General features: G+C 57.3%; 6 protein-coding genes across 8 annotated transcripts; 3 read left to right on the forward strand and 3 right to left on the reverse strand.

Annotated features, from left to right (window-relative positions):
• Positions 1–12,276: 12,276 nt before the first annotated feature.
• FXYD1 (FXYD domain containing ion transport regulator 1) lies at positions 12,277–19,764 on the reverse strand. The gene is made up of 8 exons (XM_065654573.1): positions 19,653–19,764; positions 18,327–18,371; positions 17,362–17,397; positions 17,195–17,269; positions 14,872–14,908; positions 13,098–13,147; positions 12,517–12,541; positions 12,277–12,388 (listed from the first exon to the last, which is right to left on the reverse strand). Exons 2-7 carry the CDS (start codon positions 18,340–18,342, stop codon positions 12,519–12,521), a joined length of 237 nt encoding a protein of 78 aa, XP_065510645.1. The 5' UTR covers positions 18,343–18,371; positions 19,653–19,764; the 3' UTR covers positions 12,277–12,388; positions 12,517–12,518.
• A 3,480-nt stretch (positions 19,765–23,244) lies between these two features.
• On the forward strand, positions 23,245–39,541 carry LOC136000736 (leucine-rich repeat LGI family member 4-like). 2 transcript variants are annotated; one of them, XM_065654688.1, is made up of 9 exons: positions 23,245–23,423; positions 26,073–26,144; positions 27,669–27,740; positions 29,472–29,543; positions 30,462–30,533; positions 31,337–31,509; positions 32,326–32,490; positions 35,758–36,266; positions 37,671–39,541. In XM_065654688.1, the coding sequence occupies exons 1-9, from the start codon at positions 23,245–23,247 to the stop codon at positions 37,971–37,973; spliced, it is 1,617 nt and encodes a 538-aa protein (XP_065510760.1). In that variant the 3' UTR covers positions 37,974–39,541. The 2 variants fall into 2 exon arrangements, with proteins under 2 accessions (XP_065510760.1, XP_065510762.1); XM_065654690.1 differs by lacking the exon at positions 30,462–30,533.
• LOC136000654 (uncharacterized) lies at positions 39,464–43,348 on the reverse strand. The gene is made up of 11 exons (XM_065654585.1): positions 43,333–43,348; positions 42,952–43,014; positions 42,127–42,315; positions 41,936–42,061; positions 41,725–41,781; positions 41,250–41,282; positions 41,048–41,071; positions 40,319–40,393; positions 40,198–40,228; positions 39,749–39,792; positions 39,464–39,622 (listed from the first exon to the last, which is right to left on the reverse strand). Exons 1-11 carry the CDS (start codon positions 43,346–43,348, stop codon positions 39,603–39,605), a joined length of 678 nt encoding a protein of 225 aa, XP_065510657.1. The 3' UTR covers positions 39,464–39,602.
• A 1,485-nt stretch (positions 43,349–44,833) lies between these two features.
• On the reverse strand, positions 44,834–51,843 carry LOC136000655 (sushi, nidogen and EGF-like domain-containing protein 1). Its single transcript, XM_065654586.1, has 6 exons — positions 51,833–51,843; positions 51,176–51,219; positions 50,038–50,221; positions 48,155–48,554; positions 46,913–47,050; positions 44,834–45,100 (listed from the first exon to the last, which is right to left on the reverse strand). The coding sequence occupies exons 1-6, from the start codon at positions 51,841–51,843 to the stop codon at positions 44,834–44,836; spliced, it is 1,044 nt and encodes a 347-aa protein (XP_065510658.1).
• A 5,626-nt stretch (positions 51,844–57,469) lies between these two features.
• LOC136000649 (IgGFc-binding protein-like) lies at positions 57,470–85,409 on the forward strand. 2 transcript variants are annotated; one of them, XM_065654579.1, is made up of 14 exons: positions 57,470–57,577; positions 60,753–60,829; positions 63,812–65,059; positions 65,933–66,249; positions 66,936–67,254; positions 69,690–70,174; positions 71,048–71,603; positions 73,528–74,372; positions 76,590–77,145; positions 80,013–80,212; positions 82,380–82,760; positions 82,911–83,197; positions 83,623–83,645; positions 84,918–85,409. In XM_065654579.1, exons 2-13 carry the CDS (start codon positions 60,763–60,765, stop codon positions 83,627–83,629), a joined length of 5,268 nt encoding a protein of 1,755 aa, XP_065510651.1. In that variant the 5' UTR covers positions 57,470–57,577; positions 60,753–60,762; the 3' UTR covers positions 83,630–83,645; positions 84,918–85,409. The 2 variants fall into 2 exon arrangements, with proteins under 2 accessions (XP_065510651.1, XP_065510650.1); XM_065654578.1 differs by lacking the exon at positions 83,623–83,645.
• A 10,107-nt stretch (positions 85,410–95,516) lies between these two features.
• On the forward strand, positions 95,517–129,944 carry NPHS1 (NPHS1 adhesion molecule, nephrin). Its single transcript, XM_065654587.1, has 25 exons — positions 95,517–95,532; positions 96,714–96,842; positions 98,445–98,526; positions 99,840–99,943; positions 100,986–101,107; positions 103,618–103,789; positions 105,530–105,687; positions 107,598–107,739; positions 109,195–109,319; positions 110,439–110,598; positions 111,415–111,544; positions 114,311–114,483; positions 114,948–115,079; positions 118,019–118,153; positions 119,974–120,095; positions 121,013–121,184; positions 122,655–122,817; positions 123,614–123,870; positions 124,600–124,711; positions 125,873–126,030; positions 126,547–126,606; positions 126,723–126,931; positions 127,744–127,807; positions 127,887–127,936; positions 129,809–129,944. The coding sequence occupies exons 1-25, from the start codon at positions 95,517–95,519 to the stop codon at positions 129,848–129,850; spliced, it is 3,189 nt and encodes a 1,062-aa protein (XP_065510659.1). The 3' UTR covers positions 129,851–129,944.
• Positions 129,945–139,194: the final 9,250 nt, after the last annotated feature.

Consider the following 139,194-nt stretch of genomic DNA (forward strand, 5'->3'; position numbering starts at 1 on the left):
TGGGGGTTCAGGGTCAATTTTGGGGGTTCAGGGTGAATTTTGGGGGTTCAGGGTCAATTTTGGGGTTCATGTGAATTTTGGGGTTCAGGGTCAATTTTGGGGGTTCAGGGTCGATTTGGGGGTTCAGGTGAATTTGGGGGTTCAGGGTCAAATTTGGGGGTTCAGGTGAATTTGGGGGTTCGGGCGAATTTGGGGATCAAGTAATTTGGGGGTTCAGGTCAATTTGGGATTCAGGGTCAATTTTGGGGGTTCAGGTGAATTTTGGGGTTCAGGTGAATTTGGGGTTCAGGTGAATTTGGGGGTTCAGGGTCAATTTTGGGGGTTCAGGGTCAATTTTGGGGTTCGGATGAATTTGGGGTTCAGGTGAATTTGGGGGTTCAGGTGAATTTGGGGATCAGGTCAATTTGGGGGTTCAGGTGAATTTGGGGGTTCAGGTGAATTTGGGGTTCAGGGCCAATTTTGGGGGTTCAGGTGAATTTGGGGGTTCATGTGAATTTTGGGGTTCAGGTGAATTTGGGGATCAAGTGAATTTGGGGGTTCAGGGTCAATTTTGGGGGTTCAGGGTCAATTTGGGGGTTCAGGTGAATTTTGGGGTTCAGGGTCAATTTTGGGGGTTCAGGTGAATTTTGGGGTTCAGGGTCAATTTTGGGGGTTCAGGGTCAATTTTGGGGTTCATGTGAATTTTGGGGTTCAGGGTCAATTTGGGGTTTCAGGTGAATTTGGGGGTTCAGGTAAATTTGGGGATCAAGTGAATTTGGGGGTTCAGGGTAAATTTTGGGGGTTCAGGGTGAATTTGGGGTTCAGGGCCAATTTTGGGGGTTCAGGTGAATTTGGGGGTTCATGTGAATTTTGGGGTTCAGGTGAATTTGGGGATCAAGTGAATTTGGGGGTTCAGGGTCAATTTTGGGGGTTCAGGGTTAATTTGGGGGTTCATGTGAATTTTGGGGTTCAGGGTCAATTTGGGGGTTCAGGGTCAATTTGGGGGTTCATGTGAATTTTGGGGTTCAGGTGAATTTGGGGATCAAGTGAATTTGGGGGTTCAGGGTCAATTTTGGGGGTTCAGGGTCAATTTGGGGGTTCAGGTGAATTTGGGGTTCAGGGTCAATTTTGGGGGTTCAGGGTCAATTTTGGGGTTCAGGTGAATTTGGGGATCAAGTAATTTGGGGGTTCAGGTCAATTTGGGATTCAGGTGAATTTGGGGGTTCATGTGAATTTTGGGGTTCAGGGTCAATTTGGGGGGTTCAGGTGAATTTTGGGGTTCAGGTTAATTTGGGGATCAAGTGAATTTGGGGGTTCAGGGTCAATTTTGGGGGTTCAGGGTCAATTTGGGGGTTCAGGTGAATTTGGGGTTCAGGGTCAATTTTGGGGTTCATGTGAATTTTGGGGTTCAGGTTAATTTGGGGTTCAGGGTCAATTTGGGGGTTCAGGTGAATTTGGGGTTCAGGGTCAATTTTGGGGTTCATGTGAATTTGGGGGTTCAGGGTCAATTTTGGGGGTTCAGGGTGAATTTGGGGTTCAGGTGAATTTGGGGTTCAGGGTCAATTTTGGGGGTTCAGGTGAATTTGGGGGTTCGGGCGAATTTGGGGATCAAGTAATTTGGGGGTTCAGGTCAATTTGGGATTCAGGGTCAATTTTGGGGTTCATGTGAATTTTGGGGTTCAGGGTCAATTTGGGGTTTCAGGTGAATTTGGGGGTTCAGGTAAATTTGGGGATCAAGTGAATTTTGGGGTTCAGGGTCAATTTGGGGGGTTCAGGGTCAATTTGGGGGTTCAGGTGAATTTGGGGGTTCAGGTCAATTTGGGGTTCAGGGCCAATTTTGGGGGTTCAGGTGAATTTGGGGGTTCATGTGAATTTTGGGGTTCAGGTGAATTTGGGGATCAAGTGAATTTGGGGGTTCAGGGTCAAATTTGGGTGTTCAGGGTCAATTTTGGGGGTTCAGGGGAATTTTGGGCTTCAGGTATTTGGGGGTTCGGGCGAATTTGGGGATCAAGTAATTTGGGGGTTCAGGTCAATTTGGGGTTCAGGGTCAATTTTGGGGTTCATGTGAATTTTGGGGTTCAGGGTCAATTTGGGGTTTCAGGTGAATTTGGGGGTTCAGGTAAATTTGGGGATCAAGTGAATTTGGGGGTTCAGGGTAAATTTTGGGGGTTCAGGGTGAATTTGGGGTTCAGGGCCAATTTTGGGGGTTCAGGTGAATTTGGGGGTTCATGTGAATTTTGGGGTTCAGGTGAATTTGGGGATCAAGTGAATTTGGGGGTTCAGGGTCAATTTTGGGGGTTCAGGGTCAATTTGGGGGTTCATGTGAATTTTGGGGTTCAGGGTCAATTTGGGGGTTCAGGGTCAATTTGGGGGTTCATGTGAATTTTGGGGTTCAGGTGAATTTGGGGATCAAGTGAATTTGGGGGTTCAGGGTCAATTTTGGGGGTTCAGGGTCAATTTGGGGGTTCAGGTGAATTTGGGGTTCAGGGTCAATTTTGGGGGTTCAGGGTCAATTTTGGGGTTCAGGTGAATTTGGGGATCAAGTAATTTGGGGGTTCAGGTCAATTTGGGATTCAGGTGAATTTGGGGGTTCATGTGAATTTTGGGGTTCAGGGTCAATTTGGGGGGTTCAGGTGAATTTTGGGGTTCAGGTTAATTTGGGGATCAAGTGAATTTGGGGGTTCAGGGTCAATTTTGGGGGTTCAGGGTCAATTTGGGGGTTCAGGTGAATTTGGGGTTCAGGGTCAATTTTGGGGTTCATGTGAATTTGGGGGTTCAGGGTCAATTTTGGGGGGTTCATGTGAATTTTGGGGTTCAGGGTGAATTTGGGGATCAAGTGAATTTGGGGGTTCAAGGTCAATTTTGGGGGTTCAGGGTCAATTTGGGGGTTCAGGTGAATTTGGGGGTTCAGGTCAATTTGGGGTTCAGGGCCAATTTTGGGGGTTCAGGTGAATTTGGGGATCAAGTGAATTTGGGGGTTCAGGGTCAATTTTGGGGGTTCAGGGTCAATTTGGGGGTTCAGGTGAATTTTGGGGTTCAGGGTCAATTTTGGGGGTTCAGGGTCAATTTTGGGGTTCAGGTGAATTTGGGGATCAAGTAATTTGGGGGTTCAGGTCAATTTGGGATTCAGGGTCAATTTTGGGGTTCATGTGAATTTTGGGGTTCAGGGTCAATTTTGGGGGTTCAGGGTCAATTTTGGGGTTCATGTGAATTTTGGGGTTCAGGGTCAATTTTGGGGGTTCATGTGAATTTTGGGGTTCAGGTTAATTTGGGGATCAAGTGAATTTGGGGGCTCAGGGTCAATTTTGGGGGTTCAGGGTCAATTTGGGGGTTCAGGTGAATTTGGGGGTTCAGGGTCAAATTTGGGGGTTCAGGTGAATTTGGGGGTTCGGGCGAATTTGGGGATCAAGTAATTTGGGGGTTCAGGTCAATTTGGGGTTCAGGGTCAATTTTGGGGTTCATGTGAATTTTGGGGTTCAGGGTCAATTTGGGGGGTTCAGGTGAATTTTGGGGTTCAGGTTAATTTGGGGATCAAGTGAATTTGGGGGTTCAGGGTCAATTTGGGGTTCAGGGCCAATTTTGGGGGTTCAGGTGAATTTGGGGGTTCATGTGAATTTTGGGGTTCAGGTTAATTTGGGGATCAAGTGAATTTGGGGGTTCAGGGTAAATTTTGGGGGTTCAGGGTGAATTTGGGGTTCAGGTGAATTTGGGGGTTCAGGGTCAAATTTGGGGGTTCAGGTGAATTTGGGGGTTCGGGCGAATTTGGGGATCAAGTAATTTGGGGGTTCAGGTCAATTTGGGATTCAGGGTCAATTTTGGGGTTCAGGTGAATTTGGGGGTTCGGGCGAATTTGGGGATCAAGTAATTTGGGGGTTCAGGTCAATTTGGGGTTCAGGGTCAATTTTGGGGTTCATGTGAATTTTGGGGTTCAGGGTCAATTTTGGGGGTTCAGGTGAATTTTGGGGTTCAGGTGAATTTGGGGATCAAGTGAATTTGGGGGTTCAGGGTCAATTTTGGGGGTTCAGGGTCAATTTGGGGGTTCAGGTGAATTTGGGGGTTCGGGCGAATTTGGGGATCAAGTAATTTGGGGGTTCAGGTCAATTTGGGATTCAGGGTCAATTTTGGGGTTCATGTGAATTTGGGGTTCAGGGTCAATTTGGGGTTTCAGGTGAATTTGGGGGTTCAGGTTAATTTGGGGATCAAGTGAATTTGGGGGTTCAGGGTCAATTTTGGAGGTTCAGGGTCAATTTTGGGGGTTCAGGGTCAATTTGGGGGTTCGGATGAATTTGGGGTTCAGGTGAATTTGGGGATCAGGTCAATTTGGGGGTTCAGGTCAATTTGGGGTTCAGGGCAAATTTTGGGGGTTCAGGTGAATTTGGGGGTTCATGTGAATTTTGGGGTTCAGGTTAATTTGGGGATCAAGTGAATTTGGGGGTTCAGGGTCAATTTTGGGGTTCATGTGAATTTTGGGGTTCAGGGTCAATTTTGGGGGGTTCAGGTGAATTTTGGGGTTCGGGTGAATTTTGGGGTTCAGTTTAATTTGGGGATCAAGTGAATTTGGGGGTTCAGGGTCAATTTGGGATTCAGGGTCAATTTTGGGGTTCATGTGAATTTTGAGGTTCAGGGTCAATTTTGGGGTTCAGCTGAATTTTGGGGTTCAGGGTCAATTTTGGGGTTCAGGTGAATTTGGGGGTTCAGGGTCAATTTTGGGGGTTCAGGGGAATTTTGGGCTTCAGGTATTTGGGGGTTCAGGTTTGGGGGTTCAGTGTTTCGGGGTTCGGTATTTCGGGGTTTTGGGGGTTCAGAATTTCGGGGTTCGGGTATTTTGGGTCCATTTTTTTCAGGTTTGGGGGTTTTTCGGGGTTCGGAATTTCATTTTTGGGGGGTTTTGGGGGGGGTTCAGAATTTCGGGGTTCGGGCATTTTTGGGGCCGTTCTTTCAGGTTTGGGGTGTTTCTGGGTCCGTGTTTTTTGGGGGGGGGTTCCGGGGTTTTTTTTGGGGGGGTTCGGGATTTGGGGGTTCGGGGTTTTTCGGGGTTCGGAATGTGGGGGTTCGGGGTTTTTCGGGGTTCACTCACTCAGCGCCACCAGGATCCCGAACACGAACATCCCGATGGCCAAAACCAACCCGGCCAAGCGCAGCGACTCGTAATCTGGGGGGGGACCCCAAAAATGGGACCCCCCCCCCCCGCCCCCCGGAACCCCCCAATGAACCCGAACCCCCCAAATCAGCCCCAAAATCACCCCGAAAATCGACCCGAAAATAGACCCCCAAATAAAACGCCAAATAAACCCGAAAATAGACCCGAAAAGAAACCCTGAACCCCCAAATAAACAGAAAATAGACCCCAAAATAAACCCTGAACCCCCAAATAAACTCGAAAATAAACCCGAAAATAGACCCGAAAATAAACCCTGAACCCCCAAATAAACCCCAAAATAAACCCCAAAATAAACCCGAAAATAAACCCGAAAATAAAGCGGAAAATAAACCCGAAAATAGACCCGAAAATAAACCCCCAAATAGACCCGAAAATAAACCCTGAACCCCCAAAATAACCCGAAAATAAACCCGAAAATAAACCCAAAAATAAACCCGAAAATAAACCCTGAACCCCCAAAATAACCCCAAAATAAACCCGAAAATAGACCCGAAAATAAACCCTGAACCCCCAAATAAACCCGAAAATAAACCCTGAACCCCCCAAATAAACCCGAAAATAAAGCGGAAAATAAACCCCAAAATAGACCCGAAAATAAACCCTGAACCCCCAAATAAACCCGAAAATAGACCCCAAAATAAACCCGAAAATAAACCCCCAAACAAACCCGAAAATAAACCCGAAAATAAACCCTGAACCCCCAAATAAACCCGAAAATAAACCCGAAAATAAACCCGAAAATAGACCCAAAATAAACCCTGAACCCCCAAATAAACCCGAAAATAAACCCTGAACCCCCAAATAAACCCGAAAATAAACCCGAAAATAAACCTGAAAATAGACTCAAAATAAACCCTGAACCCCCAAATAAACCCCAAAATAAACCCGAAAATAAACCTGAAAATAAACCCTGAACCCCCCAAATAAACCCGAAAATAAACCCGAAAATAAAGCTGAAAATAAACCCGAAAATAAACCCGAAAATAAAGCTGAAAATAAACCCGAAAATAGACCCGAAAATAAACCCTGAACCCCCAAATAAACCCGAAAATAAACCCGAAAATAAAGTGGAAAATAAAGCGGAAAATAAACCCGAAAATAAACCCTGAACCCCCAAATAAACCCAAAAAGAAACCCGAAAATAAACCCGAAAATAGACCCAAAATAAACCCTGAACCCCCAAATAAACCCGAAAAGAAACCCAAAAATAAACCTGAAAATAAAGCGGAAAATAAACCCCAAAATAGACCCGAAAATAAACCCTGAACCCCCAAATAAACCCGAAAATAGACCCCAAAATAAACCCGAAAATAGACCCAAAATAAACCCCGAACCCCCAAATAAACCCGAAAATAAACCCCAAAATAAACCCAAAAATAAACCCTGAACCCCCAAATAGACCCGAAAATAAACCGGAAAATAAAGCGGAAAATAAACCCGAAAATAAACCCGAAAATAAAGCGGAAAATAAACCCCAAAATAGACCCGAAAATAAACCCTGAACCCCCAAATAAACCCGAAAATAAACCCGAAAATAAACCCCAAAATAGACCCGAAAAGAAACCCTGAACCCCCAAATAAACCCGAAAATAAACCCGAAAATAAACCCGAAAATAAACCCGAAAATAAACCCTGAACCCCCAAATAAACCCGAAAATAAATCCCCAAATAAACCCGAAAAGAAACCCGAAAATAAACCTGAAAATAGACCCAAAATAAACCCTGAACCCCCAAAATAACCCCAAAATAGACCCGAAAATAAACCCTGAACCCTCAAATAAACCCGAAAATAAAGCGGAAAATGAACCCGAAAATAAACCCCCAAATAAACCCGAAAATAAACCCTGAACCCCCAAATAAACCCGAAAATAAACCCCCAAATAAACCTGAACCCCCAAATAAACCCCCAATTAAACCCCCGAACCCCCAAATCCCCCCGACCCCCAAATCTCCCCCCCCGAGGGTCCCCCCAATTCTAACCCCCCAGGACACCCCAAAACCCCCCCAGACACCCCAAAAATTCTCACCATAGTTGAAGGGATCCTTGGCCCGGGCGGCTTCTGGGGGAAAAGAGGGACCCAGGAGTTCGGGGGGACCCAGGAGTTCGGGGGGGACCCAGGAGTTTCGGGGGACCCAGGAGTTCGGGGGGGACCCAGGAGTTCGGGGGGACCCAGGAGTTCGGGGGGATCCAGGAGTCTGGGGGGGACCCAGGAGTTCAGGTGTTTCCCTGAGGCTCTGTTCACTCTGGAGCGGAATGATGGGGATCTGGGGAGTTTGTTCTCTCTGTTCACTCTGGAGCGGAATGATGGGGATCTGGGGAGTTTGTTCTCTCTGTTCACTCTGGAGCGGAATGATGGGGATATGGGGGTTCTGTTCACTCTGGAGCGGAATGATGGGGATCTGGGGTCTCTGTTCACTCTGGAGCGGAATGATGGGGCCACGGGGGGTCTGTTCACTCTGGAGCGGAATGATGGGGATATGGCGGGTCTGTTCACTCTGGAGGGGAATGATGGGGATCTGGGGTCTCTGTTCACTCTGGAGCAGAATGATAGGGACATGGGTGGGTCTGTTCACTCTGGAGTGGAATGATGGGGATATGGGGGGTCTGTTCACTCTGGAGCGGAATGATGGGGACATGGGGGGTCTGTTCACTCTGGAGTGGAATGATGGGGACATGGCAGGGTCTGTTCACTCTGGAGGGGAATGATGGGGATCTAGGGGTTTGTTCACTCTGGAGCAGAATGATGGGGATATGGGGGGGTCTGTTCACTCTGGAGGGGAATGATGGGAACACAGGGGGTCTGTTCACTCTGGAGTGGAATGATGGGGATATGGGGGGTCTGTTCACTCTGGAGCGGAATGATGGGGATATAGGGAGTCTGTTCTCTCTGTTCACTCTGGAGCGGAATGATGGGGACATGGGTGGGTCTGTTCACTCTGGAGCGGAATGATGGGGACATGGGTGGGTCTGTTCACTCTGGAGCGGAATGATGGGGACATGGCAGGGTCTGTTCACTCTGGAGTGGAATGATGGGGATCTGGGGTCTCTGTTCACTCTGGAGCGGAATGATGGGGCCAAGGGGAGTCTGTTCACTCTGGAGTGGAATGATGGGGATATGGGGGGTCTGTTCACTCTGGAGCGGAATGATGGGGACACGGGGGGTCTGTTCACTCTGGAGTGGAATGATGGGGACACGGGGGGTCTGTTCACTCTGGAGCGGAATGATGGGGACACGGGGGGTCTGTTCACTCTGGAGTGGAATGATGGGGATCTGGGGAGTCTGTTCACTCTGGAGCGGAATGATGGCGACCTGGGGTCTCTGTTCACTCTGGAGCAGAATGATGGGGCCAAGGGGAGTCTGTTCACTCTGGAGTGGAATGATGGGGATATGGCGGGTCTGTTCACTCTGGAGGGGAATGATGGGGATCTGGGGTCTCTGTTCACTCTGGAGCAGAATGATGGGGATATGGGTGGGTCTGTTCACTCTGGAGCGGAATGATCGGGATATAGGGAGTCTGTTCTCTCTGTTCACTCTGGAGTGGAATGATGGGGATATGGGGGGTCTGTTCACTCTGGAGCGGAATGATGGGGACATGGGTGGGTCTGTTCACTCTGAAGCGGAATGATGGGGACATGGGTGGGTCTGTTCACTCTGGAGCGGAATGATGGGGACATGGCAGGGTCTGTTCACTCTGGAGTGGAATGATGGGGATCTGGGGTCTCTGTTCACTCTGGAGCGGAATGATGGGGACGCGGGGGGTATGTTCACTCTGGAGTGGAATGATAGGGACGTGGCGGGGTCTGTTGACTCTGGAGCAGAATGATGGGGATATAGGGAGTCTGTTCTGTCTGTTCACTCTGGAGTGGAATGATGGGGACACGGGGGGGTCTGTTCACTCTGGAGTGGAATGATAGGGACATGGCGGGGTCTGTTGACTCTGGAGCAGAATGATGGGGATATAGGGAGTCTGTTCTGTCTGTTCACTCTGGAGTGGAATGATGGGGATATGGGGGGTCTGTTCACTCTGGAGCGGAATGATGGGGCACGGGGGGGTCTGTTCACTCTGGAGTGGAATGATGGGGATATAGGGAGTCTGTTCTGTCTGTTCACTCTGGAGTGGAATGATGGGGAACACGGAGGGTCTGTTCACTCTGGAGCAGAATGATGGGGATATAGGGAGTCTGTTCTCTCTGTTCACTCTGGAGTGGAATGATGGGGGCATGGGGGGGTCTGTTCACTCTGGAGCGGAATGATGGGGACACAAGGGGTCTGTTCACTCTGGAGCGGAATGATGGGGACGTGGGGATCTGTTCGCTCTGGAGCAGAATGATGGGGATGCGGGGGGTCTGTTCACTCTGGAGTGGAATGATGGGGATATAGGGGGTCTGTTCACTCTCGAGCGGAATGATGGGGAACACGGAGGGTCTGTTCAGTCTGGAGCGGAATGATGGGGACGCGGGGGGTCTGTTCACTCTGGAGCGGAACGACGGCCCCGTGCTGTACTGACCCCCCCCCCACCCCCGGCCACGCCCTGCGCGTTTGCAAACCCCTCCCCCACCCCCCCCTCCCCCCCCCTTCGCTGCGGTAACAGCCCGGGCACCCCCCCCCCCGCCCCTCCCCCTACCCCCCCCACCCCCCCATCCCGACCCCCCCCCCCAGTTCTACCCCCCCACCCATCCTGACCCCCCACCCATCCTGACCCCCCCCATTCTGCACCCCCCCCCAATTCTACACCCCCCCACCCATCCTGACCCCCCCCAGCACCCCCGAATTCTGCAGCCCCCACACCCCTAAATCCCCCCCATCCTGACCCCCCCCAATTCTGCACCCCCCAATTCTGCACCCCCCAATTCTGCACCCCCCCAATTCTGCACCCCCAATTCTGCACCACCCCCCAATTCTGCACCCCCCAATTCTGCACCCCCCCAATTCTGCACCCCCCCAATTCTGCACCACCCTCCAATTCTGCACCCCCCAATTCTGCACCCCCCAATTCTGCATCACCCCCCAATTCTGCACCCTCCAATTCTGCACCCCCCAATTCTGCACCCCCCCCACCCATCCTGCCCCCCCCGCACCCTCCAATTCTGCCCCCCCCCCTCTGCAGCACCCACCTGTACCCACCCCCCCCCCATCTGCACCCCCCAATTCCGCCCCCCCCGCATCCCCCATCCCCCCCCCGCACCCCCAGGACCCCCCAATTTCCCCCCCCCCCCCCCATTTCCCCCCCCCACCTCCCATCGCGGGCTCCGTGGGGGTGGCCATGGTGGGGGCGATCGGGTCCCTTCGGCTCCGCTCGGCTCAATTCGGGTCCGTTCGGCTCCCGAGTCCCTTCGGCTGCGCTCGGGTCCTTTCGGCTCCGTTCGGCTCCCGAGTCCCTTCGGCTCCGCTCGGCTCAATTCGGGTCCGCTCGGCTCCCGAGTCCCTTCGGCTCCGCTCGGCTCAATTCGGGTCCGTTCGGCTCCCGAGTCCCTTCGGCTGCGCTCGGGTCCGCTCGGCTCCCGAGTCCCTTCGGCTCCGCTCGGGTCCGTTCGGGTCCGCTCGGCTCCCGAGTCCCTTCGGCTGCGCTCGGGTCCTTTCGGCTCCGCTCGGCTCCCGAGTCCTTTCGGCTGCGCTCGGGTCCTTTCGGGTCCGCTCGGCTCCCGAGTCCCTTCGGCCCCGCTCGGGTCGGGTGGGGGGGACACCCCTATAAAATGGACCCAGGAGTTCGGGTGGCGGGGGGTCGGGGGGACCCAGGAGTTCGGCAGGCGGGGGGGTTACCCCAGAGGGAGCCAGGAGTTCGGGCCAATGACCACGAGGTGTTGGGTGCCCATTGGGTGCTGGGTCCCCATTGCGTGGCCAATGACCAATGAGGTGTTGGGTGGGTGCCCATTGGGTGTTGGGTGCTCACTGGGTGGCCAATGACCAATGACCATGAGATGTTGGGTCCCCATTGGGTGCTGGGTGCCCATTGGGTTCTGGGTGCCCATTGGGTGGCCAATGACCAATGAGATGTTGGGTGGGTGCCCATTGGGTGCTGGGTCCCCATTGGGTGGCCAATGACCAATGACCATGAGATGTTGGGTCCCCATTGGGTGCTGGGTCCCCATTGGGTGTTGGGTGCCCATTGGATGGTCAATGACCAATGGGATGTTGGGTGGGTGCCCATTGGATGCTGGGTCCCCATTGGGTGCTGGGTGCCCATTGGGTGGCCAATGACCAATGACCATGAGGTGTTGGGTGCCCATTGGGTGCTGGGTGCCCATTGGGTGGCCAATGACCAATGGGATGTTGGGTGGGTGCCCATTGGGTGCTGGGTGCCCATTGGGTGTTGGGTGCCCATTGGGTGGCCAATGACCATGAGGTGTTGGGTGGGTGCCCATTGGGTGCTGGGTCCCCATTGGGTGCTGGGTGCTCACTGGGTGGCCAATGACCAATGACCATGAGATGTTGGGTCCCCATTGGGTGCTGGGTCCCCATTGGATGCTGGGTCCCCATTGGGTGCTGGGTGCCCATTGGGTGGCCAATGACCAATGACCATGAGGTGTTGGGTGGGTGCCCATTGGGTGCTGGGTCCCCATTGGGTGCTGGGTGCCCATTGGGTGGCCAATGACCAATGACCACGAGGTGTTGGGTGGGTGCCCACTGGGTGCTGGGTCCCCATTGGTTGCTGGGTGCCCATTGGGTGGCCAATGACCATGAGGTGTTGGGTGGGTGCCCATTGGGTGCTGGGTCCCCATTGGGTGTTGGGTGCTCACTGGGTGGCCAATGACCAATGACCATGAGATGTTGGGTCCCCATTGGGTGCTGGGTGCCCATTGGGTGCTGGGTGCCCATTGGGTGTTGGGTGCCCATTGGGTGGTCAGGGACCAATGAGGTGTTGGGTGGGTGCCCATTGGGTGCTGGGTCCCCATTGTGTGGCCAATGACCAATGACCATGAGGTGTTGGGTCCCCATTGGTTGCTGGGTGCCCATTGGGTGGCCAATGACCAATGAGGTGTTGGGTGGGTGCCCATTGGATGCTGGGCCTCCATTGGGTGGCCAATGACCAATGACCATGAGATGTTGGGTCCCCATTGGGTGCTGGGTCCCCATTGGATGCCGGGTCCCCATTGGTTGTTGGGTGACAACACGGTGACCAATGACAACAAGACCTTGGGTGCCCCTGACCCCGCCCCCCCGGCCACGCCCCGAGGGGGGAGGGGCCGCTTTATTGAGGGGGGGGAGGGGCGGTGGGCGTGTCCGTCTGTCCCGGCTTGGGGGGCACCTGTGGGGGAGGGGTCACATGGAGGGGACCCAGGCGTCCGGGGGAACCCCCGAAATTGGGGACCCAGGCGTCCGGGGGAACCCCCGAAATTGGGGACCCAGGCGTCCGGGCGCCTCCCCCCCACTCACCCTCATCTCATCCGCGTGGACAAGCCTGCGAGACAAAGGGGTTCATGGGGGAGAGGGGACCCAGGAGTTCGGGGGGACCCAGGAGTTCGGGAGGGACTCAGGAGTTTGGGGGGACCCCAGAGTTCTGAGGGACCCAGGAGTTCGGGGGGACCCAGGAGTCCGGGAGGGATCCAGGAGTTCTGAGGGACCCAGGAGTTCTGGGGGACCCAGGAGTCCGGGAGGGATCCAGGAGTTCTGAGGGACCCAGGAGTTCGGGAGGGACCCAGGAGTTCTGAGGGACCCAGGAGTTCGGGAGGGACCCAGGAGTCCTGGAGGGACCCCAGAGTTCTGAGGGATCCAGGAGTTCTGAGGGACCCAGGAGTTCGGGAGGGACCCAGGAGTTCTGAGGGACCCAGGAGTTCAGGGGGACCGAGGAGTTTGGGAGGGACCCAGGAGTTCGGGAGGGACCCAGGAGTTCGGAGGGGGACCGAGGAGTTTGGGAGGGACCCAGGCGTCCGGGAGGGACCCAGGAGTTCTGAGGGACCCAGGAGTTCGGGGAGGACCCAGGCGTCCGGGAGGGACCCAGGCATCCGGCCACTCACGTCGCAGCGATTGCCGCAGGGGCCCCTCAGTCTCATCCGGCTCCCCCGTCCTGGGGACCAGTTACCCCAGTTCCTCCCAGTCCCTCCCAGTATATCCCAGTTCCCCCCAGTCTATCCCAGCCTATCCCAGTCTACCCCAGTATATCCCAGTATATCCCAGTATGTCCCGGTCTATCCCAGTCCCTCCCAGTATATCCCAGTTCCTCCCAGTTCCTCCCAGTATATCCCAGTATGTCCCAGTTCCCCCCAGTCTATCCCAATATGTCCCAGTCTATCCCAGTTCCTTCCAGTCTATCCCAGTCTATCCCAGTATATCCCAGTCCCTCCCAGTATATCCCAGTCTATCCCAGTTCTCCCCAGTCTATCCCAATATGTCCCAGTCCCTCCCAGTCCCTCCCAGTCCCTCCCAGTATATCCCAGTCTATCCCAGTCTATCCCAGTATGTCCCAGTCTATCCCAGTCTATCCCAGTCCCTCCCAGTCTATCCCAGTATATCCCAGTCCCTCCCAGTATATCCCAGTCTATCCCAGTTCCCCCCAGTATATCCCAATATGTCCCAGTCCCTCCCAGTCCCTCCCAGTCTATCCCAGTATATCCCAGTCCCTCCCAGTATATCCCAATCTGTCCCAGTTCTCCCCAATCTATCTCAATATGTCCCAGTCCCTCCCAGTCCCTCCCAGTATATCCCAGTATGTGCCGGTCTATCCCAGTCCCTCCCAGTATATCCCAGTCTATCCCAGTATATCCCAGTCTATCCCAGTTCCCCCCAATCTATCCCAATATGTCCCAGTCCCTCCCAGTCCCTCCCAGTATATCCCAGTCTATCCCAGTATATCCCAGTCCCTCCCAGTATATCCCAGTATGTCCCAGTCCCTCCCAGTACATCCCAGTATATCCCAGTATGTCCCAGTCTGTCCCACTTCTCCCCAGTCTATCCCAATATATCCCAGTCCCTCCCAGTCCCTCCCAGTCTATCCCAGTCTATCCCAGTATGTCCCAGTCCCTCCCAGTATATCCCAGTATATCCCAGTATATCCCAGTCCCTCCCAGTCCCTCCCAGTATATCCCAGTATATCCCAGTATATCCCAGTCCCTCCCAGTCCCTCCCAGTATATCCCAGTACATCCCAGTATATCCCAGTATGTCCCAGTCTGTCCCACTTCTCCCCAGTCTATCCCAGTCTATCCCAGTCCCTCCCAGTCCCTCCCAGTCTATCCCAGTCCCTCCCAGTCTATCCCAGTATGTCCCAGTCCCTCCCAGTCCCTCCCAGTCTATCCCAGTCCCTCCCAGTCTATCCCAGTATGTCCCAGTCCCTCCCAGTCCCTCCCAGTCTATCCCAGTCTATCCCAGTCTATCTCAGTCCCTCCCAGTCCCTCCCAGTCCCTCCCAGTATATCCCAGTCTATCCCAGTCCCTCCCAGTATATCCCAGTCCCTCCCAGTCCCTCCCAGTATATCCCAGTCCCTCCCAGTATATCCCAGTCTATCCCAGTCTATCCCAGTCTATCCCAGTCCCTCCCAGTCCCTCCCAGTCCCTCCCAGTCTATCCCAGTCTATCCCAGTCTATCCCAGTCCCTCCCAGTCCCTCCCAGTCCCTCCCAGTATATCCCAGTATATCCCAGTCTATCCCAGTATGTCCCAGTATGTCCCAGTCTATCCCAGTATGTCCCAGTCCCTCCCAGTCTATCCCAGTCCCTCCCAGTATGTCCCAGTCCCTCCCAGTCTATCCCAGTATGTCCCAGTATGTCCCAGTCCCTCCCAGTCCCTCCCAGTTACTTGGGCTGTTGGTCGAACTTGCAGCGGCAGCGCCGACCTGGGGGGGGAGCGATGGGGTGGGAAAGACTTTTTGGGGCCAAAGAAGAGGATTTTGGGCAAAAAAAAAAAAAAAAAAAAAAAAGAAGGGGTTTTGGGGAGAATCGGGGAAATTCCAAATTGGGGATTTTTGGGGGGTTTTGGGCTCTTTTTTGGGGGGATTTGGGGGATTTGGGGCTGTTTTATGGGGTTTTGGGGGAATTTCAGGCTCATTTTGGGGCGATTTGGGGCGGGTTTGGGTGATTTTGGGCTGTTTCGGGGCGATTTTGGAAATTTCTTTTTTGCCTGTTTTGGGGTGATCTTTGATTTTTTGGGGGCTGTTTTGGGTGGATTTGGGGCGGTTTTGGGGGTGATTTTAATGGTTTGGGGCCGGCGTGGGGTGATTTTGGGCTGATTTGGGGTGTTTTTTACCAATTTTGGGGGTTATTTTGGGGTGGGTTTAGGTGATTTTTTTCGGGGGTGTTTTTTGGCTGATTTTGGGGTGATTTTTGGCGATTTTGGGTCGTTTTAGCTGATTTGGGGTCGTTTTAGCTGATTTTGGGGTCGTTTACGGTCTTTTTAGCTGATTTGGGGGTGATTTTTGGGTGATTTTGGGTCATTTTGGGTGATTTTGGGGAGGACTTGGGGACGTCTTGGGACGTTTTGGGGGGATTTTGGCTGATTTTGGGAAATTTGGGGGTGATTTTGGCTGATTTTGGGGTATTTTAGGGCGTTTTGCGGGGTTTTTCGGGTGATTTTGGGTGATTTGGGGTTTTCTTGGGGTGTTTTAGGCGCTTTTGGGGCGATTTGTGGCGGTTTTGGGGAGATTTTTTGGCGTTTCTTGCGGATTTTGGGTGGGTTTAGGTGATTTTGGGGGATTTTGGGGTGATTTTGGCTGAATTTGGGGGTTTTTTTTAGGTGATTTCGGGCTGGATTTGGGACCATTTTGGGGACGATTCGGGGCCGGTTGAGGCTGGTTTTGGGGCATTTTGGGCGGATTTTGGCCGATTTTGGGGCATTTTAGGGCGTTTTGGGGCTTTTTTTGGGGGGTGTTTTTTGGAGATTTTGGGGCAAATTTCGGCGATTTTGGGGCGGTTCGCTTTGCTTTTCGGTGATTTTTGGTGGGTTTCGGGGTGATTTAGGGTCTTTTTGGGCGATTTTGGGGCGATTTGGGGTGATTCCGGGGTGGCTTTGAGGCATTTTGGGCTGATTTCTGCCGATTTTGGGGACGTCTTTGGATGTCTCGGGGGCGTTTTGGGGGGATTTTGGCCGATTTTGGGGCGTTTCGGGGCGATTTGGGCGGATTTTAGGGTGTTCGGCGGGTTTTTTGGGGGTGATTTTGGGTCGTTTTGGCTGATTTTAGGGGATTTTAGGGTGTTTTGGGGGGTTTTAGAGCCTTTTATGGGCGATTTTGGGGTGATTTGGGCTGATTTTGGGGTATTTTCGGGTGATTTGGGGGGATTTGGGGCCGATTTTGGGGTATTTTAGGGTGATTTTGGGGTATTTTGGGCTGATTTTGGGGTATTTTAGGGTTTTTTGGGGGGATTTGGGGCTGATTTTGGGGTATTTTCGGGTGATTTTGGGGTATTTTAGGGTGATTTGGGGGGATTTTGGGCTGATTTTGGGGTGTTTTAGGGTTTTTTGGGGGGATTTGGGGCTGATTTTGGGGTATTTTAGGGTGATTTTGGGGTATTTTAGGGTTATTTTGGGGTATTTTGGGCTGATTTTGGGGTATTTTAGGGTGATTTTGGGGTATTTTGGGCTGACTTTGGGGTATTTTAGGGTGATTTTGGGGTATTTTAGGGTTTTTTGGGGGGATTTGGGGCTGATTTTGGGGTATTTTAGGGTGATTTTGGGGTATTTTGGGCTGATTTTGGGGTATTTACGGGAGATTTGGGGGTATTTTAGGGTTTTTTTGGGGGATTTGGGGCTGATTTTGGGGTATTTTGGGCTGATTTTGGGGTATTTTAGGGTGATTTTGGGGTATTTTGGGCTGATTTTGGGGTATTTTGGGCTGATTTTGGGGTATTTTCGGGTGATTTGGGGGGATTTTGGGGTGTTCTGGTGGGGGCGTTAGAGTGATTTTGGGGTGATTTTGGCGGATTTTGGGGTATTTTGGGGGGATTTTAGGCTGATTTGGGGGTATTTTCGGGTGTTCCGGGGGGTTTTGGGGGTCGATTTTGGGTCATTTGGGGGCGATTTCGGCCAATCGGAGGGTGTTTTGGGGTATTTTAGGGTGTTTTGGGGGGTTTGGGGGGTCGGTTTGGGGGGTTTTTGGGGTGATTTTTGCCGTTTTCGGGGTACATACTGAGGATGAGCAGGATCCCCAGCACGAACACGACGCCGGCGAAGATCAAACCCCCGACCCGCAGCGAATCGTAATCTGGGGGGGGGGGGGGGGGCGGGGTCAGCGTCACGTGACCCGAGGGCGGGGCCGACACGTGACCCCACCCCCCAGCCCCTCCCCCCACTCACCGTAATAGAAACGCTGGTCCGGGGCTGGAGGGGGCGCTGCGGGGGGAGGGAGCCAGGAGTTCGGGGGGGACCCAGGAGTTCGGGGGGAGCCAGGAGTTCGGGGGGGACCCAGGAGTTCGGGGGGGACCCAGGAGTTCGGGAGGGGACCCAGGAGTTCGGGAGGGGACCCAGGAGTTCGGGAGGGACCCAGGAGTTCGGGAGGGAGCCAGGAGTTCGGGGGGGGACCCAGGAGTTCAGGGGGGACCCAGGAGTTCGGGGGGGGACCCAGGAGTTCGGGAGGGGGACCCAGGAGTTCGGGAGGGACCCAGGAGTTCAGGGGGGACCCAGGAGTTCGGGGGGGGACCCAGGAGTTCGGGAGGGGGACCCAGGAGTTCGGGAGGGACCCAGGAGTTCGGGAGGGGACCCAGGAGTTCGGGGGGAACCCAGGAGTTCGGGAGGGACCCAGGAGTTCAGGGGGGACCCAGGAGTTCGGGGGGGGACCCAGGAGTTCGGGAGGGGGACCCAGGAGTTCGGGAGGGACCCAGGGGTATGAGGGACCCAGGAGTTCGGGAGGGACCCAGGAGTTCGGGGGGGGACCCAGGAGTTCGGGAGGGACCCAGGAGTTCGGGAAGGACCCAGGAGTTCGGGAGGGACCCAGGAGTTCGGGAGGGAACCCAGGAGTTCGGGGGGGGACCCAGGAGTTCGGGGGGACCCAGGAGTTCGGGAGGGACCCAGGAGTTCGGGGGGACCCAGGAGTTCGGGAGGGACCCAGGAGTTCGAGAGGGACCCAGGAGTTCGGGAGGGACCCAGGAGTTCGGGGAGGGACCCAGGAGTTCGGGAGGGACCCAGGAGTTCGGGAGGGGACCCAGGAGTTCGGGAGGGACCCAGGAGTTCGGGGAGGGACCCAGGAGTTCGGGAGGGACCCAGGAATGCCCCCAGGGACCCAGGCGTCCGGCGGCTCCCGAACTCCTGGGTCCCTCACTCACCTGCTCCCGGGGCCATGGCGGCCGCCCCTCCCCCACCACTGCGAACTGGGGGAAAACGGGGAGAATTGGGTAAAATTGGGCCAAAAGGAGCAAAATTGGCCACGATTGCGCAAAATCGCACAAAAAACGGGGGGAAATTGGCCCAAAAAATCGACAAGTTCGGGCAATAACGGGGAAAAATTCGCAAAAATGGGGAGAATTGGGCAAAAATGGGCAAAATAGGGAAAATAGGGGAGAAAATAGGGCAAAAAAATGGCTAAAAGGGGCAAAATTGGGCAAAGTTGGGCAAAAATGGGGAAAAATTGGGGGAAAATCGGGGAGAACTGGGCGAAAAATGGGGAAAAATCGGGGAGAACTGGGCAAAACGCGGTCAAAATTGGGTGAAAAACGTGGGAAATGGGGTTTAAAATGCACAGAATTGGGTACGAAACGGGGGGAAATCGGCAAAATTGGGCGGAAATTCGGAAAATTTGCCCCCAAAATGGACCAAATTGCGTAGTAATGGGGGGAAAATTGGCCAAAATGTGGGAGAATTGGATAAAAATGGGCAAAAAGTGGGGGAAATTGGGCAAGAATGGGCGAAATAGGGGAAGAATGGGTAAAAATTGGAGGGGAATTGGGGAGAACGGGGCAAAAATTGGCGAAAATTGGGCAAAAAGATTGGGGAAAATTGGGTAAAAATGCACCGAATCGGGTAGAAAAAACGGAGGGGAAATGGGCAAAATTTGGGGAAAACGGGCAAAATTGGGGAGGGAAGTGGGCGAGATTGGGTAAAACTGGGCAAAACTTGGCCAAAAGAAGCGGAAAAAGAGGCAAAACTTGGCCAAATTGGGCAAAAAAAAACGGGGTGAAAAAGCACAGAACTGGGTAAAAAAACGGGGCAAAAAAAGCGTAGAAATTGGGCAAAACCGGGCGGAATTTGGCCAAAAGAAGCGCGACAAGAGGGAAAAATCGGGCAAAATATTGGGCAGCGTGAGGCCGAAAACGGGGCTAAAATTAGGGGAAAATTGGGCAAAATTGGGCCCGAAGAGGGAAAACCGGGGGCGGAAAACGGGTGGAATTGGGCAAAACGGTGAAAATCTTGCGCAACGGGGGCGAAAATGGGGCGGAATTGGGTAAATTTGGGGGGAACGACCGTTGTCGTGGAGACGTGACCTTGGCGCCTCCCTCCCGCCCTTGCCAAGGGACCCAGGCGTCCGGGGGGGGGACCCAGGCGTCCGGGAGGGGACCCAGGCGTCCGGAGGACGCCTGGGTCCCCTCCCGGACGCCTGGGTCCCCCCCCCAAAAACCAGTAGCCCCCTCATTCCCTTCACCCCCCCCCAATACCTGGCTCCCCGGACGCCTGGGTCCCTCCCGAACTCCTGGGTCCCTCCCGGACGCCTGGGTCCCTCCCGGACGCCTGGGTCCCCTGCCCAGCCGGGTTATTTTTAACCCTCCGTCCCCGTTGGTCGGAACATCCGGAGGCGGCAGCGGCTGCGCCCGGACGCCTGGGTCCCCTCCCGGACGCCTGGGTCCCCTCCCAGTCACCCCAGTAACTGCCCAGTGCTCCCCCAGGAACTCCCAGTTGCCTCCCAGTAACCGTCTCAGCAGCTCCCAGTAACTCCCAGTAACTCCCAGTGCTCCCAGTAACTTCCAGTTGCCTCCCAGTAACTCCCAGTTGACCTCCCAGTAACTCCCAGTAACCCTCCTGGTGCCTCCCAGTAACTCCCAGTTGACCTCCCAGTAACTCCCAGTAACCCTCCTGGTGACTCCCAGTAACTCCCAGTAACTCCCAGTAATTCCCAGTAACCCTCTTGGTGACTCCCAGTAACTCCCAGTGATTCCCAGTAACCCTCTTGGTGACGCCCAGTAACTCCCAGTAACTCCCAGTAATTCCCAGTAACCCTCTTGGTGACTCCCAGTGCCTCCCAGTAACTCCCAGTTGCCTCCCAGTAACCGTCTCAGCAGCTCCCAGTAACTCCCAGTAACTTCCAGTTGCCTCCCAGTAACTCCCAGTTGACCTCCCAGTAACTCCCAGTAACCCTCTCGGTGACTCCCAGTGCTCCCAGTAGCTTCCAGTTGCCTCCCAGTAACTCCCAGTAACCCTCCTGGTGACTCCCAGTAACTCCCAGTAACCCTCTCGGTGACTCCCAGTGCTCCCAGTAACTCCCAGTTGCCTCCCAGTAACTCCCAGTAACCCTCCTGGTGCCTCCCAGTAACTCCCAGTTGACCTCCCAGTAACTCCCAGTAACCCTCCTGGTGACTCCCAGTAACTCCCAGTAACTCCCAGTGATTCCCAGTAACCCTCTTGGTGACTCCCAGTAACTCCCAGTAACTCCCAGTAATTCCCAGTAACCCTCTTGGTGACTCCCAGTGCCTCCCAGTAACTCCCAGTTGCCTCCCAGTAACCGTCTCAGCAGCTCCCAGTAACTCCCAGTAACTTCCAGTTGCCTCCCAGTAACTCCCAGTTGACCTCCCAGTAACTCCCAGTAACCCTCTCGGTGACTCCCAGTTGCCTCCCAGTAACTCCCAGTTGCCTCCCAGTAACTCCCAGTAACCCTCTTGGTGACTCCCAGTTGCCTCCCAGTAACTCCCAGTGCTCCCAGTAACTCCCAGTTGCCTCCCAGTAACTCCCAGTTGACCTCCCAGTAACTCCCAGTAACCCTCCTGGTGGCTCCCAGTTGCCTCCCAGTAACTCCCAGTGCTCCCAGTAACCCTCTTGGTGACTCCCAGTGCCTCCCAGTAACTCCCAGTGCTCCCAGTAACTTCCAGTTGCCTCCCAGTAACTTCCAGTTGCCTCCCAGTAACTCCCAGTTGACCTCCCAGTAACTCCCAGTAACCCTCTTGGTGACTCCCAGTTGCCTCCCAGTAACTCCCAGTGCTCCCAGTAACTTCCAGTTGCCTCCCAGTAACTTCCAGTTGCCTCCCAGTAACTCCCAGTAACCCTTCTGGTGGCTCCCAGTTGCCTCCCAGTAACTCCCAGTGCTCCCAGTAACTCCCAGTTGCCTCCCAGTGACTGTCTCAGCAGCTCCCAGTCCCTCCCAGTCCCCCCCAGTGTCCCCCCAGTAACACCCACCCCCCCCCATCAATGTCCCTTTGTCCGTCCCTTGGCCTCGAGCCACAGACCGACAAACGGCGCCTTTGTCTGGGGGACCCAGGCGTCCGGGGGGGACCCAGGCATCCGGGAGGGGACCCAGGAGTTCGGGAGGGACCCAGGCGTCCGGGGGGGACCCAGGCGTCCGGGAGGGGACCCAGGAGTTCGGGAGGGACCCAGGCGTCCGGGAGGGGACCCAGGAGTTCGGGAGGGACCCAGGCGTCCGGGAGGGGACCCAGGAGTTCGGGAGGGACCCAGGCGTCCGGGAGGGGACCCAGGCGTCCGGGAGGGGACCCAGGAGTCCGGGAGGGACTCAGGAGTACGGGAGGGACCCAGGAGTTCGGGGGGGACCCAGGAGTTCGGGAGGGGACCCAGGCGTCCGGGAGGGGACCCAGGAGTTCGGGAGGGACCCAGGAGTTCGGGAGGGACCCAGGAGTTAAGGGGGGACCCAGGCGTCCGGGAGGGGACCCAGGAGTACGGGAGGGACCCAGGAGTTCGGGAGGGGACCCAGGAGTTCGGGAGGGACCCAGGCGTTCGGGAGGGGACCCAGGCGTCCGGGAGGGGACCCAGGAGTTCGGGGGGGACCCAGGCGTCCGGGCCCCGCCCCCCGCTCCACGATCGGCAGCAGCAGCCGCGGGAACCCCCGGGGTGGGGGTGGGGGGCAAAATTTTGGGGAGATTTTCGGTGGGTTTTGGGGGGGGGAGTTTTAGGGGGGGCAAATTTGGGGGGTATTTTAGGGTCGAAATTTGGGGGGTGGCTGAAATTTTCGGGGGATTTTCGCAGAAAATTTTAGGGGTGAAATTTGGTGGGGGCTCAAATTTGGGGGGATTTTTGCAGAAAATTTTAGGGGTGAAATTGGGGGAGAATCAAATTTTGGGGCGATTTTTGCAGAAAATTTTAGGGGTTGAAATTTGGTGGGGGCTCAAATTTGGGGGGATTTTTGCAGAAAATTTTAGGGGTGAAATTTCGTGGGGCATCAAATTTTGGGGCGATTTTTGCAGAAAATTTTGGGGTTGAAATTGGGTGGGGGCTCAAATTTTGGGGGATTTTTGCAGAAAATTTTAGGGGTGAAATTTGGAGGGTCATCAAATTTTGGGGCGATTCTTGCAGAAAATTTTAGGGTTGAAATTGGGGGGGAATCAAATTTGGGGGGATTTTTGCACGAAATTTTAGGGTTGAAATTCGGGGGAGAATCAAATTTTGGGGGGATTTTTGCAGAAAATTTTAGGGTCGAAATTGGGGGGGAATCAAATTTTGGGGCGATTTTTGCACGAAATTTTAGGGTCGAAATTGGGTGGGGGCTCAAATTTGGGGGGATTTTTGCCGATAATTTTAGGGGGTGAAATTTCGTGGGGCGTCAAATTTTGCGGGAATATTTGCAGAAAATTTTAGGGTCGAAATTGGGGGGGAGAATCAAATTTTGGGGTGATTTTTGCACAAAATTTTAGGGTTGAAATTTGGTGGGGGCTCAAATTTTGGGGGATTTTTGCAGAAAATTTTAGGGTTGAAATTTGGAGGGTCATCAAATTTTGGGGCGATTTTTGCAGAAAATTTTAGGGTTGAAATTGGGGGGGAATCAAATTTTGGGGTGATTTTTGCAGAAAATTTTAGGGTCGAAATTGGGTGGGGGCTCAAATTTTGGGGCGATTTTTGCAGATAATTTTAGGGGTGAAATTTCGTAGGGCATCAAATTTTGGGGCGATTCTTGCAGAAAATTTTGGGGTCGAAATTTGGTGGGGGCTCAAATTTTGGGGCGATTTTTGCGGGTAATTTTAGGGGTTGAAATTTGGTGGGGGCTCAAATTTCGGGGGGTTTTGGGTTCATTTTGGGGGGGGGGGGGGCTCGATGGGGCTGGTGCTGCTGGTGCTGCTTGGGGGCGTGGCCTGGGGAGGGGGCGTGGCCTCCGCCCCCCCCCGCGGGTTCCCCGGATGTTCCCCGGGCTGCGAATGCGACGGCGACAGCGCCCTCTGCTGGGGGGGAGGACCCGCCCTTCCCCGCGGGCTCCCCCCGCGATTGGCTACGCTGTGAGTGACGTCACCCCCCCCGTGACCCCCCCCCCCTCCCCCCCCCCCCGCTTTGGGGACCCCCCCCCCCAACCCCCTTAAAAACTCCCCCAACCCGCCCCCATGGCCACGCCCCCCCCCCCCCGCGTGGGCGTGATGACGTCACCCGGGAAGCCACGCCCCCCCGCGCTGGGTTGGGGGCGGGGCTAAGGGAGGGGGCGGGGTTTGGACTTTTGGTGCCCAGGTGAACCCAGTTCGGGGCTGGTTTGTCCCAGTTTGTCCCAGTTTGTCCCAGTTTCTCCCAGTTTGGCCCCAGTTTGTCCCAGTTTGTCCCCAGTTCACCCCGGTTTCTACCAGTTTGTCCCCAGTTCCGCCCAGTTCGGGGCTGGTTTGTCCCAGTTTGTCCCAGTTTGTCCCCAGTTTCTCCCAGTTTGTCCCAGTTTGTCCCAGTTTGTCCCCAGTTTCTCCCAGTTTGTCTCAGTTTGTCCCAGTTTGTCCCCAGTTCCGCCCAGTTTGGGGCTGGTTTGTCCCAGTTTCTCCCAGTTTGGCCCCAGTTTGTCCCAGTTTGTCCCCAGTTCACTCCAGTTTCCCTCCAGTTTCTCCCAGTTTCTCCCAGTTTGGCCCCAGTTTGTCCCAGTTTGTCCCCAGTTCACCCCAGTTTCTACCAGTTTGTCCCCAGTTCCGCCCAGTTTGGGGCTGGTTTGTCCCAGTTTGTCCCAGTTTGTCCCAGTTTCTCCCAGTTTGGCCCCAGTTTGTCCCAGTTTGTCCCCAGTTCACCCCAGTTTCCCTCCAGTTTCTCCCAGTTTGTCCCCAGTTCCGCCCAGTTCGGGGCTGGTTTGTCCCAGTTTCTCCCAGTTTGTCCCCAGTTTCTCCCAGTTTCTCCCAGTTTGTCCCCAGTTTCTCCCAGTTTGTCTCAGTTTGTCCCAGTTTGTCCCCAGTTCACCCCAGTTTCTACCAGTTTGTCCCCAGTTCCGCCCAGTTTGGGGCTGGTTTGTCCCAGTTTGTCCCAGTTTCTCCCAGTTTCTCCCAGTTTGGCCCCGGTTTGTCCCAGTTTGTCCCCAGTTCACCCCGGTTTCTACCAGTTTGTCCCCAGTTCCGCCCAGTTTCTCCCAGTTTGTCCCCAGTTTGTCCCCAGTTTGTCCCAGTTTCTCCCAGTTTGTCCGCAGTTTGTCCCCAGTTCACCCCAGTTTCTACCAGTTTGTCCCCAGTTCCGCCCAGTTCGGGGCTGGTTTGTCCCAGTTTGTCCCAGTTTCTCCCAGTTTCTCCCAGTCTGGCCCCAGTTTCTCCCAGTTTGTCCCCAGTTCACCCCAGTTTCCCTCCAGTTTCTCCCAGTTTGTCCCCAGTTCCGCCCAGTTAGGGGCTGGTTTGTCCCAGTTTCTCCCAGTTTGTCCCCAGTTTCTCCCAGTTTCTCCCAGTTTGTCCCCAGTTTCTCCCAGTTTGTCTCAGTTTGTCCCAGTTTGTCCCAGTTTCTCCCAGTTTGTCCCCAGTTCCGCCCAGTTTGGGGCTGGTTTGTCCCAGTTTCTCCCAGTTTGTCCCCAGTTTGTCCCAGTTTGTCCCCAGTTCACCCCAGTTTCTACCAGTTTGTCCCCAGTTCCGCCCAGTTTGGGGCTGGTTTGTCCCAGTTTGTCCCAGTTTCTCCCAGTTTCTCCCAGTCTGGCCCCAGTTTCTCCCAGTTTGTCCCCAGTTCACCCCAGTTTCCCTCCAGTTTCTCCCAGTTTGTCCCCAGTTCCGCCCAGTTCGGGGCTGGTTTGTCCCAGTTTCTCCCAGTTTGTCCCCAGTTTCTCCCAGTTTCTCCCAGTTTGTCCCCAGTTTCTCCCAGTTTGTCTCAGTTTGTCCCAGTTTGTCCCAGTTTCTCCCAGTTTGTCCCCAGTTCCGCCCAGTTTGGGGCTGGTTTGTCCCAGTTTCTCCCAGTTTGTCCCCAGTTTGTCCCAGTTTGTCCCCAGTTCACCCCAGTTTCTACCAGTTTGTCCCCAGTTCCGCCCAGTTTGGGGCTGGTTTGTCCCAGTTTGTCCCAGTTTCTCCCAGTTTCTCCCAGTTTGGCCCCAGTTTGTCCCAGTTTGTCCCCAGTTCACCCCAGTTTCCCTCCAGTTTCTCCCAGTTTGTCCCCAGTTCCGCCCAGTTCGGGGCTGGTTTGTCCCAGTTTCTCCCAGTTTGTCCCCAGTTTCTCCCAGTTTCTCCCAGTTTGTCCCCAGTTTCTCCCAGTTTTGTCTCAGTTTGTCCCAGTTTGTCCCCAGTTTGTCCCAGTTTCTCCCAGTTTGTCCCCAGTTTGTCCCCAGTTTGTCCCAGTTTCTCCCAGTTTGTCCCCAGTTCCGCCCAGTTTGGGGCTGGTTTGTCCCAGTTTGTCCCAGTTTGTCCCCAGTTCACCCCAGTTTCCCTCCAGTTTCTCCCAGTTTGTCCCTAGTTTGTCCCCAGTTCCTCCCAGTTCCTCCCAGTTCCTCCCAGTTCATCCCAGTTCCTCCCAGTCTCCTCCCAGTTCATCCCAGTCCCTCCCAATTCATCCCAGTCCCTCCCAGTTCCCTCCCAGTTCATCCCAGTCCCTCCCAGTTCCTCCTAGTTCCTCCCAGTCCCTCCCAGTTCCCTCCCAGTTCCCTCCCAGTTCATCCCAGTTCCCCCCCAGTTCCCTCCCAGTCCCTCCCAGTTCCTCCCAGTTCACCCCAGTTCACCCCGCAGGTCTCTGATTGGCTGGCGGGTCCCAGTTCTCTCCGAAGGCGCCTTCGCTGACACCCCCGACCTGCAGCTGCTGTGAGATTGTCCCCAAATGTCCCCAAATGTCCCCAAAATAGCCTCTAAGGGCCAAATGTCCCCAATGTGTCCCCACTGTCCCCAATGTCACAAATGGCCCCAATGTCCCAAATGTCCCCAATGTCCCCAATGGCCCCAATGGCCCTAATGTGTCCCCAATGTCACCAATGTCACAAATGTCCCCAGTGTCCCCAATGTCCCAAATGTCCCAAATGACCCCAAATGGCCCCAATGTCCCCAAATGGCCCCCATGTCCCAAATGTTCCCAATGGCCCCAATGGCCCCAATGACCCCAATGGCCCCAATGTCCCCAATGTGTCCCCAATGTCCCCAGTGTCACAAATGTCCCCAAATGTCCCCAATGTCCCCAATGGCCCCAATGTCCCCAATGACCCCAAATGGTCTCAATGTCCCCAAATGGCCCCAATATCCCCAATGTCACAAATGTCCCCAATGTCCCCAATGTCCCTAAATGGCCCCAATGGCCCAAATGTCCCCAATGGCCCCATTGTCCCCAATGTGTCCCCAATGTCACAAATGTCCCAAATGTCCCCAATGTCCCAAATGGCCCCAATGTCCCAAATGTCCCAAATGTCCCCAATGGCCCCAATGACCCCAATGTTCCCAATGTGTCCCCAATGTCCCCAATGTCCCAAATGTCCCCAGTGTCCCAAATGTCCCAAATGTCCCCAATGACCCCAAATGGTCCCAATGTCCCCAAATGGCCCCAATGGCCCCAATGTCCCAAATGTCCCCAGTGTCCCCAATGGCCCCAAACGGTCCCAATGTCCCCAATGTCCCCAATGTCCCCAATGTGTCCCTAATGTCCCCAATGTCACAAGTGTCCCCAGTGTCCCCAATGTCCCCAATGACCCCAAATGGTCCCAATGTCCCCAAACGGTCCCAATGTCCCCAATGTCACAAATGTCCCAAATGTCCCCAAATGGTCCCAATGTCCCCAGTGTCCCCAATGGCCCCAAATGTCCCCAGTGTCCCAAATGTCCCCAATGACCCCAAATGGTCCCAATGTCCCCAAATGGCCCCAATGTCCCCAGTGTCCCAAATGTCCCAAATGTCCCCAATGGCCCCAAACGGTCCCAATGTCCCCAATGTCCCCAATGTCCCCAATGTGTCCCCAATGTCCCCAATGTCACAAGTGTCCCCAGTGTCCCCAATGTCCCCAATGACCCCAAATGGTCCCAATGTCCCCAAACGGTCCCAATGTCCCCAATGTCACAAATGTCCCAAATGTCCCCAGTGTCCCCAATGGCCCCAAACGGTCCCAATGTCCCCAATGTCCCCAATGTGTCCCCAATGTCACAAATGTCCCCAGTGTCCCCAATGTCCCAAATGTCCCCAATGACCCCAAATGGTCCCAATGTCCCCAATGGCCCCAAATGTCCCCAATGACCCCAAATGGCCCTAAATGTCACCAACTGTCCCCAAATGGCCCCAATGTGTCCCCAGGGGTGGCCATGGGTTGTCCCCATTGTCCCCCCAGTGTCCCCCCATTGTCCCCCCCAGGCTGATCACCGGTGGGCGCTTGGGGACGATTGGGGACGGGGCCTTTGCTGGACTGGTGCTACTGGAGTATCTGTGAGTGGCACTGGGAGGGAACTGGGATGTACTGGGATGTAATGGGAGGGACACTGGGGGGTACTGGGATGTACTGGGTGGGGACACTGGTCTGTACTGGGGACACTGGGAGGCACTGGAATGTAATGGGAGGCACTGGGATGTACTGGGTGGCACTGGGAGGGCCACAGGATGGGACTGGGGGGACTGGGAAGGACACTGGGATGTACTGGGGGGGTACTGGGATGTACTGGGTGGGGACACTGGTCTGTATTGGGGACACTGGGAGGCACTGGAATGTAATGGGAGGCACTGGGATGTACTGGGTGGCACTGGGAGGGCCACAGGATGGGACTGGGGGGACTGGGAAGGACACTGGGATGTACTGGGGTGTACTGGGATGTACTGGGTGGGGACACTGGTCTGTACTGGGGACACTGGGAGGCACTGGAAATTAATGGGAGGCACTGGGATGTACTGGGATGTACTGGGAGGCACTGGGAGGGCCACAGGATGGGACTGGGGGGACTGGGAAGGACACTGGGATGTACTGGGGGGGACACTGGGGGGTACTGGGATGTGCTGGGTGGGGACGCTGGTCTGTACTGGGGACACTGGGAGGCACTGGAATGTAATGGGAGGCACTGGGATGTACTGGGAGGCACTGGGATGTACTGGGTGGAACTGGGAGGGCCACAGGATGGGACTGGGGGGACTGGGAAGGACACTGGGATGTACTGGGAGGGACACTGGGGATACTGGGACGTACTGGGTGGGGACACTGGTCTGTAATGGGGACACTGGTCTGTACTGGGGACACTGGGAGGCACTGGGATGTACTGGGTGGCACTGGGAGGGCCACAGGATGGGATTGGGGGGGACTGGGTGGGGACACTGGGATGTACTGGGGACACTGGGAGGCACTGGGAGGGACACTGGGATGTACTGGGAGGCACTGGGAGGGACACCGGGATGTACTGGGATGTACTGGGAGGGACACTGGGGGGTACTGTGATGTACTGGGTGGGGACGCTGGTCTGTACTGGGGACACTGGGAGGCACTGGGATGTACTGGAAGGCACTGGGAGGGCCACAGGATGGGATTGGGGGGGACTGGGAAGGACACTGGGATGTACTGGGGACACTGGGAGGCACTGGGATGTACTGGGAGGCACTGGGAGGGCCACAGGACGGGATTGGGGGGGACTGGGAAGGACACTGGGATGTACTGGGGACACTGGGAGGCACTGGGAGAGACACTGGGATGTACTGGGAGGCACTGGGAGGGACACCGGGATGTACTGGGATGTACTGGGAGGGTCACTGGGGGGTACTGTGATGTACTGGGTGGGGACGCTGGTCTGTACTGGGGACACTGGGAGGCACTGGGGGGTACTGGGATGTACTGGGTGGGGACACTGGTCTGTACTGGGGATACTGGGAGTGACTGGGATGTAGTGGGTGGCACTGGTGTGTACTGGGGGGACACTGGTCTGTACTGGGAGGCACTGGGTGGAGGGGACATCGCTGTTTACTGGTCCAAAATGGTCTGTACTGGTACATACTGGTCCATAATGGTCTGTACTGGTTTGTGCCAGTCTGTGCTGGTCCATACCTGACTGTACTGGTGTATACTCCTCCATACTGGTCTGTAATGGTCCATACTGGTCTGTACCAGCCTGTATTGGTCTGTACTGGTCCGTACTGGTCTGTACTGGTCCATACTGGTCTGTACTGGTGCCTCCATTGCAGGTTCCTCGAGGACAATGACGTCGGGTCCATCGTCCCCTCGGCACTGAGGGGACTGAGGGGGCTGAGGCACCTGTGGGTGACAACAGGGACAACGGGGACACCCTGGGGACAGGGGGACAGAGGGACATGGGGACAGGGGGACAGGGGGATGGGGGACAGGGGGACATGGGGACAGGGGGACATGGGGATGGGGGACATGGGGACATGGGGACATGGGGACAGGGGGGTATGGGGACATGGGGACAGAGGGACATGGGGACAGGGGGACAGGGGGACATGGGGATGGGGGACAGGGGGACATGGGGACAGGGGGACATGGGGACATGGGGACAGGGGGGTATGGGGACATGGGGACAGAGGGACATGGGGACAGGGGGACAGGGGGACATGGGGACAGGGGGACATGGGGACATGGGGACGGGGGACATGGGGACAGGGGGACATGGGGACAGGGGGATATGGGGACAGGGGGACATGGGGACATGGGGACAGGGGGATATGGGGACAGGGGGACATGGGGACAGGGGGACAGGGGGATATGGGGACATGGGGACACCTGGGGACAGGGGGACATAGGGATATGGGGACAGGGGGACATGGGGACGGGGGACAGGGGGACATGAGGACAGGGGGACATGGGGACAGAGGGATATGGGGACAGGGGGACATTTTGGGGACACCCTGGGGACATGAGGACAGGGGGGACATGGGGGACACCCCAGGGACAATGGGGGACCATGGGGACACGGGGACAAGGGATCGGGGGGACAACCTGGGGACACCCTGGAGGACATGGGGACAATGGGGACAATGGGGACTTGGGGGGGGACATGGGGACACACATCCTGGGTTCCTTGTCCCCCTATATTGTCCCCCATATCCCTCCATGTCCCCCTGTCCCCATGTCCCCCCATGTCCCCCTGTCCCCATGTCTCCCCGTGTCCCCACGGTGTCCCCACGGTGTCCCCATTGTCCCCAATGTCCCCCCAGGAGTTTGGCCAATAACCGCCTGGAGACGCTGCCCCGGGGGCTGTTCCAGGGGCTGGAGACACTGACACAGCTGTGGGTGACATGGGGACATCACGGGGACATGGGGACATGGGGGGACATGAGGATATGGGGACATGGGGACATGGGGACATTGGGATATGGGGACAGTGGGACAGGGGGACATGGGGATATGGGGACAGGGGGACATGGGGAGAGGGGGATATGGGGACATGGGGACAGGGGGACATGGGACATGGGGACATGGGGACATGGGGACAGGGGGATATGGGGATATGGGGACAGGGGGACATGGGGACACGGGGACATTGGGATCATGGGGACAGGGGGACATGGGGACAGGGGGACAGGGGGACATAGGGACATGGGGACAGGGGGACAGGGGGACATGGGGACATGGGGACAGGGGGACATGGGGACAGGGGGACATGGGACATGGGGACATGGGGACATGGGGACAGGGGGATATGGGGATATGGGGACAGGGGGACATGGGGACACGGGGACATTGGGATCATGGGGACAGGGGGACATGGGGACAGGGGGACAGGGGGACATAGGGACATGGGGACAGGGGGACATGGGGACATGGGGACAGGGGGACAGGGGGACAGGGGGACAGGGGGACATAGGGACATGGGGACAGGGGGACATGGGGACAGGGGGACAGGGGGACAGGGGGACAGGGGGACATGGGGATATGGGGACAGGGGGACATGGGGACAGGGGGACATGGGGACATGGGGACATGGGGACAGGGGGACAGGGGGACATGGGGACAGGGGGACAGGGGGACATGGGGACATGGGGACATTGGGATCATGGGGACATGGGGACACGGGGTCTCGCTGTCACAGGGACCTGCGGGGAAACCCCTTCGTGTGCGACTGTCGCCTGCGCTGGTTGGTCACGTGGTTGGGCGGGGCCGCCCCTCCCCCCAGCGAGGCCGGACGCTGCCGGGGACCCCCCCAGCATCAGGGCACCCCATTGGCCCAGCTGCAGCCCCGCGACTTCCAGTGCATGGCCTCGGGTACGCCCGGACGCCTGGGTCCCCTCCCGAACTCCTGGGTCCCCTCCCGAACTCCTGGGTCCCCCCCAGAACTCCTGGGTCCCCTCCCGAACGCCTGGGTCCCCTCCTGAACTCCTGGGTCCCCCAGAACTCCTGGGTCCCTCCTGGACTCCTGGGTCCCTCCCAAACTCCTGGGTCCCTCCCAGAACTCCTGGGTCCCCCCCGAACTCCTGGGTCCCTCCCAGAACTCCTGGGTCCCTCCCGAACTCCTGGGTCCCTCCCAGAACTCCTGGGTCCCCCAGAACTCCTGGGTCCCCTCCCAGAACTCTTTGGTCCCGTCCCGAAGTCCTGGGTCCCCCAGAACTCCTGGGTCCCCTCCCGAACGCCTGGGTCCCCCAGAACTCCTGGGTCCCCTCCCGAACGCCTGGGTCCCCTCCCGAACGCCTGGGTCCCCTCCTGAACTCCTGGGTCCCCCAGAACTCCTGGGTCCCTCCTGGACTCCTGGGTCCCCTCCCGAACTCCTGGGTCCCCTCCCCAACTCCTGGGTCCCTCCTGAACTCCTGGGTTCCTCCTGAGCTCCTGGGTCCCCCAGAACTCCTGGGTGCCTCCCTGAACTCCTGGGTCTCCCCAGAACTCCTGGGTCCCCTCCCGAACTCCTGGGTCCCCCAGAACTCCTGGGTCCCCTCCCGAACTCCTGGGTCCCTCCCGAACTCCTGGGTCCCCTCTCCCCAACCAGCCTGTGCATTGTTGAGTGGCGGGGGGGGTGGATGTTATCGAGGACCCAGGCGTCCTGGGGTGGGTGTTGGGTTCCTAACAACGGGCGTGTCCCCCCCTCAGAGCTCCGCCCCTTCCAGTCCCTTCCCTTCTCCTCATTGGCCGCCGAGCCCTTTGGGCAGGGGGGGCAGGTGGGCGTGGCCCTGGCCCAGCCCTTCGCCGGCGCCTGCGCCCTCCTCGAATGGGACCAGTTGGGCGGACGGTTCCGCGCCCCCACCGTGGTCAACAGTGAGTCCAGAACCCCCGGAAACCCCCCCCGGGATCAGGGCACCCCAGAACTACCTCCAGGGCCCCCAAAAATGGGGGCGAGCGGCCCCCAAAATGGGCCGAGGAACGTCAGAAATGGGCTGAGGAACCTCAAAATTTGGCCTGAGGAACCTCAAAAAGACCTCGGTGGAGCCCAAGACTCATGACAGGACCCCAGAAATGCCATAAGGGACCCCAAAAAGATCTTGAAGGACCCCAAAAAGTTCTTGAGGGACCCCAAAACTGTCAATATGGAGCCCAGAAACGGCTTGACGGACCCCAAAAAGATCTTGAGGGACCCCAAAAAGTTCTTGAGGGACCCCAAAAATGTCAATATGGAGCCCAGAAATGGCTTGAGGGACCCCAAAAAGATCTTGAGAGACCCCCAAAATGGGCAAGGATGGGCCAAAAATGGGCTGAGGAACCTCAAAATTTGGCCTGAGGAACCTCAAAAAGACCTTGGTGGAGCCCAAGACTCATGGTAGGACCCCAGAAATGCCATAAGGGACCCCAAAAAGATCTTGAGGGACCCCAAAAAGATCTTGAGGGAGCCCAAAAATGTCAATATGGAGCCCAGAAATGGCTTGAGGGACCCCAAAAAGATCTTGAAGGACCCCAAAAAGTTCTTGAGGGACCCCAAAACTGTCAATATGGAGCCCAGAAACGGCTTGACGGACCCCAAAAAGATCTTGAGGGACCCCAAAAAGTTCTTGAGGGACCCCAAAAATGTCAATATGGAGCCCAGAAACGGCTTGAGGGACCCCAAAAAGATCTTGAGGGACCCCAAAAAGTTCTTGAGGGACCTCAAAAATGTCAATATGGAGCCCAGAAATGGCTTGAGGGATCCCAAAAAGATCTTGAGGGACCCCAAAAAGTTCTTGAGGGAGCCCAAAAATGTCAATATGGAGCCCAGAAATGGCTTGAGGGACCCCAAAAAGATCTTGAGGGACCCCAAAAATGTCAATATGGAGCCCAGAAACGGCTTGAGGGACCCCAAAAAGATCCTGAGGGACCCCAAAAAGTTCTTGAGGGACCCCAAAACTGTCAATATGGAGCCCAGAAATGGCTTGAGGGACCCCAAAAAGATCTTGAGAGACCCCAAAAATGGGCAAGGATGGGCCAAAAATGGGCTGAGGAACCTCAAAATTTGGCCTGAGGAACCTCAAAAAGACCTTGGTGGAGCCCAAGACTCATGGTAGGACCCCAGAAATGCCATAAGGGACCCCAAAAAGATCTTGAGGGACCCCAAAACTGTCAATATGGAGCCCAGAAATACCTTGAGGGACCCCAAAAAGATCTTGAGGGACCTCAAAAATGGTCAAGAGTGTCCAAAAATGGGCTGAGGAACCGCAAAATGTCTTGGTGGAGCCATAAACTCACCATAATGTCCCCACTGAGTTGTCCCTGTCACCTCAATATCCTGTAGGGTTGTCCCACCATCCCAATGTCCCCATAGGGTTGTCCCACCAGCCCAATGTCCCCCTAGGATGGTCCCACCACCCCAATATCCCCATAGGGTTGTCCCACCAGCCCAATGTCCCTCTAGGATGGTCCCACCACCCCAATATCCCCATAGGGTTGTCCCAGCACCCCAATGTCCCTCTAGGATGGTCTCACCACCCCAACGTCCCTCTAGGATGGTCCCACCAGCCCAATGTCCCCATAGGGTTGTCCCACCACCCCATTGTCCCTCTAGGATGGTCCCACCAGCCCAATGTCCCCATAGGGTTGTCCCACCAGCCCAATGTCCCTCTAGGATGGTCCCACCACCCCAATGTCCCCATAGGATGGTCCCACCACCCCAACGTCCCCACAGGGTTGTCCCACCAGCCCAATGTCCCTCTAGGATGGTCCCACCACCCCAAGGTCCCCATAGGGTTGTCCCACCAGCCCAGTGTCCCTCTAGAATGGTCCCACCACCCCAATGTCCCCATAGGGTTGTCCCACCACCCCAATGTCCCTCTAGGATGGTCCCACCACCCCAATGTCCCCATAGGGTTGTCCCACCAGCCCAACGTCCCTCTAGGATGGTCCCACCACCCCAACATCCCTCTAGGATGGTCCCACCACCCCAGTGTCCCCATAGGGTTGTCCCACCACCCCAATGTCCCCATAGGGTTGTCCCACCACCCCAACGTCCCTCTAGGATGGTCCCACCAGCCCAACATCCCCATAGGGTTGTCCCACCACCCCAATGTCCCTCTAGGATGGTCCCACCACCCCAACGTCCCCATACGGTTGTCCCACCAGCCCAACGTCCCCATAGGATGGTCCCACCACCCCAATGTCCCTCTAGGATGGTCCCACCACCCCAATGTCCCCATAGGGTTGTCCCACCACCCCAATGTCCCTCTAGGATGGTCCCACCAGCCCAATGTCCCCATAGGGTTGTCCCACCAGCCCAATCTCCCTCTAGGATGGTCCCACCACCCCAACGTCCCCATAGGGTTGTCCCACCACCCCAATGTCCCCACAGGGTTGTCCCACCAGCCCAATGTCCCTCTAGGATGGTCCCACCACCCCAATGTCCCCATAGGGTTGTCCCACCACCCCAATGTCCCTCTAGGATGGCCCCACCACCCCAATGTCCCCATAGGATGGTCCCACCACCCCAACGTCCCCATAGGGTTGTCCCACCAGCCCAACGTCCCCATAGGATGGTCCCACCACCCCAATGTCCCTCTAGGATGGTCCCACCACCCCAATGTCCCCATAGGGTTGTCCCACCAGCCCAACGTCCCCATAGGATGGTCCCACCAGCCCAATGTCCCTCTAGGATGGTCCCACCACCCCAATATCCCCATAGGGTTGTCCCAGCACCCCAACGTCCCTCTAGGATGGTCCCACCACCCCAACGTCCCTCTAGGATGGTCCCACCACCCCAATGTCCCCATAGGGTTGTCCCACCACCCCAACGTCCCTCTAGGATGGTCCCACCAGCCCAATGTCCCCATAGGGTTGTCCCACCAGCCCAGTGTCCCTCTAGGATGGTCCCACCACCCCAATGTCCCCATAGGATGGTCCCACCACCCCAATGTCCCCATAGGGTTGTCCCACCAGCCCAACGTCCCCATAGGATGGTCCCACCACCCCAATGTCCCCATAGGATGGTCCCACCACCCCAACGTCCCCATAGGGTTGTCCCACCAGCCCAATGTCCCTCTAGGATGGTCCCACCACCCCAATGCCCCCACAGGGTCGTCCCACCCCCCCAACATCCCACCCACCCCCTCGTCCCTGTCCCCGCAGGCTCGTCCCCGGTGGCCTGTCACCCCCTCCAGCTGGGTGGCACCTTCCTCCTGGTGGTGGCCCAACTGGCGGGCGGCTCCTCCGTCTGGCGCCGGGCGGGGGGTCCCGGCAGCCCCTTCGTCCTCCTGCAGACCCTGGGGACGGGTCGCCTGCGGCGGCCCCACGCGGTGGCCAGCGCCCGCCTGGGGGGACACTGGTACCTGGGGGTGGCCGACAGCTCCAAGGGCGGCACCAGCACCGTGTTCCGCTGGGGGGGCCGCGGGTTCTACCCCCACCAGGCGCTGCGGCCGTGGCACCGCGACACCCACCTGGAGTTCCTGGAGCTGGGGGGACGTCCCGCCATGGTGGTTTGCAGCGGGGGGAGGCGCCCCCTGGTGTACCGGTGGAGCGGGGGGAGCTTCGCGCCCCACACCGACATCCCCCACGTGCCCGACGTCTACGCGGCCAAGCACTTCCGGCTGAGGGGACACGTCTTCTTGTGCCTCACCAGGTTCTTGGGGGACGCCAAGGTGAGGGGGGGTCTTGTGAGAGGGGGGGTGTAATTATGGGGGGTCACCATAACTCAACCCAACCCAACTCAAACCAAGCCTCGCCAAGATGCCACCACTCAACCCGACTCAACCCAACTCAACCCAACCCCCCCCAAGATGCCACCACTCAACCCAACCCAACTCAACCCAACTCAACCCAACTCAACCCAACCCAACTCAAGCCAACTCTCCTAAGACGCCACCACCCAACTCAATGCACCCCAACTCAACCCAACCCCCCCCAAGATGCCACCACCCAACTCAACTCAACCCAACCCCCTCAAGATGCCACCACTCAACCCAACCCAACTCAACCCAGCTCAACCCAACTCAACCCAACTCTCCTAAGATGCCACCACCCAACTCAATGCACCCCAACTCAACCCAACGCCCCCCCAAGATGCCACCACTCAACCCAACTCAACCCAACCCCCCCAAGATGCCACCACCCAACTCAACTCAACCCAACCCCCTCAAGATGTCACCACTCAACCCAAACCAACTCAACCCAACTCAACCCAACTCAAACTAACCCCCCCCAAGATGCCACCACCCAACTCAACCCAACCCCCGCCAAGATGCCACCACCTAACTGAACGCAACCCAACCCCCCCAAGATGTCACCACTCAACCCAACTCAACCCAACTCAAACTAACCCCCCCCAAGATGCCACCACCCAACTCAACTCGGCCCAACTCTCCTAAGATGCCACCACTCAACCCAACTCAACCCAACCCCCTCAAGATGCCACCATCCAACTCAACCCAACTCAACCCAACCCTCCCCAAGATGCCACCACTCAACCCAACTCAGCCCAACTCTTCTAAGATGCCACGACCTAACTCAACCCAACCCAACTCAACCCAACCCCCCCATGATGCCACCACCTAACCCGACCCAACTCAACCCACCCCCCTCAAGATGCCACCACCCAACTCAACCCAACCCAACCCTCCCAAGATGCCACCATCCAACTCAACCCAACTCAATGCGACCCAACTCAACCCAACTCTCCTAAGATGCCACCACCCAACTCAACCCAACCCAACTCAACCCAATCCAACTCAACCCAACTCAACCCAACCCTCCCAAGATGCCACCATCCAACCCAACCCCACCCAACTTAACCCAGCCCCCCAAGATGCCACCACCCAACCCAACCAAACTCAACCCAACTCAACCCAACCCAACCCAACTCAACGGCTCATGATGCCACCACCCAACTCAACACAACCCAACCCAATCCCCCAAGATGCCACCACCCACCCCAACCCAATTCAACCCCACCCAACTCAACCCAACCCCCTCAAGATGCCACCACCCAACTTACCCAACCCAACCCAACCCAACTCACCCCCACTTCCCACGCTGCCCTTTGGCAGGTGATGCGCTGGGAGGGCTCCATGTTCCGCGAGGTGCAGCAGGTCCCGGCGCGCGGCTCCATGGTCTTCCAGCCGCTGACGTTGGCCAATCAGCGCTACGTGGTCCTGGGCAACGACTTCGCCCCCACCCGGCTGTTCCGCCTGGGCGAGCGGGGCCCCCTGGAGGCCGCACAGGAGCTGCTGCTGCCCACCCCCCGCGCCTTCGTCCCCGTCACCGTGGGCCACCGGCACTTCCTGGTGGCCGCCAGCTTCAGGGGGGCCACCCAGATCTACCGGCACGTCACCGTGGACCTGGGGGCCTGAGGGGACATGGGGACATCGGCCATGGTGTCACCATGGAGCTGGGGACATGGGGACGTCAACCACGGTGTCACTGTGGACCTGGGGGCCTGAGGGGACATGGGGACTTTGACCATGATGGGGACATTGACCACAGTGTCACCGTGGACCTGGGGGCCTGAGGGGACCTGGGGACATGGGCCGCGGTGTCACCGTGGAGCTGGGCATGTGGGGACATCAACCACGGTGTCGCCATGGACCTGGGGACATGGGGACATCAACCACAGTGTCACCATGGACCTGGGGATGTGGGGACATTGACCACATTGGGGACATTGACCATGATGTCACTGTGGACCTGGGGGCCTGAGGGGACCTGGGGACATTAACCATGGTGTCACCGTGGACTAGGTCATCTGAAGAACTTGGGAACATCAAGTGTCACCTCACCAAAGACTTGGGCACCTGGGGGACATGGGGACATTGACCATGATGGGAACATTGACCGTGATGTCACCATCGACCCGGGCACCTCAAAGACTTGGGGACACGAACCACCATGTCACCATGGACCTGGGGGCATGAGGGACGTCAGCCACCATGGGGACATTGACTGTGGCGTTCACCATGGACTTGGTCACCCCAAGGACACAGGAACATCCCCTGTGGTGTCACCATGGAGCTGGGGGCTTGAAGGACTTGGGGACATCAAGTGTCACCTCCCCATGGACTCGGTCACCTGAGGGACATGGGCACACCAACCGTGATGTCACCACCAACCTGGTCACCTGAGGGACTTGGGGACCACAAGTGCCACCTCCCCATGGAACTGGGGACCTAAGGGACATAGAGACACCAACCATGACGTCACCATCAACCTGATCACCTCAAGGACTCGGGGACATCAAGTGTCACCTCACCAAAGACTTGGGCACCTTGGGGACATGGGGACATTGACCATGATGGGGACATTGACCATGATGGGGACAAAGACCACGGTGTCACCATGGACCTGAGGGACATGGAGGCACCAACCGTGGTGTCACCATCAACCCGGGCACCTCAAAGACTTGGGGACACCAACCACGGTGTCACCATGGAGCTCGGGGCCTGAGGGGACATTGACCATGATGGGGACATTGACTATGACTTGGGGACACCAGCCGCAGCGTCACCATGGAGCTGCGTGGCTGAAGAACTTGGGGACATCAAGTGTCACCTCCCCATGGAACTGGGGACCTGAGGGACTTGGGGACATCAAGTGTCACCTCCTCATGGACTCGGTCACCTCAAGGACTTGGGGACCTCAAGTGTCACCTCCCCATGGACGTGGTCACCGCGGAGACATCAGCCACCATGGGGACACCGACCGCGATGTCACCATGGACCTGGTCACCTGAGGGACCTCGTGGTGTCCCCAAGACCACCGCGACCCCATGTCCCCATTGTCCCCTTGTCCCCCTGGTGCCACCTCAGGGGACGGTCCCACCAAAATAACCAAATTCACCTTTTTTTAAGCATTTTTTTAATCCTTTTCCCCCCATTTTCGCCTTTTTTTTCAGGGGGTTTCGCCCCAAAATAAACCCGCTCCTCCCCCAGCGCCGAGTGTCACCGGGGCGTCCCCTCCCCAACCTGGGGACACTTGGGGACGAATCAGCATGAGCTGGCGGCTCCTGGGGAGAAACGGGGGGTCAGGGGGCGCCCGGACACCTGGGTCCCCCCGAACTCCTGGGTCCCTCCCCAAACTCCTGGGTCCCCCCGAACTCCTGGGTCCCCCCGAGGAGGGGGAGGGGACTCACCGGGCGTGATGAGGTTGGACATCTCAGGACGGGGACGGTGGTGGCTGCCGGGGAGGAGGAGACAGGGGGTGACACCATGATGCCCCCCTGTCCCCATGTCCCCCTGTCCCCACGTCCCCCTGTCCCCACGTCCCCATATCCCCCTGTCCCCCTGTCCCCATGTCCCCCTGTCCCCATGTCCCCCTGTCCCCATGTCCCCCCGTCCCCATGTCCCCCTGTCCCCACGTCCCCCTGTCCCCACGTCCCCATATCCCCCTGTCCCCCTGTCCCCCTGTCCCCATATCCCCATGTCCCCCTGTCCCCATATCCCCCTGTCCCCATATCCCCCTGTCCCCCTGTCCCCCTGTCCCCCTGTCCCCATATCCCCCTGTCCCCATATCCCCCTGTCCCCCTGTCCCCATGTCCCCCTGTCCCCCTGTCCGTATGTCCCCCTGTCCCCATTGTGTCACCTCCGTTTCCTCCGGCACTTGCACTTCCCACCTGGGGAGGGGACACACGGTGACATTCGCGGGTGACCCCGGGTGACCCCAGGTGACCCCGGGGGTGGCCAAGGGCCTGGGTGACACTCACTGATCAGGACGATGACACCGGTGACACACAGGACGGCGGCGACGGCCAGCCCGGCCACACGGAGGCGCTGCCAGTCTGGGGACATGGGGACACCCAGTGGGGACACCCCTGTCACCCCCCATTGGGGACATCCCATTGGGGACACCCCTGTCACTCCCTATTGGGGACACCCCCCCTTGGGGACATCCTTGTGACCACCCCATTGGGGACACCCCTGTCACCCCCCATTGGGGACATCCCATTGGGGACACCCCTGTCACCCCCTATTGGGGACACCCCGCCTTGGGGACATCCCTGTGACCACCCCATTGGGGACACCCCTGTGACCCCCTATTGGGGACACCCCTGTCACCCCCCAATGGGGACACACCACTGTGACCCCCGCATTAGGGACACCCCCTTGGGGACATCCCTGTGACCACCCCATTGGGGACACCCCTGTCACCCCCTCTTGGGGACACCCCTGTCAGCCCCCATTGGGGACATCCCATTGGGGACATCCCTGTCACCTCCCATTGGGGATGCCCCTGTGACCCCCTATTGGGGACACCCCTGTCACCCCCCATTGGGGACAGCCCTGTGACCACCCCATTGGGGACACCCCATTGGGGACACCCTTGTCACCCCGCCTTGGGGACACCCCTGTCACCCCCTATTGGGGACACCCCTGTCACCCCCCATTGGGGACACCCCCTTGGGGATACCCCCGCTATCCCCTCCCCCACTCACCATACTGGAAGTTACTGGTGGCAACTGGGAGAGAAAGGGGGAGGGGTCAGAAGGGACCCGGATGCCTGGGTCCCTCCCGGACGCCTGGGTCCCCTCCCAGTATGACCCTCCCCCTCCCAGTATGGCCCAGTTTGGCTCCTCCCCCCTCCCAGTCTGGCCTCTGCCCACTCCCAGTTTCTCCCAGTTCATCCCAGTCACTCACCAGTTGGGGGGTCCCCTCTCACTGGGGACAGAACTGGGTAGGGAGAAGAAAAACAGTCGGGGACCAGATGGCCCAGTGCTCCCAGTTCCCCCCAGTTCCCTCCCAGTCCCTCCCAGTTCCCCACCAGTTCCCCCTCAGTTCCCTCCCAGTTCCCCCCAGTTCCCCCTCAGTTCCCTCCCAGTCCCTCCCAGTTCCCCACCAGTTCCCTCCCAGTTCCCCCCAGTTCCCCCCCAGTCCCTCCCATTCCCCTCCCAGTCTATCCCAGTTCCCCCCAGTTCCCTCCCAGTTCCCCCCAGTTCCCCCCCAGTCCCTCCCAGTCTCTCCCATTCCCCTCCCAGTCTATCCCAGTTCCCCCCAGTTCCCTCCCAGTTCCCCCCAGTTCCCCCCCAGTCCCTCCCATTCCCCTCCCAGTTCCCCCCAGTTCCCCCAGTTCCCCCTCAGTTCCCTCCCAGTCCCTCCCAGTCCCTCCCAGTACCTGCCAGCAGCACCAGGACCCCCAGGGCGCCCCCAGCCATCGTGGGACCTTTGACCCCTGGCGGGGAGTGAGGAACATTTGAGGACCCAGGCATCCGGGAGGGACCCAGGCATCCGGGAGGGACCCAGGAATTCAGGGAGGGGACCCAGGAATTCAGGGAGGGGACCCAGGAGTTCGGGGGGGGGACCCAGGAGTTCGGGGGGGGGCTGACCTAGGAATTCAGGGAGGGACCCAGGAGTTCGGGAGGGGACCCAGGAGTTCGGGGGGGGCTGACCTAGGAATTCAGGGAGGGACCCAGGAGTTCGGGAGAGGACCCAGGAGTTCGGGGGGGGCGGACCTAGGAATTCAGGGAGGGACCCAGGAGTTCGGGGGGGGAACCCAGGAGTTCGGGGGGGGGCTGACCTAGGAATTCAGGGAGGGACCCAGGAGTTCGGGAGGGGACCCAGGAGTTCGGGGGGGGCTGACCTAGGAATTCAGGGAGGGACCCAGGAGTTCGGGAGGGGACCCAGGAGTTCGGGGGGGGCGGACCTAGGAATTCAGGGAGGGACCCAGGAGTTCGGGAGGGGACCCAGGAGTTCGGGGCGGGGGGACCTAGGAATTCAGGGAGGGACCCAGGAGTTCGGGGGGGGACCCAGGAGTTCGGGGGGGGACCCAGGAGTTCGGGGCGGGGGGGGACCTAGGAATTCAGGGAGGGACCCAGGAGTTCGGGAGGGGACCCAGGAGTTCGGGGGGGGCGGACCTAGGAATTCAGGGAGGGACCCAGGAGTTCGGGGGGGGCGGACCTAGGAATTCAGGGAGGGACCCAGGAGTTCGGGAGGGGACCCAGGAGTTCGGGAGGGGACCCAGGAGTTCGGGGGTGGGGGGGGAGGGGGAGGCTGAGTCACACCAGATTCCTGACTGGGGCGTTGCTGGGAGGGAACTGGGCAGCCGGACGCCTGGGTCCCATGTAAGGGAACGTGGGGGGTCTCGGACGCCTGGGTCCCCCCGAACTCCTGGGTCCCCCCTACTCAGTTCAAGGCTCCTGCACTTGAAAGGAGGGACCCAGGAGTTCGGGGGGGGGGACCCAGGAGTTTGGGAGGGACCCAGGAGTGCAGGAAGAACCCAGGAGTTCGGGAGGGGACCCAGGAGGTCGGGAGGGGACCCAGGAGTTCAGGGGGGGACCCAGGAGTTCGGGAGGGGACCCAGGACTTCAGGGGGGGACCCAGGCGTCCGGGGGTCCCCACTCACCTTCCCCCGGCAGCAACGGGCAGAACAGGAAGGTGGGGGGTGGGGGAGGGGGGGACAACACACCTGAGCGGGGGGCGGGGCCACATGGGGGTGGGCGGAGTCACAGCTGCCAGGGGCCACACCCACCCCCTCCCGAACTCCTGGGTCCTCTCCCGAACTCCTGGGTCCCTTCCCGAACTCCTGGGTCCCTCCCGAACTCCTGGGTCCCTTCCCGAACTCCTGGGTCCCTCCCGAACTCCTGGGTCCCTCCCGAACTCCTGGGTCCCCTCCCGAATTCCTGGGTCCCCTCCCGAACTCCTGGGTCCCTCCCGAACTCCTGGGTCCCTCCCGAACTCCTGGGTCCCCTCCCGAACTCCTGGGTCCCCTGACCCCGCCTGTCACCCCACAAGGGTCCCATTGTCGCCTTTTTCCCGCCACCGCGCGGGGTCACCCCGGGGACACCCGGACGCCTGGGTCCCCTCTCTGGGTGTGGTGAGGGAGGGGTAGAGAGACGTCCCTGATTGGCTGAGAGCGAGGGGACCCAAGCGTCCAGGGGGGGACCCAGGCGTCCGGGTGAGGATCCAAATAGGGGACCCAGGAGTTCGGGGAGGGACCCAGGAGTTTGGGGGGGGACCCAGGAATTCGGGAGGGGACCCAAGAGTTCGGGAGGGACCCAGGAGTTCGGGGGGGGACCCAGGAGTTCGGGGGGGGACCCAGGAGTTCGGGAGGGACCCAGGAGTTCGGGAGGGGACCCAGGAGTTCGGGGCGGGACCCAGGAGTTCGGGAGGGACCCAGGAGTTCGGGAGGGACCCAGGAGTTCGGGGCGGGACCCAGGAGTTCGGGAGGGACCCAGGAGTTCGGGAAGGACCCAGGAGTTCGGGAGGGGACCCAGGAGTTCGGGAGGGACCCAGGAGTTCGGGGGGGGACCCAGGAGTTCGGGAGGGACCCAGGAGTTCGGGGGGGGACCCAGGAGTTCGGGAGGGACCCAGGAGTTCGGGAGGGGACCCAGGAGTTCAGGGAGGGACCCAGGAGTTCAGGGGGGGACCCAGGAGTTCGGGGGGGGACCCAGGAGTTCGGGGGGGGACCCAGGAGTTCGGGAGGGACCCAGGAGTTCGGGAAGGGACCCAGGAGTTCGGGGGGGTTGGGGACACGCGTGACCCGCGGGTGACACAGACACGGACACGCGCTGCTGGGCAGGAGTTTATTTGGTGTTTCCATGGCAACGGCTCCGGGGGCGGCTCCTTCTGCGGGGGGGGAGGGGGGACTTCAGGGGACCCAGGCGTTCGGGAGGGACCCAGGCGTCCGGGTGTCCCCCCACTCTCCAAAGGACCCAGGTGTCCGGCCGCCCTCCAAAAGAGGACCCAGGCATCCGGGTGTCAACCACCCTCAGGTGCCCCCCACCCCAAGAGGGACCCAGGAGTCCGGGCACCCCCCCCCCACTGCAAAGAGGACCCAGGCGTCCGGCTGTTCCCCACCCCCTCAAAATAGACCCAGGCATCCAAGTGCCCTCAAAAGAGGACCCAGGCGTTCGGGTGCCCCTCACCCCCAAGTGCTCCCCACCCCCACAAAGGGATCCAGGCATCCGGGGGACCCAGGAGTTCGGGAGGGGACCCAGGAGTTCAGGAGGGACCCAGGAGTTCGGGAGGGACCCAGGAGTTCGGGAGGAACCCAGGAGTTCAGGAGGGACCCAGGAGTTCGGGAGGGACCCAGGAGTTCGGGAGGGGACCCAGGAGTTCGGGAGGGACCCAGGAGTTCGGGAGGAACCCAGGAGTTCAGGAGGGACCCAGGAGTTCGGGAGGGGACCCAGGAGTTCGGGAGGGACCCAGGAGTCCGGGGGGGGGGACCCAGGAGTTCAGAAGGGACCCAGGCATTCGGGGAGGGGGACCCAGGCGTCCGGGCGGCCTCACCACCGGCACAGATAGACCCTCTCCCGGGTGCTGGGGCGCGGGGGGGTCGTGGTGACGTCATCGGCGGGCTCCCCGGTGACATCATCGGGGGCGCCCCCGGGGGGGACATCGGGGGGTCCAGGGGTGACGACGTCGACGTCGACGCGGAAAATCCACCTCCCGGGGACGCCCACGTTGGTGCCGCGCGCGACGCCCAGGACCCGCGGGGAGCGCGACCCGGGGAGGGTGGCGTAGTGGGCAGGATCCCCGCTGTTAAACCCGGCCTAAGGGGGGTTGGCAGCGGGAGTCGGGCCCCAATCCTCCGGAATTTGCCCCGAAACCTCTTAATTCTGCCCCGAATCCTCTGAATTCCGCCTCAAATCCTCTGAATTCCGCCCCAAATCCTCTTCATTCTGCCCCGAATCATCTTAATTCTGCCCCAAATCCTCTTAATTCCGCCCCGAATCCTCTTAATTCCGCCCCAAATCCTCTTAATTCTGCCCCGAATCATCTTAATTCTGGCTCAAATCCTCTTAATTCCACCCCAAATCCTCTTAATTCCGCCCCAAATCCTCTTAATTCCGCCCCAAATCCTCTTAATTCTGCCCCAAATCCTCTTAATTCTGGCTCAAATTCTCAGAATTCTGCCCAAATCCCCCCAATTTTACCCCAAATTTCCCCATTTCCCCCCCAGCGCCGGCCCCTAGTGGGGCGCCACGATGTCCCCATGTCCCCAAATCCCCCAAATTTCCCCCAAATTCCCCCAAATCCCCCCCAGCGCCGGCCCCTAGTGGGGCGCCACGCTGTCCCCATGTCCCCAAATCCCCCAAATTTCCCCCAAATCCCCCAAATTTCCCCCAAATTCCCCTAAATCCCCCCCAGCGCCAGCCCCTAGTGGGGCGCCACGCTGTCCCCATGTCCCCAAATCCCCCAAATTTCCCCCAAATCCCCCCCAGCGCTGGCCCCTAGTGGGGAGCCGAGTGTCCCCATGTCCCCAAATCCCCCAAATTTCCCCAAATCCCCCAATTTTCCCCCAAATTTCCCCCCCAGCGCCAGCCCCTAGTGGGGCGCCACGATGTCCCCATGTCCCCAAATCCCCCAAATTTCCCCAAAATCCCCCATTTTCCCCCAAATTTCCCCCCCAGCGCCGGCCCCTAGTGGGGCGCCACGATGTCCCCATGTCCCCAAATCCCCCAAATTTCCCCCAAATCCCCCCCAGCGCTGGCCCCTAGTGGGGAGCCGAGTGTCCCCATGTCCCCAAATCCCCCAAATCCCCCCAAATTTCCCCCAAATCCCCCCATTTTCCCCCAAATTTCCCCATTTCCCCCCCAGTGCCAGCCCCTAGTGGGGCGCCACGATGTCCCCATGTCCCCAAATCCCCCAAATTTCCCCCAAATCCCCCAAATTTCCCCCAAATTCCCCCAAATCCCCCCCAGCGCCGGCCCCTAATGGGGCACCACAATGTCCCCATGTCCCCAAATCCCCCAAATTTCCCCAAAATCCCCCCATTTTCCCCCAAATTTCCCCATTTCCCCCCCAGTGCCGGCCCCTAGTGGGGCGCCACGATGTCCCCATGTCCCCAAATCCCCCAATTTTCCCCAAAATCCCCCCAAATTTCCCCCAAATTTCCCCATTTCCCCCCCAGCGCCGGCCCCTAGTGGGGCGCCACGATGTCCCCATGTCCCCAAATCCCCCAAATTTCCCCCAAATCCCCCATTTTCCCCCAAATTTCCCCATTTCCCCCCCAGCGCCAGCCCCTAGTGGGGCGCCACGATGTCCCCATGTCCCCAAATCCCCCAAATTTCCCCCAAATCCCCCAAATTTCCCCCAAATTCCCCCAAATCCCCCCCAGCGCTGGGCCCTAGTGGGGAGCCGAGTGTCCCCATGTCCCCAAATCCCCCAAATTTCCCCCAAATCCCCCCAAATTTCCCCCAAATTTCCCCATTTCCCCCCCAGCGCCGGCCCCTAGTGGGGCGCCACGCTGTCCCCATGTCCCCAAATCCCCCTGATTTCCCCCCGAATGCCCCATGTCTCGCCGCCGCCCGCCCTGGCGCTGTCCCCGCGCTGTCCCCGCGCTGTCCCCGCGCTGTCCCCACCTGTGCCGCCGTCCCCCCCAGCCCGGTGTGCGCGTCGCCCTGGTTGGCGATTCCCGTGGTCCAGCTCAGGTCGCCGTAGTTGAACATGACGTAGGAGTTGACGCCGTTGGTGGCCAGGACGGCCTGGAAGGTGTTCACCTGCGGGGGGTCACCGTGTCCCCTCAGGTCCCCCTGTCCCCCTGTCCCCATGTCCCCATGTCCCCATGTCCCCATATCCCCATGTCCCCCTGTCCCCATGTCCCCATATCCCCCTGTCCCACTGTCCCCCTGTCCCTCTGTCCCCATGTCCCCATGTCCCCCTGTCCCCCTGTCCCCCTGTCCCCATGTCCCCCTGTCCCCATATCCCCCTGTCCCCCCGTCCCCATGTCCCCATGTCCCCATGTCCCCATATCCCCCTGTCCCCCTGTCCCCCTGTCCCCATGTCCCCATGTCCCCATGTCCCCCTGTTCCCATGTCCCCATATCCCCCTGTCCCCATGTCCCCATGTCCCCATATCCCCCTGTCCCCACATCCCCCTGTCCCCACATCCCCCTGTCCCCATGTCCCCATATCCCCCTGTCCCCCTGTCCCCCTGTCCCCCTGTCCCCATGTCCCCATGTCCCCCTGTCCCCCTGTCCCCATATCCCCATGTCCCCACATCCCCCTGTCCCCATGTCCCCATGTCCCCCTGTCCCCATATCCCCCTGTCCCCATGTCCCCATGTCCCCCTGTCCCCCTGTCCCCCTGTCCCCATGTCCCCCGTCCCCATATTCCCATATCCCCCTGTCCCCACATCCCCCTGTCCCCATGTCCCCTTGTCCCCCTGTCCCCCTGTCCCCATGTCCCCATGTCCCCATGTCCCCCTGTCCCCCTGTCCCCATATCCCCCTGTCCCCCTGTCCCCATGTCCCCCTGTCCCCCTGTCCCCCTGTCCCCATGTCCCCCTGTCCCCATATCCCCATATCCCCATGTCCCCACATCCCCCTGTCCCCATGTCCCTGTGTCCCCCTGTCCCCATATCCCCCTGTCCCCATGTCCCCCTGTCCCCATATCCCCCTGTCCCCATGTCCCCATGTCCCCCTGTCCCCCTGTCCCCCTGTCCCCATGTCCCCCGTCCCCATATTCCCATATACCCCTGTCCCCACATCCCCCTGTCCCCCTGTCCCCATGTCCCCCTGTCCCTTTGTCCCCCTGTCCCCATGTCCCCATGTCCCCCTGTCCCCACATCCCCCTGTCCCCACGTCCCCACACCCCCCCACGTCACCTTCTGGGTGGCCGCCCCGAAGAACGTCACCCGGTCCCATGTGGCCACGAAGGCCCACGTGGGCGGTGGCCCGGGGGAGGGGACGGCGGTGACAATGTCCCGTCCCAGCCGCGCCAGCAGCGCCGGTTGGCGGCTCTGCCGGTAGAAAACGTCCCCGGCCAGGCGCGTGTCCACGTCCGCCCAGAACGGGGCCAGCAGGGGGCGCTGGGGCAGCGGGAAGGGCTCGGGGGTAAATTCGGGGACCCCCACGCCGAAGGACACGACCCCGTTGTTGTTGACCTGCGGGGGGCAGAGGGTGACGCCGGGCCGGGGGACAATGACCGTGGGGACGGCGCGTGTGGGTGGTGCGGTCGTGGAGACGTCAACCGTGGGGATGTCTCCAACTTTGATGTCGCCCAACCTGTGATGTCCCCAACCCTTGACGTCCCCACCCCCAGTGTCCCCAGCCCATGATGTCCCCAACTCTTGATGTCCCCCAACCTTGACGTCCTCAACCCTTGATGTCAACAACCTTGACGTCCCCAACCATAGTGTCCCCAACCTTGATGTCCTCAACCCTTGATGTCCCCAACCTTGATGTCCCCAACCTTGATGTCCCCAACCCATGATGTCCCCAACTCTTGATGTCCCCAACCTTGCTGTCCTCAACCCTTGATGTCCCCAACCCTTGATGTCCCCAACCTTGATGTCCCCAACCCTTGATGTCCCCAACCCTTGATGTCAACAACCTTGACGTCCCCAACCATAGTGTCCCCAACCTTGATGTCCTCAACCCTTGATGTCCCCAACCTTGATGTCCCCAACCCATGATGTCCCCAACCATAGTGTCCCCAACCTTGATGTCCTCAACCCTTGATGTCCCCAACCTTGATGTCCCCAACTCTTGATGTCCCCAACCTTGATATCCTCAACCCTTGATGTCCCCAACCTTGATGTCCCCAACTCTTGATGTCCCCAACTCTTGATGTCCCCAACCTTGGTGTCCTCAACCCTTGATGTCCTCAACCTTGATGTCCCCAACTCTTGATGTCCCCAACTCTTGATGTCCCCAACCTTGGTGTCCTCAACACTTGATGTCCTCAACCCTTGATGTCCCCAACCTTGATGTCCCCAACTCTTGATGTCCCCAACCCATGATGTCCCCAACCATAGTGTCCCCAACCTTGATGTCCCCAACCTTGATGTCCCCAACTGTGATGTCACCCAACTCTTGATGTCCCCAACCTTGATGTCCCCACCCCCAGTGTCCCCATCCCCAGTGTCCCCAGCCCATGATGTCCCCAACCTTGATGTCCCCAACCCATGATGTCCCCAACCATAGTGTCCCCAACCTTGATGTCCTCAACCCTTGATGTCCCCAACCTTGATGTCCCCACTCCCAGTGTCCCCATTCCCAGTGTCCCCAACCCATGATGTCCCCAACCTTGGTGTCCCCAACCCATGATGTCCCCAACCATAGTGTCCCCAACCTTGATGTCCTCAACCCTCGATGTCCCCAACCCATGTTGTCCTCAACCCTCGATGTCCCCAACCTTGATGTTCTCAACCCTTGATGTCCTCAACCCTTGATGTCCCCAACCCATGATGTCCCCAACCTTGATGTCCCCAACCTTGACATCCCCACTCCCAGTGTCCCCATCCCCAGTGTTCCCAGCCCATGATGTCCCCAACCTTGATGTCCCCAACCTTGATGTCCCCAACCCATGATGTCCCCAACCATAGTGTCCCCAACCTTGATGTCCTCAACCCTTGATGTCCCCAACCCATGACGTCCCCAACCTTGATGTCCCCAACCCATGGTGTCCCCAACCTTGATGTCCCCAACTGTGATGTCACCCAACTCTTGATGTCCCCAACCTTGATGTCCCCAACCGTGACGTCACCCAACCCTCGATGTCCCCACCCCCCGACGTCCCCGCGTCCCCGTGTCACCCACGTAGACGGTGCGGTGGGCGTGGCCGTAGAAGGGGAACGTCTCCCATAGGTGGATCTCGGGGCTCATCCCATCGTCCTCGCGGGGTGTGGCCGTGTCCCCAACTTGGGGACCGAAGGGGTAGAGGACGCCCCCTAGAGCGGGGGCTGGGGACACGGCGCCCGTCAGGGACCCGGGCTGGGGGGACACGCGGCGCCCCCTGCTGGCTCCTGGGGGGCTCCCGGGGACCCCCCCAAGTCACCCAGGTGTCCCATGGGTGTCCCCTTGTCCCCAGTGTCCCCCCAAGTCACCCACGTGTCCCATGGGTGTCCCCGTGTGTCCTCAAGTCACCCAGGTGTCCCCAGTGTCCCCATGTCACTCGGGGGTCCCATGGGTGTCCCCCGTGTCCCCAGATGCCCCCATGTCACCCAGGTGTCCCATGGGTGTCCCCAGATGTCCCCATGTCACTCAGGGGTCCCATGGGTGTCCCCCGTGTCCCCAGGTGTCCCCAAGTCACCCAGGTGTCCCATGGGTGTCCCCAGATGTCCCCATGTCACTCGGGGGTCCCATGGGTGTCCCCAGATGCCCCCATGTCACCCAGGTGTCCCATGGGTGTCCCCAGATGTCCCCATGTCACTCGGGGGTCCCATGGGTGTCCCCCGTGTCCCCAGGTGTCCCCAAGTCACCCAGGTGTCCCATGGGTGTCCCCATGTGTCCCCATGTCACTCGGGGGTCCCATGGGTGTCCCCCGTGTCCCCAGGTGTCCTCAAGTCACCCAGGTGTCCCCAGTGTCTCCCCAAGTCGCCCAGGTGTCCCATGGGTGTCCCCATGTGTCCTCAAGTCACCCGGGTGTCCCCAGGGTCCCCAGTGTCCCCATGTCACTTGGGGGTCCCATGGGTGTCCTCAGGTGTCCCCAGATGTCCCCATGACACTCAGGGGTCCCATGGGTGTCCCCAAGTGTCCCCCAGGTCACCCAGGTGTCCCCAGTGTCCCCATGTCACTTGGGGGTCCCATGGGTGTCCCCCGTGTCCCCAGGTGTCCCCAAGTCACCCAGGTGTCCCATGGGTGCCCCCTTTGTCCCCAGGTGTCCCCAACTGTCCCCTACTCACCCACGTAGCTGAGGAGGAGGAGGACGGGAGTGACCTTCACCTGCCTGCGGGGACGGGAGTGTCACCTCATGTCCCACTGTCCCCTTGTCCCCCTGTCCGCATGTCCCCATATCCCCCTGTCCCCCTGTCCCCATGTCCCCATGTCCCCACATCCCCCTGTCCCCATGTCCCCCTGTCCCCCTGTCCCCATGTCCCCATATCCCCCTGTCCCCATGTCCCCATATCCCCCATGTCCCCATGTCCCCACATCCCCCTGTCCCCATGTCCCCCTGTCCCCCTGTCCCCATGTCCCCATGTCCCCATGTCCCCACATCCCCCTGTCCCCATGTCCCCATGTCCCCATGTCCCCACATCCCCCTGTCCCCATGTCCCCATATCCCCCTGTCCCCATGTCCCCCATCCCCCTGTCCCCATATCCCCCTGTCCCCTGTCCCCATGTCCCCATGTCCCCTTGTCCCCACGTCCCCATGTCCCCCCGTATCCCCATATCCCCATGTCCCCCATCCCCCTGTCCCCATATCCCCCTGTCCCTTGTCCCCATGTCCCCATGTCCCCCTGTCCCCATGTCCCCATGTCCCCCCGTATCCCCATATCCCCCTGTCCCCCGTCCCCCTGTCCCCATATCCCCCCACGTCCCCCTGTCTGTCCCCCACTCACCGCTGCCCCATGGTGACACTGGTGACACTGGTGACACTGGTGTCCCTGCGGTGGCCTCAGCCCCTTTATCCCCAGGTTGGGGACACCCGGGGTGGGGAAGAGGTGACACCTCCCAGTGCCCCGGGCGCTTCCTGCTCTGCCCGCAGGCGATACTGGGAGGGACTGGGAGGGACTGGGGGGGGAATGGGGGGACTGGGAGGGACTGGGACATACTGGGAGGATGGGGGACATACTGGGGGGACTGGGGACACTGTTGGGGGGGATACTGGGGGGAGTGGGAGGGACTGGGAGGGACTGGGGGGGAACTGGGATGGACTGGGGACACTGGTGGGGGACACTGGGGGGAACTGGGATGGCCTGGGAGGGGGAACTGGGAGCACCGGGGGGTCAACTGGGAACACTGGGGTGAACTGGGATGGACTGGGGGGAACACTGGGGGGAACTGGGATGGAGTGGGAGGGACTGGGAGCGCTGGGGGGGGGGGGACTGGGGATACTGAGTGGGACTGGGAACACTGAGGGGGATACTGGGGATACTGGTGGGGAGACTGGAGGAGACTGGGGGGGACACTGGGGTGAACTGGGATGCACTGGGAGTGGACTGGGATATACTGGGGGAGTGGAACTGGGGACACTGGAGGGGACTGGGAGCACTGGGAGTGATACTGGAGGAGACTGGGACGCACATGCGGGGGGACTGGGACATACTGGGGATACTGGGAGGGACTGGGAGCACTGGAGGGGGATACTGGGGAGGACTGGGAGGACACTGGGGTGAACTGGGATGCACTGGGAGTGGACTGGGATATACTGGGGAGTGGAACTGGGGACACTGGAGGGAACTGGGAGCACTGGGAGTGATACTGGAGGAGACTGGAGGTGACTGGGACGCACATGCGGGGGGACTGGGACATACTGGGGATACTGGGAGGGACTGGGAGCACTGGAGGGGGATACTGGGGAGGACTGGGAGGACACTGGGGTGAACTGGGATGCACTGGGAGTGGACTGGGATATACTGGGGGAGTGGAACTGGGGACACTGGAGGGGACTGGGAGCACTGGGAGCGAAACTGGGGACACTGGGAGGGGACCCAGGCGTCCGGGTTCCTCCCCCTCCCCCATCCCCCGAGGGGACCCAGGCGTCCGGGTGGTGGCGGGAAATATTGACCGAATGACGTCATGAAGGGGGGGACAAGAAGCGCCCCGGGCAGGACCGGGCTGGAAGGGACCCAGGCGTCCGGGAGGGACCCAGGCGTCCGGGTGGCCCTTCCCCCCAGAAAAGAAAAAATCCAATTTCTTCCTCCTTTAGCCCCATTTTTTGGTGATTTTTTAATGTAAATTTAACACATTTTTTGGGGGGGAGTGGGGGTGGAATATCAGATTTGGGGGAGAAAAATCTCAAGTTTTGGGGGGAGGAAATTGTCACATTTCTGGGGGAAAAAACCCTCAGATTTTGGGGAGGGAAGAAAATCTCAAATTTGGGGGAGAAAATAAGCAAATTTAGGGGAGAAAAATCTCAAATTTAGGGGTGAAAAATCTCAAATTTGGGGGAGGAAAATCTCAAATTTAGGGGTGAAAAATCTCAAATTTAGGGGAGAAAAATCTCAAATTTGGGGGAGGAAAATCTCAAATTTGGGGGTGGAAAATCTCATATTTAGGGGAGAAAAATCTCAAATTTGGGGGTGGAAAATCTCAAATTTGGGGGAGAAAAATCTCAAATTTGGGGGGAGGAAAATCTCAAATTTAGGGGAGAAAAATCTCAAATTTAGGGGTGAAAAAATCTCAAATTTGGGGGAGGAAAATCTCAAATTTGAGGGAGAAAATCTCAAATTTGAGGGAGGAAAATCTCAAATTTGGGGGGGAAAATAACCAAATCTAGGGGAGAAAAATCTCAAATTTAGGGGTGAAAAAATCTCAAATTTGGGGGAGGAAAATCTCAAATTTGGGGGAAAAAATCTCGAATTTGTGGGAGAAAAATATCAAATTTGGTGGAGGAAAATCTCAAATTTGGGGGAGAAAATAACCAAATTTAGGGGAGAAAAATTTCAAATTTAGGGGTGAAAAATCTCAAATTTTGGGGAGGAAAATCTCAAATTTAGGGGAGAAAATAACCAAATCTAGGGGAGAAAAATCTCAAATTTAGGGGTGAAAAAATCTCAAATTTGGGGGAGGAAAATCTCAAATTTGGGGGAAAAAATCTCAAATTTGTGGGAGAAAAACATCAAATTTGGTGGAGGAAAATCTCAAATTTGGGGGAGAAAATAACCAAATTTAGGGGAGAAAAATCTCAAATTTAGGGGTGAAAAATCTCAAATTTGGGGGAGGAAAATCTCAAATTTAGGGGAGAAAAATGTCAAATTTGGGGGTGGAAAATCTCAAATTTGGGGGAAAAAAATCTCAAATTTGTGGGAGAAAAATATCAAATTTGAGGGAGGAAAATCTCAAATTTGGGGGGGAAAATAACCAAATTTAGGGGAGAAAAATCTCAAATTTAGGGGTGAAAAAATCTCAGATTTGCGGGAGGAAAATCTCAAATTTGGGGGAAAAAATCTCAAATTTGTGGGAGAAAAATATCCAATTTGGTGGAGGAAAATCTCAAATTTGAGGGAGGAAAATCTCAAATTTGGGGGAAAATATCTCAAGTTTTGGAGAGAAAAATCTCAAGTGTTGGAAAAGCAAAAATGCAACTTTTTCCCTATCTGCTTCCTTTTTGCAGCGATGACATCACCGATGACATCACCGACGGGGTGGCGTCCAAATTCTGGGCGTCCAAATGTCGCTTTTTTTGGCATCGCTGAGCAAAAATTAAAACACAAAAAGAGAACCTGAGAAAATTAGATGTTAACCCTTCACGTTTTGAGCTGTTTTCCCACTTTTTTAGGGTGTTTTCCCACTTTTTTAGGGTGTTTTCCCTTTTTCTCTTTTGTTCGGGGAGTATTTTTGGGGCTTTTTCTTCTTTTCTGTCCTTTTTTGGGGGCTCTTCTCTTTTTTCTCTCATTTTTGGGGCTCTTTGCTCTTTTGTCCCTTTTTAATTTTTTTTCCCTCCCTTTTCTGTGCGTTTTTGGGCTGTTTGGGGGACATTTTATCTGTTTTTAAGAATCTTTAAACTCTTTCTTTTCCCCTATTTTCTCCCATTTTTTCTCTCGTTTTTTGGCTCTTTTTTCCCCCATTTTCTCTCTTTTTTTGGGCCCTTTTCTCTCTTTTTGGGGCCCTTTCCGCTCTTTTTTGGGCCCTTTTCACTCTTTTGGGGCCCTTTTCACTCTTTTTTGGGCCATTTTTACTCTTTTGGGGCCCTTTTCTTTCATTTTTTGGGGCTATTTTCCTTCTTTTCCCTCTTTTTTTGGGCCCTTTCTCTCATTTTTGGGCCCTTTCCTCTCTTTTTTGGGGCCCTTTTCTCTCTTTTTGGGGTTATTTTCCCTCTTTTTTGGGCCATTTTTACTCTTTTGGGGCCCTTTCCTCTCATTTTTTGGGGCTATTTTCCCTCTTTTTTGGGCCCTTTTCTCTCATTTTTTGGGTTATTTTCCCTCTTTTTTGGGCCCTTTTCTCTCATTTTTGGGCCCTTTCCTCTCTTTTTTTGGGCCCTTTTCTTCTTTTTTTTGGGCCCTTTTCTCTCTTTTGGGGCCATTTTCACTCTTTTGAGGCCCTTTTCTCTGATTTTTTGGGTTATTTTCCCTCTTTTTTGGGCCATTTTCACTCTTGGGACCCTTTTCTCTCATTTTTTGGGGATATTTTCCCTCTTTTTTGGGCCCTTTTCTCTCATTTTTTGGCCCTTTTCTCTCATTTTTTGGGGCTATTTTCCCTCTTTTTTGGGCCCTTTTCTCTCATTTTTGGGCCCTTTCCTCTCTTTTTTTGGGCCCTTTTCTTCTTTTTTTGGGCCCTTTTCTCTCTTTTGGGGCCATTTTCACTCTTTTGAGGCCCTTTTCTCTCATTTTTTGGGTTATTTTCCCTCTTTTTTGGGCCATTTTCACTCTTGGGGCCCTTTTCTCTCATTTTTTGGGGATATTTTCCCTCTTTTTTGGGCCCTTTTCTCTCATTTTTTGGCCCTTTTCTCTCATTTTTTGGGGCTATTTTCCCTCTTTTTTGGGCCCTTTTCTCTCTTTTTTGGGGCCCTTTTCTCTCTTTTTTGGGCCCTTTTCACTCTTTTGGGGCAATTTTCACTCTTTTGAGGCCCTTTTCTCTCATTTTTTGGGTTATTTTCCCTCTTTTTTGGGCCATTTTCACTCTTTTGGGACCCTTTTCTCTCATTTTTTGGGTTATTTTCCCTCTTTTTTGGGCCCTTTTCTCTCATTTTTGGGCCCTTTCCTCTCTTTTTTTGGGCCCTTTTCTTCTTTTTTTGGGCCCTTTTCTCTCTTTTGGGGCCATTTTCACTCTTTTGAGGCCCTTTTCTCTCATTTTTTGGGTTATTTTCCCTCTTTTTTGGGCCATTTTCACTCTTGGGGCCCTTTTCTCTCATTTTTTGGGGATATTTTCCCTCTTTTTTGAGCCCTTTTCTCTCATTTTGGGGCCCTTTTCTCTCATTTTTTGGGGCTATTTTCCCTCTTTTTTGGGCCCTTTTCTCTCATTTTTGGGCCCTTTCCTCTCTTTTTTTGGGCCCTTTTCTTCTTTTTTTGGGCCCTTTTCTCTCTTTTGGGGCCATTTTCACTCTTTTGAGGCCCTTTTCTCTCATTTTTTGGGTTATTTTCCCTCTTTTTTGGGCCATTTTCACTCTTGGGGCCCTTTTCTCTCATTTTTTGGGGATATTTTCCCTCTTTTTTGAGCCCTTTTCTCTCATTTTGGGGCCCTTTTCTCTCATTTTTTGGGGCTATTTTCCCTCTTTTTTGGGCCCTTTTCTCTCATTTTTGGGCCCTTTCCTCTCTTTTTTTGGGCCCTTTTCTTCTTTTTTTGGGCCCTTTTCTCTCTTTTGGGGCCATTTTCACTCTTTTGAGGCCCTTTTCTCTCATTTTTTGGGTTATTTTCCCTCTTTTTTGGGCCATTTTCACTCTTGGGGCCCTTTTCTCTCATTTTTGGGGGCTGTTTTCCCTCTTTTTTGGGCCCTTTCCTCTCTTTTTTGGGCCCTTTTCTTCTCTTTTTGGGCCATTTTCACTCTTGGGACCCTTTTCTCTCATTTTTTGGGGATATTTTCCCTCTTTTTTGGGCCCTTTTCTCTCATTTTTTGGCCCTTTTCTCTCATTTTTTGAGGCTATTTTCCCTCTTTTCGGGCCCTTTTCTCTTATTTTGGGGCCCTTTTCTCTCATTTTTTTGGGGCTATTTTCCCTCTTTTTTTGGGGCCCTTTTCTCTCTTCTTTGGGGCCGAATTCCCCTATTTTTTGGGGCTATTTTCCCATTTTTTGGCCTTCTGCCCACCCCCCAATTTCTGCAAGAACTCCCCCAATTCTTCTCCCTCCGCCCTCTTGTGTAATTTCACCCAAACAAACAAACAAAAAAATTCCCCAGATTTAGCAATTCCAACAATATTTTTGCCGTTTCCATCAAGCCCCGGCCTGGTGGGACCCAAAATGACGCATTTCTCCCCTTTTTCACCTTTTTTTCCGGCCAAAAATGATGTCAAAGCACCAGGCGGGGTCGGTCCCCGGGGCCCTTTGTGTTTCTCGTTTTTCGTGGGGATTTTTTCTGATTATTTTCCCTATTTCTGGTAAAAATAGGAGCGGGAGGAGCAGCAGCCGGGGGGGTCGCCCTCGGCGTTCGCAGCGGGAAAGGATTTGAGGAGAAAACGGGACTTTTTGGGACCGGGTTGAGAAAACCAGGTGAGGCTCCGCCGGGAGGTTTGAAAAATCGACGTTTTTTTTTTTTTTGGCAGGAAAGACCCCAAAAGTGTGAAAATCTACCTGGAAATTCATCAAATCTCCCCCCGCCCCCCGCCAAGCAGTGGGAGGCGGCGGATTGTGAGGGGATTTTGGGGAGAAAAAGGGGAAAAGGGGGAAAAAAGGGGGAAAGGGAAAAATAGGGGGAAAAGGGGGAAGGGGGAAATGAGGGGGGGAAAGGAAAAATTAGAGGAAATCAGGGAAAAAGGGGGAAAGAGAAAAATAAAGGGGGAAAAGAGGGGGAAAGAAAAAGGGGGGAAGGGAAAATTGGAGGGGAAAAGGGAAAATTAGGGGGGAAAAGGGAAAATAAGGGGAAAGGGGGGGAAAAGGGGGAGGTTGGGGGAAAAAGGGGGAAATGATGAGAAAAAGGGAAAAATAAAGGGAAAGGAGGAAAAGAGAAACGTAAGGGGGAAAGAGGGGGGAAGGAAAAAAGGGGGAAAGAGGAAAATATGGGGAAAAGAGGGAAAAATAAGGAGGAAGAGGGAGAAATAAGGGGAAAGGGGGGGCGAGAAAAATAAGGAGAAAAGAGGCGAAAAAGGGAAATGGGGGAAAGGGGGAAATAAGGAGAAAAAGGGGAAAATAAAGGGGAAAAAGGGAAAAATAAAGGGGGAAAAGAGAAAAATGAAGGGGAAAAAAGGGAGAAATGAAGGGGGAAAAGGGGAAAATAAATAAAGGGGGAAAGGGGAAAAATAAAGGGGAAAAAGGGAAAAATAAAGGGGGAAAAGAGAAAAACGAAGGGGAAAAAGGGAGAAACGAAGGGGGAAAAAGGGAAAAATAAATAAAGGGGGAAAAGGGAAAAATAAAGGGGAAAAAGGGAAAAATAAAGGGGAAAAAGGGAAAAATGGAAAAGGGGGGAGGAGGAAAAGGGGGAAAAAGGGGGGAAAGGGAGAAATAACGGGGGAAATGAGGGGAAAGTGGGAAAAAAGGGAAAAAAGGGGGAAGATAAGGGGGAAAAGGGGGAAAAGGGAAAAATAAGGGGGAAAGGGAAAAATCGGGGCGAAAAAGGGAAAAGGAGAGAAAGGGGAAAATGAGGGGAAAAGATGGAAAAAGGGAAAAGGGGGGAAGAGAAAAATAGCAGGAAAAGGGAAAAAAGGAAAAGGGGGAGAAATAAGGGACTGAGGAAGGAAAAGGGGGAAATAAGGGGGAAGAGGGAAAAAAAGGACAGAAAAGGAGAAAAAGGAGAAAGAGGGAAAAAAGGAGGGAAAGGGAAAATAAGATGGAAAAAGGGGAAAAGGAAAAGGAGAAAAAAGGAAAAGAAAGAAAAGGGTGAAAGGGAAAAAAAGAGGAAAAGGGGGAGAAAAAGAGGAAAATAAAGGGGAAAAAGGGGGAAAAGGAAACGGGGGAAAAAGGGAAAAGGAGGAAAAGGGGAAGGAGAGGAAAAAAGGGGGGAAGAAAAGAGAAAAAAGAGGGGGGAGGAAATACGGTCTGAGGAAAACTTGAATTTTGTAAAAATTTGGGGGAAAAAATTCGGTGTCCTGGGTCGGTTTCCATGGGTGACGTGAAATGATCGGGGGGTGGTGAATGGGGGGTGTAAATGCCAAAAAAAGGGAAGATTTGGGGTCAGGGACAAGATTAAAATGTAGATTTTTGGGGCAGGCGTGAGGGGGGAAAAAAAATTGGGACTTTTGGGCTGAATATGAGTTAAAAAAATCAAATTTGGGGGGTTGTGGGAGGCGAAAAAAAGACTTTGGGGGTGAGTAAAATAACATATCGATTTTGGGGATAAGTGCAAGAAAACATCGATTTTGGGGGCAAATTAATAAAACATTAATTTGGGGATAAGGGCAACGAAATATATTTGGGGCTAAGAGAAATAAAACATCAATTTTGGGGACGAATGCAACAAAACGTTAATTTTGGGGTAAGTGCAGTAAAATATATTTTGGGGGTGAATGCAATAAAATGGTAATTTTGGGCATAAGTGCAAGAAAACATCGTTTTGGGGGCAAATTAATAAAACATTAATTTGGGGATAAGGGCAACAAAATATATTTGGGGATAAGAGAAATAAAACATCAATTTTGGGGACGAATGCAACAAAATGTTAATTTTGGGGTAAGTGCAGTAAAATATATTTTGGGGGTGAATGCAATAAAATGGTAATTTTGGGCATAAGTGCAAGAAAACATCGATTTGGGGACAAATTAATAAAACATTAGTTTGGGGATAAGGGCAACAAAATATATTTGGGGCTAAGAGAAATAAAACATCAGTTTTGGGGACGAATGCAACAAAACGTTACTTTTGGGGTAAGTGCAGTAAAATATATTTTGGGGGTGAATGCAATAAAATGGTAATTTTGGGCATAAGTGCAAGAAAACATCGATTTGAGGACAAATTAATAAAACATTAATTTGGGGATAAGGGCAACGAAATATATTTGGGGATAAGAGAAATAAAACATCAATTTTGGGGACAAATGCAACAAAACGTTAATTTTGGGGTAAGTGCAGTAAAATATATTTTGGGGGTGAATGCAATAAAATGGTAATTTTGGGCATAAGTGCAAGAAAACATCGATTTGGGGACAAATTAATAAAACATTAATTTGGGGATAAGTGCAACAAAATATATTTGGGGATAAGAGAAATAAAACATCAATTTTGGGGACGAATGCAACAAAACGTGAATTTTGGGGTAAGTGCAGTAAAATATATTTTGGGGGTGAATGCAATAAAATGGTAATTTTGGGCATAAGTGCAAGAAAACATCGATTTGGGGCTAAACGCAACGAAACATCAATTTGGGGGATTAAATACAAGAAAACATCCATTTGGGGCTAAGAGAAATAAAACATTAATTTTGGGGACAAATGCAATAAAACATTCATTTTGGGATAAGTACAATAACCCAGATTTTGGGGGTAAGCGCAACAAAACCTCTATTTTGGTGATTAAATACAATAAACCATCAATTTGGGGATGAGCGAAATAAAACGTATTTTGGGGACAAATGGAATAAAACATTCGTTTTGGGGATAAGCACAAAGACAAAAACCCCACAGATTTGGGGGACGAACCTGAGTCCGAGAGCAAGAAAACGTTGAATTTTGGGCCAAGCAAAAGCACAAGAAACTCCAGGGTTTTGGGCAATTTGACAATTTTCTCACTTTTTGCAGCAAAACCGTCATGGCCGCGGGGCCGGGCCGGGGAAAAGCGGCTTCACCGTCGCACGTCGGGAGCGTCGTGATTTGGGGTGAGTTCAAACCCCGTGGAGAAAAGCACCGAAACGTGTAAAATTTCCCCCCAAATTTGCAAATTGCCTCGAAAATCAGATTTTTTTCCCAGCCTGAGAGGGAACGTTTCGCAGCCCTGGGACCTTTTGGGGGTGAAAACGTCCAATTGATCGCTTCAAATTCCTCCATCCTGCACAAAAACCACCAAAACTGCTCAAATTTTGCCCAGCAAAGAAATTGCTATTTCTTCAAATTGCTATTTCTTCCAATTGCTATTTCTTCAAATTGCTATTTCTTTGAGTTCTTATTTCTTTGAATGGTTATTTCTTTGAATTGTTGTTTCTTGAAATGGATACTTCTTTGAATTGTGATTTCTTCAAATTGTTATTTCTTCAAATTATTATTTCCTCAAATTGCAAGTCGTCAAAATCGACGTTCCTTCCAATCAATATTTGTTCAAATCAATATTTGTTCAAATTGATAGAACTTCAGTATTTCTCCCGCTTGATTTCCCGTCAAATCAATAATCCCTCAAATCAACATCAACTCAAATTGTTTCTCAAAACTCATTTCTCACCAAACCAATAATCAACGTTAATTCAAATTTTCGTTTCGCCAACTTGATTTCCCATCAAATCAAGAATCCACCACATTGATGTTAATTCGAATTTCTTATTTCTCAAAAATAATGCCCCACCAAATCGATAATTCATCAAATCAAGAATCCATCAAATCAACGCTAATCCGAATTGTTATTTCTCCAAAATAACGTCACCAAGTCAAGAATCCATTAAATCAACTTAAGTTTTCACTTCTCCAAAATAATATCTTGCCAAATCAATAATTCATCAAATCGAGAATCCATCAAATCAGCGTTAATTCAAATTTTCATTTCTCCATCTGGATTTCCCCTCAAATCAAGAATCCATCAAACCGTTAATTCAAATTTTCATTTCTCCATCTTGATTTCCCATTGAATCAATAATCCATCAAATCAACACTAATTCAAATTTTCATTTCTCCATCTTGATTTCCCATCAAATCCAGAATCCATCAAATCAATGTTAATTCAAATTTTCATTTCTCCATCAAACCAACGTTAATTCAAATTTTCATTTCTCCATCTTGATTTCCCCTCAAATCAAGAATCCATCAAGTCAACGTTAATTCAAATTTTCATTTCTCCATCAAACCAACATTAACTCAAATTTTTGTTTCTCCGTCTTGATTTCCCATCAAATCCAGAATCCATCAAACCAACGCTAATTCAAATTTTAGTTTCTCCATCTTGATTTCCCCTCAAATCCAGAATCCATCAAACCAACGCTAATTCAAATTTTAGTTTCTCCATCTTGATTTCCCCTCAAATCAAGAACCCATCAAGTCAACGTTAATTCAAATTTTCATTTCTCCATCAAACCAACATTAACTCAAATTTTCGTTTCTCCGTCTTGATTTCCCCTCAAATCCAGAATCCATCAAACCAACGCTAATTCAAATTTTCATTTCTCCATCTTGATTTCCCATCAAATCAAGAATCCATCAAGTCAACGTTAATTCAAATTTTCATTTCTCCATCTTGATTTCCCATTGAATCAATAATCCATCAAATCAACCTTAATTCAAATTTTCATTTCTCCATCTTGATTTCCCCTCAAATCCAGAATCCATCAAACCAACGTTAACTGAAATTTTAGTTTCTCCATCTTGATTTCCCCTCAAATCAAGAATCCATCAAGTCAACCTTAATTCAAATTTTCATTTCTCCATCAAACCAACATTAACTCAAATTTTCGTTTCTCTGTCTTGATTTCCCATCAAATCCAGAATCCATCAAACCAATGCTAATTCAAATTTTAGTTTCTCTATCTTGATTTCCCCTCAAATCCAGAATCCATCAAACCAACGCTAATTCAAATTTTCATTTCTCCATCTTGATTTCCCATCAAATCCAGAATCCATCAAACCAACGTTAACTGAAATTTTAGTTTCTCCGTCTTGATTTCCCCTCAAATCCAGAATCCATCAAACCAACGTTAACTGAAATTTTCGTTTCTCCATCTTGATTTCCCCTCAAATCCAGAATCCATCAAACCAACGCTAATTCAAATTTTAGTTTCTCCATCTTGATTTCCCCTCAAATCAAGAATCCATCAAGTCAACCTTAATTCAAATTTTCATTTCTCCATCAAACCAACATTAACTCAAATTTTCGTTTCTCCGTCTTGATTTCCCATCAAATCCAGAATCCATCAAACCAACGCTAATTCAAATTTTAGTTTCTCCATCTTCATTTCCCCTCAAATCCAGAATCCATCAAACCAACGTTAACTGAAATTTTAGTTTCTCCATCTTGATTTCCCCTCAAATCAAGAACCCATCAAACCAACGTTAACTGAAATTTTAGTTTCTCCATCTTGATTTCCCCTCAAATCAAGAACCCATCAAGTCAACGTTAATTCAAATTTTCATTTCTCCATCAAACCAACATTAACTCAAATTTTCATTTCTCCGTCTTGATTTCCCATCAAATCCAGAATCCATCAAACCAACATTAACTCAAATTTTCATTTCTCCATCTTGATTTCCCATTGAATCAATAATCCATCAAACCAACGCTAATTCAAATTTTCATTTCTCCATCTTCATTTCCCCTCAAATCAAGAATCCATCAAACCAACGTTAACTGAAATTTTAGTTTCTCCATCTTGATTTCCCCTCAAATCAAGAACCCATCAAGTCAACGTTAATTCAAATTTTCATTTCTCCATCAAACCAACGTTAACTGAAATTTTAGTTTCTCCATCTTGATTTCCCCTCAAATCCAGAATCCATCAAACCAACGTTAACTGAAATTTTAGTTTCTCCATCTTGATTTCCCCTCAAATCCAGAATCCATCAAATCGACGCTAATCCGAATTCTTATTTCTCCAAAATGACGTCACCGAATCAAGAACCCCTCGAACCGCCGCTCATCTCCCGCCCTTCCCCGTGTTTTTCAGGCGTTTTCTCCTGTCTCGGGGTCTCGGCGTCGCCCCCGCGTCACCTCGGCGAGAACTTCGTCGCCGCCTTCATGCAGAACGAGCTCCAGCGGAGCCTCCGCAGCGACTTCAAGCTGCTCCTCACCGGCTACTCGCCCGGCACGGCCGTCACCGTGTCCATGAAGACGCCGGGGCTGCGGATGACGGTGCGGGCGGGCGCGGGCCAGTCGGTGCTGGTGAAGATCCCCCCGCAGGCCGAGATGGTGGGGAGCAAAGCCTTCGGCAACGCCGTGGCCGTCCGGGCCTCCCACGCCATCTCGGCCGTCATGGTCAACGAGAAACCCAACTCGGCCGACGCGGCCGCGCTCCATCCCGTCCGCGCTTGGGGGAGCGACTACCGGGTGGTGACGCCCAACGTGGGCACCGAGCGCTACGGCCAGTTCGTGGTGGCCGCCTGGGACGAGCCCACGGCGGTCCAGGTTCATCTCAAGGCCGCCGTGACCTACCAAGGCCGCTCGTACTCGCGCGGCTCCGTCCTCCGCATCCCCTTGGAGCCCTTCGAGGCCGCCCAACTCCAGAGCCCGTCCGACATGTCCGGCACGAGGGTGTTGGCCGATAAACCCGTGGCCGTCTTCACCGGCCACACCTGCCTGGCCCGGTTCGGCCATTGCGACCACTTGGTCGAGCAGCTCCTGCCCGTGTCCAGCTGGGGAACCACCTTCATCGTGCCGCCGTTGCCCTTCGAGACGCAGTCGGACATCGTCTACCTCTCCACCGCCCAACCCGCGCACGTCGAGTCCCGACACGGCGCCGCCAAGACCGCGCGCAAGCTCCGGCCCGACCGCTCCACGCTCTACGGCCTCCAGGCCCCCAACGCCTTGACCCTCGACGCCGACACCGGCGTCCAGGTCGTTTTCTTCGCCGACGGGGGGACCAAAGGCGCCACGGCCTACGACCCGTTCTTCATGGCCGTCCCAGACGTCTCCAGCTACTGCGACTCCTACAACGTCGTCGCCCTGGACGGTTACGACAATTACGCCCTGTTGGTCGCCAAGAGCTCGGAGACGTCGGGGTTGACGCTCGACAAGGAGCCGCTGGGGGACGTGAGCTGGAGACCCGTCCCCGGCACCGATTACTCGTGGGCTGGGTTGAGTTTGGGCGACGAATTCGGCGTCCATAAGGTGGAGCACAAGACGGCGGCCTTCGGCCTGCTCAGCGTGGGCGTCCGCGAGCAAAAATCCTACGGCATGGCGGGCGTCTGTGACAGCGGTGAGTGTCACCGGGCCACCTCCTTGGTCTCCTGACCTCCCGAGGTCCCTCCCGACCCAAATTATTCCGCGGTTCTGCAAAAAACGAGGTTTAGACGCCGGAAAAACGGCGCGGTTTTCGAGTCAAAGTTGGGTTGTCCGCACGTCTAACGTCCGTTTTCCAGCCCCGTTGCTGTGCTCGTGTCTAGAAAAGGGTCTAAAATAAGCTGGTTTCGGCTGAAATTGAGATTTTCTCCTATAGGACGAGGGCTAAAAGGGGGTTTTGTCCACAAACGAGCTATCGAGAAATAATCTATAATTAAACAATCAATGAAAGGAGCCTTGAACATCACCCCAGATGGTCAAGTCTAAGTTCAAGGTGGTGAAACCTACCTGGGATGAATTTTTATCTATAAATAATCCATTAATTAATCACCTGTAATTAAACAACCAATGAAAGGAGCCTCGAATGGTCATTCCAGATGGTCAAGTCTAAGCTAAAGGTCGTTAAATATACCCAAGATAAATTTTTAACTATAAATAGCATCTATAAATCATTTATAATTAAACAATCAATGAAAGGAGCCTTGAGCATCACCCCAAATGTTCAAGTCTAAGCTTAAGCTGCCTAAACCCACCTGGGACAAATATGCATCTATAAATAATTCATTAATAGATCACCTGTAATTAATAATCAGTGAAAAGAGCCTCAGGCCTCACCCCAGATGGTCAAGTCTACGGTCGCTAAACCCACGTGAGATAATCCTGGCTTGAATGCATTAGGGTCTTGTTGACTGTCTACGGTGACGGTGACACTTGGAGGGTCACGCCCGCCACCCCAACCGCCCTCGCCGAGAATTTTCGGCGCGGATTTGGCGCGAATTTTTGTCCCCAGATCCCTGCCGGGCCGTGAAGTGCCGCCCCAAGGAGTCGTGCCAGACGGAGAAGGGGGAGCCCAAGTGCGTCCACGACTACATGGGCACCTGCGTGGGGTCCCCGTCCTCGCGCTTCCACACCTTCGACGGCGCCGCCGTGGACGTCGGCGGTGGCTGCGCCTACACCCTGGCCAAATATTGCGGCGACGACCCGGCCCTGGTGCCCTTCGTGGTGGAGGAGAAGCCGAGCGAAGGCCCTTTGGAAGAGTCGTTGACCAACGTCTACGTCTACGGCTACAACGTCTCCATCCGCGAGGGGGACGGCAGCGAAATCCAGGTGGGTTCTTCTAGGCCGCAATGGGGTTTTTGGGGAAAAAAAGGGTCTTTATGGTGAGTGGAAGAGGGTAAAAGGTCGTGGCGGGCGAGGGGGAGAGTAAAAATTCAAAGAAAATGAGAAAAATAACCCGAAACATTGGGAAATTTTGCATCGCAAGTCAAGACGTGGCAAAGAATCCAGTTAAACCTAAAATGTGTCGCGTGTCTACAGGGCGTGGGGCAAACCCGCTGGTTTTTGCTGATAATTGGGTTTTGTGAAAAGAGATGTCTTTGATCATGTATTTATATTATATATATATATAACATATATTATATGTTTCTGAAATTTAATCCTAATGCTGATGATTGACTTTTGTGCAAAGAAATGTCTCCGATTATATCTTGGGTTTTTTGAGCGTGTGAACTCTCGGCAAACCGACCGTTTTCTGAAATTTAACCCTATTGCTGATAATTGATTTTTCTGCAAAGAGATGTCTCCGATTATATCTTGGTTTTTTTTGAGCTTGTGAGCTCTTGGCAACGATTTTCTGAAATTTAACCCTATTGCAGATGGTTGATTTTTGTGCAAAGAAATGCCTCTGTTTACACTTTATTTTTGGGGGGGGGCGGTGTTTTTTTGACATCACGAACTCTCGGCAAGCCAACCACTTGCCGAAATTTAATCCCAATTCCTCCCTTTCCTCCCAGGTCAACACCGAACCTGTCGCCCTCCCGGCCGCCCTGGGCGGGGAGAAGATCCGAATCTCGCGCGCCGAGGGCCGGACGATGCTCCGGACGGATTTCGGGCTGCAGGTCACCCGCGATTCCGACCGCGCCGTCATGGTGGCCGTGCCCAGCAGCTACTTCGGGGCCACCTGCGGCCTCTGCGGCAACTTCAACGAGGACGCCGAGGACGAGATGACGCGGCCCGACGGCACCGCGGCCGCCGGCCCCCAGGATTGGGCACGAAGTTGGCGAGACCCCTTGTGCCGGGACGGTTGCGACGGCCCAGATGCGATGGGATGCGGTGAGTTGGGATTTTGGGGGGGGGTCTCCAAGAGTTTTTGGGGAGGAAAACCCAGGGATTGGGTTTTTGGGCCGGAAGTTGGTGAGACCCAAGAGTTTTGGGGGAGGAAAACCCAGGGATTGGGTTTTTGGGCACGAAGTTGGCGAGATCCCTCATGCCGGGACGGTTGCGACGACCCAGATGCGACGGGATGCGGTGAGTTGGGATTTTGGGGGGGGGTCTCCAAGAGTTTTTGGGGAGGAAAACCCGGGGATTGGGTTTTCGGGCCAGAAGTTGGTGAGACCCAAGAGTTTTTGGGGAGGAAAACCCAGGGATTGGGTTTTTGGGCACGAAGTTGGCAAGACCCCTCGTGCCGGGACGGTTGCGACGACCCAGATGCGACGGGATGCGGTGAGTTGGGATTTTGGGGGGGGTCTCCAAGAGTTTTTGGGGTGAAAAGCCCAGGGATTGAGTTTTTGGGCCAGAAGTTGGTGAGACCCAAGAATTTTTGGGGAGGAAAACCCAGGGATTGGGTTTTTGGGCCAGAAGTTGATGAGACCCAAGAATTTTGGGGGTGAAAAGCCCAGGGATTGGGTTTTTGGGCCAGAAGTTGGTGAGAGTCAAGAATTTTTGGGGAGGAAAACCCAGGGATTGGGTTTTTGGGCCAGAAGTTGATGAGACCCAAGAATTTTTGGGGGTGAAAAGCCCAGGGATTGGGTTTTTGGGCCAGAAGTTGGTGAGACCCAAGAGTTTTTGGGGAGGAAAACCCAGGGATTGGGTTTTTGGGTACAAAGTTGGCGAGACCCCTCGTGCCGGGACGGTTGCGATGACCCAGATGCGATACGATGCGGTGAGTTGGGATTTTGGGGGGGGTCTCCAAGAGTTTTTGGGGAGGAAAACCCAGGGATTGGGTTTTAGGGCCAGAAGTTGATGAGACCCAAGAATTTTTGGGGTGAAAAGCCCAGGGATTGGGTTTTTGGGCCAGAAGTTGGTGAGAGTCAAGAACTTTTGGGGAGGAAAACCCAGGGATTGGGTTTTCGGGCCAGAAGTTGATGAGACCCAAGAATTTTTGGGGAGGAAAACCCAGGGATTGGGTTTTTGGGCCAGAAGTTGGCGAGACCCCTCGTGCCGGGACGGTTGCGACGGCCCAGATGCGACGGGATGCGGTGAGTTGGGATTTTGGGGGGGGTCTCCAAGAGGTTTTGGGGAGGAAAACCCAGGGATTGGGTTTTCGGGCAAGAAGTTGATGAGACCCAAGAATTTTTGGGGTGAAAAGCCCAGGGATTGGGTTTTTGGGCCAGAAGTTGGTGAGAGTCAAGAATTTTTGGGGAGGAAAACCCAGGGATTGGGTTTTTGGGCCAGAAGTTGATGAGACCCAAGAATTTTGGGGGTGAAAAGCCCAGGGATTGGGTTTTTGGGCCAGAAGTTGGTGAGACTCAAGAATTTTTGGGGAGGAAAACCCAGGGATTTGGTTTTCGGGCCAGAAGTTGGCGAGATCCCTCATGCCGGGACGGTTGCGACGGCCCAGATGCGATGGGATGCGGTGAGTTGGGATTTTGGGGGGGGGTCTCCAAGAGTTTTTGGGGAGGAAAACCCAGGGATTGGGTTTTAGGGCCAGAAGTTGAATAGACCCAAGAATTTTTGGGGAGGAAAACCCAGGGATTGGGTTTTTGCGCCAGAAGTTGGTGAGAGTCAAGAATTTTTGGGGAGGAAAACCCAGGGATTGGGTTTTCGGGCCAGAAGTTGATGAGACCCAAGAATTTTTGGGGAGGAAAACCCAGGGATTGGGTTTTCGGGCCAGAAGTTGGCGAGATCCCTCATGCCGGGACGGTTGCGACGACCCAGATGCGACAGGATGTGGCGAGTTGGGATTTTGGGGGGGGTCTCCAAGAGGTTTTGGGGAGGAAAACCCAGGGATTGGGTTTTTGGGCCAGAAGTTGGCGAGATCCCTCGTGCCGGGACGGTTGCGACGACCCAGATGCGACGGGATGCGGCGAGTTGGGATTTTGGGGGGGGTCTCCAAGAGTTTTTGGGGAGGAAAACCCAGGGATTGGGTTTTCGGGCCAGAAGTTGGTGAGACTCAAGAATTTTTGGGGTGAAAACCACAGGGATCGGGCCACACGCGGGTCGTTGGTCGCTGCCCAACCCGCCACGTTGACACTTGGTGTTGACTCAACCGACGCCGGGGAAGGGTCGTGTTGCTCCTTGAGGTCCCAACCGCCCCCGAGTCCACCTTATCGACCTTTAAATGGCCGTAACGCTCGAAACCACGCGGGCGTTTTCTTGGGGGACGTCCCCACGAGGTCTCTCGGGGTCTCCAAATCACCCGCCGAGCCCCGAACCGCCGACACCTCCGGCGTAGGAGCCCCGAATGCCTCAAGGGGACGTTCTCGTCCCATCCCTTGTGTCGCCCCTTCTTTGCGATGAGTTTTTCTTTTCAAATTTCCCATCCCCAGCTCAAAAATGCCCCGAAAAGGATGGGTTGGAGTCCTGCGGGGCGGCCCGGAGCTCCTCGTGCTCCCACCGCAACCGCTCCTACGCGCTCGGCGAGGAGTTTTGGGGGGACGGGAGCTGCGGGCGCCGCTGCCGCTGCGAGCCGGGGGGCGCCGTGGCCTGCAGGACGTCGGGGTGCAGGGCGCACGAGAAATGCGTCGCCGCTGCCGACGGCGCCGCCGAGTGCCGGGCGCAGAAATTCCTCACGTGCATCGGGACGGGCGACCCGCACTACACGACCTTCGACGGGCGGCGCTACGACTTCCAAGGGACCTGCGTTTACCAATTCGCCGCCCTCTGCGCCCAAAACGAGGGCCTGGTGCCCTTCAACGTCACCGTGGAGAACAACAACCGGGGCAGCAAGGCCGTGTCCTTCACCAAAACCGTCACCTTGGAGATTTACGGCGACACCATCGCCATGAGCCAGGAGCACCCGGGCAAGGCCAAGGTAGGCGCCCAACGCGGGGCCGGCACAAATTCCCGCGAAAACGCTCGTTCGCTGCGTTTTTCCCCCAAAATCCTGCCCTTTTTTGGCCCTTGCCTGGGCGGTAATTTTTGCCTGATGCCTCCGGAACGGCCAGTTGGGTTTAAAATGCTTCATTTTTAAATAATTCCTTAAAAAATACCCCAAAAGAAACACCCCGCGACTTGTTCATGGCAGGTTGGAAACGCAGCAAAGCGGCCAACCGAGCAAGTCAAAAAATATCTGTGAACGACGCCCCCAAAATACTTTGGTTTTTGAAAACATCCGCTCGGCTCGACGCCTTTGGCTTGTTTTACGTGTTATTTTTTTGCTCCCGCGTGGTTTTCCGGGTTTATTTTTCCGTCCTCCCCGACAGCTGCGAAGCGACTCAGTTGATTTGGAAAAGTTCGATTTGGATTTGGAAAAGCTCAGCTCGAAAGTTCAAAAGCGGTTCAATCGCCGGTTTTCAGCCAAAAATGTTGCACGAAAGAGTTTGCGGCGACTCTTCGTTTTTCCCTCTGCGGGATGTTTTCTGCCGCGCCGGGAAATTCTCCTCGTGCAAAAAAAAAGGTTTTTTTGCGGAAACGCCCAAATCTTGAGCAATTTGCACTTGCTCAGAAATCCCACCTGGGTTTTGCAAAATTCCCCGAAATCTTGAGCAATTCGCATCTGCCCGGAAACCCTTCTCCTGAAAATCATTGCGTAAAACACCCACAACTGGAATAATTTGCATTTGGCCGTAAAATCCCCGCTTTGTACAAACTCCAGGATTTTGAGCCTTTTTGACGCGTTTTTCCGCGCGTGCGGAAATTCCCGCGAGAACCCCCGGATTCTCGTGGCTTTTTCCCCCCGCCACAGGTGAACGGGGTGCTGCTGGAGCTGCCGTTCTCGCGGCGCGGCCGCTTCGAGCTCTACCGCAGCGGCGTCCACGGCTTCGCCCGCGCGGCCTCGGGTCTGCGCGTGTCCTTCGACTGGCACAGCTACGCGCGCGTCCTGCTCCCTGCCGACTACGCCGGCCGGGTCTGCGGCCTGTGCGGCGACGCCGACGGCGACCCCGGCAACGACTTCGCGACGCTCGGCGGCCGCCGCGCCGCCGACGAGGTGGAGCTGGGGGACGGCTGGAGGGTCGGCGGCGCCGCCGGGTGCTCGGCCGGGGGGTCCCCGGGTTGCGCCGAGGAGCAGAAGCGGCTCTACCGCGGCGACGGGTTTTGCGGGGTGATCGCCAAACCCGACGGGCCGTTCCGGGGGTGTCACCGCGTGCTGGACCCCGCGCCGTTCCTGGAGGATTGCGCGTTCGACGCGTGCCAGTACAGGGGGCACCGCGACACGCTGTGCCGCGCCGTTGCCGTCTACGCCGGCGAGTGCCAGAGCCGGGGGGTGAGCCTGGAGGCCTGGAGGACGCCGGATTTCTGCGGTGAGACACAAATCGGGGGGGGGGTTCCAGAAAAATCGGGGGGGGTCTGTAAAAATCAGGGGGGTTTCCCAGAAAAATTGGGGGGTTTTCCAGAAAAATCTGGTGTTTTCCCATAAATATTGAGGATTTTTCCATAAAAATCAGGGGGGTTTCCATAAAAATTGGGGGTTCTTCCGGAAATATTGGGGTATTTTCCATAATAATTTGGGGGGTTCGATAAAAATCGGGGGGGTTCCCAGAAAAATCGGGGGGGTTCCCAGAAAAATCAGGTGGTTTTCCATAAATATTGAGGATTTTTCCATAAAAGTCACGGGGGTTTCCATAAAAATCGGGGGTTCTTCCATAAATATTGGGGTATTTTCCATAATAATTTGGGGGGTTCCATAAAAATCGGGGGGGTTCCCAGAAAAATCGGGGGGGTTTCCAGAAAAATTGGGGTATTTTCCATAAAAATCAGGGGTTTTTCCATAAATATTGGAATATTTTCCATAAAAATCGGGTGGTTTTCCGTAAATATTGGGTATTTTCCATAATAATAGGGGGTTTTCCATAAAAATCGGGGGTTTTCATAGAAATCAGGGGTTTTCCATAAAAATTGGGGGGTTTGCCCCATTTCCAACATCTTGCGACACGGAGGCGCCTCCAAAAATTGGGGGTTTTGTCCCATTTCCAACATTTAATTCATGAAAGAAAAGGAAAATGCAAAATGAATCCCAATTGCCCTCCGTGCATTCAATTAATGCAAAGAAGGAAAATGCAAAATAAACCCCCCGTATTTAATTAATGAAAGAAAAGGAAAATGCAAAATAAATCCCAATTGGCCTCTGTGCATTCAATTAATGCAAAGAAGGAAAATGCAAAATAAACCCCCCGTATTTAATTAATGAAAGAAAAGGAAAATGCAAAATGAATCCCAATTGCCCTCCGTGCATTCAATTAATGCAAAGAAGGAAAATGCAAAATAAACCCCCCGTATTTAATTAATGAAAGAAAAGGAAAATGCAAAATAAATCCCAATTGGCCGCTGTGCATTCAATTAATGCGAAGAAGGAAAATGCAAAATAACCCCCCCGTATTTAATTAATGAAAGAAAAGGAAAATGCAAAATGAATCCCAATTGGCCTCCGTGCATTCAATTAATGCGAAGAAGGAAAATGCAAAATAACCCCCCCGTATTTAATTAATGGAAGAAAAGGAAAATGCAAAATGAATCCCAATTGGCCTCTGTGCATTCAATTAATGCGAAGAAGGAAAATGCAAAATAAACCCCCCGTATTTAATTAATGGAAGAAAAGGAAAATGCAAAATGAATCCCAATTGCCCTCCGTGCATTCAATTAATGCAAAGAAGGAAAATGCAAAATAACCCCCCCCGTATTTAATTAATGAAGGAAAAGGAAAATGCAAAATAAATCCCAATTGGCCGCTGTGCATTCAATTAATGCGAAGAAGGAAAATGCAAAATAAACCCCCCGTATTTAATTAATGGAAGAAAAGGAAAATGCAAAATGAATCCCAATTGGCCTCTGTGCATTCAATTAATGCAAAGAAGGAAAATGCAAAATAACCCCCCCGTACTTAATTAATGAAAGAAAAAGAAAATGCAAAATAAATCCCAATTGGCCACTGTACATTCAATTAATGCAAAGAAGGAAAATGCAAAATAACCCCCCCGTATTTAATTAATGAAAGAAAAGGAAATTGCAAAATGAATCCCAATTACCCTCCATGTATTCAATTAATGTGAGGAAGGAAAATGCAAAATAAACCCCCCGCATTTAATTAATGAAAGAAAAGGAAAATGCAAAATGAATCCCAATTGGCCTCTGTGCATTCAATTAATGCAAAGAAGGAAAATGCAAAATAACCCCCCCCGTATTGAATTAACGCCAAACCCGCCGCGTTTCCCCGTTTTCTCCCCGCAGGCCTCTCGTGTCCCCCCAACTCGCACTACGAGCTCTGCGGCCCCCCCTGCCCGGCCACCTGCGGCGCCGCCAACGTCACCGACCGCCCCGATGTCCCCAATGGCGTCCCCGATGTCCTCGACGGTGTCTCCGACGGTGCCCCCGATGTCTCCGATGTCTTTGACGGTGTCTCCGACGGTGCCCCCGATGTCTCCGATGTCTTTGACGGTGTCTCCGACGGTGCCCCCGATGTCTCCGATGTCCCCGACGGTGTCTCCGACGGTGCCCCCGATGTCTCCGACGCCTCCGCTGGCGTCTCCGACGGTGCCCCCGATGACGCCCCCGGTGTCCCCGGTTCCTGCGCTGCCGCCGGCTGCTCCGAGGGCTGTTTCTGCGACTCCGGCTTCGCCCTGAGCGGCTCCGAGTGCGTCCCCGCATCCGCCTGCGGCTGCCGGTACGGGGGCCGCTACCACCGGCCCGGCGCCGAGTTCCAGGCGTCGTGCGGCCGGCGGTGCCGCTGCGAGGCCGGCGGCGCCGTGCGGTGCCGGGAGGCGCCGTGCGGGCCCCGCGAGGTGTGCGGCGTGCGGGACGGGGCGTTCGGGTGTCACCCGCGGGGCCGCGGGCGGCTGGTGGTGGCGGGGGACCCGCACTACGTGACGTTCGACGGCCGGGCCTTCGACGTGCCGGGGGCGTGCGCCTACGTGCTGGCGCGGGTGTGCGCGGCCGGGCGGCGCCTGGCCAACTTCTCGGTGCTGCTGGAGCACGAGGCGGCGGCGCCGGGACGGGCGGCGCTGGTGAGGAGGGTGACGGTGGCGGCGCATGGGCACCGGGTCACCGTGGACGGCGCGGCGCCGGGGGAGGTGACGGTGAGTGCGGGGGGGTGAAACACGGCGTGGGTTGCAAAGTGTCTCCGCGCGTGCAAAACGTCTCGGTGCTTGCAAAATCCTTCAGTGCATGCAAAATATCTGCGTGCGTGCAACATGTCTCAGTGCATGCAAAATACCTCTGTGCGTGTGAAATATTTTGGTGCTTGCAAAGTATCTCGGTGCTCGCAAAGTATCTCCGCGCATGCAAAACGTCTCGGTGCTTGCAAAAAGCTTCAGCGCATGCAAAATATCTGCGTGCGTGCAACATGTCTCAGTGCATGCAAAATACCTCTGTGCGTGTGAAATATTTTGGTGCTTGCAAAGTAGCTCGGTGCTTGCAAAGTAGCTCGGTGCTTGCAAAGTATCTCCGCGCATGCAAAACGTCTCGGTGCTTGCAAAAAGCTTCAGCGCATGCAAAATATCTCCGTGCGTGCAACATGTCTCAGTGCATGCAAAATACCTCTGTGCGTGTGAAATATTTTGGTGCTTGCAAAATATCTCGGTGCTTGCAAAATATCTCAGTGCATGCAAAATGTCTCCGTGCTTGCAAAATACCTTGGTGCGTGCAAAGAATCTTGGAGCTTGCAAAATCCCTCAATACGTGCACAATATCTCGGTGCTTGCAAAGTATCTCCGTGCATGCAAAACGTCTCGGTGCTTGCAAAAAGCTTCAGCGCATGCAAACTATCTGCGTGCGTGCAACATGTCTCAGTGCATGCAAAATACCTCTGTGCATGTGAAATATTTTGGTGCTTGCAAAGTAGCTCGGTGCTTGCAAAGTATCTCAGTGCATACAAAATGTCTCCGTGCTTGCAAAATACCTTGGTGCGTGCAAAGAATCTTGGAGCTTGCAAAATCCCTCAATACGTGCACAATATCTCGGTGCTCGCAAAGTATCTCGGTGCTCACAAAGTATCTCCGCGCATGCAAAACGTCTCGGTGCTTGCAAAAAGCTTCAGTGCATGCAAACTATCTGCGTGCGTGCAACATGTCTCAGTGCATGCAAAATATCTCTGTGTGTGTGAAATATTTTGGTGCTTGCAAAGTAGCTCGGTGCTTGCAAAGTATCTCCGCGCATGCAAAACGTCTCGGTGCTTGCAAAAAGCTTCAGTGCATGCAAACTATCTGTGTGCGTGCAACATGTCTCAGTGCATGCAAAATATCTCTGTGCGTGTGAAATATTTTGGTGCTTGCAAAGTAGCTCGGTGCTTGCAAAATATCTCAGTGCATGCAAAGTATCTCGGTGCTTGCAAAGTATCTCGGTGCTTGCAAAATATCTCGGTGCTTGCAAAATATCTCAGTGCATGCAAAATATCTCGGTGCTTCCAAAGTATCTCGGTGCTTGCAAAGTATCTCAGTGCATGCAAAATGTCTCCGTGCTTGCAAAATACCTTGGTGCGTGCAAAGAATCTTGGAGCTTGCAAAATCCCTCAATACATGCACAATATCTCGGTGCTCGCAAAGTATCTCGGTGCGTGCAAAATGTCTTGGTGTATGCAAAATCCTTCGGTGCATGCAAAATATCTCAGTGCATGCAAAATATCTCGGTGCGTGCAAAATGTCTCGGTGCTTGCAAAATCCTTCAGTGCATGCAAAATCCTTCAGTGCATGCAAAATATCTTGGTGCTTGCAAAATCCTCCGGCGCGTGCAAAATATCTCGGTGCTTGCAAAATCCTTCGGTGCGTGCAAAATCCTTCAGTGCATGCAAAATCCTTCGGTGCTTGCAAAATCCTCCGGTGCGTGCAAAACATCTCGGTGCTTGCAAAATCCTCTGGTGCGTGCAAAATATCTCGGTGGTTGCAAAATCCTTCGGTACATGCAAAATATCTCGGTGCTTGCAAAATTCTCCGGTGCGTGTAAAATATCTCGGTGCTTGCAAAATCCTTCAGTGCATGCAAAATCCTTCAGTGCATGCAAAATCCTTCAGTGCATGCAAAATATCTCAGTGCTTGCAAAATTCTCCGGTGCGTGTAAAATATCTCGGTGCTTGCAAAATCCTTCGGTGCGTGCAAAACATCTCGGTGTTTGCAAAATCCTTCGGTGCGTGCAAAATCCTTCAGTGCATGCAAAATATCTCGGTGCTTGCAAAATCCTCCGGTGCGTGCAAAACATCTCGGTGCTTGCAAAATCCTTCGGTGCATGCAAAACATCTTGGTGCGTGCAAAACCCCTCCGCGCGGCTCCTCGGTGCCAACGCCGCCCCCGTGTCCCCCGCAGGTGGACGGCGAGCGGGCGCCGCTGCCGCTGGCCACGCCGTCGGGGACGCTGCGGGTGACGCGCGAGGGCGCCCACGTGGCCGTGGCGAGCGCGGCCGGGCTGCGGCTGCTCCTGGCGCCCGGCGCCCTCCTGCTGCTCGACGTGCCCGGCGGCTACCGCGGCCGCCTCTGCGGCCTGGGCGGCAACTTCAACGGCGACCCCGGCGACGATTTCCAGCTGCCCGGGGGTTCCCCGGCCGAGAATACGGAGGAATTCATCGCGGCGTGGACGGTGCCGCCGGGCGGCGGATCCTGCGCTGCCGACTACGCCAGGGGCGGCTGCGGCGGAGACGAATGGGCGGCCGCCGAAGCCTGCGGGGTGATCCGGGACCCCCGGGGGCCGTTCGGGAGGTGCCACCCGCACGTGGGGCCCGGGGATTATTACGGGCGCTGCGTGCGCGACGTGTGCGGCGCCGGGGGGGACGCGGCGGCGCTGTGTCGCGCCGTCGGGGCCTACGCGGCCGCTTGCCAGGCCGGGGGCGGCGGCGTCGCGGCGTGGAGGACGGAGGCGTTCTGCCGTGAGTCACGGGGCGGCGCGCGTGTCTCCCCCCCCCCAACCCAGGGTGACGTGGGTTCCCCCCGAATAACCCACGGCTCCCCCTCGAAATCCGCATTTCCCGCCACAATTCCAGATATTCCACCCCAAAGCTGACCTTTCCCGCCGCGAAATCCGTGTTTCCCCCTTGAAAATCCACATGCCCCCAAAATTCCAGATAGTCCACCCCAAAAATCCACATTTCCCCCTGGAAAATCCACATTTCCTCCCAAAAATTCCAGATATTTCACCCCAAAAATTCACATTTCCCGCCTAAAGTCCACATTTCCCCCTCGAAAATCCTCATTCCCCCAAAATTCCAGATATTCCACCCCAAAATTCACATTTCCCCCCCAAAACCCACATTTCCCCCTCAAAAATCCACATTTCCTCCCCAAAATTCCAGATATTCCACCCCAAAAATTCCAGATATTCCACCCCAAAAATTCATGTTTCCCCCTCAAAAATCCACATTTCCTCCCAAAAATTCCAGATAGTCCACCCCAAAAATTCACATTTCCCCCCCCAAAATCCACATTTCCCCCTCGAAAATCCTCATTCCCCCAAAATTCCAGATATTCCACCCCAAAAATTCACAATTCCCCCCCAAAAATCCACATTTCCCCCTTGAAAATCCACATTTCCTCCCAAAAATTCCAGATATTCCACCCCAAAAATTCCAGATATTCCACCCCAAAAATTCACATTTCCCCCCCAAAATCCACATTTCCCCCTGAAAATCCACGTTTCCTCCCCAAAATTCCAGATATTCCACCCCAAAAATTCCAGATATTCCACCCCAAAAATTCACATTTCCCCCCCAAAATCCACATTTCCCCCTCGAAAATCCTCATTCCCCCAAAATTCCAGATAGTCCACCCCAAAAATTCACATTTCCCCCCCAAAATCCATGTTTCCCCCTCAAAAATCCACATTTCCTCCCAAAAATTCCAGATATTCCACCCCAAAAATTCCAGGTATTCCACCCCAAAAATTCACATTTCCCCCCTAAAGTCCACATTTCCCCCTCGAAAATCCTCATTCCCCCAAAATTCCAGATATTCCACCCCAAAATTCACATTTCCCCCCCAGAACCCACATTTCCCCCTCAAAAATCCACATTTCCTCCCCAAAATTCCAGATATTCCACCCCAAAAATTCCAGATATTCCACCCCAAAAATTCATGTTTCCCCCTCGAAAATCCACATTTCCTCCCCAAAATTCCAGATATTCCACCCCAAAAATTCACATTTCCCCCCCAAAAATCCACATTTCCCCCCCAAAATCCACATTTCCTCCCCAAAATTCCAGATTTTCCACCCCCAAAATTCCAGATTTTCCACCCCCAAATCCATGTTTCCCCTCAAAAATCCACATTTCCTCCCCAAAATTCCAGATTTTCCACCCCCAAAAATTCACATTTGCCGCCCCAAATCTGTGTTTCCCCCTCGAAAATCCACATTTCGACCCCCAAAATATGGATTTTCCACCCCAAAAACTCACCTTTCCCCCTCAAAAGTCCACGTTTCCACCCAAAAATCCACATTTCCCCCTCTCAAAAATGCTCATTTTGGGGTTTCCATCCCCCATTTCCCTCAAAAACACCCCAGGGGAAGGAAATTCCCGCGCGCTGCCCCAAAATTCCAATATTGGTGTGGAATAAGTTCAAAATTGTGCCCTTTATTAAATCCAAATTTAAATTAATTTAATTTAAATGAATTACATGGACATTTAATTTAATTCATTTTAATTTAATTCATTAGCTTTTAATGTAATCCGCTGAAATTTAATTTAATTCGTTTTCACTTAATTCATTTGCATACAATGTAATCAATTTAAAATTAATTTTAATTCGTTTTCATTTAATTCATTTGTATTTATTTTAATCAATTTAAATTTAATTTAATTCATTTTAATTCAATTCGTTTGCATTCGATTTAATCAATTTTAATTTAATTTAATTCATTTTAATTGAATTCATTTTAATTTAATTCATTTTAATTGAATTCATTTTAATTGAATTCATTTTAATTTAATTCATTTTAATTTACTTCATTTGCATTTAATTTCATCAATTTAAATTTAATTTAATTCATTTCCATGTAATTCATTTTCGTGTATTTCATTTGCGTTTAATTTAATCAATTTAAATTTAATTTAATTAATTTTAATTTAATTAGTTTGCATTTAATTTAATCAATTTAAATTTAATTTGATTCATTTAAATTTAATTCCTTTGAATTTAATTTAATCAATTTAAATTTGATTAAATTCATTTAAATTTAATTCATTTGACTTTAATTTAATCAATTTGAATTTAATTTAATTCATTTGCATTTAATTTAATCAATTTTAAATTAATCAAATTCCTTTAAATTCAATTCATTTGCATTTAACTCACTCAATTTAAATTTATTTTAATTCATTTCAATTCAATTCATTTGCATTTAACTCGCTCAATTTAAATTTATTTCAATTCAATTCATTTGCATCTAATTCGCTCAATTTAAATTCAATTCCATTCATTTCAGTTCAATTCATTTGCATCTAATTCGCTCAATTTAAATTCAATTCCATTCATTTCAGTTCAATTCATTTGCATCTAATTCGCTCAGTTTAAACTCAATTCCATTCATTTCGCTTCAGTTCGCTTGCCCGAATTTGAATTTAAATTTAAGCAGATCGCCCGAATTCGAATTTAAATTTAAGCAGACGCTTCAATTTGGGCACCGAATTCGGCCGCTTTCACGCCCTTTTCTTCCCCCGCCCCCTAGAGGCGCGGCGTTGGCTCCGCGGGACGAGCCCCGAATTTCGGGGCCGGATTAACGGGCTTTCTCTCGGTTTGGCAGCGCTGCCCTGCCCGGCCCACAGCCACTACGAGCTCTGCACCCGCAGCTGCGAGCAGACGTGCGCGGGGCTGGCGGCGCCGGTGCCGTGCGCCTGGCGCTGCCTCGAGGGCTGCGCCTGCGACGACGGGTTCCTGTGGGACGGCGACGCCTGCGTGTCCCTGGAGAAATGCGGCTGCGTCCACCGCGGGAGGTACATCAAGGTGAGGGGGGGGGCGGATTTCGGGGGCTTTTTTGGGGCGGAAATCGCACGGCGAGGTGGGTCGGCCCGTTGGGGTTGGCAGGGATTTGGTCTCCGGGTGGGTCGTCCTATCTGGGGCGTCACTTGGAGATTGGATCTTGGATGGGGGGGGTTGTCCCATCAAGTTGAGGCAACCGGTTGGGGGTCTTGATCTTCAGCGAGGTGGGTTGTCCCATCTAGATGACACAATGGGTCTGGAGACTCAACCGTTGACAGGATGGGTCAACCCAACTCAACGATGCAACTGGTTCCTGGCCTTAACCTCTGATTATGTTGGTTGTCCCATCAAGTTGAGGCAACTGGTTGGGGGTCTTGATCTTCAGTGAGGTGGGTTTTCCCATCTAGATGACACAACGGGTCTGGAGACTCAACCGTTGATAGGATGGGTCAACCCAACTCAACGATGCAACTGGTTCCTGGCCTTAATCTCTGATTATGTTGGTTATCCCATCAGATTGAGGCAACCGGTTGGGGTCTTGATCTTCAGCGAGGTGGGTTGTCCCATCTTAATGACGTAATGGATCTGGGGATTCAACCGTTGATAGGATGGGTCAACCCAACTCAAAGATGCAACTGGTTCCTGGCCTTAATCTCTGATTATGTTGGTTGTCCCATCAGATTGAGGCAACCGGTTGGGGTCCTGATCTTCAGCGAGGTGGGTTGTCCCATCTAGATGACACAACGGGTCTGGAGACTCAACCGTTGATAAGATGGGTCAACCCAACTCAACAATGCAACTGGTTCCTGGCCTTAACCTCTGATTATGGGGCTTGTCCCATCAAGTTGAGGCAACCGATTGGGGGTCTTGATCTTCAGTGAGGTGGGTTGTCCCATCTAGATGACACAACGGGTCTGGAGAATCAACCGTTGATAAGATGGGTCAACCCAACTCAACGATGCAACTGGTTCCTGGCCTTAATCTCTGATTATGGGGCTTGTCCCATCAAGTTGAGGCAACCGGTTCGGGGTCTTGATCTTCAGCGAGGTGGGTTGTCCCATCTAGATGACACAACGGGTCTGGAGACTCAACCGTTGATAAGATGGGTCAACCCAACTCAACGATGCAACTGGTTCCTGGCCTTAACCTCTGATTATGGGGCTTGTCCCATCAAGTTGAGGCAACCGGTTGGGGGTCTTGATCTTCAGCGAGGTGGGTTGTCCCATCTAGATGACACAATGGGTCTGGAGACTCAACCGTTGATAGGATGGGTCAACCCAACTCAACGATGCAACTGGTTCCTGGCCTTAATCTCTGATTATGTTGGTTGTCCCATCAAGTTGAGGCAACCGGTTGGGGTCTTGATCTTCAGTGAGGTCGGTTGTCCCATCTAGATGACACAACGAGTCTGGAGACTCAACCGTTGATAAGATGGGTCAACCCAACTCAACGATGCAACTGGTTCCTGGCCTTAATCTCTGATTATGTTGGTTATCCCATCAGATTGAGGCAACCGGTTGGGGTCTTGATCTTCAGCGAGGTGGGTTGTCCCATCTTAATGATGTAACGGATCTGGGGATTCAACCGTTGATAGGATGGGTCAACCCAACTCAACGATGCAACTGGTTCCTGGCCTTAATCTCTGATTATGGGGGTTGTCCCATCAAGTTGAGGCAACTGGTTGGGGTCTTGATCTTCAGCGAGGTGGGTTGTCCCATCTTGATGACACAACCTTTGATGAGATGGGTCATCCCAACTCAATGATGCAACCGGTTCCCGTCCTCAATCTCCAACGAGTTGGGTTGTCCCATGGAGTTGATGCAACGAGTTGGGGTCTTGATCTCCAGTGAGGTGGGTTGTCCCATCTCAACGATGCAACAGGTCTGGAGGCTCAATCTTGGATCAGGTTGGTTGTCCCACGTAGTCAACGCAACTGGTTTTGGGCCTCGGTCTCGATGAGGTGGGTTCCCACTTCATTTTAGGGCCACACGTCCAAAATGATGCAATTAAGAGCATTCAAAAATATGTGTTTTGCTGCACTGACCTGAAAGACGATGAATCCGTTGAGTTGCGCAGACTCCACCAAATCCACCTCATGGCTTTTCGTTCTCTCTGGGACTTTTTCGTGTGCTGAAGGTGCAAAATTCCCCCCAAAACCTGACGGATCAGCCCCCCGGCCTTTCCTTTCCAGATGGGCGAAACCATCATCTCCAACAACTGCTCCACCAAATGCAACTGCCACCCGACCCGGGGCCTCGTCTGCGAGGCCACCGAGTGTCCCCAGGGCCAGGTCTGCGCCACGCGGGACGGGGCCCAACGCTGCGTCGAGAACCACGGTCGATGCCGCGTGTCCCCGGGGGCCTCCCTGACCACGTTCGACGGCGCCGGCGGGCGCCTCCCGGCCAGCGGCACCTACAAGGTGGCCGCCCTGTGCAACGAGCGCTCGCCCGACTGGTTCAAGGTGGTGGTGGAGGTCAGCGAGTGCCGCGACGACGCCGTCCCGGCCGCCGCCGCCGTCTTCGTCTTCTTCCGAGAGGCCTTCATCACCGTCAACAGCAACATGGAGGTGTGGGTAAGTCGAGGCAGGACCCGGACAACTTGAGGCGGGGATTCTGTTTGGGTGGGATCCATCTCGTCTTCCGCCAGGTGTTCAATCGCGATGTCATCTTTGTGTTCCGTGGGGCAATCTGGGATTGTTCCCCCGTTTTTTGGCGTTTCGCAGGTCAACGGGCTCTTTACCCGCCCTCCGGCCGCCGTGTCTGACGCCGTTTCCCTGAGCGCGGCGGGTGGAAACGTCACCGTGTCCCACGCGGCCGGGGTGGCCGTGCTCTTCAGCCCCATCGGGGAGGTGACGGTGACGGTCGGGGCCGCCTTGGCCAACCAGCTCTGCGCCCCGTGTGGTAACTTCAACGGCAACACCGATGACGACTTGAAGCTCCCGGATGGCCGGGCCGCCAGGGCCATCGCCGAGGTCGTGGACGCCTGGAAGGCCAAAGATTTCACAGGATGGTGAGTGGGCCCCCAAGAACCTGCCCAAGCGCGGGGTGATGGTTTTGAACTGGAAAGAACCTCCGCGGGGACGTCAACACGTTGGGTTGGGTTGGGTTGGGTTGAGTTGCGTTGAGTTGGGTTGAGTTGCGTTGAGTTGGGTTGAGTTGCGTTGGGTTGGGTTGAGTTGCGTTGATTGGGTTGGGTTGGGTTGGGTTGGCCTGGGTTGGGCTGAGTTGGGTTGAGCTAGGTTGGGTTGAGTTGGGTTGAGCTGGGTTGGGTTGAGTTGGGTTGAGCTGGGTTGGGTTGAGTTGGGCTGAGCTGGGTTGGGTTGAGTTGGGTTGAGCTGGGTTGGGTTGGGTTGAATTGGATTGGGTTGGGTTGAGTTGGGTTGGGTTGAGTTGGGTTGGGAAGGTCTTTTCCATCTTCTTTGGTTTCATCCACAGTGACTGACACACAAACTGTCCCGGTAAGTGGCTCTTCTGCTCTTTTGTGTCACGGCCGACGCTAAAAACGCTTGTTCAGCCCCAAAATTGGATGAGGCTCAACTTGTTTGATCCGCCATAATTAATTAAAGGTGTAATTAGGGGGTTTCCGGTGCTGCAGACGCGTTATCTCGAGAGTAGAGACCCAACGCGTGAGCACGGAACGGGGGTTGACCCAAAACACAACGCTCAGGAACCTATTTTTGGAAGGAAAAATTGAATTGAAAAGTAGCTTTTTTGGGGTGTCTCGCAGTTTCCGCTTCGTGAGAAGAAACGGAGAGAGATTTTGGCTAAATCTAGGTGGATTTCACCCAAATATTGAGCCGTCTTGCAGAATATACGGCGATTTTCGCACAATGCTGGATCATCTCGCCGAACGCTGGGGCCTTCTCGCAAAATACCGAGCGGTTTTTCCAAACATGGGGCAACTATACCAAATATTGGGCAACTTTACCCAAAACAGGGCAACTTTACCCAAAATAGGGTGTGACGATGATGAACAGGGGGCAACCCGGCGGAATTTGGGGCCATCTTTCGAAATGGAGAGCGATCGTGTTGAAAATATAGTGACTTCTTTCAAACGATGAGCAGTCTTGCCCAATCTAGAGCCATTTTTCCCCAATCTAGAGCCATTTTGCCCAATATAGAGCCTAATATGAAGACTTTTTGCCCAATATAGAGATATTTTATTCCAATATGGGGACATTTTTGCCCAATCTGGAGCCATTTTGCCCAATATGGAGCCCAATATCAAGACTCTTCCCCAATATAAAGACATTTTTGCCCAATCTAGAGCCATTTTTGGCCAATCGAGGACATTTTTGCCCAATATAGGGACATTTTTGCCCAATCTAGAGCCATTTTGCCCAATATGGAGCCCAATATAAAGACTTTTCCCCAATTTAGAGATATTTTTGCCCAACCTAGAGCCATTTTTGGCCGATGTAAAGTCATTTTTGCCCAATAGAGAGCCATTTTTGGCCAATAGAGAGCCATTTTTGGCCAATGTAGACCCATCTTTGGCGACCTCCATGACATGGCAGATGAACCCGACGACACCGTAAAAGCCTCCGAGATGTTTTTGAGCTCAACCCCGCGCGCCGTGACGTGACCAACCCCGTCGAAACGCGGTCGCGTTGACCCAACCCGTGGAGACGGCGCCACGAGGAGGATGAGGAGGATGAGGAAGGGCCGGTCGGGTCCTCTCCAAAACGGGGGGGGGACCCTGATGGTCGCCCACGTTTCGTCTCTTCCAGCCGCGTCCCCGACCTTGCGCGGACCGAGGTGGACGCCCCCGTGTACCCCCCGATGTAGGCGACGCCACGACGGACCCGGACGACAATTCGCCCTCATCCCCGCGCTTCTTGTAGATGCTCCAGTTGAGGTTCCTCATGCCCACCAAGGCACCGACCGGCGTCTTGCGTTGAGTTTCCGCGGGCGCCGAAGGGAAACCGGCACCGGTGGGTCCTGCGGCCACAAACACCCGCAAAAAGAACCCCAAAATGGGCCTCGAATTGGTGAGAAAAAGGGTTTTTTTGAAAGATCTGATGGGCTTAGGGTAGAGCCCAAAGCACCAGGGTGGCCTAAAGGGAAGCGGGAGAAATACAGCGAGTCAAAATAAGCATAAAATTGAGATCGACATAGCAAAATCCCGGCCGTTTTCCCCCAGAAATGCACTGTTCCCATCAATCATTTCCAATGTAGCGCTGCCTGCTCTTGGGTGCATCAATAAACCCTTTTTACAAAGATTTTCTTGTGGATTTTTTTTCCTTTTTTGTTCAAATTTGTAACTTCTGGGGGGAGGGGGAAATGGGATTTGTCTTCCCTGTTCCCACCGTTGGCGGAGAAACAGCCCAACGTGGAAATATCCGCGGATTTCTCATGGTGGGACAACCCAACGTGTCTCCTATGGGTAAATAACCCACCCACCCAACGCATCTTCCATAGTCAAATAATCCACCCAACGCGTCTTCCGTCATCAAATAACCCGCCCAACATGTCTTACCATGGTGAAATAACCCACCCACCACATCAGCCATAGTCAAATAACCCACTCGACGTGTCTTCCATCATCAAATAACCCATCCGAAGTGTCTTCCCATGGTGAAATAACCCACCCAAGACATCTCCCTTGGTCAAATAACCCACCCAAAGTGCCTTCCATGGTCAAATAACCCACCCAATGTGTCTTCGGTAGGCAAATAACCCATCCAAAGGGTCTTCCCATGGTCAAACAACCCACCCGACGTGTCTCCCATGGTCAAACGACGCGTCCAACGTGTCTCCCACGGCCAAAAAACTCACCCAATGCATCTTCAGCACCAAATAACCCACCCAAAGTGTCTTCCATGGTCAAGCAAAGCACCCGACACATCTCCAATGGTCAAATGACCCACCCGACACATCTCCCATGGTCAAACGACCCAACCAACGTGTCTCCCATGGTCAAACAACCCAACCAACGTGTCTCCCATGGTGAAATAACCCACCCAACGCATCTTCCATCATCAAATAACCCACCCAAAGTGTCTTCCCATGGTCAAGCAAAGCACCCGACACATCTCCCATGGTCAAATGACCCACCCAACGTGTCTCCCATGGTGAAATAACCCACCCAACGCATCTTCCATCATCAAATAACCCACCCAAAGTGTCTTCCATGGTCAAGCAAAGCACCCAACACATCTCCCATGGTCAAATGACCCACCCAACGTGTTTCCCATGGTGAAATAACCCAACCAACGCATCTTCCATCATCAAATAACCCACCCAAAGTGTCTTCCCATGGTCAATCAAAGCACCCGACACATCTCCCATGGTCAAATGACCCACCCAACGTGTCTCCCATGGTGAAATAACCCACCCAACGCATCTTCCATCATCAAATAACCTACCCAAAGTGTCTTCCATGGTCAAGCAAAGCACCCAACACATCTCCCATGGTCAAACGACCCAACCGACGTGTCTCCCATGGTCAAACAACCCAACCGACATGTCTCCCATGGTCAAACAACCCAACCAAGGTGTCTCCCATGGTGAAATAACCCACCCAACGCATCTTCCATCATCAAATAACCCACCCAAAGTGTCTTCCCATGGTCAAGCAAAGCACCCGACACATCTCCCATGGTCAAATGACCCACCCAACGTGTCTCCCATGGTGAAATAAGCTCCCAACACATCTCCAATGGTCAAACAAAGCACCCAACGTGTTGTCAACAGTCAAACAGCCCACCCAACGTGTCACCCGTGGTGAAATAACCCACCCTAAATGACTCCCATGGTCAAATAACCCACCCAATGTCTTCTATAGTCAAATAACCCACTCAAGGTGCCTTCCCCTGGTCAAATAACCCACCCAACGTGTCTCCCATGGTGAAATAACCCACCCGAGGTGTCTTCAATTGTCAAATAACCCACACGACGCGTCTCCCATGGTCAAACGACCAACCCAGTGGGTCTTCCGTAGTCAAATAAGCCATCCAAGGTGCCTTCGCATGGTCCAATAACCCACCCAACACATCTCCAATGGTCAAACAAAGCACCCAGCGTCTCCCATGGCCAAATAACCCACCCGACATCTTCCATACTCAAGCAACCCTCCCAACCAAGGTGCATTGAACCCCAAATCAGCAGCATTTTAACCCAGAGCAACGTCTCTTGCAACCCGAAGCAAAGCTCATTGCAACCTGCACCAAGAAGCTTTGCAGCGCAAAAAAATGTGTGCTTTGCAACGTGAAAAAAAAGGTGCATTTAATGCAAAATCTGCAGCATTTTACCCCAGAACAAGGGCTGGTGCAAGAAGCTTTGCAGTGCAAAACAATGCACATTTTAGTGGGGGAAAAAAGTGCATTTAATGCAAAATCAGCGGCGTTTTAACCCAGAGCAAGGGCTGGTGCAAAGCGCAGCAAGAAGCTTTGCAGTGCAAAAAAATGCACGTTTTAATGGGGGAAAAAAAGTGCATTTAATGCAAAATCAGCGGCGTTTTAACCCAGAGCAAGGGCTGGTGCAAAGCGCAGCAAGAAGCTTTGCAGTGCAAAAAAATGCACGTTTTAATGGGGAAAAAAAAGTGCATTTATTGCAAAATCAGCCTCATTTTAACCCAGAGCAAGGGCTGGTGCAAAGCGCAGCAAGAAGCTTTGCAGTGCAAAAAAATGCACGTTTTAATGGGGAAAAAAAAGCGCATTTAATGCGAAATCAGCAGCGTTTTAACCCAGAGCAAGGGCTGGTGCAAAGTGCAGCAAGAAGCTTTGCAGTGCAAAAAAATGCACGTTTTAATGGGGGGAAAAAAGTGCATTTAATGCAAAATCAGCGGCGTTTTAACCCAGAGCAAGGGCTGGTGCAAAGTGCAGCAAGAAGCTTTGCAGTGCAAAAAAATGCACATTTTAGTGGGGGAAAAAAGTGCATTTAATGCAAAATCAGCGGCGTTTTAACCCAGAGCAAGGGCTGGTGCAAAGTGCAGCAAGAAGCTTTGCAGTGCAAAAAAATGCACGTTTTAATGGGAGGGAAAAAGCGCATTTAATGCAAAATCAGCGGCGTTTTAACCCAGAGCAAGGGCTGGTGCAAAGCGCAGCAAGAAGCTTTGCAGTGCAAAAAAATGCACATTTTAGTGGGGGAAAAAAGTGCATTTAATGCAAAATCAGCGGTGTTTTAACCCAGAGCAAGGGCTGGTGCAAAGTGCAGCAAGAAGCTTTGCAGTGCAAAAAAATGCACGTTTTAATGGGGGAAAAAAAGTGCATTTAATGCAAAATCAGCGGCGTTTTAACCCAGAGCAAGGGCTGGTGCAAAGTGCAGCAAGAAGATTTGCAGTGCAAAAAAATGCACGTTTTAATGGGGGGAAAAAAAGTGCATTTAATGCAAAATCAGCGGCGTTTTAACCCAGAGCAAGGGCTGGTGCAAAGTGCAGCAAGAAGCTTTGCAGTGCAAAAAAATGCACGTTTTAATGGGGGGAAAAAAGCGCATTTAATGCAAAATCAGCGGCGTTTTAACCCAGAGCAAGGGCTGGTGCAAAGCGCAGCAAGAAGCTTTGCAGTGCAAAAAAATGCACGTTTTAATGGGGGGAAAAAAGCGCATTTAATGCAAAATCAGCGGCGTTTTAACCCAGAGCAAGGGCTGGTGCAAAGTGCAGCAAGAAGCTTTGCAGTGCAAAAAAATGCACGTTTTAATGGGGGGAAAAAAGCGCATTTAATGCAAAATCAGCGGCGTTTTAACCCAGAGCAAGGGCTGGTGCAAAGCGCAGCAAGAAGCTTTGCAGTGCAAAAAAATGCACGTTTTAATGGGGGGAAAAAAAGCGCATTTAATGCAAAATCAGCGGCGTTTTAACCCAGAGCAAGGGCTGGTGCAAAGTGCAGCAAGAAGCTTTGCAGTGCAAAAAAATGCACGTTTTAATGGGGGGAAAAAAGCGCATTTAATGCAAAATCAGCGGCGTTTTAACCCAGAGCAAGGGCTGGTGCAAAGTGCAGCAAGAAGCTTTGCAGTGCAAAAAAATGCACGTTTTAATGGGGGGAAAAAAGTGCATTTAATGCAAAATCAGCGGCGTTTTAACCCAGAGCAAGGGCTGGTGCAAAGCGCAGCAAGAAGCCTTGCAGTGCAAAAAAATGCACGTTTTAATGGGGGGAAAAAAGTGCATTTAATGCAAAATCAGCGGCGTTTTAACCCAGAGCAAGGGCTGGTGCAAAGCGCAGCAAGAAGCTTTGCAGTGCAAAAAAATGCACGTTTTAATGGGGGGAAAAAAGCGCATTTAATGCGAAATCAGCGGCGTTTTAACCCAGAGCAAGGGCTGGTGCAAAGCGCAGCAAGAAGCTTTGCAGTGCAAAAAAATGCACGTTTTAATGGGGGGGAAAAAGTGCATTTAATGCAAAATCAGCCTCATTTTAACCCAGAGCAAGGGCTGGTGCAAAGTGCAGCAAGAAGCTTTGCAGTGCAAAAAAATGCACGTTTTAATGGGGAAAAAAAAGTGCATTTAATGCAAAATCAGCCTCATTTTAACCCAGAGCAAGGGCTGGTGCAAGAAGTTTTGCAGTGCAAGCAAAAAAAAAAAAAAGGAGATTGCAGCACAAAAAAACCCGAATTGCGCGTTTTTCTGGCGCGGGGCCCGCGCGGTTTCGCAACTGCGCTGCAGGAGGGGGAAAAAACGCCCCCAAAACCGGGGGATTTTTGGAAAAATCCCAGCGTCGTGCGGCTTAAAAACGCGATTTTTTCGGCGCGGGGGAAGAGCTGCGGCGTGCAAGTGGTGGGAATTGGGATGATTTGGCTTTTTTGGGGCAAAAATGGGGGTTTTGCGCCAAGCAAACGTGGCCCCCGGGGTGAAGCTGCTCCCGCCCTAGCGCAACGCGTGGGAAAAGCAAATTTTGGGAGGATTTTGCTTCGATTTTTGGCCTTTTTTTGACCCGGCTCGAAGTGAAATCGGAGCCGGGGGTGGGAGAGGGTGCAACGAGGGCTGAGAAATGGGGGAGAATCGGCCGGGTTGGGGCGAACGGCAAAAAGGAGCAAAAATGAAACCCGAACTCCTGGGTCCCTCCCGAACTTCTGGGTCCCCCCCGAACGACTGGGTCCCTCGGACGCCTGGGTCCCTCCCGGATGCCTGGGTCCCCTCCCGAACTCCTGGGTCCCTTCCCGAACTCCTGGGTCCCTCCCGAACTCCTGGGTCCCTTCCCGAACTCCTGGGTCCCTTCCCGAACTCCTGGGTCCCTCCCGAACTCCTGGGTCCCCCCCGAACTCCTGAGTCCCCTCCCGGATGCCTGGGTCCCTCCCGGATGCCTGGGTCCCTCCCGGATGCCTGGGTCCCTCCAGGTGCCAGCTGGTCCCTGTCACCCCCCCCACACACATTCCTCACATTCTCCTGTCAGCGGGGGAGGGACCCAGGCGTCCGGGAGGGACCCAGGAGTTCGGGGGGGACCCAGGAGTTCTGGGGGGACCCAGGAGTTCAGGAGGGGACCCAGGAGTTCGGGGGGGACCCAGGAGTTCAGGAGGGGACCCAGGAGTTCGGGGGGGACCCAGGAGTTCAGGAGGGGACCCAGGAGTTCGGGAAGGACCCAGTTGTTTGAGAGGGACCCAGGAGTTCAAGAGGGGACCCAGGAGTTCGGGGGGGACCCAGGAGTTCAGGAGGGGACCCAGGAGTTCGGGAAGGACCCAGGAGTTCGGGAAGGACCCAGTTGTTTGAGAGGGACCCAGGAGTTCAAGAGGGGACCCAGGCGTTCGGGGGGGACCCAGGAGTTCAGGAGGGGACCCAGGAGTTCGGGAGGGGACCCAGGAGTTCGGGGGGGACCCAGGCGTTCGGGAGGGACCCAGGAGTTCAATAAGGGACCCAGGAGTGCGGGAGGGACCCAGGAGTTCTGGGGGGACCCAGGAGTTCGGGAGGGACCCAGGAGTTCGGGAAGGACCCAGGAGTTCGGGAGGGACCCAGGAGTTCGGGGGGGACCCAGGAGTTTTGAAGGGACCCAGGAGTTCGGGGGGGACCCAGGAGTGCGGGAGGGGACCCAGGAGTTCGAGAGGGACCCAGGCGTTCGGGAGGGACCCAGGAGTTCAATAAGGGACCCAGGAGTGCGGGAGGGACCCAGGAGTTCTGGGGGGACCCAGGAGTTCGGGAGGGACCCAGGAGTTCGGGAAGGACCCAGGAGTTCGGGAGGGACCCAGGAGTTCGGGGAGGGACCCAGGAGTTTTGAAGGGACCCAGGAGTTCGGGGAGGGACCCAGGCGTCCGGGGAGGTGCCGGGGGGGGGGGGTCTGTGGCTCTGCCCCTCCCCCCTGGAAGGGAACCCAGGCGTCCGGGGCCCCCGGCCCAGTCGCTCCCAGCGCTGCCATGGAGGGGCCAGGCCGGGTAATTAGCGGCTGGCCGTTAATTGGGGGGAGGCCGGGGGGTAATTAGGGGGCCTGGGGGTAATTAGGGGCCTTGGGGGGCAGTTTGGGGGCGTCTGGGGGTAGATTGGGGGGGTAATTAGGGGTCTCTGGGGTTAATTAGGGGTCTAGGGGCGTGATTAGGGATCGATGGGGTTAATTAGGGTGTCGGGGGGTTAATTAGGGGGTAATTAGAGGTCTGGGGGGTAATTAATTAGGGGTCTGTGGGGGGTTAATTGGGGGTCTATGGGGGTAATTAGGGGTGTATGGGGTTAATTAGGGGCCTATGGGGTTAATTAGGGGTCTAAGGGGGTAATTAGGGGTCTATGGGGTTAATTGGGGGTCTATGGGGATAATTAGGGGTGTATGGGGTTAATTAGGGGTCTAAGGGGGTTAATTAGGGGTCTATGGGGTTAATCAGGGATCTATGTGGGTTAATTAGGGGTCTAAGGGGGTTAATTAGGGGTCTATGGGGTTAATTAGGGGTCTATGGGGATAATTGGGGGTCTGTGGGGGGTTAATTAGGGGTCTATTGATGGTTAATTAGGGGCCTATGGGGTTAATTGGGGGTCTATGGAGGGGTTAATTAGGGGTCTATGGGGTTAATTACGGGTCTGTGGGGGGTTAATTAGGGATCTATTGATGGTTAATTGGGGGTCTATGGAGGGTTAATTAGGGGTCTATGGGGGTAATTAGGGGTCTATGGAGGGTTAATTAGGGGTCTATGGGGGGTTAATTAGGGGTCTATGGGGGTTAATTAGGGATCTATTGATGGTTAATTAGGGGTCTATGGGGTTAATTAGGGGTCTATTGATGGTTAATTAGGGGTCTAAGGGGGTAATTAGGGGTGTATGGGGTTAATTAGGGGTCTATGGGGGTTAATTAGGGGTGACCTTTGCCCTTTGACCTCTGGCAGGTGCTGCTGCTGCTGCTGCTCAGGGGGGTCACAGGTCAGAGGTCACGGGGTCATGGGGTCACCCGGGGTCATGGGGGTCCCAGGGGGGTCATGGGGGGGTCACATGGGGGGGTCATAGGGGTCACATGGGGTCATGGGGGTCACATGGGGGGGTCATAGGGGTCACATGGGGGGGGTCACAGGGGTCACATGGGGGTCATATGGGGTCACATGGGGGGTCACGTGGGGTCATGGGGGTCACAAGGGGGTCACAAGGGGGTCACGGGGTCACATGGGGGTCATGGGGGTCACAAGGGGGGTCACATGGGGGGTCATAGGGGTCACATGGGGTCATGGGGGTCACATAGGGGTCACAAGGGGTCATGAGGGTCACATGAAGGGTCACATAGGGGGTCATAGGGGTCACATGGGGTCATGGGGGGGTCACGTGGGGGTCACATGAGGGGTCATGGGGGTGATATTGGGGTCATGGGGGGGTCACATGGGGTCATGGGGGCTCACATGGGGGGGTCACATGGGGTCATGGGGGGGTCACATGGGGTCATGGGGGCTCACATGGGGGGGTCACATGGGGTCACATGGGGGTCATGGGGGTGATAGTGGGGTCACAAGGGGTCATGGGGGTCACAAGGGGTCATGGGAGGTCACATGGGGTCATAGGGGGTCACATGGGGGTCATAGGGGTCACATGGGGTCATGGGAGGTCACATGGGAGGGTCACATGGGGTCATGGGGGGGTCACATGGGGGTCATGGGGGTGATAGTGGGGTCACAAGGGGTCATGGGGGTCACAAGGGGTCATGGGAGGTCACATGAGGGGTCATGGGGGTGATATTGGGGTCATGGGGGGGGTCACATGGGGGGGTCATGGGGGGTCACATGGGGTCATGGGGGTGATAGTGGGGTCACAAGGGGTCATGGGGGTCACAAGGGGTCATGGGAGGTCACATGGGGTCATAGGGGGTCACATGGGGGTCATAGGGGTCACATGGGGTCATGGGAGGTCACATGGGGGGTCACATGGGGGGTCATGGGGGTCACATGGGGTCATGCGGGTGATATTGGGGTCACCGGGGGGTCATGGGGTGGGGTCACACGAGAGGTCACCGGAGGTCACCAGCAGCCCCGGGGGGGGGGGGGGGGCGGAGCCTCCCTCAGCCCCGCCCCCTTTCCCCCTTTTCCCGCCAGTGGGCGTGGCCACGTGGCCCTTCCTGGAGGAGCCGACCAATGGGAGCGCGGTGCTGGGCGGGGGGGCGGAGCTTCGCTGCGCCGTGCGGGGGGGCGGGGCCGTGCAGTGGGCGCGGGGAGGGCTCCTATTGGGCGAGACGCCCGGCCCCGCCCACCCCCGCTACCGATTGGCCGGAGACCCGCGGAGAGGTGGGCGGGGCCACGGCGGGGGTGGGGCTTAATGGGGCGGTCCCCGCCCGAACTCCTGGGTCCCTCCCGAACTCCTGGGTCCCCTACTTGTGTCCCATCCCGAACTCCTGGGTCTCCTCCCCGAACTCCTGGGTCCCCTCCAGGACTCCTGGGTCCCCTCCCGAACTCCTGGGTCCCTCCTGAACTCCTGGGTCCCTCTCTATTTGGTCCCCTCCCGAACTCCTGGGTCCCCTCCCGAACTCCTGGGTCCCCTATTTGTTTCCCCTCCCGGACGCCTGGGTCCCTCCCGAACTCCTGGGTCCCTTATTTGTGTCCCCTCCCGGACTCCTGGGTCCCCTATTTGTTTCCCCTCCCGGACGCCTGGGTCCCCTCCCGGACTCCTGGGTCCCTCCCGGACGCCTGGGTCCCTCCCGAACTCCTGGGTCCCCTATTTGGTTCCTCTCCCGAACTCCTGGGTCCCCCCTGAACTCCTGGGTCCCTCCCGGACGCCTGGTTCCCTCCCGAACTCCTGGGTCCCCTATTTGTTTCCCCTCCCGGACGCCTGGGTCCCCTCCCGGACTCCTGGGTCCCTCCCGGACGCCTGGGTCCCTCCCGAACTCCTGGGTCCCCTATTTGGTTCCTCTCCCGAACTCCTGGGTCCCCCCTGAACCCCTGGGTCCCTTCCTATTTGGTTCCTCTCCCGGACGCCTGGGTCCCTCCCGGACGCCTGGGTCCCTCCCGAACTCCTGGGTCCCTCCCGAACGCCTGGGTCCCTCCCGAACTCCTGGGTCCCCTATTTGGTTCCTCTCCCGAACTCCTGGGTCCCCCCTGAACTCCTGGGTCCCTCCCTATTTGGTTCCTCTCCCGGACGCCTGGGTCCCCCCCGGACGCCTGGGTCCCTCCCGGACGCCTGGGTCCCCAGGGCAGCACCACCTGCTGATCTCGGGCGTGACCCTGGAGGACGACGCCGAGTTCCAGTGCCAGGTGGGGGAGGGGAACGGAACCGCCCCCCGCGGCTCCCGCCCCGCCCAGCTCACCGTGCTGGGTGAGCACTGGGAGCACTGGGAGGCACTGGGAGCACTGGGAGGGGAACTGGGGGGAACTGGGAGGGGAATGGGGGGAACTGGGAGGGACTGGGACGGACTGGGAAGGGAACTGGGGGGAACTGGGAGGGGAATGGGGGGAACTGGGAGGGACTGGGAGGCACTGGGAGGGCACTGAGAGGCACTGCGAGCACTGGGAGGGGAACTGGGGGGAACTGGGAGGGACTGGGAGGGGAATTGGGGGGAACTGGGAGGGGAATGGGGGGAACTGGGAGGGACTGGGAGGGACTGGGAGGGACTGGGAGGGACTGGGAGGGAACTGGGAGGCACTGGGAGGGGAATTGGGGGGAACTGGGAGGGGAACGGGGTGAACTGGGAGGGACTGGGAGGGACTGGGAGGGGAATGGGAAGGGAACTGGGGGTCACTGGGTGTTACTGGGAGTTACTGGGAGTTACTGGGAGGGCACTGGGGGTCACTGGGGTTCCCCAGACCCCCTCCCAGTCCCTTACTGGTCTATACTGGTGTCCCCAGGGCTTACTGGGCAGGCACTGGGAGGGGAATGGGGGTCACTGGGTCTTACTGGGAGTTACTGGGAGTTACTGGGAGGGCACTGGGGGTCACTGGGGTTCCCCAGGCCCCCTCCCAGTCCCTTACTGGTCTATACTGGTGTCCCCAGGGCTTACTGGAAGGGCACTGGGAGGGGAATGGAGGTCACTGGGGGTCACTGGGAGGTCACTGGGAGTTACTGGGAGGGCACTGGGGGTCACCGGGAGGGTCACTGGCGTTCCCCAGACCCCTCCCAGTCCCTTACTGGTTTGTACTGGTGTCCCCAGGGGGTCACTGGGAGGGTCACTGGCGTTCCCCAGACCCCTCCCAGTCCCTTACTGGTCTATACTGGTGTCCCCAGGGCTTACTGGGAGGGCACTGGGAGGGGAATGGGGGTCACTGGGTGTTACTGGGAGTAACTGGGAGTTACTGGGAGGGCACTGGGGGTCACTGGGGTTCCCCAGACCCCCTCCCAGTCCCTTACTGGTCTATACTGGTGTCCCCAGGGGGTCACTGGGAGGGTCACCGGGGTTCCCCAGACCCCCTCCCAGTCCCTTACTGGTCTATACTGGTGTCCCCAGGGCTTACTGGGAGGGCACTGGGAGTGGAATGTGGGTCACTGGGTGTTACTGGGAGTTACTGGGAGTTACTGGGAGGGCACTGGGGGTCACTGGGGTTCCCCAGGCCCCCTCCCAGTCCCTTACTGGTCTATACTGGTGTCCCCAGGGCTTACTGGGAGGGCACTGGGAGGGGAATGGGGGTCACTGGGTGTTACTGGGAGTTACTGGGAGTTACTGGGAGGGCACTGGGGGTCACTGGGGTTCCCCAGGCCCCCTCCCAGTCCCTTACTGGTCTGTACTGGTGTCCCCAGGGGGTCACTGGGAGGGTCACTGGGGTTCCCCAGGCCCCCTCCCAGTCCCTTACTGGTCTATACTGGTGTCCCCAGGGCTTACTGGGAGTGCACTGGGAGGGGAATGGGGGTCACTGGGTGTTACTGGGAGTTACTGGGAGTTACTGGGAGGGCACTGGGGGTCACTGGGGTTCCCCAGGCCCCCTCCCAGTCCCTTACTGGTCTATACTGGTGTCCCCAGGGCTTACTGGGAGGGCACTGGGAGGGGAATGGGGGTCACTGGGTGTTACTGGGAGTTACTGGGAGTTACTGGGAGGGCACTGGGGGTCACTGTGAGGTCACTGGGAGTTACTGGGAGGGCACTGGGGGTCACTGGGGTTCCCCAGGCCCCCTCCCAGTCCCTTACTGGTCTGTACTGGTGTCCCCAGGGGGTCACTGGGAGGGTCACCGGGGTTCCCCAGACCCCCTCCCAGTCCCTTACTGGTCTATACTGGTGTCCCCCCAGTCCCGCCGGGGCCCCCCCGGTTGGAGCTGCCGCCGGGGGCGGAGCTTCCCTGGGTGGGCGGGGCCGAGGTGCACGTGACCTGCCACGCCCCCCCCGCGCGCCCGCCCGCGCGCCTCCGCCTCGCGTTGGGTCAGCGGCGGTTTGGGGCGGTTCGGGGCTTTTTTGGGGTTTTTTGGGGGATTTTGGGGGGATTTGGGGGTTTTTAGGGGGTGGTGGTTGGATGGGGGGTGGGGGGGGTTGGGGGGATGAGTTTTGGGGGGAATTGGAGGGATTTTGTGGTCATTTGGGGGTGGGTTTGGGGGTAAAATGCGTGATTTTAGGATGCGAGAATTTGGGTCATTTTGGGGCTTTTTTGTTTTTTTCGGGGGATTTTTGGGGGATTTGGGGCTTTTTAGGGGGTGGGGGTGGAGAGGAGGTGGGGGGGATTTGGGGGATGAGATTTGGGGGGAATTGGAGGGATTTTGGGGTCATTTGGGGGTGGGTTTGGGGGTAAAATGAGTGATTTTAGGATGCGGGAATTTGGGTCATTTTGGGGCTTTTTTGTTTTTTTGGGGGGATTTTTGGGGGATTTGGGGCTTTTTAGGGGGTGGGGTTGGAGAGGGGGTGGGGGGGATTTGGGGGATGAGATTTGGGGGGAATTGGAGGGATTTTGGGGTCATTTGGGGGTAAAATGCGTGATTTTAGGATGCGGGAATTTGGGTCATTTTGGGGCTTTTTTGGGTTTTTTGGGGGGGATTTTGGGGCTTTTTAGGTGGTGGTTGGATAGGGGGTGGGGGGATTGGGGGGATAAGTTTTGGGGGGAATTGGAGGGATTTTGAGGTCATTTGGGGGTGGGTTTGGGGGTAAAATGTGTGATTTTAGGATGCGGGAATTTGGGTCATTTTGGGGCTTTTTTGGTTTTTTGGGGGGATTTTTGGGGGATTTGGGGCTTTTTAGGGGGTGGGGGTGGAGAGGGGGTGGGGGGGATTGGGGGGATGAGATTTGGGGGGAATTGGAGGGATTTTGGGGTCATTTGGGGGGGATTTTGGGGGTAAAATGCGTGATTTTAGGATGCAGGAATTTGGGTCATTTTGGGGCTTTTTTGGTTTTTTGGGGGGATTTTTGGGGGATTTGGGGCTTTTTAGGGGGTGGGGGTGGAGAGGGGGTGGGGGGGATTTGGGGGATGAGATTTGGGGTGATTTGTGGGGGGTTGGGTCTGATTTTTGGGGTGATTTGGGGCTGATTTTTGGGCGGATTTGGGGGGGATTTGGGGGCTGATTTTTGGGGTGATTTGGGGGGATTTTGGGGATGATTTTTGGGGGGATTTGGGGGGGTTGGGGCTGATTTTTGGGGTGATTTGGGATGATTTTGAGGCTGATTTGGGGGGGGATTTGGGGTAATTTGGGGGCTGATTTTTGGCGTGATTTGGGGGCTGATTTTTGGGGGGATTTGGGGGGGATTTGGGGCTGATTTTGGGGGGGATTTGTGGGATTTGGGGCCTGATTTTTCGGGTGATTTGGGGGGTTTGGGGGCTGATTTTTGGGGGGATTTGGGGGGATTTGGGGGCTGAATTTTGGGCTGATTTGGGGGGATTTGGGGCTGATTTTGGGGGGGATTTGGGGGCTGATTTTTTGGGGAATTTGGGGGGATTTGGGGCCTGATTTTTGGGCTGATTTGGGGGCTGATTTTTGGGGTGATTTGGGGGGATTTTGGGGCTGAATTTTGGGCTGATTTGGGGGGATTTGGGGGCAGGGGGGCAGCCGTTGGCCGACGTCTCCACCCGCGTCCTGGAGACTTCGCACCCCAAACTGGGCTCCAGCGAGGCCACCGTCCGGTACGGACCAGTATGGACCAGTACAGGCCAGTATGGACCAGTACAGCCCAGTATAGACCAGTACAGCCCAGTACAGCAAAGCTCTGGCTGCTACAAGCCAGTACTGGTCAGTATGGCCCAGTACAGCCCAGTACAGCCCAGTACTGACCAGTATGGACTAGTACAGGCCAGTACAGACCAGTATAGACCAGTACAGCCCAGTACAGCAAAGCTCTGGCTGCTACAAGCCAGTACTCACCAGTACGGCTCAGTACTCACCAGTACAGCCCAGTACACACCAGTACAGCCCAGTACTGACCAGTATAGACCAGTACAGCGCAGTACAGAAAAGCTCTGGCTGCTACAAGCCAGTACAGCCTAGTACATACCAGTACAGCCCAGTATAGACCAGTACAGCCCAGTAGAGAAAAGCTCTGGCTGCTACAGCCCAGTACAGCCCAGTACAGCCCAGTATAGACCAGTACAGCCCAGTACAGAAAAGCTCTGGCTGGTACAAGCCAGTACTGGTCAGTATGGCCCAGTACACACCAGTACAGCCCAGTACTGACCAGTATGGACTAGTACAGGCCAGTACAGACCAGTATAGACCAGTACAGCCCAGTACAGCAAAGCTCTGGCTGCTACAAGCCAGTACTCACCAGTACGGCTCAGTACTCACCAGTACAGCCCAGTACACACCAGTACAGCCCAGTACTGACCAGTATAGACCAGTACAGCGCAGTACAGAAAAGCTCTGGCTGCTACAAGCCAGTACAGCCTAGTACATACCAGTACAGCCCAGTATAGACCAGTACAGCCCAGTAGAGAAAAGCTCTGGCTGCTACAGCCCAGTACAGCCCAGTACAGCCCAGTATAGACCAGTACAGCCCAGTACAGAAAAGCTCTGGCTGGTACAAGCCAGTACTGGTCAGTATGGCCCAGTACACACCAGTACAGCCCAGTACTGACCAGTATGGACTAGTACAGACCAGTATAGACCAGTACAGAAAAGCTCTGGCTGCTACAAGCCAGTACTCACCAGTACGGCCCAGTACTCACCAGTACAGCCCAGTACACACCAGTATAGCCCAGTACTGACCAGTACAAGCTACCATGGGCCAGTATAGACCACTGGGGCCCAGTATGGACCAGTGGGAACCAGTCTGGCCCAGTGATGCCTAGTGTGTCCCAGTATGTCCCAGTCCATCCCAGTGATTTCCGGTCCATCCCAGTGTTTCCCAGTCCATGCCATTGTGTCCGAGTCGCTCCCAGTTCCCCCGCCCCAGTTCCCTCCCAGTCCGTCCCAGTCCATCCCAGTGTGCCCCTCTCCCCAGGCTGACGCCCCAGCCCGACGCCCACGGGCAGGAGCTCGTTTGCGCGGCCGCTAACGAGGCTGGAGCCGCCCCGGCCGTGGCCAAAATCACCCTGGAGGTGCTTTGTGAGTCACCCCCCTCCGGGACCCCCCAAAATCACCCCCCTGGGACCCCCAAAATCACCCCCCAGGACCCCCAAAATCACCCCCCAGGACCCCCAAAAATCAGCCTGGGGACCCCAAAATCACCCCGCGGGACCCCCAGAAATCACCCCTTGGGACCCCCCAAAAATCACTCCAGGGACCCCAAAATACCCCCTGGGGACCCCAAAATCACCCCGCGGGACCCCCAGAAAACACCCCCTGGGACCCCCCAAAAATCACTCCAGGGACCCCGAAATACCCCCTGGGGACCCCAAAATCACCCCGTGGGACCCCCAAAATCACCCCCCAGGACCCCCAAAATCACCCCCCAGGACCCCCAAAAATCAGCCTGGGGACCCCAAAATCACACCGCGGGACCCCCAAAATCACCCCCGGGACCCCAAAATAACCCCTTGGGGACCCCAAAATCATTCCCAGGGACCCCAAAATGACACCAGGACCCCCCAAAATAACTCCCCAGGACCCCAAAATCACCCCCAGTTCCCTCCCAGTACCTCCCAGTGCCCTCCCAGTACCCCCAGTTTTCCCCCCCATGGAGCCCCTGGCCCTCCCAGTTCCTCCCAGTCTGACCAGTTACCCCCCACCATGGAGCCTCTGGGCCCTCCCAGTTCCCCCCAGTGCCTTCCCAGTACCTCCCAGTCTGACCAGTTCCCCCAGACCTCTTGGCCCCCCAGTAACCCCAGTACCTCCCAGTCCCTCCCAGTTTCCCCCCATGGAGCCTCTGGGCCCTCCCAGTTCCCCCCAGTCCCTCCCAGTTCCCCCAGTTCCCCCCATCCCTCTCCCCCATGGAGGCCCTGCACCCTCCCAGTGCCTCCCAGTACTTCCCAGTGCCCCCCAGTTCCCCTCCCGTGGAGCCCCAGTGCCCTCCCAGTTCCTCCCAGTGCCCCCCAGTCCCCCGCTGTGGTGCCTCTGGGCTCTCCCAGTTCCTCCCAGTGCCCCCCAGTCCTCCCCTGTGGCGCCTCTGGGCTCTCCCAGTTCCACCCAGTTTGACCAGTTCCCCCAGTTCCCCCCAGTCCCCCCAGTATCGAGGGGCTGGAGTCGCCCCAGGTGAGGGCTGGGGAGACGCTGCGACTGGTCTGTGTGAGCCGGGGGGGGAACCCGCCCCCCAGTCTGCACTGGGACAAGGTACTGGGGGCACTGGGAGCACTGGGATGGGGAACTGGGAGCACTGGGAGCACTGGGATGGGGAACTGGGGGCACTGGGATGATGCACTGGGGGCACTGGGAGCACTGGGATGGGGAACTGGGGGCACCGGGAGCACTGGGATGGGGCACTGGGGGCACTGGGAGCACTGGGGCAAGATACTGGGGGCACTGGGACAGGGAACTGGGGGCACTGGGAGCACTGGGATGGGGAACTGGGAGCACTGGGAGCACTGGGATGGAGAACCAGGGGCACTGGGAGCACTGGGACAGGGAACTGGGGGCACTGGGAGCACTGGGATGGGGAACTGGGGGCACTGGGAGCACTGGGACAGGGAACTGGGGTCACTGGGAGCACTGGGATGGGGAACTGGGGGCACTGGGATGATGCACTGGGGGCACTGGGAGCACTGGGATGGGGAACTGGGGGCACTGGGAGCACTGGGATGGGGAACTGGGGGCACTGGGACAGGGAACTGGGGGCACTGGGAGCACTGGGATGGGGAACTGGGGGCACTGGGACAGGGAACTGGGGGCACTGGGAGCACTGGGATGGGGAACTGGGGGCACTGGGAGCACTGGGGCAAGATACTGGGGGCACTGGGACAGGGAACTGGGGGCACTGGGGGCACTGGGACAGGGAACTGGGAGCACTGGGAGCACTGGGACAGGGAACTGGGAACACTGGGAGCACTGGGATGGGGAACTGGGGGCACTGGGAGCACTGGGATGGAGAACCGGGGGCACTAAGAGCACTGGGATGGGGAACTGGGGGCACTGGGAGCACTGGGACAGGGAACTGGGGCCACTGGGAGCACTGGGATGGGGAACTGGGGGCACTGGGAGCACTGGGACAGGGAACTGGGGGCACTGGGAGCACTGGGATGGGGAACTGGGGGCACTGGGATGGGGAACTGGGGGCACTGGGAGCACTGGGATGGGGAACTGGGGGCACTGGGACAGGGAACTGGGGGCACTGGGGGCACTGGGACAGGGAACTGGGGGCACTGGGAGCACTGGGATGGGGAACTGGGGGCACTGGGAGCACTGGGGCAAGATACTGGGGGCACTGGGACAGGGAACTGGGGGCACTGGGGGCACTGGGACAGGGAACTGGGAGCACTGGGAGCACTGGGATGGGGAACTGGGGGCACTGGGAGCACTGGGAGCACTGGGATGGGGAACTGGGGGCACTGGGAGCACTGGGACAGGGAACTGGGGGCACTGGGAGCACTGGGATGGGGAACTGGGAGCACTGGGATGATGCACTGGGAGCACTGGGATGGGGAACTGGGAGGGAACTGGGAGCACTGGGACAGGGGACTGGGTGGGTCCCTGACCTAATCCTTGACCCCGCCCCCAACACCAAGGTTGGTCCCTGACCCCGCCCCCTAATCCCTGACCCCGCCCCCAATCCCTGACCCCGCCCCCAATCACTGACCCCGCCCCCAATCCCTGACCCCGCCCCCAATCCCTGACCCCGCCCCCAATCCCTGACCCCGCCCCCAACCCCTGACCCCGCCCCAATCCCTGACCCCGCCCCAATCCCTGACCCCGCCCCCAATCCCTGACCCCGCCCCCAATCCCTGACCCCGCCCCAATCCCTGACCCCGCCCCCAATCCCTGACCCCGCCCCCAATCCCTGACCCCGCCCCCAATCCCTGACCCCGCCCCCAATCCCCGACCCCGCCCCCAATCCCTGACCCCGCCCCCAATCCCCGACCCCGCCCCCAATCCCTGACCCCGCCCCCCAGTCCCTGACCCCGCCCCCAATCCCTGACCCCGCCCCCAATCCCTGACCCCGCCCCCAATCCCTGACCCCGCCCCCAACCCCTGACCCTGCCCCCAATCCCTGACCCCGCCCCCAATCCCTGACCCCGCCCCCAATCCTGACCCCGCCCCCAATCCCTGACCCCGCCCCCAACCCCTGACCCCGCCCCCAATCCCTGACCCCGCCCCCAATCCTGACCCCGCCCCCAATCCCTGACCCCGCCCCCAATCCCTGACCCCGCCCCCAATCCCTGACCCCGCCCCAATCCCTGACCCCGTCCCCCAATCCCTGACCCCGCCCCCAATCCCTGACCCCGTCCCCCAATCCCTGACCCCGTCCCCCAATCCCTGACCCCGCCCCAATCCCTGACCCCGTCCCCCAATCCCTGACCCCGCCCCCAATCCCTGACCCCGCCCCCAATCCCTGACCCCGCCCCCTAATCCCTGACCCCGCCCCCAATCCCTGACCCCGCCCCCAATCCCCGACCCCTCCCCCAATCCCCGACCCCGCCCCCCAATCCCCGACCCCGCCCCCAATCCCTGACCCCGCCCCAATCCCTGACCCCGCCCCAATCCCTGACCCCGCCCCCCAATCCCAGACCCCGCCCCCAATCCCTGACCCCGCCCCCAATCCCTGACCCCGCCCCCCCATCCCTGACCCCGCCCCCCAATCCCTGACCCCGCCCCCAATCCCTGACCCCGCCCCCTGCCCCGTTTCCCAGGCCGGGGTCCCCCTGGCGGGTTCCTGGGTGACCGAGGGTCCCCCCCGGGTGACCCGGAGCCGTTTGACCTTGACCGTGACCCCGGGGGACGACGGGGTCACCCTGCGCTGCCACGCCCAGTCCCCCGCCGGGCCTGCAGGGGGCAGCGCCAGCGTCACGCTCAGCGTCACCTGTGAGCACTGGGAGCAACTGGGAGCACTGGGAGATACTGGGAGGCACTGGGACGGGGGGCTGGGAGGCACTGGGAGATACTGGGAGGCACTGGGAGCACTGGGACGGGGGCCTGGGAGATATTGGGAGGCACTGTGACGGGGGGCTGGGAGATACTGGGAGGCACTGGGAGATACTGGGAGCACTGGGACGGGGGGCTGGGAGATACTGGGAGGCACTGGGAGACACTGGGACGGCGGGCTGGGAGGCACTGGGAGATACTGGGAGATACTGGGAGCACTGGGACGGGGGGCTGGGAGATACTGGGAGGCACTGAGAGATACTGGGAGGCACTGGCAGGCACTGGGAGATACTGGGAGATACTGGGAGGCACTGGGAGATACTGGGAGGCACTGGGAGGCACTGGGACGGGGGTCTGGGAGGCACTGGGAGATACTGGGAGGCACTGGGAGGCACTGGGAGATACTGGGAGATACTGGGGGGCACTGGGACGGGGGGCTGGGAGCACTGGGAGGCACTGGGAGATACTGGGAGCACTGGGAGGCACTGGGAAATACTGGGAGATACTGGGAGGCACTGGGACGGGGGGCTGGGAGGCACTGGGAGGCACTGGGAGATACTGGGAGCACTGGGAGATACTGGGAGATACTGGGAAGCACTGGGACGGGGGGCTGGGAGCACTGGGAGGCACTGGGAGATACCGGGAGCACTGGGAGGCACTGGGAAATACTGGGAGATACTGGGAAGCACTGGGACGGGGGGCTGGGAGCACTGGGAGGCACTGGGAGATACCGGGAGCACTGGGAGGCACTGGGAAATACTGGGAGATACTGGGAGATACTGGGACGGGGGGCTGGGAGGCACTGGGAGGCATTGGGAGCACTGGGAGATACTGGGAGGCACTGGGACGGGGGGCTGGGAGCACTGGGAGGCACTGGGAGATACTGGGAGGCACTGGGACGGGGGGGCTGGGAGCACTGGGGGAGACTGGGAGCCCAAACTGGGAGGGCAAAGTTGTACAGGGAGGCACTGGGAGCACTGCGATAGGGGGCTGGGAGCACTGGGAGGTACTGGGAGCACTGGGACAGGGGACTGGGACCACTGGGGGAGACTGGGAGCACAAACTGGGTGCACTGGGAGATACTGGGAGCCCAAAGTGGGAGGGCAGAGTTGTACTGGGAGGCACTGGGAGGCTGGACTGAGAGCTCTGCGTTGGACTGGGAGCCCATACTGGTCTGTACCTGTCCATACTGGTCCATACCGGTCCGTACGGATCTATACTGGTCTGTACTGGTCCATACTGGTCCATACTGGTCTGTACTGGTCCATACTGATCTGTACTGGGCCATACCGGTCTGTACTGGTCCATACCGCTGCATACATGTCCATACTGGTCTATACTGGTCCATACTGGTCTATACTGGTCCATACTGATCTGTACTGGGCCATACATGTCGGTACTGATCTGTACTGGTCTATGCTAGTCCATACCGGTCTGTACTGGTCCATACTGGTCTATACATGTCGGTACTGATCTGTACTGGTCCATACATGTTGGTACTGATCCGTACTGGTCCATACTGGTCTGTGCTAGTCCATACTGGTCTGTGCTAGTCCATACCAGTCTGTACTGGTCCATATCAGTCCATGCTAGTCCATACTGGTCTGTACTGGTCCATACTGGTGTGTACTGGTCCATACTGGTGTGTACTGGTCCATACTGGTCCATACTGGTGCGCAGACCCGCCGGCCGAGGTGACGATCTCGGGGACGCCGTCGGTGGCCGAGAACGCGACGCTGACGCTGTCGTGCACCAGTGCTCCCAGTAACCCCCCAGTGCGGCTGCGCTGGTGGCTGGGGGGGCAAGAACTGGTCCCCAGTGACACCGCCCACATCCCAGTACGAGGGACTGGGGGGGACTGGGAGGGACTGGGAGGGACTGAGAGGGAACTGGGAGGGAACTGGGGTAACTGGGAGGGAATTGGGGGGAACTGGGAGGGGAGTGGGGGGAACTGGGAGGGACTGGGGGGGAATTGGGGTAACTGGGAGGGAACTGGGGTAACTGGGAGGGAATTGGGGGGAACTGGGAGGGACTGGGGGGAACTGGGAGGGGAGTGGGGGGAACTGGGAGGGACTGGGGGGGAATTGGGGTAACTGGGAGGGAACTGGGGTAACTGGGAGGGAATTGGGGGGAACTGGGAGGGACTGGGGGGAACTGGGACGGAACTGATAGGGGATTAGAGAGCACTGGGAGGGCACTGGGGTATACTGGGATGAACTGGGAGGGACTGGGAGCGACTTGAGGGGGGTAATGGGAGACACTGGGAGGGACTGGGAGTGAGTAGGTGTGGACTGGGAGGCACTGGGGGAAACTGGGCTATACTGGGAAGCAACTGGGGGGAGCTGAGAAGGAACTGTGGTCACACTGGTTCATACTGGTCCATACTGGTGTCCCCAGATGGGGCTCAGTGATGCAATCCAACATCACACTGGTCCGTACTGGTCCATACTGGTCCATACTGGTGTCCCCAGGCAGGGGTTCAGTGACACAATCCAGCATCACACTGGTCCGTACTGGCCTATACTGGTCCATACTGGTGTCCGCAGGCCGAGGGGCGGGGCGTAGTGACGCAATCCAATGTCACACTGGTCCGTACTGGTCCGTACTGGTCCGCACTGGTGTCCCCAGGCCGAGGGGCGGGGTGTGGTGACGCAATCCAATGTCACACTGGTCCGTACTGGTCCGTACTGGTCCGTACTGGTGTCCCTAGGCGGGACTCCATGACATTACCCAATGTCACACTGGTCCGTACTGGTCCATACTGGTCCGTACTGGTGTCCCCAGGTGGGACTCCATGGCATAACCCAATGTCGCACTGGTCCATACTGGTCCGTACTGGTCCGTACTGGTCCGTACTGGTGTCCCCAGGCCGAGGGGCGGGGCGTGGTGACGCAATCCAATGTCACACTGGTCCGTACTGGTCCGTACTGGTCCGTACTGGTGCCCGCAGGCCGAGGGGCGGGGTGTGGTGACGCAATCCAATGTCACACTGGTCCGTACTGGTCCGTACTGGTCCGTACTGGTGTCCCTAGGCGGGACTCCATGACATTACCCAATGTCACACTGGTCCGTACTGGTCCGTACTGGTCCGCACTGGTGTCCCCAGGCCGAGGGGCGGGGCGTGGTGACGCAATCCAATGTCACACTGGTCCGTACTGGTCCGTACTGGTCCGTACTGGTGTCCCCAGGTGGGACTCCATGGCATAACCCAATGTCGCACTGGTCCGTACTGGTGTCCCTAGGCGGGACTCCATGACATTACCCAATGTCACACTGGTCCATACTGGTCCGTACTGGTCCGTACTGGTCCGTACTGGTGTCCCCAGGTGGGACTCCATGGCATAACCCAATGTCACACTGGTCCATACTGGTCCGTACTGGTCCGCACCGGTGTCCCCAGGCCGAGGGGCGGGGTGTGGTGACGCAATCCAATGTCACACTGGTCCGTACTGGTCCGTACTGGTCCGTACTGGTCCGCACCGGTGTCCCCAGGCCGAGGGGCGGGGTGTGGTGACGCAATCCAATGTCACACTGGTCCGTACTGGTCCGTACTGGTCCGTACTGGTCCGCACCGGTGTCCCCAGGCCGAGGGGCGGGGCGTGGTGACGCAATCCAATGTCACACTGGTCCGAACTGGTCCGTACTGGTCCGCACTGGTGTCCCCAGGCCGAAGGGCGGGGCGTGGTGACGCAATCCAATGTCACACTGGTCCGTACTGGTCCGTACTGGTCCGCACTGGTGTCCCCAGGCCGAGGGGCGGGGCGTGGTGACGCAATCCAACGTGACGCTGCGGGGGCGGGGCCGCGACCACGGGCGCCCCCTGGAGTGCGAGGCGGAGAGCGCGGGCGGGCCGGGGCCCCGCAGCGCCAGCGCCGTCCTGAGCGTGAGCCGTGAGCGCCGGGAGGGGCCGGGGGGACTGGGGGGACTGGGGGGACTGGGGGGACTGGGAGGGACTGGGGGGGACTGGGAGGGACTGGGGGGGGAATGGGAGGGGAATGGGAGGGACTGGGGGGGGAATGGGAGGGACTGGGGGGACTGGGGGGACTGGGGGGGACTGGGGGGACTGGGAGGGTGAATGGGAGGGTTAATGGGAGGGACTGGGAGGGACTGGGAGGGACTGGGGGGGACTGGGGGGGGAATGGGAGGGTTAATGGGAGGGACTGGGAGGGACTGGGGGGAACTGGGGGGGACTGGGAGGGGAGTGGGAGGGTTAATTGGGGGGACTGGAAAGGAATGGGAGGGACTGGGAGGGTGAATGGGAGGGTTAATGGGAGGGACTGGGAGGGACTGGGGGGAACTGGGAGGGACTGGGGGGGACTGGGGGGGAACTGGGGGGGACTGGGGGGGAACTGGGAGGGACTGGGGGGGACTGGGGGGGAACTGGGAGGGACTGGGGGGGACTGGGAGGGACTGGGAGGGACTGGGAGGGACTGGGAGGGTCAACGGGGGAACTGGGAGGGACTGGGAGGGACTGGGAGGGAGTGGGAGGGGAGTGGGAGGGTTAATTGGGGGGACTGGGAGGGACTGGGAGGGACTGGGGGGGACTGGGGGGGAGTGGGAGGGGAGTGGGACGGGAATGGGGGGGACTGGGGGGGACTGGGAGAGTGAATGGGAGGGTTAATGGGAGGGACTGGGAGGGACTGGGGGGGACTGGGGGGGACTGGGAGGGGAGTGGGAGGGGAGTGGGAGGGGAGTGGGAGGGACTGGGGGGAACTGGGGGGGACTGGGGGGGACTGGGGGGGACTGGGAGGGACTGGGAGGGGAATGGGAGGGGAATGGGAGGGGAATGGGAAGAACTGGGAGGGGACTGGGAGCACTGGGAGGGACTGGGAGCGCTGGGAGGGTTCATGGGGGGACTGGGAGGGGAGTGGGAGGGGAATGGGAGGGACTAGGGGGGACTGGGAGGGAACTGGGAGGGTTAATGGGGGGGACTGGGAGGGAACTGGGAGGGTTAATGGGGGGGACTGGGAGGGACTGGGAGGGGAATGGGAGGGGAATGGGAGGGACTGGGAGTGTTAATGGGGGGAACTGGGGGGAACTGGGAGGAACTGGGGGGGACTGGGGTTGGAAATGGGAGGGACTGGGAGAGACTGGGAGGGGACTGAGAGGGACTGGGAGGGACTGGGAGGGACGCCCCGAACTCCTGGCTCCCCCCCCGAACTCCTGGGTCCCTCCCCGAACTCCTGGGTCCCCCCCCGAACTCCTGGGTCCCTCCCCGAACTCCTGGGTCCCCCCCCGAACTCCTGGCGCTGTGGCTCGAGGCCCCTCCCACCAACGGCACCTCGTGGGCGGGGCCTGTGGGGGGCAGTGGGCGTGGCCTCCCCTGACCACGCCCCCTCCCCCAGACCCCCCCCGGCAGCTGTGGCTCGACGCCCCTCCCCCCAACGCCACGTTGCGCGTGGGGACGCGGCTGCGGCTGCGCTGCCACGCGCGGGGGGGGCACCCCGCCCCCCGCCTCACCTGGAGCAAGGTGGGGGAGGGGCCAGACCCCACCCAGCCCCACCCCGAACTCCTGGGTCCCCCCCCGAACTCCTGGGTCCCCTCCCGAACTCCTGGGTCCCTCCCGAACTCCTGGGTCCCCTCCCGAACTCCTGGGTCCCCTCCCGAACTGCTGAGTCGCTCCAGGACTCCTGGGTCCCCTCCCGAACTCCTGGGTCCCCTCCCGAACTCCTGGGTCCCCTCCCGAACTCCTGGGTCCTCCTCGAACTCCTGGGTCCCTCCCGAACTCCTGGGTCCCCTCCCGAACTCCTGGGTCCCTCCCGAATTTCTGGGTCCCCTCCCGAACTCCTGGGTCCCCTCCCGAACTCCTGGGTCCCCTCCCGAACTCCTGGGTCCTCCTCGAACTCCTGGGTCCCTCCCGAATTCCTGGGTCCATTCCAGGACTCCTGGGTCCCCTCCCGAACTCCTGGGTCCCCTCCCGAACTCCTGGGTCCCTCCCGAACTCCTGGGTCCCCTCCCGAACTCCTGGGTCCTCCTCGAACTCCTGGGTCCCTCCTGAACTCCTGGGTCCCCTCCCGAACTCCTGGGTCCCTCCCGAACTCCTGGGTCCCTCCCGAACTCCTGGGTCCCCTCCCGAACTCCTGGGTCCCCTCCCGAACTCCTGGGTCCCCTCCCGAACTCCTGGGTCCCTCCCGAACTCCTGGGTCCCCTCCCGAACTCCTGGGTCCCTCCTGAATTCCTGGGTCCATTCCAGGACTCCTGGGTCCCCTCCCGAACTCCTGGGTCCCTCCCGAACTCCTGGGTCCCTTCTGAACTCCTGGGTCCCCTCCCGAACTCCTGGGTCCCTCCCGAACTCCTGGGTCCCTTCTGAACTCCTGGGTCCCCTCCTGAATGCCTGGGTCCCCTCCAGGACTCCTGGGTCCCCTCCCGAACTCCTGGGTGCCTCCCGAACTCCTGGGTCCATTCCAGGACTCCTGGGTCCCCTCCCGAACTCCTGGGTCCCCTCCAGGACTCCTGGGTCCCTTCTGAACTCCTGGGTCCCTCCCGAACTCCTGGGTCCCCTCCCGAACTCCTGGGTCCCCTCCCGAACTCCTGGGTCCCCTTGTTGATCTCTTGGGTCCCCTCCCGAACTCCTGGGTCCCCCCATCAGGACGGGCGGCCGCTGAAGGAGGGGACCCAGGTGTCCGGGGGATCGGTGACGTCGCGGGAGCTGCTGGTGACGGTGACACCCGGTGACAACGGTGCCACCTACAGCTGCCAGGCCAGCGGGGGCGGCCCCTCCCCTGCCAGCACCCGCCTGCGCGTCCTCTGTGAGCGGGGGAGGGGACACCGTGGGGACACCTTGGGGACACCAGGAGGTGGCCTTGGGGGAACCTTGGGGTGTCGGTGGCCTTGGGGACACTGGAGTTAATGGTGGCCTTGGGTGGTCGTGGGGACACCATGAGGTGGCCTTGGGGACACTTGAGGGGATGGTGGCCTTGGGGTGGCCATGGGGGGACATTGAGGTGACAATGGCCATGGGGGACCTTGGGGTGACCATATGGGACCTTGGGGTGACAATGGCCATGGGGGACCTTGGTGGGACATTGGGGTGACAATGGCCATGGGGGACCTTGGGGTGACAATGGCCATGGGGGATCTCGGGGTGACCATGGGGAGACCTTGGGGTGACCATGGGGTGGCCTTGGGGTGACCATGGAGGGACCTTGGGGTGACAATGGCCATGGGGGACCTTGGGGTGACAATGGGGGGACATTGAGGTGACAATGGCCATGGGGGACCTTGGGGTGACCATGGGGGGACATTGAGGTGACAATGGCCATGGGGGACCTTGGGGTGACCATATGGGACCTTGGGGTGACAATGGCCATGGGGGATCTTGGGGTGACCATGGGGAGACCTTGGGGTGACAATGGCCATGGGGGACCTTGGAGTGACCATGGAGGGACCTTGGGGTGACAACGGCCATGGGGGACCTTGGGGGGACATTGAGGTGACAATGGCCATGGGGGACCTTGGGGTGACCATATGGGACCTTGGGGTGGCCATGGCCATGGGGGCCGTTGGGGAAGCCCTGCGGTGACGTTGTCCCCCGGTTTTCCCCCGATGTCCCCCGGTGTCCCCAGTCCCCCCGGTGTCGGTGACGATCTCGTCGTCCCCGCGGGACGTCCGGCCCGGCCACGCCCTCCAGCTCACCTGCCTGGCCGGCCCCGCCCACCCCGGCCCCGCCCTCCGCTGGCTGCGCCAGGGACACCCGTGGGTCCCCCGTGTCCCCATTGTCCCCCTGTCCCCATGTCCCCCTGTCCCCATGTCCCCCATACTGTCCCCCCGTCCCCATTATCCCAGTGTCCCCCCCAATGTCCCCAATGTCCCCCTGTCCCCATATCCCCCCCAATGGCCCCAATGTCCCCTTGTCCCCATTACCCCAGTATCCCCCCCAATGTCCCCATTCCCCGCAGTGTCCCCAATGTCCCCAATGTCCCCCCGTCCCCATTATCCCCATATCCCCCCCAATGGCCCCAATGTCCACATGTCCCCATTCCCCACAATGTCCCCATGTCCCTATATCCCCCCCAATGGCCCCATTCCCCGCAATGTCCCCAATGTCCCCCTGTCCCCATTATCCCCATATCCCCCGCAATGTCCCCAATGTCGCCCTGTCCCCATATCCCCCCCAATGGCCTCAATGTCCCCGTGTCCCTATATCCCCCCCAATGGCCCCATTCCCCGCAGTGTCCCCAATGTCCCCAATGACCCCCTGTCCCCATTATCCCCATATCCCCCCCAATGGCCCCAATGTCCATATGTCCCCATTCCCCCCAATGTCCCCAATGTCCCCTGTCCCCATATCCCCCCCAATGTCCCCAATGTCCCCCTGTCCCCATTATCCCCATATCCCCCCCAATGGCCCCAATGTCCATATGTCCCCATTCCCCCCAATGTCCCCAATGTCCCCCTGTCCCCATTATCCCCATATCCCCCCCAATGTCCCCATTCCCCCCAATGTCCCCAATGTCCCCTTGTCCCCATTATCCCCATATCCCCCCCAATGGCCCCAATGTCCACATGTCCCCATTCCCCACAATGTCCCCGTGTCCCCATATCCCCCCAATGTCCCCAATGTCCACCTGTCCCCATTCCCCGCAATGTCCCCAATGTCCCCTGTCCCCATATCCCCCCCAATGTCCCCAATGTCCCCCGTCCCCATTATCCCCATATCCCCCCCAATGGCCCCAATGTCCACATGTCCCCATTCCCCCCAATGTCCCCAATGTCCCCTGTCCCCATATCCCCCCCAATGTCCCCAATGACCCCCTGTCCCCATTATCCCCATATCCCCCGCAATGGCCCCAACGTCCATATGTCCCCATTCCCCCCAATGTCCCCGATGTCCCCCTGTTCCCATATCCCCCCCAATGCCCCAATGTCCCCGTGTCCCTATATCCCCCCCAATGGCCCCATTCCCCCCAATGTCCCCCTGTCCCCATTATCCCCATATCCCCCCCAATGGCCCCAATGTCCACATGTCCCCATACCCCACAATGTCCCCGTGTCCCCATATCCCCCCAATGTCCCCAATGTCCACCTGTCCCCATTCCCCGCAATGTCCCCAATGTCCCCTGTCCCCATATCCCCCCCAATGTCCCCAATGTCCCCCGTCCCCATTATCCCCATATCACCCCCAATGGCCCCAATGTCCACATGTCCCCATTCCCCCCAATGTCCCCAATGTCCCCCTGTCCCCATTATCCCCATATCCCCCCAATGTCCCCAATGTCCCCCGTCCCCATATCCCCCCCAATGTCCCCAATGTCCCCCTGTCCCCATTATCCCCATATCCCCCGCAATGGCCCCAACGTCCATATGTCCCCATTCCCCGCAATGTCCCCGATGTCTCCCTGTCCCCATATCCCCCCCAATGGCCCCAATGTCCCCGTGTCCCTATATCCCCCCCAATGGCCCCATTCCCCCCAATGTCCCCCTGTCCCCATTATCCCCATATCCCCCCCAATGTCCCCAATGTCCCCCTGTCCCCATTATCCCCATATCCCCCCCAATGTCCCCAATGTCCACATGTCCCCATTCCCCACAATGTCCCCGTGTCCCCATATCCCCCCAATGTCCCCAATGTCCACCTGTCCCCATTCCCCGCAATGTCCCCAATGTCCCCTGTCCCCATATCCCCCCCAATGTCCCCAATGTCCCCCGTCCCCATTATCCCCATATCCCCCCCAATGGCCCCAATGTCCACATGTCCCCATTCCCCCCAATGTCCCCAATGTCCCCCGTCCCCATATCCCCCCCAATGTCCCCAATGTCCCCCTGTCCCCATTATCCCCATATCCCCCCCAATGGCCCCAATGTCCACATGTCCCCATTCCCCCCAATGTCCCCAATGTCCCCCGTCCCCATATCCCCCGCAATGTCCCCAATGTCCCCCGTCCCCATTATCCCCATATCCCCCCCAATGGCCCCAATGTCCACATGTCCCCATTCCCCCCAATGTCCCCAATGTCCCCGTGTCCCCATATCCCCCCAACGGCCCCAATGTCCACCTGTCCCCATATCCCCCCCAATGTCCCCAATGTCCCCCTGTCCCCATTATCCCCATATCCCCCGCAATGGCCCCAACGTCCATATGTCCCCATTCCCCCCAATGTCCCCGATGTCCCCCTGTCCCCATATCCCCCCCAATGTCCCCAATGACCCCCTGTCCCCATTATCCCCATATCCCCCGCAATGGCCCCAACGTCCATATGTCCCCATTCCCCCCAATGTCCCCGATGTCCCCCTGTCCCCATATCCCCCCCCAATGGCCCCAATGGCCCCGTGTCCCTATATCCCCCCCAATGGCCCCATTCCCTCCAATGTCCCCAATGTCCCCCTGTCCCCATTATCCCCATATCCCCCCCAATGGCCCCAATGTCCACATGTCCCCATTCCCACAAATGTCCCCAATGTCCCCCGTCCCCATATCCCCCGCAATGTCCCCATGTCCCCCCAATGTCCCCCTGTCCCCAGGGTCCCCGGGCAGCCCCTCCCTCCTGTCCCCGCCCCCTTTGGCGGTGTCACCGTCGGCTCCCGCTTGCGGCTCCTGGTGGCCCTTGAGGACCAGGGCCAGCGCGTCACCTGCGAGGCCACCAGCCCCAGCCTGGGCGTGGCCGTCAGCGCCGCCCACACCCTGAGCGTGCGCCGTGAGCACTGGGAGCCACTGGGAGAGACTGGGAGAGACTGGGAGGGACTGGGAGATACTGGGAGGGGACTGGAGGGACTGGGAGGGACTGGGAGATACTGGGAGGGAACTGGGAGGGAACTGGGAGGGACTGGGAGATACTGGGAGGGGACTGGAGGGACTGGGAGGGGACTGGGATATACTGGGAAGGGATTGGGTGGGAATGGGGGGGACTGAGAGGGAACTGGGGGGTGACTGGGAGGGACTGGTAGAGACTGGGAGGGACTGGGATATACTGGGAGGGAACCGGGAGATACTGGGATAGACTGGGACATACTGGGAGGGGCTGGGAATAACTGGGATATACTGAGAGGGACTGGGATATACTGGGAAACACCAGGGCGGGGGGCACTGGGGTGACTGGGAGGGCTCGGCGTGTGTCGCTGGGGTGTACTGGTTTATACTGGTTGTAACTGGTGTCCCCAGACCCCCCGCAGGTATCGGGGGGGTCGGTGGTGGCCAGGGAGGGGGGAGGGGCGGAGCTGCCGCTGGGCGTGGTCGCCCATCCCCCCCCCGAGAGCTGCGAGTGGAGCCGGCACGGCCACGCCCTGCGCACTGGTGAGACTGGGAGCACTGGGAGCACTGGGAGCACTGGGAGCACTGGGAGCACTGGGAGGGGGAGCCGGGAGCACTGGGAGCACTGGGAGGGGGAACTGGGAGCACTGGGAGCACTGGAATGGGCAACTGGGAGAACTGGGAGGGGGAACTGGGAGCACTGGGAGCACTGGGAGGGGGAACTGGGAGCACTGGGTGGGGATTGGGAGGGGGAACTGGGAGCACTGGGAGCACTGGGAGCACTGGGAGGGGGAACTGGGAGCACTGGGGGCACTGGGAGGGGGAACTGGGAGCACTGGGAGCACTGGAATGGGCAACTGGGAGCACTGGGAGGGGGAACTGGGAGCACTGGGTGGGGACTGGGAGGGGGAACTAGGAGCACTGGGAGCACTGGGAGCACTGGGAGGGGCAACTGGGAGCACTGGGAGCACTGGGAGGGGGAACTGGGAGCACTGGGTGGGGATTGGGAGGGGGAACTGGGAGCACTGGGAGCACTGGGAGGGGGAACCGGGAGCACTGGGAGGGCACTGGGAGGGACTGGAAGGGCCTGGAAGGGACTGGGAGGGGGAACTGGGAGAACTGGGAGGGAGAACTGGGAGCACTGGGAGGGGTCACTGGGGGTACTGGGGGTTACTGGGAGCACTGGGATGGGGCTATGGGGGCACTGGGAGCACTGGGACGGGCAACTGGGAGCACTAGGAGGGGTCACTGGGGTTACTGGGGGTTACTGGGAGCACTGGGAGGGGCCACTGGGAGCACTGGGAGGGGACTGAGAGGGACAGGGAGGGACTGGGAAGGGGAACTGGGAGCACTGGGGGTCACTGGGATCACTGGGGGTCACTGGGGTCGCTGGGGGTCACTGGGGTCACTGGGGTTCACTGGGAGCACTGGGGGTTACTGGGGTCACTGGGGTCCCTGGGAGCACTGGGGGTTACTGGGATCACTGGGGGTCACTGGGGTCGCTGGGAGCACTGAGGGTCACTGGTGTCACTGGGGTCACTGGGAGCACTGGGGGTCGCTGGGGTCACTGGGGTCGCTGGGGTCACTGGGGGTCACTGGGGGTCACTGGGAGCACTGGGGTCACTGGGGGTCACTGGGGTCGCTGGGATCACTGGGGTCACTGGGGGTTATTGGGAGCACTGGGGTCACTGGGGGTCACTGGGGGTCACTGGGAGCACTGGGGGTCATGGGGGTCACTGGGAGCACTGGGGGTTACTGGAAGCACTGGGGTCACTGGGGTCACTGGGGTCACTGGGTTCACTGAGGGTTATTGGGAGCACTGGGGTCACTGGGGGTCACTGGGAGCACTGGGGGTCACTGGGGTCACTGGGGGTCACTGGGGGTCACTGGGGTCACTGGGAGCACTGGGGTCACTGGGGGTCACTGGGGGTCACTGGGGTCACTGGGATCATTGGGGTCACTGGGATCACTGGGGTCAGTGGGGTCACTGGGGTCGCTGGGAGCACTGGTGTCACTGGGGGTCACTGGGGTCACTGGGGTTACTGGGGGTTACTGGGAGCACTGGGGGTCACTGGGGTCACTGGGGTTACTGGGGGTTACTGGGAGCACTGGGGGTCACTGGGGTCACTGGGAGCACTGGGGGTCACTGGGGGTCACTGGGGGTTACTGGGGGTCACTGGGAGCACTGGGGGTCACTGGGATCACTGGGGGTTACTGGGATCACTGGGGGTCACTGGGGGTTATTGGGAGCACTGGGGTCACTGGGGGTCACTGGGGGTTACTGGGGGTCACTGGGAGCACTGGGGGTTACTGAGATCACTGGTGGTCACGGGGGTCACCGGGGGTTATTGGGAGCACTGGGGTCACTGGGGTCACTGGGGATCACTGGGAGCACTGGGGTCACTGGGGTCACTGGGGGTCACTGGGGTCACTGGGATCACTGGGGTCACTGAGGGTTATTGGGAGCACTGGGGTCACTGGGGGTCACTGGGGGTCACTGGGAGCACTGGGGGTCATGGGGGTCACTGGGAGCACTGGGGGTTACTGGAAGCACTGGGGTCACTGGGGTCACTGGGGTCACTGGGGTCACTGAGGGTTATTGGGAGCACTGGGGTCACTGGGGGTCACTGGGGGTTATTGGGAGCACTGGGGTCACTGGGGGTCACTGGGAGCACTGGGGGTCACTGGGGTCACTGGGGGTGACTGGGGGTGACTGGGGTCACTGGGGGTCACTGGGAGCACTGGGATCACTGGGGGTCACTGGGAGCACTGGTGGTCACTGGGGGTCACTGGGGGTCACTGGGGTCACTGGGGGTCACTGGGGGTCACTGGGGTCACTGGGAGCACTGGGGTCACTGGGGGTCACTGGGGGTCACTGGGGTCACTGGGATCATTGGGGTCACTGGGATCACTGGGGTCAGTGGGGTCACTGGGGTCGCTGGGAGCACTGGGGGTCACTGGGGTCACTGGGGTTACTGGGAGCACTGGGGGTCACTGGGATCACTGGGAGCACTGGGGTCACTGGGGGTCACGGGGGTCACTGGGGGTTACTGGGAGCACTGGGGGTCACTGGGATCACTGGGATCACTGGGAGCACTGGGGTCACTGGGGTCACTGGGGTCACTGAGGGTTATTGGGAGCACTGGGGTCACTGGGGTCACTGGGAGCACTGGGGGTCACTGGGATCACTGGGGGTCACTGGGGTCACTGAGGTCACTGAGGTTTATTGGGAGCACTGGGGTCACTGGGGTCACTGGGAGCACTGGGGTCACTGAGGTTTATTGGGAGTCACTGGGGTCACTGGGGTCACTGAGGGTTATTGGGAGCACTGGGGTCACTGGTGTCACTGGGAGCACTGGGGGTCACTGGGGTCACTGGGGGTCACTGGGGGTCACTGGGATCACTGGGGCTGGTTCAGGGGGGTGTGTCCCCGGTGGGCATGTCCCCCCAGTGGGCGTGTCCTGAGTTGGCCCCGCCCCCAGGCCCCAGGCTCCGCCTCCTCCCCGGTTGGGCTCTGGCCATCGCCAACGTGACGCGCGGCGACGGCGGCGCCTACGGGGTGGGGTGCCGGAACAGCGAGGGCAGCGGCCACGCCGTCCTGAGCCTCATCGTGCACTGTGAGCACCTAGAGACACCCTATAGATCACCTATAGAGCCCTAGAGATCCCCTATAGACCCTAGAGAGCCCCTATAGACCCCAGAGCCCATATAGACCCTATAGATCCCTATGGAGTTCGAACAGCGAGGGCAGCGGCCACGGGGTCCTAAGCCTCATCGTGCACTGTGAGCACCTAGAGACACCCTATAGATCACCTATAGAGCCCTAGAGATCCCCTATAGACCCTAGAGAGCCCCTATAGACCCCAGAGCCCCTAGAGACCCTATAGATCCCTATGGAGTTCGAACAGCGAGGGCAGCGGCCACGGGGTCCTGAGCCTCATCGTGCACTGTGAGCACCTAGAGACACCCTATAGATCACCTATAGAGCCCTAGAGATCTCCTATAGACCCTAGAGAGCCCCTAGAGACCCCAGAACCCCTATAGACCCTATAGATTCCTATGGAGTTCGAACAGCGAGGGCAGCGGCCACGGGGTCCTGAGCCTCATTGTGCACTGTGAGCACCTAGAGATCACCTATAGATCCCCAGAGATCCCCTATAGGTCACCTATAGACCCTACAGATCGCTATAGACCCCCTATAGACCCTATAGATCCCTATGGTGTCAGAACAGCGAGGGGAGCGGCCATGGGATCCTGCACGTTATTGTGCACTGTGAGCACCTAGAGATCACCTATAGATCCCTAGAGATCCCCTATAGACCCTAGAGAGCCCCTATAGACCCCAGAGCCCCTATAGACCCTATAGATCCCTATGGAGTTCGAACAGCGAGGGCAGCGGCCACGGGGTCCTGAGCCTCATCGTGCACTGCGAGCACCTAGAGACACCCTATAGATCACCTATAGAGCCCTAGAGATCCCCTATAGACCCTAGAGAGCCCCTGGAGACCCCAGAGCCCCTAGAGACCCTATAGATCCCTATGGAGTTCGAACAGCGAGGGCAGCGGCCAAGGGGTCCTGAGCCTCATCGTGCACTGTGAGCACCTAGAGACACCCTATAGATCACCTATAGAGCCCTAGAGATCTCCTATAGACCCTAGAGAGCCCCTAGAGACCCCAGAACCCCTATAGACCCTATAGATTCCTATGGAGTTCGAACAGCGAGGGCAGCGGCCACGGGGTCCTGAGCCTCATTGTGCACTGTGAGCACCTAGAGATCACCTATAGATCCCCAGAGATCCCCTATAGGTCACCTATAGACCCTACAGATCGCTATAGACCCCCTATAGACCCTATAGATCCCTATGGTGTCAGAACAGCGAGGGGAGCGGCCATGGGATCCTGCACGTTATTGTGCACTGTGAGCACCTAGAGATCACCTATAGATCCCTAGAGATCCCCTATAGACCCTAGAGAGCCCCTAGACACCCCAGAGCCCCTATAGACCCTATAGATCCCTATGGTGTCGGAACAGCGAGGGGGGCGGCCATGGGATCCTGCACGTTATTGTGCACTGTGAGCACCTAGAGATCACCTATAGATCCCTAGAGATCTCCTCTAGGTCACCTGTAGACCCTAGAGATCCCTATAGAGCCCCTAGAGACCCTATAGATCCCTATGGCGCTCAAACAGCGAGGGCACCAGACACGGGATCCTGCACCTTATTGTGCACTGTGAGCACCTAGAGATCCCCTATAGATCCCCTATAGATCCCTATAGATCCCTATGGTGTCGGAACAGCGAGGGGAGCAGCCACGCCGTCCTGAGCCTCGTTGTCCCCATATGACCCCATAGCCCCTATAGGACCCTCCACCCCTGCTCTTGACCCCTGCCCTTGACCCCTGCCCTTGACCCCTGGCCTTGACCCCTGCCCCCCCAGACCCCCCGGCCATCGTGCGCGTCCCCGACCCCGTGGTGGTGACCGAGGGGGACAGAGCGGAGCTGGAGTGTGAGGTGACCGGGAACCCCCTGCCCGTGGGGAGCGTCACCTGGGGACGGCTGGTACGGACGGACGGACGGATGGGGGAGAGGGGGACAGGGGGACATGGGGACAGGGGGACAGGGGGATATGGGGATATGGGGACAGGGGGACAGGGGGACATGGGGACAGGGGGACACGGGGATATGGGGACAGGGGGACAGGGGGACATTGAGATATGGGGATATGGGGACATGGGGACATTGAGATATGGGGACAGGGGGACACGGGGATATGGGGACAGGGGGACATGGGGACATTGAGATATGGGGATATGGGGACACGGGGATATGGGGACAGGGGGACATGGGGACATTGAGATATGGGGACAGGGGGACATGGGGACAGGGGGACATGGGGATATGGGGACAGGGGGACAGGGGGACATGGGGACATTGAGATATGGGGATATGGGGACAGGGGGACATGGGGACATTGAGATATGGGGACAGGGGGATATGGGACATGGGGACATTGAGATATGGGGATATGGGGACAATGGTATATGGGGACAGGGGGACATGGGGACAGGGGGACATGGGGATATGGGGACAGGGGGACATGGGGACAGGAGGACATGGGGATATGGGGACAGGGGGATATGGGACATGGGGACAGGGGGACATGGGGACAGGGGGATATGGGGACAGGGGGACATGGGGACATGGGGACATTGAGATATGGGAATATGGGGACAATGGGATATGGGGACAGGGGGACATGGGGACATGGGGACATTGGGATATGGGGACAGGGGGACAGGGGGACATGGGGACATTGGGATATGGGGACATGGTGACATGGGGACAGGGGGATATGGGACATGGGAACGTTGGGATATGGGGACAGGGGGATATGGGGACATGGGGACAGGGAGATATGGGGACAGGGGGACATGGGGAGCCGGTTCCCTGGGGGTGACAAGGTGGGTGTCCCTCAGGTGGGGGAGGGGCGCGAGGGGGTCCCGGGGGGGCTGCTCCCCGAAGGCTCCTCCCCCGTGTGGCGCCTGCGGGTTCCGGGGGCGCGGAGGGACCTGGGGGGACCCTACGAGTGTCACGTGGACACGGGGGTGCCCCCCCCGGCCAGAGCCATCGTCAGGCTCATCGTCCGATGTGAGTGTCACCGGGCGGGGGACACGGTGGGGACACCCTGGGTGGGTGGGGTCAACCAATGGGGACAGCTGGGGGGCGGGGACTCCCAATGTGGGGGGCAATAGGGGCACCCAATGGGGACACCCAATGAGGTGGCACCCAACAGGGGATACCCAATGAGGGGGGACACAACCATTGGGGACACCCAATGGGAGGGGAGACCCAGTGGGGACACGCAAGGTGGGGGACACCCAGTGGGGACACCCAGTGGGGACACCCAATGAGGTGGCACCCAACAGAGGACACCCAATGGGGGGAGACCCAGTGGGGACACCCAGTGGGAATATCTATGGGGGGGGACAATAGGGACAAGGGGACGACCAACAAGGACACCCAGTGGGGGACACGCAAGGGGGGACATCAAGGGAGGGGACAACAGGGACATGGGGACACCCAGTGGGGACACCCAATGAGGTGGCACCCAACAAGGGATACCCAATGAGGGGGACACAACCATTGGGGACACCCAATGGGAGGGGAGACCCAGTGGGGACACGCAAGGTGGGGGACACCCAAGGGGGACACCCAATGAGGTGGCACCCAACAGAGGACACCCAATGGGGGGAGACCCAGTGGGGACACCCAGTGGGAATATCTATGGGGGGGGACAATAGGGACAAGGGGACGACCAACAGGGACACCCAGTGGGGGACACCCAAGGGGGGACATCAAGGGAGGGGACAACAGGGACATGGGGACACCCAGTGGAGACACCCAATGGGGACACCCAATGAGGTGGCACCCAACAAGGGATACCCAATGCGGGGGGACACAACCATTGGGGACACCCAATGGGAGGGGAGACCCAGTGGGGACACGCAAGGTGGGGGACACCCAATGGGGACACCCAATGAGGTGGCACCCAACAGAGGACACCCAATGGGGGGAGACCCAGTGGGGACACCCAGTGGGAATATCTATGGGGGGGGACAATAGGGACAAGGGGACGACCAACAGGGACACCCAGTGGGGGACACCCAAGGGGGGACATCAAGGGAGGGGACAACAGGCACATGGGGACACCCAATGGGGACACCCAATGAGGTGGCACCCAACAGAGGACACCCAATGAGGGGAGACCCAGTGGGGACACCCAAGGTGGGGGACACCCAAGGTGGGCGACACCCAATGGGAATATCTATGGGGGGGGACAATAGAGACATGGGGACACCCAAGGCGGGGACATCAAGGGAGGGGGACACCCAATGGGGACATCGATGGGTGGGGGTCACCCAATGGAGACACCCATGGGTGGGGCCACCCCAGAAGGCGCCGCCCAACGAGTTGGGGACACCCCCGATGGTGACACCCAAGGGTGACAATCACGGGGACACTGAGTCTGGGGGGACACCCCAGGGTGGGCCTGACCCCCCCACCTCCCGGGGGGAGCCAATCAGAGCCCTGACACCCCAACCCTGCCCCCCCTCCCAGATGGCCCCGAGCTGGAGGTGGAGCCGGGGGCGGGGCCGGGGGCGGGGCCTGTGCGGGTGGCGGTGCCGGCGGGGGCGGAGTCGGCGCAGCTGCGGTGCCGCGCCCAGGGCGTGCCGGGGGTGGACATCCAATGGGAGCAGCACGGCCGCCCCCTGCAGGACAGGTAACCCCGGGGCCGACTGGGGCTAACTGGGGGCAACTGGGACAAAACGGGGCCAACTGGGGCCAATTGGGACTGACTGGGACAAACTGGGGGCAACTGGGGGCAACGGGGCTCACCTGGGACTAACTGGAGCCAACCGGGGTCAGCTGGGGCCAACTGGGTCAACAGGGGTCAGCTGGGGCCAACTGGGTCCAACTGGGTCAACAGGGGTCAACTGGGCCCAACTGGGTCTAACTGGGGTCAACAGGAGTCAGCTGGGGCCAACTGGGTCCAACTGGGTCAACAGGGGTCAACTGGGCCCAACTGGGTCCAACTGTGGTCAACTGGGTCCAACTGGGAAAAACAGATCAACCGGGGCCAACCGGGGTCAGCTGGGCCCAACTGGGGTCAACTGGGACAAACTGGGTCCAACCTTGGTCAACTGGGTCCAACTGGGAAAAACAGGTCAACTGGGGCCAACCGGGGTCAGCTGGGCCCAACTGGGGTCAACTGGGACAAACCGGGGCAAACCGGGGTCAACTGGGCCCAACTGGGTCCAACTGTGGTCAACTGGGACAAACTTGGCCCAACCGGGGTCAACCGGGAAAAACGGGTCAACTGGGCCCAACTGGGGTCAACTGGGAGAAACTGGGCCCAACTGGGTCAACTGGACCCACCCCAGTCCCAGTTTTGCCCCAGTTGTGTCCCAGTTCTGCCCCAGGTCCATCCCAGTTGTGTCCCAGTTCTACCCCCAACCCGTTCCCAGTTCTTCCCAGTCCCAGTTCAGCCCAGTCCCAACTGGAACCGGTCCCCCCAGTAGGTTCCAGCAGCACCAGTGGCACGAGGGCCCCTGGACCAGTAGCATCCTGACGGTGGCCAACATCAGCCAGGATCGGGCCCGGCTCCGCGCCCAGTTCCTCAACTGGGACCAGTCCAGGCCCCAGCAGCGATACCAGTATCTCAACTGGGACCAGTCTGGGGAGCAGGAGCTGAACTGGACCCTCGGCACCTTCGTCTGCGTCGCCCAGAACCAACTGGGAACTGTCCGGCGCCACCTCCAGCTCCAACTGGCCGGTACTGGGAGGGGTGACTGGGATGGGGGTGCTCATACTGGTATGGGGGGGTAGGTGGGACTGGGAGGTGGCGTTTGTACTGGGAGGGGTGGTTTGTACCAGTATGGCGGGAGTATTTGGTACTGGGAGGAACTGGGATGAGGTTGGGTGGTACTGGGATGATTTGGTGGTGGAACTGGGAGGGATACTGGGAGCACTGGGAGGAGATGAGGGGCACCGGGAGGTACTGGGAGGGAAGTGGGTGTAACTGGGAGGGCCTGGGCGGGAGTGGGAGGGAACTGGGAGGCACTGGGAGGCACTGGGAGGGTACTGGGAGGATATTGGGAGGAAATGGGAGACACTGGGAGGGCACTGGGAGGCACTGGGAGGACATTGGGGGCACTGGGAGGAACTGGGAGCTACTGGGAGGATATTGGGAGGTACTGGGAGGATACTAGGAGACACTGGGAGGGAACTGGGATGCACTGGGAGGCGCTGGGAGGATACTGGGAGGACACTGGGAGGCACTGGAAGGAGACGGGGGGCACCGGGAAGCACTGGGAAGGTACTTTAGGCACTGGGAGTACTGGGAGGCACTGGGAGGAACTGGGAGGAACTGGGAAGAGACGGGGGGCACTGGGAGGGTACTTTGGGCACTGGGAGGCACTGGGAGTACTGGGAGGAACTGGGAGTACTGGGAGGTACTGGGGGGCACTGGGAGGAACTGGGACCCCCCCTGTTCCCCCCCCAGACCCCCCGGACCCCCCCCGGGAGCTGCGGGTTTCGGGCGTCGCCCCCACAGCGCTGGGCGTGGCCTGGACCCCCGGCTTCCATGGGGGGGCCCCCCAGAGCTTCCTGGTCAGGTGAGGGCACCCCAAAACTGGGGGGGACCCCAAAACATGGGGGGGGACCCCAAAACATGGGGAGGGTCCCTAAAACCTGGGGGGGGGTCCCCAAAACCCAAGGGGTCCCCCCAAAGCTTCCTGGTCAGGTGAGGGCACCCCAAAACTGGGGGGGGACCCCAAAACATGAGGGGGGACCCCAAAACATGGGGGGACCCCAAAACATGGGGAGGGTCTCTAAAACCTGGGGGGGGTCCCCAAAACCCAAGGGGTCCCCCCAGAGCTTCCTGGTCAGGTGAGGGCACCCCAAAACTGGGGGGGACCCCAAAACATGGGGGGGAACCCCAAAACATGGGGGGGACCCCAAAACTGGGGGGGACCCCAAAACATGGGGGGGGACCCCAAAACATGGGGAGGGTCCCTAAAACCTGGGGGGGGGTCCCCAAAACCCAAGGGGTCCCCCCAAAGCTTCCTGGTCAGGTGAGGGCACCCCAAAACTGGGGGGGACCCCAAAACATGGGGGGGACCCCAAAACATGGGGGGGTCCCTAAAACATGGGGGGGTCCCCAAAACCCAGGGGGTCCCCCCAAAGCTTCGTGGTCAGGTGAGGGCACCCCAAAACTGGGGGGGACCCCAAAAATTCATGGGGGGGTGAAATGTCCCCATTTGGGGCTGAAATTCCCCATTCCTCCTCAAAAATCGGGAATTTCGGCCCAAATTGGAGGAATTTCACTCCAAAATTGGGGGATTTCAGCCCAAATCGCAGGATTTTGGCTCCAAATTGGGGAAGTTCCCCCCTCCAAATAGGGGATTTCGCCCCCAAATTGGGAGGTTTCTGGCCAAACATGGATTATATTGCCCCCAAAATTGGGGGGTTTCACCCTAAAATGGGGAATTTCATCCCCAAAATGGGCGATTTCAGCCCAAAATTGGGGATTTGGCCTCAAAACTGGGGGGTTTCTGCCCCCCAACGGACAATTTTGCCCCCAAATTAGGCAATTTCATTCCAAAAACGGTGAAATGTGGCCCCAAGATGTGGGAATTTGCCCCCAAATTGGGGGATTTCATTCAAAATTGGGGAATTTGCCTCAAAAATGGGGAATTTCCGCCACTTCCGGTGGTCCCCCACCACACACACACACACGCACTTCCTGTTTCCTGTTTCCTGTTTCCGGTCGGCAGCGTGAGCGGCCCCGGGGCCCCGCCCCTCGCGCTCCTGGTTTCCGGCCCCGCCCTCACGCTGCGCGGCCTCCGACCGGAAACGCCCTATGACGTCACCGTGCGCGCGCGCAACGAGCGGGGCGAGAGCGCCCCCGCGCGGATCCGCGCCGTCACTTCCGGTAACGTGCCGGGCGGGGCCCGGAAGCAAACAGGAAGCGGGGGGGGGGGTCAGACTGGCTGGGGGGGAACCGGAAGTGGGGTCAAAACGGAAGTGGGAGGACAGCGGCGAACAGGAAGTAGGGGCGAAACCGGAAGTGGCGGCTCGATGTGAAGGGGTGCACAAACCGGAAGTGGGGTCACGTTGAGGTGGGGCTCAAACAGGAAGTGGGGTTAAGCCGGAAGCGGTGAAAACCGGGGGGGGGAGGGACGGGAAATCGGGTCGGAAACAGGAAGTGGCACCGGAAATGACGAGGGGGACCGGAAGTGGGCGTGTCGCGCGGGACCGGAAGTGGCTGCGGGTTGGGGGCCGGAAGTGAGGGCGCCAGGAGCAGGAAAACTTCCGGGTGGAGCCCGGAAGCGCTCGGGGAAGGGGAAGGGGGAGGGGGAGGGGGGGACCTGAACCGGAAGTGGGACCCACGGGCAAAGGGGGCGTGTCCCGGAAGTACCCCCGGACGCCTGGGTCCCCTCCCCCGCAGCGCTGCCCCGCGATTCGCCGGCGCCGGCGCCGGGGGAGGAGCCTCCAGCGCCCCCTGCAGGTGGGACCGGGGGTGGGGGAGGGGAGCGGGGGTGGGGCCCGGACGCCTGGGTCCCGCCGGACGCCTGGGTCCCCCCCGCTGACCCCTCCCCCTCCCCCCCCCCGCTGTCCCATCAGCCTTTGCGGCCCCACCCGCCCTGGCGGGGGCGCTGGGGGCCCTGGGGGGGCTCCTGCTGGGGGGCGGGGCCGCCCTCTGGGGGGCGCTGGGGAGGAGGCGCAGGGACCCAGGCGTCCGGGGGGACCCAGGAGTTCGGGGGGACCCAGGAGTTCGGGAGGACCCAGGAGTTCGGGCCAAGGGCGGGGCCGCCAATGATTACAGCCTGGAGGTGAGCGGGGGAGCCCCAAATCACCCCATTTCAGCCCCAAATCCAACTCCTGGGTCCCCTCCCGGACGCCTGGGTCCCCTCCCGAACTCCTGGGTCCCTCCTGAACTCCTGGGTCCCTCCTGAACTCCTGGGTCCCTCCCGAACTCCTGGGTCCCTCAGAACTCCTGGGTCCCTCCCGAACTCCTGGGTCCCCCCCGAACTCCTGGGTCCCTCCCGAACTCCTGGGTCCCCCCCGGAACTCCTGGGTCCCCCCCGAACTCCTGGGTCCCTCAGAACTCCTGGGTCCCTCCCGAACTCCTGGGTCCCCCCCAAACTCGCGGGTCCCTCCCGAACTCCTGGGTCCCCCCGAACTCCTGGGTCCCTCCCGAACTCCTGGGTCCCTCCCGAACTCCTGGGTCCCTTCCTGAACTCCTGGGTCCCTCCCGAACTCCTGGGTCCCTTCCCGAACTCCTGGGTCCCTTCCTGAACTCCTGGGTCCCCCCGAACTCCTGGGTCCCTCCCGAACTCCTGGGTCCCTTCCTGAACTCCTGGGTCCCTCCCGAACTCCTGGGTCCCTCCCGAACTCCTGGGTCCCTTCCCGAACTCCTGGGTCCCTTCCTGAACTCCTGGGTCCCTCCCGAACTCCTGGGTCCCCCCCAAACTCGCGGTTCCCTCCCGAACTCCTGGGTCCCCCAGAACTCCTGGGTCCCTCCCGAACTCCTGGGTCCCCCCTGAACTCCTGGGTCCCCCCCAAACTCGCGGGTCCCTCCCGAACTCCTGGGTCCCTCAGAACTCCTGGGTCCCCTCGTGTCTCACCCTCCCCTCCCCCCCAGCTGAGCTCATTGTCCTCGGGGGCACCTCCTGGTGGCCCCTCCCCCCCGTGGGACCCCCCCCTGGGTGAGTATCAAGGGGGGGTCGCCCCTCCCCCACCCCTCCCCCCCCCCCCCCCCCCCCCCACTCACCCCTCCCCCCCCAGGTGAGCCCCACCCCTACGATGACGTCACCGAATGGGGGGAATATGAGGAGGTGAGGGGGGGTCCCGGACGCCTGGGTCCCATATTGGGGGCTCCCCGGACACCTGGGTCCCCTATTGGGGTGGGGGGTTCCCCGGACGCCTGGGTCCCTTATTGGGTGGGGGGTCCCCGGACGCCTGGTTCCCCTATTGGATTGGGGGGTTCCCCGGATGCCTGGGTCCCCTATTGGGTTGGGGGCCTCCCCGGATGCCTGGGTCCCATATTGGGTGGGGGGTCCCCGGACGCCTGAGTCCCTTATTGGGGTTGGGGGGTTCCCCGGACGCCTGGGTCCCCTATCGGGTTGGGGGGTTCCCCGGATGCCTGGGTCCCCTATTGGGTGGGGGGGCTCCCCGGATGCCTGGGTCCCATATTGGGTGGGGGGTCCCCGGACGCCTGGGTCCCATATTGGGGTGGGGGGTTCCCCGGATGCCTGGGTCCCTTATTGGGGTTGGGGGGTTCCCCGGACGCCTGGGTCCCCTATTGGGGTGGGGGGGCTCCCCGGATGCCTGGGTCCCATATTGGGTGGGGGGTCCCCGGACGCCTGGGTCCCCTATTGGGTGGGGGGTCCCCGGATGCCTGGGTCCCATATTGGGTGGGGGGGTTCCCCGGACGCCTGGGTCCCTTATGGGGATGGTCCTGGATGCTTGGGTCCCCTGTGGGGGTGTGGGTCCCCGGACGCCTGGGTCCCCTATTGGGGTGGGGGGTTCCCCGGATGCCTGGGTCCCCTATTGGGTTGGGGGGTTCCCCGGATGCCTGAGTCCCTTATTGGGGTTGGGGGGTTCCCCGGACGCCTGGGTCCCCTATCGGGTTGGGGGGTTCCCCGGATGCCTGGGTCCCCTATTGGGTGGGGGGGCTCCCCGGATGCCTGGGTCCCATATTGGGTGGGGGGTCCCCGGACGCCTGGGTCCCCTATTGGGTGGGGGGTCCCCGGATGCCTGAGTCCCTTATTGGGGTTGGGGGGTTCCCCGGACGCCTGGGTCCCATATTGGGTGGGGGGGTTCCCCGGACGCCTGGGTCCCTTATGGGGATGGTCCTGGATGCTTGGGTCCCCTGTGGGGGTGTGGGTCCCCGGACGCCTGGGTCCCCTATTGGGGTGGGGTGTTCCCCGGACACCTGGGTCCTATATTGGGTGGGGGGTCCCCGGACGCCTGGGTCCCCTATTGGGTGGGGGGTCCCCGGATGCCTGGGTCCCATATTGGGGTGGGGGGATCCCCGGACGCCTGGGTCCCCTATTGGGTGGGGTTCCCCGGATGCCTGGGTCCCATATTGGGGTTGGGGTGTTCCCTGGACGCCTGGGTCCCATATTGGGGTTGGGGGGTTCCCCGGACGCCTGGGTCCCATATTGGGTGGGGGGGTCCCCGGATGCCTGGGTCCCCTATTGGGGTGGGGGGTTCCCCGGACACCTGGGTCCCATATTGGGTGGGGGGTCCCCGGACGCCTGGGTCCCATATTGGGTGGGGGGTCCCCGGATGCCTGGGTCCCTTATTGGGGTTGGGGGGTTCCCCGGACGCCTGGGTCCCCTATTGGGTTGGGGGGCTCCCTGGACGCCTGGGTCCCCTATTGGGGTGGGGGGTTCCCCGGATGCCTGGGTCCCATATTGGGGTTGGGGGGCTCCCCGGACGCCTGGGTCCCCTATTGGGTGGGGCTCCCCGGACGCCTGGGTCCCATATTGGGGTGGGGGGCTCCCCGGACGCCTGGGTCCCTTATTGAACTTGGGTGGTTCCCCGGACGCCTGGGTCCCCTATTGGGGTTGGGGGGTTTCCCGGATGCCTGGGTCCCCTATTGGGTGGGGTTCCCCGGACGCCTGGGTCCCTTATTGAACCGGTGGGGGGGGCTGGTTCCCCGGACGCCTGGGTCCCCCCTGACCCCTCCTCCCCCCGCCCAGGTCTCCGCCCCCCCGTTCACCCTCCAGGGGGCGCTGGTGTGACCGCGGAGGCCCCGCCCCCCACAAGCCCCGCCCCCCCATCAATAAACCCGCCCCCCTCCCCAGGGGGCGGAGCCAGCGCGGCTCTGCGTGCTCATTGGCTGCCCGGACGCCTGGGTTCCTTTTGCGTCTCCTCCCCCCCCCCCCCCAACAAATGACGTCACTCGCTCCAGCCAATCGACGTTTATTTCCGGTGGTGGCCACGCCCCCCCCCCCCCAGTCCAACCAGTATAAACCAGTTTCCCCCAGTTCAGGGGATCCCGCCCCATTTTGGGGCAAAATCCCCCGATTTGGGGGCAAATTCACCCATTTTGGGGCAGAATCCGTCGATTCTTGACCGAAATTCCCCAATTTGGGGGCAAAATCCATCGATTTTGGAATGAAATTCCCCAATTTTGGGCCAAAATGCTCCGTTTTGGGGTGGAATTCCCAATTTTTGAGGTGAAATCTCCCATTTTGGGGGTGAAATTCCTCGTTTTTGAGGTGAAATCCCCCAATTTGGGGGCAAAATTCACAGTTTTGGGGCACAGTCCCCCAATTTTGGGATGAAATTCCCCAATTTTTGAGCAGAAATCCCCCAATTTGGGGGCAAAAATCCATCGATTTTTGATTGAAATTCCCCGATTTGGCGGCAAAATCGCCCATTTCGAGGTGAAACTCCCCAATTTGGGGGCGAGATTTCCTATTTTTGAGGCGAAATCCCCCGATTTTGGGGGGCGAACTCCCACATTTTGGGGCTACAATCCACCGAGATTTCCGTGAATTTCCCCAATTTTGGGGCAAAATCACCCAATTTGGGGGCAACATCCCCCAATTTTTGGACGGAATTCCCCAATTTGGAGGCAAAAATCGCCCATTTTTGAGGCAAAAATCCCCAATTTTGGAGCAAACTCCTCCATTTTGGGGGGGGGAAAAAAAAAATGGCATTTTTGGCCTGAAATCCCCCGATCTGGGGGCAAAACCCGCCAATTTTTGACTGAAATTGCCCAATTTTGAGGCAAATCTCTCCAATTTTGGGGCAGAAACCCCCCCCCCAATTTGGGGGCAAAATCCGCCAATTTGGGGGCAAAATCTCCCATTTTGGGAAGAGAATCTCCATTGTGGGGGCGAATTTCCCCAATTTGGGGCAAAAATTCCCAATTTTGGGGCACAAAATGCCCCAATTTTTTTGGGGCAAAATCCCCCCATTTTGGGGCTCCGCTCTCCCCCAATTTGGGGGGGACCCTTTTAACCCCCCCCCTAATTAACCCCCCTCATTAATGAGGGAGGGGGAGGGGCGGATTTGGGCCTCTTAAAGGGGCAGCGCCCCCTGGAGGGGGGAAAAAAAGGGGGTTCCCGGACGCCTGGGTCCCTCCCCGGACGCCTGGGTCCCCCCCGAAATGAACAATTTCATAGAAATTAAGAAAAATGAATGTGGGGGAGGGGCCCGGATGCCTGGGTCCCTTATTGGGGGGGGTCACCCGGACGCCTGGGTCCCTTATTGGGGTCACCCGGACGCCTGGGTCCCTTATTGGGGTCACCCGGATGCCTGGGTCCCTTATTGGGGGGGTCACCCGGACGCCTGGGTCCCTTGTTGGGGGGGATCACCCGGACGCCTGGGTCCCTTATTGGGGGGGTCACCCGGACACCTGGGTCCCTTATTGGGGGGGATCACCCGGACGCCTGGGTCCCTTATTGGGGTCACCCGGATGCCTGGGTCCCTTATTGGGGGGGTCACCCGGACGCCTGGGTCCCTTGTTGGGGGGGATCACCCGGACGCCTGGGTCCCTTATTGGGGGGGTCACCCGGACGCCTGGGTCCCTTGTTGGGGGGGATCACCCGGACGCCTGGGTCCCTTATTGGGGGAGTCACCCGGACGCCTGGGTCCCTTATTGGGGGAGTCACCCGGACGCCTGGGTCCCTTACTGGGGGCTCCCGGACGCCTGGGTCCCCTCCAGGAATAGGGGACCCAGGCGTCCGGGCCCCTTCCCGCCCATTTTAGGGGGCGTCGCTGTCACGTGACGTCATCTCCGGGTGGGCCCGCCCCCTCTGACGTCACTTCCGGGGGCGTGTCCTCGGGCGGCTCCTCAGGAGGAGGCGGAGCTGGGGGGGGGGGAGGGGGCGTCAGGACCCAAAATCCCCGGATTTCACCCCAAAATCGGGGGGGGGGGGGTGTTGACCCCAAAATGGGGGGATTGGGTGATTTTGGGGTGAAATTGGGCGATTTTGGGGCATAATGTGGCCATTTTGGGTCCAAAAATGGACATTTTGGGTCCCAAATTGCCCATTTTGGGTCAATTTTTGGCCATTTTGGGTCACATTTCGGCCATTTTGGGACATAAAATGGACATTTTGGGTCCCAAATTGGCCATTTTGGGTCAAATTTTGCCCATTTTGGGTCACGATTCACCCATATTGGGTCCCAAATTGGCCATTTTGGGTCATACAGTGGCCATTTTGTCTCAATTTTTGGCCATTTTGAGTCACAAATCGGCCATTTTGGCTCTTAAAGTGGCCATTTTGGCTCCATTTTTGGCCATTTTGGCTCAATTTTTGGCCATTTTGGGTCACAAATCGGCCATTTTGGCTCATAAAGTGGCCATTTTGGCTCCATTTTTGGCCATTTTGGCTCAATTTTAGGCCGTTTTGGGTCATAAAGTGGCCATTTTGGGTCAATTTCTGGCCATTTTGAGTCACAAATCGGTCATTTTGGGTCATAAAGTGGCCGGTTTTGCTCAATTTTTGGCCATTTTGGGTCAATTTCTGGCCATTTTGGGTCATAAAGTGGCCAATTTGGGTCAATCTTTGCCCATTTTGGGTCAACTTCTGGCCGTTTCGGGTCCCGGGCGGGCCCTTTTGTGCCCCATGGCGGCCCCCCCGTGTGTCCCCACCTGGTCGCCGTGGGGCCCGTGGGGCAGCAGCGCGTGGGGCAGCTCGTGCTCCAGGTTCCGCACGTGGGGGTCGGCCCCGCACGCCAGGAGCAGCCGGATCAGGGGGTCCTGGGCCGGGTCCCCCCGCAGGGCGGCCGCCACGTGCAGGGGGGTGTTCCCGTGGGCCTGCCCCATAGACAGCCCATGGAGACCCATGGAGACACATAGCGACCCATAGAGACCCATAGAGACCCATAGGGACCCATAGAGACCCATAGAGACCATAGAGACCCATAGAGACCCATAGGGACCCATAGAGACCCATAGAGACCCATAGAGACTCATAGAGACCATAGAGACCCATAGAGACCCATAGGGACCCATAGAGACCCATAGAGACCCATAGAGACCCATAGACAACCAATAGACACCCCATGGAGACCCATAGAGACCCCATGGAGACACATAGAGACCCAGAGCGACCCATAGATCCCCCCCCAGAGCTCCATAGAGACCCATAGACACTCCAGAGAGACCCATGGAGACCCATGGAGACCCATAGATCCCCCCACAGAGCTCCATAGAGCCCCATAGACACCCCATGGAGACCCATGGAGACACATAGAGACCCATAGAGACCCATAGAACCCCCCACAGAGCTCCATAGAGACCCATAGAGACCCATAGACAGCCCATGGAGACCCATGGAGACACATAGAGACCCATAGATCCCCCCCCAGAGCTCCATAGAGACCCATAGAGCCCCATAGACACCCCAGAGAGACCCATGGAGACACATAGAGACCCATGGAGACCCATAGATCCCCCCCCAGAGCTCCATAGAGACCCATAGAGCCCCATAGACACCCCAGAGAGACCCATGGAGACACATAGAGACCCACAGAGACCCATAGATCCCCCCCACAGAGCTCCATAGAGACCCATAGAGACCCAAGAGAGACCCATGGAGACCCATGGAGACACATAGTGACCCATAGAGACTCATAGATCCCCCCCCAGAGCTCCATAGAGACCCATAGACACCCCATGGAGACCCATAGACACCCCATGGAGACCCATGGAGACACATGGAGACACATAGCAACCCATAGAGACCCATAGAGACCATAGAGACCCATAGAGACCCATAGGGACCCATAGAGACCCATAGAGACCCATAGAGACCCATAGACAACCAATAGACACCCCATGGAGACCCATAGAGACCCCATGGAGACACATAGAGACCCATAGCGACCCATAGATCCCCCCCCAGATCTCCATAGAGACCCATAGAGCCCCATAGACACCCCAGAGTGACCCATGGAGACCCATAGATCCCCCCACAGAGCTCCATAGAGACCCATAGAGACCCATAGACACCCCATGGAGACCCATGGAGACACAAAGAGACCCCTAGAGACCCATAGAACCCCCCCCAGAGCTCCATAGAGACCCATAGACACCCCATGGAGACCCATGGAGACACATAGCAACCCATAGAGACCCATAGAGACCATAGAGACCCATAGAGACCCATAGGGACCCATAGAGACCTATAGAGACCCATAGAGACCCATAGACAACCAATAGACACCCCATGGAGACCCATAGAGACCCCATGGAGACACATAGAGACCCATAGAGACCCATAGATCCCCCCCCAGAGCTCCATAGAGACCCATAGAGACCCATAGACACCCCAGAGAGACCCATGGAGACCCATAGAGACCCATAGATCCCCCCCCAGAGCTCCATAGAGACCCATAGACACCCATAGACACCCCATGGAGACCCATGGAGACACATAGAGACCCATAGAGACCCATAGATCCCCCCCACAGAGCTCCATAGACACCCATAGAGACCCATAGACAGCCCAGAGAGACCCATGGAGACCCATGGAGACCCATAGAGACCCATAGAGACCCATAGATCCCCCCCCAGAGCTCCATAGAGACCCATAGAGACCCATAGACACCCCAGAGAGACCCATGGAGACCCATAGCGACCCATAGAGACCCATAGATCCCCCCCAGAGCTCCATAGAGACCCATAGAGACCCATAGACACCCCATGGAGACCCATGGAGACCCATAGCGACCCATAGAGACCCATAGATCCCCCCACAGAGCTCCATAGAGACCCATAGACACCCCATGGAGACCCATAGACACCCCATGGAGACCCATGGAGACACATGGAGACCCATAGCGACCCATGGAGACACATAGAGACCCATAGAGACCCATAGATCCCCCCCACAGAGCTCCATAGACACCCATAGAGACCCATAGACACCCCATGGAGACCCATGGAGACACATAGAGACCCATAGCGACCCATAGATCCCCCCCACAGAGCTCCATAGAGACCCATAGAGCCCCATAGACACCCCAGAGAGACCCATGGAGACCCATAGATCCCCCCACAGAGCTCCATAGAGACCCACAGACACCCCAGAGAGACCCATGGAGACCCATAGCGACCCATAGAGACCCCCACAGAGCTCCATAGAGACCCATAGACACCCCATGGAGACCCATGGAGACCCATGGAGACACATAGAGACCCATAGAGACCCATAGAGACCCATAGAGACCATAGAGACCCATAGGGACCCATAGGGACCATAGAGACCATAGAGACCATAGCAACCCATATGGACCCATAGATCCCCCCACAGAGCTCCATAGAGACCCATAGACACCCCATGGAGACCCATAGAGACCCATAGACACCCCATGGAGACCCATAGATCCCCCCCAAAACCCCCCCAGCCCCCATGTGGGCGGGGCCTCGTTACCGTGACGTTAACGAGCCGATGGGCCCCGGGCCGGCGAAGGAGCAACCGGGTCAAGGTCAAGTTCCCGCCGCCCACAGCCAAGTGCAGGACGGACCAACCGCTGCGCATGTCCTGGGGACCCAGGCGTCCGGGGGGACCCAGGAGTTCAGGGAGGGACCCAGGAGTTTGGGGGGACAAGGGGTTCAGGGGACCCAGGAGCTTGAGAGGGACCCAGGAGTTCAGGAAGGGACCCAGGAGTTCGGGAGGGACCCAGGAGTTCAATAAGGGACCCAGGAGTTCAGGAGGGACCCAGGAGTTCGGGACGGACCCAGGAGTTTGGGAGGGACCCAGGAGTTCAGGAAGGGACCCAGGCATTCGGGAGGGGACCCAGGAGTTCAGGAAGGGACCCAGGAGTTCAGGAGGGGACCCAGGAGTTCAGGAAGGGACCCAGGAGTTCAATAAGGGACCCAGGAGTTCGGGAGAGACCCAGGAGTTCAGGAGGGGACCCAGGAGTTCAGGAAGGGACCCAGGAGTTCGGGAGGGGACCCACGAGTTTGGGAGGGACCCAGGAGTTCGGGAGGGGACCCAGGAGTTCAGGAAGGGACCCAGGAGTTCGGGAGGGACCCAGGAGTTCAGGAAGGGACCCAGGAGTTCGGGAGGGGACCCAGGAGTTCAGGAAGGGACCCAGGAGTTTGGGAGAGACCCAGGAGTTCGGGAGGGGCCCCACGAGTTTGGGAGGGACCCAGGAGTTCAGGAGGGGACCCAGGAGTTCGGGAGGGGACCCACGAGTTTGGGAGGGACCCAGGAGTTCGGGAGGGGACCCAGGAGTTCAGGGAGGGACCCAGGAGTTCAGGAAGGGACCCAGGAGTTCAGGGAGGGACCCAGGAGTTCGGGAGGGGACCCAGGAGTTCGGGAGGGGACCCAGGAGTTCAGGGAGGGACCCAGGAGTTCGGGAGGGGACCCACGAGTTTGGGAGGGACCCAGGAGTTCGGGAGGGGACCCAGGAGTTCAGGGAGGGACCCAGGAGTTCAGGAAGGGACCCAGGAGTTCAGGGAGGGACCCAGGAGTTCGGGAGGGGACCCAGGAGTTCAGGGAGGGACCCAGGAGTTCGGGAGGGACCCAGGAGTTCAGGAAGGGACCCAGGAGTTCAGGAAGGGACCCAGGAGTTCGGGAGGGGACCCAGGAGTTCAATAAGGGACCCAGGCGTTCAGTAAGGGACCCAGGCGTTCGGGAGGGACCCAGGCGTTCGGGAGGGACCCAGGAGTTCGGGAGGGGACCCAGGAGTTTGGGAGGGACCCAGGAGTTCAGGAAGGGACCCAGGAGTTCGGGAGGGACCCAGGAGTTTGGGAGGGTCCCAGGAGTTCAGGAAGGGACCCAGGAGTTCGGGAGGGGACCCAGGAGTTTGGGAGGGACCCAGGAGTTCAGGAAGGGACCCAGGAGTTCGGGAGGGACCCAGGAGTTCGGGAGGGACCCAGGAGTTCGGGAGGGACCCAGGAGTTCAGGAGGGGACCCAGGAGTTCGGGAGGGACCCAGGAGTTCGGGAGGGACCCAGGAGTTCGGGAGGGGACCCAGGCGTTCGGAGGGGACCCAGGAGTTCGGGAGGGGACCCAGGTGTTCGGAGGGGACCCAGGAGTTCGGGAGGGGACCCAGGAGTTCGGGAGGGACCCAGGCATTCGGGAGGGGACCCAGGTGTTCGGAGGGGACCCAGGAGTTCGGGACGGACCCAGGAGTTCGGGAGGGACCCAGGCGTCCGGGGTGGGGGTTACCTGGCTCCCCCAATCCGCCCCCATGTCCAACAGGATCTGGACGCAGCGAAGTCTCTCGTGGGGGGCAGGGGGGGGGATCCCCCCCCCCCGCACCGAGGCATTATGGGACAGGACGGCGCAGTGCAGGGGGGTGTGGCCTGCGGGGGGGGGGGGAGGAGCCAAAAGGGGGCGGGGTCAGCATGGGAAACACCCCTCTCCCCCCCAATTGGGGAACCCCCCCAAAAGAGCCCCCCATATCCCCCCCCCATGACCCCCAATTTCCCCCAATAGAGACCCCCCCCAAAATGGGACCCCCCCCAAGTGGGACCCCCCCCCCAATTGGGACCCCCCCCCCCCCCTACAGGGGATCCCCAAATATGGGACCCCCCCCCCCAAAGAAAAGGCTCCTCTGGGGACCCCTCCCCCCCAAATAAGGGCTCCCCAAGACCCCTCCCCCAATGTCCCTCCCCAAGGACGCCCCAAAAAATCAGGGACACCCCCCCCCCCCAAAATTATGGGGCCCCCACCCCCCCAATTTTCTGACCTTCGAAGTTTCGCGATTCCAGGTTCACGGGGACGCCCGATGACATCACGGCCTGGAGGCGGGGGAGGGGTGAGGGCCCGGACGCCTGGGTCCCCTCCCGAACTCCTGGGTCCCCCCCGAACCCCTGGGTCCCCCCGAACTCCTGGGTCCCTCCCTAACCCCTGGGTCACCCAAACCCCCTTCTCCCTCCCTGACGCCTGGTTCCCCCGGACGCCTGGTTCCCCCAAACTCCTGGTTCCCCCGGACGCCTGGGTCCCCCAAACCCTCTTCTCCCCCCCCGGACGCCTGGGTCCCTCCCGAACCCCTGGCTCCCCCAAACCCCTGTGTCCCCCGAACTCCTGTCTCCCGCCCGGCTCCCTGGTTCCCCCAGACGCCTGGGTCCCCCAGACGCCTGGGTCCCCCAGACGCCTGGTTGCCCCGGACGCCTGGGTCCCCCAAACTCCCGTCTCCCTCCCCAGATGCCTGGGTGCCCCGGACGCCTGGGTCCCCCAAACTCCCGTCTCCCTCCCCAGATGCCTGGGTGCCCCGGATGCCTGGGTCCCCCAAACCCCTTCTCCCCCCGGACTCCTGGGTCCCCCCGGACGCCTGGTTCCCCCGAACTCCGGGGTCCCACCTGCAGCACGCGGGGCAGCCCGTGCTGGGCCGCCAGGTGCAGGACGCTCCTGCCGGCGCCGTCGGCAGCGTCGGGATCGGCCCCCAGCGCCAGCAGGTCCCCGACCACCCCGGGCGCCGCGGCCGCCGCCGCCACCAGCAGCGGCGTCTGGGGGGCAAAGGTCACCGCTAATTAGCGCCCCCGGCTCGTTAGTGCTCATTAACCCCCCGCCGTCCCTTTGTGCCCCCTCGTTAGCTCCGTCATACCCCCTTGCTGACACTAATTAGTCCTTATTAGCAACTTTTTAGCCTTCATTGCACCTTACTGCCTCCTTAATAGCCACTTATTAGTCCCTTATTAGCACTAATTAACCCTTGTCACCATTAATCACCTCTTAATGCCGCCTTAACATCCCATTATCAGCACTAATTAAGCCTTATTACCATTAATCACCTCTTAATGCCTCCTTAATGCCCCATTATTAGCACTAATTAACCCTTATTACCACTCATTATCTCTTAAAAATTATTTATTACCACTAATTACCTCTTAACAACTCCTTATTGCCACTAATTACTGCGTAATAGCCCCTTATTAGCACTACTTAACCCTTTATTAGTACTAATTGCCTCTTTTTACCTCCGTAGCACCCCTAATTATCCCTTGTTACCTCCTCATTACCCCCTTAATACCACTAATTACCCCTTATTCCCTCCTTAATACCCCTAATTACCCCTTATTCCCTCCTCAGCACCCCCTTAGTGCCACTAATTACCCCTTATTACCCCCTTGATATCCCCTTAATACCACTACACCTTATTCCCCCCTTAAT

Source organism: Caloenas nicobarica, chromosome 34 (genome assembly GCF_036013445.1).
Source record: "Caloenas nicobarica isolate bCalNic1 chromosome 34, bCalNic1.hap1, whole genome shotgun sequence".
NCBI classification, from domain to species: Eukaryota; Metazoa; Chordata; class Aves; order Columbiformes; family Columbidae; genus Caloenas; species Caloenas nicobarica.

Excerpts from the sequence above, each read along its gene's own strand:
- FXYD1 (XM_065654573.1), bottom strand. Across the intron at positions 17,270-17,361 it reads GGACCAGCGTTTCTATTACG|ATTACGATTCGCTGCGGGTC; the intron begins GTGAGTGGGGGG and ends CCCCCCCCCCAG. Across the intron at positions 14,909-17,194 it reads GGGGATCCTGCTCATCCTCA|GTCGGCGCTGCCGCTGCAAG; the intron begins GTATGTACCCCG and ends CTCCCCCCCCAG.
- LOC136000736 (XM_065654688.1), top strand. The coding sequence starts at position 23,245 with ATGGGGCTGGTGCTGCTGGTGCTGCTTGGGGGCGTGGCCTGGGGAGGG. Across the intron at positions 27,741-29,471 it reads CTGGTGCTACTGGAGTATCT|GTTCCTCGAGGACAATGACG; the intron begins GTGAGTGGCACT and ends CCTCCATTGCAG. Across the intron at positions 32,491-35,757 it reads CGCCCCCACCGTGGTCAACA|GCTCGTCCCCGGTGGCCTGT; the intron begins GTGAGTCCAGAA and ends CTGTCCCCGCAG.
- LOC136000654 (XM_065654585.1), bottom strand. Across the intron at positions 42,062-42,126 it reads GTCCCTCCCTGAATTCCTAG|GTCCGCCCCCCCCGAACTCC; the intron begins GTCAGCCCCCCC and ends CTGAATTCCTAG. Across the intron at positions 39,793-40,197 it reads AAGTGCCGGAGGAAACGGAG|CCACCACCGTCCCCGTCCTG; the intron begins GTGACACAATGG and ends CCTCCCCGGCAG.
- LOC136000655 (XM_065654586.1), bottom strand. Across the intron at positions 48,555-50,037 it reads GTGGGGACATCGAGGGTTGG|GTTGGGCGACATCAAAGTTG; the intron begins GTGACGTCACGG and ends GGGACATCACAG. Across the intron at positions 47,051-48,154 it reads TCGGGGCGGCCACCCAGAAG|GTGAACACCTTCCAGGCCGT; the intron begins GTGACGTGGGGG and ends GACCCCCCGCAG.
- LOC136000649 (XM_065654578.1), top strand. The coding sequence starts at position 60,763 with ATGGCCGCGGGGCCGGGCCGGGGAAAAGCGGCTTCACCGTCGCACGTC. Across the intron at positions 67,255-69,689 it reads CCCAGATGCGATGGGATGCG|CTCAAAAATGCCCCGAAAAG; the intron begins GTGAGTTGGGAT and ends TCCCATCCCCAG. Across the intron at positions 70,175-71,047 it reads AGCACCCGGGCAAGGCCAAG|GTGAACGGGGTGCTGCTGGA; the intron begins GTAGGCGCCCAA and ends CCCCCGCCACAG.
- NPHS1 (XM_065654587.1), top strand. Across the intron at positions 109,320-110,438 it reads CCCGCCTCACCTGGAGCAAG|GACGGGCGGCCGCTGAAGGA; the intron begins GTGGGGGAGGGG and ends TCCCCCCATCAG. Across the intron at positions 126,031-126,546 it reads GATCCGCGCCGTCACTTCCG|CGCTGCCCCGCGATTCGCCG; the intron begins GTAACGTGCCGG and ends CCTCCCCCGCAG.